Here is a 105,316-nt window from a genome sequence, read left to right as displayed (position 1 = left end):
TCATGTTGTTTCATGTGATACGCTGTAAGAATATTGATAGAATAAAGATAATTGTACAGATATGTACATTTTATGAAACAATTTCCAGCAAGGTCCCCTCTTTGTCTACTCTGCATTTTCGTTTGTGTGTGTTTGTTCGTTTGTTTGTTTGTTCCATTTAATATGAAAGCAGATACTAGATCAGCTGATACTGTGTGAGCTCAGTGTAAAGAGAGTGCCTCTGGATTAGCAATCTTCTTTCCCCATCATATCAAGTTGCTCATAATCGGTAGCCCACGTATCAAACAAATAACAATAATCATTGAAAAAAAGCAACTAGGAATTCATACTTCTGTTTCCTACGACAATTTTTTTTCTCCATTTTTTACAGGAACTTTTTTCTGAAATTTGAGAGCATCAATTCTATTGTTTTGCTTCCTATGAACTTTCTCTCTGTGTCAAAAGTCATTGGTGATCTTGAAGTTACCATTGCTTAGAATAAGAATACATTCAAACCCATCTTGGCGACTACCTGTCTATAGCGGCCACCTGCCGTATATGGCCACTAAAAACAATTACCTCCGAGAGAAAAAGCTTGCTATAAAAGAACCTGTCTATAGCAGCCACTTGTCTATAATGGCCACTTTTTTCTGTCTCCCTTAGGTGGCCGCTATGATGGGTCGATTGTATCTAACCTATTTAATAGCTAAGCTAAAAACATGATAGTTCTGCCACTTTATATAGTAAGCCTTAAAACATTTTCTGCTATGAGAGAACATAGCAAAATGTTCTGCCTGCCATCAAACATAAAGGCCCGAATTCACGAAGGTGGTACAAATGAAACCATGGTTTAAACCATGGACAAAAACCATGGAATGCCAAGTGTCGCATGCGATATTTCGCTACGAAATCAGTCATTTCGTCGATGAAATGATTATTTTGTAAAGAAATGACAACATTTTGTAACTAAATGAACATTTCGTCCACGAAATGATAATTTCGTTAACGAAACAGTCATTTTGTCGACGAAATGACCAATTTCGTAACGAAATATTCTGTTTGACACTTGGCGCTCCATGGTTTTTGTCCATGGTTTAGACCATGGTTTTGTTTGCACCACCTTCGTGAATTCGGGCCAAAGTGATACGCAATATTTACCAATTGAAGTGTCTATGAGAAATGAGTGTTGTAATAGGAAAATCAGCCCGTCCTCAACAGGTTAATGGACATTTCCTGCATACATCCTACACATTTCTCACCATAAACTGCATTGCACTATAAAGGACAAACAGGACACACATAAAAATAATGCACCAGAAAAAAGCGACAAGTCTCGATTTTTCAATTTCTTTATTGATATGAGCAATGAGGAAGCGATAAGAAAAGAAAAAAAAATATACATATAATATTTTTGCATGTCACCTTCTGAAATCAAATTTTCAAACTTCAAATACAAACAAAAAGAGAGTAAAATGTTTTTCAAATTCTGACATTTGATGCACTCATTCTGATAGTACTTATTTCATAAATTACACATTAAAATCAAAAAGGACTCGATGATCAAGGTAGATTTTTATTGTGATATATTCAGAACAGAGCAGAGAGAAAAAGAATTGGATAACGGCTATCCACTCAAGATTCGAGTTCAAACAAGATTTGGTCTACATCCGCGCAAGAAATGTATCAGTAAATGCATCTCACATACATTACATATATTACGTATATACAGTATAATATCTTTTTATGGTATTCCATGATTATTTCCAATCTATGACTATGCGTACGAATATCAATATACTCCATTTGCCAATGGTGCAGATGTTCGATGTAAGAAATAAGTCACTGTGTCATTTGAATAATATGCACTTGATAATCAGAGTCCAAGAGTATTACTCCCAAGTCTAAGAACAATATTTGTCCAACTAAATGTTCCCCTAAAAACAAATAGAAAGAGAGAGAGAGATTATTGAATCAGATGACTCCAATCGTCTGCCGATCTTTGATTGGCTTGAAGTGTGTGAGACCAAAAAAAAAAAAAAAAAAAAAAGGAAAAATGTATTCTGTAAAGCAAGAAATTTTTGTGGCACAAAATTTTGGTGAAAAAAGAAAATTGCCACCGCATAATGTGGAGACAAGAAATTTTGTGTGCATTTTGAATTCGCAAATCCTGGCTCTCGCGAAATTCGCGAAATGAAGATGAACGCAAAAATTGCTGGTTTTACAGTACACCTTTTTGCTGCTCCTTATTCGCTCTTTGCCTCAACCTGTCTATGGCTACAAAATTTGCTTCGCCCACTCTCTCTCTCTCAACCTCTCACACTACGTATGTCCATCTCTGTACCTCCCTCTCTATTTCTATCCTTTTCTCTTACTTTCTTGTCCCCCCTCTCTCTCTTTCTCTCTCTCTCTCTCTCTCTCAAGTACCGATTATACCTTGATTTTATAAAGTACTGGTTAGTCTCCCTACGAGGGGGCATGTCACTTTCAAGCTAACGCCTTTAATAAAGGCTGGGTATAGGGAGGTGGGAGGGATCATAGACTAATAAGCACAACAGATTTTCAAGTACTGTTTAAAATGATGCATTCCTTCAATGGCTACTCTTCCTCTTCTTCACTCAACTACAATTTTCATGTATGGAGTACTGAAGTAGCTCCGAACATACTATGTATTCATCAGACACATAAGTTAACCCCTTTATGACTAGCCCGCGGATTCATGTAATTTCTGACACAAACTATTCACAACATTATGCAAGTTTTTCGGACGTGATTTCTTCCATCAAGACCTAGAACGCAGCCCGAGTTTAAAATTCTTGCAGAACTCGGTGCCCACGGAATAGCGCTGGCGGCTGAATTCACAGTTTGTGATATTCGGAGCTACACCACTCGAACCGGCATCGCCGACAACCCAGGAATAATCCGCCCCTATCCGGGGGTTTCCATTTCCTTCACAGTGGTTTGCACAGAACAGAACATGTGCACAAAAACCACTTGTCCACTAAGTCCACTTTCCTGTTTCTGTACAGGCAGTGTAGCGAGAGAGGTTGGAGACGGATTATGAATATTCTAGTACAGTTGTACCTTTCTCCACACTCAATTTGAGTTTTACACACACCATATAGAATCACACATTAAAACTTAAACAGAAGTTGAGCTTCATGCACAAATCGCATACCAGTATGTTATGTCTCTGCGCAAATTTAAAATTAAAAAAAAAAAAATCTACAAACTCCAGCATCGTTGCGCACTGCATAATAGCAACAGTGCAGACAGCATTTGGTGGAACATCTCATGGAATGAATAGGAGAAACATTATTTGTCGTGGTTTGGTCAATAATAAAAAAATGGTATTTGATGTACCACGTGTATATAACACAACAAACCTTTATGATATTACTATACGTGTGTATCATCATCCTACGTGGTTACATACAACTGAACATCGTATTACATTCTCGGGACAACATTTCAAATGCCCCACCCAAAATTTTAAAATGAAACACAAATCAACAGACAGACAACATGTAGAAATCGTCACGTACGGCAACTTCCATTGTTACCGTGGTTGCAGATCCCACTGTAGTGGAGCAAGGCTTCAATAGGCACTTTTTAATTTAATAATGGCCTTAAGAATCAGTCGCAAGTCTTCGCAACAAACAACCCTAAATAATGACATCATCAACAGTGTCACAAAAAAAAAAAAATCGAAAAAAATTAAAAAAATCCTAAACAATGCTCACCAAATAATTTTTCATAATCCTGTGATTACATTCTTTTTTTTTTTTTCGACAATTCTTCTATGATTAGATAAATGGCACTGTAAAACGGGAGACCTACGATTATCCTTGCTTCCATTTAAACTTCGGCCTGGACTCCAATACAACTCTGCTCTCTACTGCTTGTACCTCCCCTCAATATTTCATTAACTTTTCATGACGAAGAAGCCATAAAAAAAGAAAATGAATGAGAATCACTTGGTAAATATCACTGTCAAAAGCTGCTGCTTTGCAATTAATTGCAGAAAATTAGAACAAACAAGCATAACTTCATATACATTAACATAACATATCTATCATATCCTACAACATGGAAAAGCACGAGCACTTGAAAAAGTACACATGGTTCCACATCAAGCTAAATAAAATGCGTGGCTTACACTTGTTAAAGAAACAAGATAACAATAAAAATCTTGCTTAGAATGGGAAAAAAACAATGATGTGACATTACAGGTAGCTGCAATGCATTGCCAACTACACAAAGTCATGACTGCAAATTCTATTTGAAACTCCTAACATTGTAGTCAAGTACATTTGTAAAAGCATGACAGTTTACTTGTAAACTTTTTAATTCACCCTCTGCGCATGAGCTAACAAAATACCACAGATTCCTCAGATTTCCTTGCGAGTGAGGTCATAGGTCAAATTTGGGCATCAAGGAAGCTGTAACTGCTAACATCAGACATGTTTGTTTGAAGACCAGCAGAAAGCACTTTGTTTGTTTTGGTCTGAACCCCTTTCTCTTTTTCCATCTACCCAGAACAGAAAATGAAACTCTAGAAGACACGAATGCCATAGTTTAGCCGTTGTTTGGTTTTATTTTTTGGTAGTTGTTTTTTTTCTTCAAATTCAACTAGACAAGAAATAGCCTAGCTTGCCAATTCAAGAGACATTTGGATTGTGCAGGTAACAATGACATTCTCCTGTCTGTTTGATTCACTGCAGTCCCATATATTGTAAACCGTGTGGGCAACAGAGCCACTTTGACCACTTCACCGATAGCATATGATTTACTGTAGGTGCCAACACTGTTCACATATTGAAAATAATCCTGAATTGATGTTGAAGGAAGCAAAACACTGGATGCCACATCCACTGGAAGTCAACTACAGTATTCATACCAAAATTATCGGTACTGGTGCTGCTTCATAGTGAAATCATTTCCTTGTGAAAACCCGGCCACAAGCTGAACACAGAAGCACAGGAATTCAGAATCATTCACTATCAAATAGTTAGAGTTTTACACAATTAGTCTCCTCAGGAACACACTTTCAGGAAGATAGCTTGTATCCATGGAAACGACATCACCTATCAAGGCGTTTTTGCAGACAGTCACCACGTGAAGCGGCCATGAACACCCACTCGCCAGAAGGAGCTGATAATTATGGAAGGGCCCGATACGGCACAGAACTATGTATTAAGACACGGGTTAAAAATCAAGGCGGCGTAACGTTTACAGCCAACGTACGTTTCACACACATACGGACATCCGTAACATGTACACCAAGGCAAGAGAACATGGATTATTTCTCTTTACAAACAATTTATGAAAAACAATACATCCACAACAACGACCCCAGTTTAAAAAAAGGAAAAAAGGCAATCGCATGTAAGAAATGCAAATGACACGAATGTTTGAACATTTAAATACGGTCAAAGTTCATCCCACATAGTGATACATGCTGTCGTTGATTATAGGGTTCATAAAAGATACACATGTGTAGTTTGAAAATTTGTCAGCATCTTATGTCGGACAAAAATCTCTCCTAATACAAACATGTTCACAAATTACCACAATTCTTGCGCACCTACAATGTAGCCCAACGCAGCCTCACTGCATAGAACACGCTTGCTGATTTAAAGTATTCTACTGCCATGGGCACATGTCTCGCACGCAACCGAATATTCACAATCCGATGGAGGGGAACTAATTCTCAACGGGGCCATGAGCGACGATTGGTGACGATTGTAAGTATGATCGATATTGCATTTGCATTACACTCAGATGCCGACAAGGCGTGGCAATTTTGGCCAGTTGAAAGTCCTGTGGTAATCTTGAAGGTCTGTTTGGCATACACATCAAAATATGCACAAAATCACAGTCATTGTCATCATCAACAAATCATTGGTCGTATACTTTAAAGGGGCAGTTCAGACTAACATCACATTGTACTCCAGATTACGGGTAAACTCAGAGAAGAAGAAATAAGAGGGACAGGGAAGACGTGAGACAAAGCTATCAAACTCAAAACAATACCAGGATACAATATGGAGTATGATGTGATTGCTTTGTCTAATACGATATCGATACTGCAGCTGAGTTTTTTACAACGCCTTAATGGCTCTGCAAAACAAAACACAAATAAATTGATAAAACAAACAAACAAACAAACAAAACCAAGGATGGAGAGAAGGGGTAATACAGAGTCACAGATATTGAGTCCACATTTGATATCAACCAACACACGCTGCACGATTATTAAAAAAAAAAAATCATAGAAAGCACTTTTTAATGCCTTCTTTTGAATTCTACTTTTGATTGTCAAAATAACCATGAATCTTTTTTTTTTTTTTTTTGGTGGAAAAGTCAGAATAGATTTCTCCATTTCATAATAATCGCCTTATTCAAAAACAGAATAAAGAAAAGAAAAAAAAAAGAAAAAGAAATACCACTTCTGAGGAAACACCTACAGGAGATGAGTGATTCTCATCTATCTGTATAAAAGCAATCTACAGTTACAGTTTCTTGAAAAAAAAAAAAGATATTAACCAGAGGCTGTAATTCCCCATCATCCTAGATCAAAGAAGAACTTCAGAGAACAACAACAACAGCAGAGAGGTCAAGGGTCAAACAGATTGTGTAGTTAAGGACACCATAGCTGAGTAATTGATGTACAGACTTGCAGTGATTTTGACATAAAAACATACACGTATGTAGTACGTGTTTCAATTTGCACTTTAGTACTCTCTATATTCACATATAATTTGATGAATTTCGGTGTCACCATTGACAACACTGATCTGAACCACAAAACTTGATATCGTTCGGCAAAGGGTACGCACAAACATTTCAATTGGAATGTTTTCTAGAGTAGACAAATTTACTAGAGTCAAATATATTAATTTTCGTCACCCAGAGGGGAGGCACCTACTTATCTCCTTCCTCAGAACGGCAATGTAGAGATGAATGAATTCTACTAAAGTCGGTTTCATTTGTAACATTTCGGAGTCACTAGATATCGAAATATCTGCCAGGAAACAAGATAATATATGCACCATCAAACTCTTTCTTATTTTTCTTTCATTTTTTTTTTTTTCAAAATGCACATTTTTGTCATCACTAACTTTTTACATATGAAGGAAAAAACAACATAGCAGCACATCCATTTAGCATATGATCGCAACCACTCATGATTCGCTTTAGTACGCACAAGCACAAAATCATGCACTGTAGTAATTTCAGCACAAAAAAAAAAATAGAAAAATCAAAGTAATCATCCTCAGTACTAAACAAGAAAATGCTTCCAGAGATATATTCGTAGAAAAATACAATAGTTATACTTTAGAATCGTACTATTCTTTTAACATAAATGTAACACTTTTAGATACATCTTCTATGTTCAATTTACATGTACATTATCCTAATTACAGAATAAAGATAGTACTTTCTCTAGTATTAATCACATTCTTCTTCTTTTTTTGAACATAATACAAAGTACAGATATCTAGCAATTTCTCTAGTGCTCGTGTTTCGGTACAAAGCTATTCAAAATCAAAACTCGACTCTACTCTAGCTTCTATTCAAGACAAATGGCTACACCACAAACTTTGAGCAATTGATGCAAGCTTGAATTCAGACACATGCCCACTATACGGATCCCGGATACCATGCCCTCTTTTTAAAATTTTTCATCACCTGGCTTCTGGAAAAAAAACGTAAGCCTGTACAAAAGCCTTCCAGTATTTCAATGGCTATTAGTGCAATTTGTCTTTGTGATCATCTACCCCACAACTATCATTCTTTTTCTGTTCAATTTCAGTACAGAAACTTCTGAGAAAGCAATTGAAATAAAATGAATGTAAAGAAGCAAAGAACCTTCTATGATTACTGAAGTGTTCATTTCTTGAGTCACAGACAATATTACCCACTGGCACTGTAATCCCTTCAAATTGGCAACTATGAGTAATGGTTTACATGTTTTGGTCCTTAATTAGGTAGGGCTTTGCTGGTATGCAGGGAATATCTTTAGTACTATAATTTTGACACAAAACTGAAACAAATGTGTAGCCATCTTGTATGAGTTCGCAGGATGAAAAGTAAAACAAGTACTTCAGTCTAGATACTCAGAGACCTAATTCTTGCTAATTTGTTTGGTTGCTGAGAAGTCATTCAAATTAGAACTGAAAACAGGCAAACAAATGCAAAGTTTAGAAAAAAATGTAAGGTTTTAAAAAATTGCAGTGTAACAACCAAAATAACATGACTCTTTTCCCCAAAAATGATTCTTGAAATACTGACCGATAATACCACGAAAATGGCTTTTCACAAAATCTGTGAAAATCATCTGCGAGAGTACACCCCAAAGAGTTATGCAGATGATGAATATGCACAAATACCTTTCATCCCAAAACATAAACAGCTCCAACTTTCAGAACATATAGGCGTACAAATTTTTCTTTGCGTCTTTCTATGAACTAATCTATTAAAAGATGATGCAACAACTTGAAAGGCAGGTGGCATGCTAATGCATATAATGATATCTATTTCCATACTACGTGGTATAATCTTCTTCTTACTCTATATCTATTTTGTACATGTATCGGTGACTTGCAACATCTCTTGGAAATCGTCGCTGGTCCATGGTTTCATGCTCTACCTCCCTGGAATCGTTGTTTGACCTGAATCACAGAATCTTCTCTTTTCCGAAGGCCTCGAGTAGCGTCTGCCTCCGTACCTCTGGTCGCTGCCGTCACGCAACTCTGACCCACTTTCATAGATGACTTTCCATCAATGATATACATATATATAATCCATATATACGTATAGATATATATTTGTATTTTGTGTCTATTTTTTTAAAGATGAAAAATTTCTCAGGAGACAATGGAAGCATAGTAGTCAGATTCTGTGGAGTAAAAAACAAAAGAAAAGAAAAACATGTCAAGGAAGAAAATAGCACTTTCAACTGCATTTTCAAGTACTCTTGAAAGTGGAAATTTTGGCAAGAGTACCTACAGAGAGCATTTTTTCGAGCTAAGCCAAGTGACATGATTTTTATGTTTTCAATTCTGCATAATCAAAGCAGTAACATATAATAATAATAATAACTGTTTGGATATAAACTCCAAATTTTATTGTCCAAGAATGGAAATTCTTTTTGCCCAATTGATCGTGGGCCCGGCAGCCACTGAGCAGCGCCAGATCGACGTTGCTCTAACCTTTTCAACTGTTGAACGGCAAACAAGGTAGCAGCAACTCCCATCTTTTAACGTCTTTTGGTATGACGCGGCCGGGGTTTGAACCCACGACCTCCCGATTGTGAGGGCAGCCGCTCTACTCACTGAGCCAACACATCGGTACCATTGATTGATATTGATTGATATTGATTACAACAAGGAAAATATTCAGTGCTTTTATTTTTATGCCAGTTTCTTCTCTCGCAAAATGCATGAAAATTTCTACTTTTACAATACTTAATGCTGCCAACCTCTGCAGAGGAACAAACATTGTGATGCACAAATAAAGATTATTTTCATTCTATAATTTGCTGAGCTATATTCAGGCATATAGTATTTTCCAAGCCTTCTAGAGGAGCATAGCTGATTAAAAAGTAAAAGCACGAATCATTTTGTGATTTGGAACAGAAGCAAGGTTTGAACCCTTGCCCTAAAATTTGTGTGCAACAGGATAGAACCAAAGAGCCACATTGCCTTGTTTCGACCTTGCACAGCCTCACTTAAAGGCATAATTTACCATTTGCGGGTAAAACAAAAACCCAGCATTAGTTCTTTAAAATAGATATAAAATGTGAGTTGTGGAAAGAAACAACCACTGTGAAAATTTGAATTGGTAAAATTGATGTTAAGTATTGTAAAATATACAATATGTGAACAATGGCTATAATAAAAATGTTTAAAGACTAAACTGTCTACAGTTACGATTTATTGAGAAAAATACAGATATCTCCTTATATTTTAGGTTTTATCGCAAAAATTTTATATGATAGGATGTTTTGTGGTACAACAGACCTACACATATGCATTAAATGTCATATCTTGAAATCTTTTAAATCACTGTTCCCAAAGGTAAACAAGACCTTTAAATCATCATGTAGTAGATACGTCATCCATGCTTCTATTGCTTGCTGAAAGTATACTGTAAAAGTGGATATTTTCGCGCGACTAATTTTTCGTGCTCGGCAGGGTAAGAAGAGTTTCGGGTGTTTTTAATTCTGTGGAATCAAGACATCAACTACTGGAACATACGGCAAGCAAAAATATTTGTGTGCTTTTATTTTTGCGCTAGTTTTGGGTTGTGTGAAATGCGCAAAAATTTCAACAGCACAAAAATGTCCACTTTTACAGTACTAAAGGCTGACTCAAAAATAAGAATCACTTTGGGGCTCAAGACAGAAGCAAGGTTTGAACCCTTGCCTTAACATATATGTGACAAAAGCATAAAACCACAAAGCCACAGTGATAAGTCTTGACTTTACTGGGCCTCACTTTTATCGTCACACGGTAGATACGTCATCCGCGCCTTCTATAGATTGTTGAAGGCTGCGTATTTGTCTTCCCAGTTCTTGGCCGAAGCCTGCTTCTTCTTCTTCCGACCGCCGGCCAACTGACGTGCTTTCGACATGTCCATCAGGTTGAGGCCACTCTGGTCCGGAGCCGCGGCAGGCCTGGGGGGCGGGGCGGACTCCGTCTGTTGACCAGACCAAGAAAACGGAGGAGGAGGAGGAGAGAAAAGAAAGACTATTGAATAATCAGGTTTTCATGCTGCTCTTTCTGTTGCCATACTGTATTGCAATCAGTTAACCTGCTGAAGACTTGTCCACAGTAGACTCGGGCAGGTGTCTATGGGAAATGTTTGTTTTAGCAAAATTAGCCTGTCCTCAATGGGTTAAATTCTGTTGTAGTTGTCTTAGAAGAAGAAATCCAGTCCAAATATAAGTTTGTCTGACAAAAAAAGCGTAAAATCTTTCTTACGAGTTCATTGGTAAAAATTAGACTGAAATTAGATGAAAAATAAGGAAGTAATGACATTTTGTAGTTTTGCTAATTTCTGCAAAACAGTTCTTGTATAGCGGATATGAATATGCAAATGAGTGAGCTAACCACGTCATACCCTCACAATTTTCCACTGATCGTGTACAAAACATGATGAAAATTCAATGTTTCTGTCATTTAAGTCTGAAATACGACGTTATTCCTGGTTGAACGACTTCAGAATCGTGATCAGTTAGATACATGTATACGAGGATTTGAGCCTTGGGCATAATAGCGTTTGAATGAAAAACCAAAAATCTCAAAAGTTTACAAACTATATGGTAACTTGTGACGGAATGACATGCTCACTTTGCCATTTGCACATTCATATTGACTGTTCAAGAACTGTTTACCCCAAAAAATAGCAAAACTTCAAAATGTCATAACTTCCTTATTTTTCATCCTATTTCAATCAAATCTTTACTGCTGTACTCATAATATTCTACTCTTTCTTATCAGTCTAACTTATATTTGAACTGGATTTCCCCTTTAATGTATCTTGCAAGGGAATGCAAGACCTAAGAGCCAGTTTCAGAGAGAAATGGCTATTAAACCATTCCGTACAGGAACATGGTGGTCTGCATATTAATTAAGTCTATGGGCATTTCAGAATTCACTAAGGAACGGGTTAAAGGGACTGTACAATACTGGTTGAGGTGGGGATTCATGTTTTGAACATCCTTAAGTGAGATAATGAGAAACCTCTTATGAAATATGAAAGAGCATGTAATTTCAAGAAGGATTCAACGTTTATTTGATGAAAATTGGTTTTCAAACGGCTGAGATATCCCAAAAAGTGATGATAATAAAAGGCAACAGGCCACGCCTTTTATTAGGATCTCTTTGTTTCACCTTGTTTTTGGATATCTCAGCCAATTCAAAACCGATTTTCATCAAATAAACTTTTGATACCCCTTAGAACTGCATGCTCTTTGACATAAGTGGTTTCTGAATATCTCGCAAAACGTTAAAAGCTAGTACTGTAAAACGAGAAATATTCGCGTGCATTTTAATTTCGCGAATTTCGCGAGCGCCAAGATTCGCAAAATTCAAATGCACGCGAAAATTCTTGTCTACACTATATCCATTGAATGCCAGTGGCGGTTCGCAAAAATTTCATGCTGCAAAAAAGGCCATTGGCTCCAATTCGCAAAAAATTCATATCATGTTTTACAGTAAATTCTCACCTCGACCAGAACTGTACACATACCTGCCAACATTTCAAGATGAAATATCTTACTCGTGGATTGCAAAAATCTTATTTTATATGCAAACTGAAGTTAAAAATCTTACTTTCAGTCAAATCTTCAGAAAATACACATGAAAGGTATATCTAAATATTTTTTAAAATCTTATTTCTCTGACAGAAAATCTTTTATTGCTATTTTTAATGTAAAAAATCTTACTGAATCTGATAAGATCTTATTGTTGGCAAGTATGTGTACACACCCTTTAAGGGTGGTGCTAGGGAAAGCAGGGTAACATTTTGACTCAGTATGTACACTAAATTGGTTTTCATTATTAAAGAAAGAACTTCGTATTGTTAGTAGCACATACAGCAACAGCTTTTTCCTATTCAGTTTGTTTTTGTCAGACCTCAACCCAGATAATAAATCAACAAGACCTCTCAGGAATGAAAAACATGATGTAGTGCTGAACATACACAGAGTGTAATATTTCTCGGTGGGTCCTATTTCATTTGTTCCCTAGTCACCCGAAGCATCTGATGAATTTGGGCATGGCTGTAGCAGTGCCTCAATTTAAACTGCAAAAGACACCTTGTAAAACCTGGGGATAAAAAGGAGGGAAAATGCCAACTCAGACTGCCCAACCTTTTAAACCAGAAAAGCATGGATTATTTGGCTCAAAGCACAGGAAAGAAAGAGCAGTTCCAATGGGAACATGTAGTTAAATTATTAAGAAAAATAAGAAGCTCCACTTCACATTGAAGCAAGAGCCGAGTGGTACAAATTCAGATTAATCCCTCCGAATTCATAATGCTTTGAGTTCCAAAGACTGTTACCTTGGCGGCTGAAACCGGTGCAACCACAGGCTCAGGTTTTGGGGTCGGGGCAGGGGCTGGTGCCGGTGCGGGGGTTGGTTCTGGCGTGGGTTCTCTCGGGGGCTCTTGTTCGGGCTCAGGAGTCGGTTCGGGAGTTGGTTCCCTGACGGGTTCTGGCTCGGGCGTGGGCTCCCTGGCAGGTTCCGATTCAGGTTCCGTGGCCACGTCCGGTTCGTCCTGAGGCGGCGATGACTCCACGACGGGCTCTGAGGCTGCTTCCAGGGTCGGCTCGGGCTCGGGCTCGGGGACCGATGCATCTTCGTCTTCGTCTCTGTCTACAGCGGGCGCCTGACACAACAACAAATTAATTGTATAAATAAATCTGGGTAACTATGTGTTGCCATTTCAGTAGCAACAGAAATTCATACATAATTTCCAAAAGCTGCCAATTTTCAACAGATTTGCTGCTGCCATTGACACTCCTATTTTCATTTTAAGTTTTTTGGCTGTATTCGGTTTGTTGGATCACTCTATTTCTAGGTTCTGTTTGGTAGATCATGAAGAGCAAGAGCTTTGCCTCACCGATATCCTCATTACCTTGTTTAATCCCTCCTGTCTCTGAATTATGTCTTTTGGTGTTTTTCTAACCGACATCTTGACAGCTTGATATTTTCCCTCATTATCTCTGAATTACTTTTCCTGTAAAAGACACAATGACAACTTGTATGTGACTTGCTACAACAAAAGACTCCGAAAGTCAGGGGAGGACAATTTTCTGAAAATGACATGACGTTATTCCCTTACTCTTCCACTATAATTTCATACATAACATGACTCATAAAAGTACTTGTTCGCGGAGACATCAATGATTTCATTAGCGCATGTCGAGTGGTTTAGAAAATCAGCGTTTCAAGAAAACCGCCTTCAAGGTTTTCCTTCTAATGCTACCATGATCATGGGGAGGTAAGACAGTTTTCACTTCTTGACAATACAAGGTATGCTCCCAGCATTCCAAGCTGAGACCAATAAAATCACTCCTTGTTGCAAGGGGCGGAGTCTACCTGCAGCACTAAATCCAAATCTTCGGACACGTTTCAGTTCCGTTGAAAGTCGGAAAATGATAGCCCAGAAAAACGCTATTAAATTTCTTGCCTTTCCTTTGATCATTTAGGTTCAAAATTTCGGCAGATGATCGACATTACGTAAGACTACAAAATTATGCCCAAACCAGAAATCTGATCGTTTTGACCGATTTTGATGATCCGACTTCAAACTCGATTTTCTCGGCTGAGCCGTCAGCGACTTTAGGATCCTTTTGTTGTGGCGGGTCACATATTTTAGATATCACTGTGACAATTCTTATTCATGCCATGACATGGTAGGAAATCAGTTACCCAATCTTGACCTACCGAGTCCCTGAGGAATTTTGATGCCAAGAATATTACCTCTTCGTTCTCAAATTAGAATCTCTTGCATTGCCGAAAGATTCAATAGAGCCCCTGGTTGAACTCATTTGATATGCATAAAAAGGTTACATTATTTTACAAATGAGCAGCTATTCTCTTTAAAGAGTTGCTATAGACGTAAAGAAAAAATAAAGAATGTCGCTGGTGACTCAACAATGCTCTTGTGATGCAGGGACAGATCTAATTATTCATGGAATGTGACGATGATACGCTTTATGATAGTAAAACACTCACAACGACAGGAACACTCTCTACGACGGCAGATTCTTCTGGCTCTATTGCCACCTCCTCTTCCACCTCTCTCCTTTCCTCCTCTCCCGTCTCCGCCTCGGCCGTCGCCGTGGCGACAGCATTCGCCACCTCATCCTCCTCCTGCTCCTCCTCCTCCTTCTCTGCGGGTTCCTCCTCCCGTCTCTCGATCTGTGCGTACTCCGGTTCGCCCTTGGGTTCCTCCTCTGCTGCCCTCTCAGGCGACGACTCCTCCGGCTGCGCCTCGACGCTGACGACCGCGACCTCTCCGTTCACGCGTGGCTCCGGACCCGGCTCGTTCTCCTCCTCCCGGTGGTCGCCGTTCACCTGTGTAATGTCCTTCCCGGCCATGCTGGCCTTTATCGTGATGCCGTTCTTGCGGCAGTACACGTCGAGTTCCTTGTCGACGACCAGCAGACTTGTCTTGCCGCGACCGGCTTTGATGCGTGCAACCACCTGCGAGTGGGTTTCCCGTTCGATGTTGACGCCATCGACCTCAATGACGCGATCGCCGGACCGAAGACCGCTCAGGTCTGCAGGGGATCCTGTATCAGCAGCAGAAAAAAAACAACAACACAAAAAGATAACAGGGTTAATCATGGTGGTACTGTATAGCATTCTTAAATTTTCAGATGTGCAAGAATTAAGTATGGCAGAAAAACTAGGGACCCTGTGAAAAATAGCGCAAGAATAATGCAAACAATGTCAATGATCAGTTTTATACAATTTAATAGCACTCTTACAATCCATATCTACAAATACCTAAGAGTAATATTGATAAATATTTTTAAAACTAGAAATGTCGCTACGGCGACTGATGCCTCCACCGTAATGCATGATTCTCCCAATAGGTGTATAGTACAATGTCTTGACAATGTGTGATGACAGTTTCACATAACTGGCAAAATATCGAAATAACAGGTTTGTCAGAAATATCTTGAATGTTCACTTTCCACGAACTGGGTTTGCTATAATTGTCTATTAAAGAGTGCACGTACACATATTTGGGGAATTGAAAATTTTTACTTGACTTCTGACTGACCTTATTATAAGTTTATGCATTGAGTATAATTTTCAAGGTATGAAGAAAGAGTGTAATTACAGTACAATTTTTTTTTTTCATTTAAACCTGACCTTTGACCCTTAACCTTTGACCTTCTGGCTGGAAATTTCCAAGAGAATCTCCATCAAGTAATACATGTACATATATTAAACACTTTTAAAACTAATAATGCAATAATTGCATATACTAGTATACATGTATGAGGGAAATACAGTAGTAACATTTTGAGGAGTTGACCTTGACCTTTGAACCCCTGACTATTGACCCATGACCCCTAAATTCCCTAGATAATCCCTGCCAGTCAGTACATGCATATGTACCATGTTCCATGAAGATACATTGAACCATTTGCGAGAAAAGTGATATTGCAACATTTTCACCTAACCTTTGACCTTTTGACCTTTGACCTTATGACATGAAACTCTCTCTGGAGAATCCTTACGCAGTAGTACATGTCTACACTAAGTTTCAAGAAAATAACTGCGGGCATTGCATAGATATGGGGGAAATAGCAACATTTTTAGCATTTGACCTTGACCTTTTGACCTTTGACCTCTTGTCAATGTCACTAGAATCTACTCAACTAATTGTCCCATCGTACATCATCCTTGGACCAAGTTTGGTGAAAGCTGCTTCATCCAGTTTTGAGTTATCACATAAACAGATAAATTTTAGGATTTGACCTTGATATTTGACCTTTGACCTCTGTCCGATTTCACTGAAAAACTAATCAAGTAATTGTCCCATCATACATCATCCTCCAACAAAGTTTGGTGAAATTTGCTCCATACAGTCTTGAGTTATCGCGTAAACGGATACAATTTCATGATTAGACCTTGACCTTTGACCTTTAGCCGATTTCACCCAAAATCTTATCAAATCGTTGCCCCATCATACTTCATACTTGGACCAAGTTTGGTAAAATTCCAGTAAATATTACTCAAGTTATCGCGTAAACGAAAGCGGACGGACGTACGGACGTACGGACGTACAGACGTACGTACGGACGTACGTACGGACGGACGGACAACCCGAAAACATAATGCCTCCGGCACCACTTCGTGGCGGAGGCATAAAAAAAAGATTTTATACCGGTAATCTTGCAGATTACAGAACATGTACTGACAGTTTGCTTGCAGGCTCACTTGTTACTACAGTGTACAATGAACTCATGAATGAATTAAAGGGTGTGTACAGTTCTGGTCGAGGTGAGCATTTAGCTTTTAATGTTTTGTGAGATATTCAGAAACCACTCTATGAGATGTCAAAGAGCATGCACTTCTGAGGGATATCAAAAGTTTATTCAATGAAAATCGGTTTTGAAATGGCTGATATCCAAAAACAAGGTGAAACAAAGAGATCCTAATAAAGTTGTGGCACGTCGCCTTTTATCATTATCACTTTTTTGGATATCTCAGCCATTTGAAAACCAATTTTCATCAAATAAACGTTGAATCTTTCTTAAAATTACATGCTCTTTCATATTTCATATTAAAGAGGCTTTTCACTATCTCACTTAGGAATGTTCAAAACATGAATCCCCACCTCAACCAGTACTGCACAGTCCCTTTAATACGACATAAAACCCTTGACTACTGTGTGATGCTGGCATTTTTGCATTGTGTGTAGATGATTTCGCCAAATGATAAAGTTCATTGCTACTTGTTGGATACATTCAGAATGGGTTGTTCATTTTGTGGTTGAGAGGGTCTAGCAATCACTACATGTACTTTCAATTTCACAAAATGGATAAGAACGAGTGACAAGCAACAATATAATCCCATTTTCTTTGCTCATTTTTCATTTACTGATATATAATTTTGAATAATTACATTTTTTTTTTTCTCGTTAGTTTCCTTATGTTTGCATTTATTCTAGTACTGAATTTTTTTACTTGGTTAAATTCCCTGTACATAAACAAGTGGCGTGTTCTGCATTCAAAGTACTGTACTAGTGTGTTGCTACACATGTGTACATGACCCAGATATTGCTATGTCATGGCTCATGTTGTGTGCTAGACCTACTATGTACAGGAGTTAGGTACAGTGTAGTTGTTACACGATCAAGGTTTGGCATAGCTTGATCTGTTTGTTTGTTTTACTACCTCCCCCACAGGCAGGAGGTTAAATGCTTTCATCAGCATTGGTTTGTTTGCTTGTTTGCAAAATAACTCAAAGAGTTGTGAACGCATTTGAATGAAACTTGCAGGAAAAATTGATTTAATGACACAACGAACGGATGATAACTTTTGGTATTTTTGATCCACAAATTTGTATGGATTTTTAAAGGATTTTTGCTTTTTTGCAAGAGTTTTGCTTTTTTTGCAGACAGGGTCAATGAACTTGGGAGTTCATGCTGCACAAATTTTGAGATTTGCATATACACGCTCTAAAGTGCATACTCTGCTTGGATGAGGCGCCGCGTAGCTGGAAAACTGATGACGTAACAAAAGGCTTCTATATTGGGAAACTGGGCGATTTTCAGCGTTCATGTTTGGGTGGAAGTGAGCTGCTTGGCTGAGGTCTGTGCTCTCAGAGTGCTTTTCTGCTACTGCACACTGTTGTTATAGGGCAATTTTATGGTTCAAAGGCAATTTGCTATAAAATTCATGAAAATAAAACCATGTTTACGTCATGAAAACTTCAGCACATCAAGAGTATTCGCACATCCAGGATTGGCTGGCAGGTGTATTAAATGGTATTATTACTACAAATAAAGAGAAAAAGAAAAAAGAAATGAAGCAGCCTTGCAGATTACACACAATTTACTTCGCTACACTATATGTTTAGCAGGATGAATCAAATCAACCCATTGTGTAAATCTGGGTGCGTCAGCTTTTACATTGGACATCAAGGTACGCTGATGACAAATTCCAGCGTAATCATCCCATTCACATAAAACACACCCTTGTGTACTGTAGATACCTGCAATTGTGTCTATTTACACACTGTGCTCTGTAAAACCCTTACAGTGTGTACCACATATGACAACAGTGACAAGGACATTTTTAATAGGGTTCAGAGAAGTGAAGGCCAGTTGATAATCTATGATAATACAATGTAATAATAAAAATTAGGTCTTTTTTATCGAGGGTAGCCCCTCTTCAGTGTAGCCACCACTCTACCAGAGGGCCCTGCCATTATTATTACCCTAGCATTGCCAGGTACCCATTTAGTTGACACATGGGTCGAGAGGGACTTAGTGGGTAAAAGCATCTTGTCCAAGGACGCAAGCACTGGGCGGGAATCGAACTCGGTCCGTAAATTGGGAGTTGGGAGTCTTATCCACTTTACCAAGGCACCTCTCGGTTGAGTTTACACTGATGATAACCTAAAATATCATACTGTGTATATGAGGATGCAATCTAGAATATCAGTGTGAATTGGGACTTGTCAAGTCAGCATGCCAATTTTACCTGCTACTGATTTTTTTTTTTTTTTAATTCGAACAAAACTGACATAATGAGAAATACAGCACTAGATTTGTACATGACAAAAGTTAGTGATTTTCCACTTTGAAGAAATATCACAGCTCATCTGTGTTTAATACAGGCAACAAGACAAGTTGATGTTTTCATGAACATTAGTCACCTTTGCAAAATTCAGGAAAGCAAGCACACTGTTCAAAATTACAGCGCATGGCCTGTTGGCTCAAAAGGCAGACACAGTCGACAATCATACATTTTCCGGACAATATTACTCAGTTGTCTCACTTAAATTTTCATGAACCGTGGGCAGGAAAGGTAAACATAATATATAAACCGGGCCATAAACACAATCTTGGTACTTGTTGTAAAATCAGTTCCACCATTTAGGTACAGCAGTCAGGCATGCAAAGAAATTAGGCGTTGATGTGATGTACACAATACAAATTGTAGGTCAATTCCAAACACCACTGTATGCCTTCATAAAAAATGCTTTGGCTACAATGGCTTGTGATATGAAGCAACATTTTTAGAATTTGAAATTCCGACAGGATATTATCAAGATTATACAATACATGTATATTCTGTACATCAAACCTCTGATATTCTTTAATAACACAATCACATTGAATTTGAACATGGCACTTTTGTGAAGGTTTATTGCATCAACAACATGCACATTGTGCACACAATCTGTACAAATTCATACACTACAATAACACTTTGAAAATAGACTGCCCTTTTATGGTGAAACAGCCTGGCTTACAAGACTAGCAGAAGGGGTGGCTGCACTTAAAAAGACTTTCTGATTCATGATCTGATATTTGATATGATGTAATGTTTCAATGGTTTCTGCTTTTCATCAAAATAGAATACTGGTATGTGTGTGTGAGTATACATCCTGATTCATTTGGTGTTGTTGTTGTTGTTGTTGTTTTTTTCTGTTTAACAATTTATTGTCAATGTGCACGTATAGAACTGTTGCACAATTTGCTAAGAAAAATAATAACCTGGTATAAGAAAAATATGAGAGGAGAGGAAAGAAGTTCTTTTTACATTAAAAAGCAGAAATACAACTTAATCTTCACCAGGGGCCCGTTGCATAAAAGTTACTATTATGGTAACTTTGCCAACCAATGGTAACTTCCATGGAATTCTTGATTTTGATTGGCTGTTGAGTATTGTTGCCATGGTAGTTACCATTGGATAGCAAAGTTACCATAATAGTAACTTTTATGCAACGGGCCCCAGGGTTTTAAACAAAAACCAAAAAATAATTATTTTTGGTGGAAAAAAATATAGATATTTTTGTTGAAAGTTGCTAGGCAACTTTACCAAAAACCAACCCCTGCCATCACATATTGCCAGAAAATATCATTGAAAGAGATACAGCAGTGAGAAACTTACAAAGACAACACCACCGATATTTGCTCCTGAACATGTGTAAAAATGCTGACGGTGAAAGAGCTCCCACTATTAAAATTTCCCTTCTTTTTCATTTGTGAGGGGAGGGGTTGTCATCTAATATGTGCCATATTCACAATACACTGTTTAGTAGTTGATTTTTGCATCAAACTTTGGAGGCACATGTGTATTTCACATACTTCCTACATGTAGATCTTACAGTTACAGGTATGGATATTGTTTTGCTTTGTTTTGTTTTGTTCTGTTCTGTTCTGTTCTGTTTCAAACAGGAAAAGTAATGAATACCTCACGACATTCAATCATTTCCTTCCTGCTTGGAATCAAAGATGAACTCATCAAGTTACATGTACATTGTAGTTATGGTTTGTATTACTATGAGCTTCATGTACAAAACTATGCAACATTTTTAAAAGTTTGCATCAAAAAATTGTCATTCATTGATTTGTATAAACCTATACTATATCTGTTGTTGTTGTTGTTGCTGCTGCTGCTGTGGCTGCTGTTGTTGTTTTGTTAGCTGGTAGTTGAGTACCCAATATATATATTAAAAAAAAGTTATGTTGTGTTTTGAATGAAAGAAGAGAGAGAAAATGGGGCCCAATAAAACAAATAATTTGGCTCCCCCCCCCCCCAAAAAAAAAAAAAAAAAAAAGTTACATGTACATTGTACATGTCTTCAGAGAGAAAAGAGCTACAGATCTTGTTACGGCATTGCCATGTGTCAAGTGTAATTTATACTCAATACCCAAATGAATGTACATACTAACACCAGCTCACACAAACAAGCAGACACACACACACACACACACACATCTCAAACCTTGACCTTTACATCAATTGAGCCTAAAAATCACACACCGTGGTACATACATAAGGTATGTGATGTGCGATGCCAAATTAGATCCAAGCCCCGGAGTGTCTCCACAATTCATTACCTCCCAACCCCAAGCCCCAATCCCTACCAGGGGTGGTATTCCCACTTTCGACGGGGGCCCTTGCACTCTCTCAAGTCGCAGAATGTCAGACCGCCACATATTTCCTTTTTGCGGGTTCAAGGCTGTCACCAGAGCATATGAAGCCATGATTCAGTAATCAATGGAGCTGGTAGAGAATCATCGTATTAAAGCAACACATAACACACTTGTTAATTAATGTTTGAAGATACTGAGGATCCCTACACAGTAAAGAATTCCCCTACTGAAAATAAGCGGATGATATGATGGTCTTCTTTATCCAGGGTAGCGTCTTCAGTATTGCCACTGCTCTACCATAGGGTCCTGTCATTATTACCATCCTAGCGTTGCCAAGTATCCATTATACACCTGGGACAAGAGGGACATGGTGGGTAAAAACATCTTGTCCGAGGACATGGCACTTGATGGGATATGAACTCAGGACCTTCTATTGAAAGTCAAGAGACTGAGTCATATTCACTATGCCACAGTGCCCTAAAATACATCAATTATATCAGCAATCGTCTGAGACTTTTAACTTCAAAAACCCACACATAAAAGTGCAGTTTGTGAATGCAAGTGAATACTATTTTGTGTATTGACATCATTTCAGTGACGCTTGAATATCAAACCATGAAATATGGTGTACACACGCATCATGTAGTCTCAAGTAGAGACCACAACTACTTGTTGACTTCTATACCCTCTCCCTCGCATTGCTGTTATTCTCTGCCACTCTCGTCTGGTGAGTGAGAATATTGCAGAGCAGACTGAATATGAGGCTAACCCACCAGTCACTTTGATAGGTCGATTGAATGGTTCCTCCCCCACCCCCCCCCCCCCTCATCACCATCATCATATATAAAAATAGAATGAGTTTATTACTGTGAAATGTACTTTATTGCCTTTCTTTGCCATACAGACAAGCTAGTTGGCCTGGAAGTCATTACAGTTCATAGATTGATGAGGTCTGAGCAACTCCAGTTTGTTTGTTTTTTTTTTCAAGTCTGATATCATTCACTGCTCATTCACTTTAACTTATGTCCGTTCCGTGACATTTGCTCACACTGCAACAATTGTTCCCAAAATATCTGCACGGTGAGCCAAACACGATTTCTACCAACAAAACATAACCCTAACATTTCGCACTTTATAAATTGGTATTTTATTATTATTATTATCATTATCATTATTATTATTATTGTTATTATTTTTATTATGATTATTATCACTATCACTATTACTATTGCTTACTATTGCTAAATATTACTATACAACTACTACTACTACTACTATTACTACTACTACTACTACTACTACTACAATGATAATAATGATACCACCTTCTTTGCATTGGTGACCTTGGAACATGAGGTTTTTCCTACAATAATCATAATATACAATGTACAGTACTATTTCTTGATCCCAAAATGTAGTCATTCGCCTCACCACCCACAGTACTTCAGAGCCAGGCCTCATCTATTTGCATACTTTGCAGGTAGGAGACCCCACACGTACACGTCGAGAATGACTTCAGCGATGCATCACGTCAAGTCTCGCAATGTTGCCTCTACATTTAAAATGCCTTTAAAGATTGTACAATGTACGTACTACATTTTTACTCAAATTCATGAAATTCTTCCGTCGAGATGTTTTCATTGCAACTGATTGACAAATTGCCCTACATCGACGTAAATAAGCACTGAATTGATCAGTGTTTTAGTAGTAGCCATGATGAAAAATCATGGGCGTACATACTCGAGCAGGATTCGAACCTATGACCTCACACTGATCAATTCAGAGCTTATTTACGTCGATGTAGGGCAATTTGTCAATCAGTTACATTTTTACTGTAGTCTCTTTTCAAGACAATGCTATTTGCACATGATGTTTGAAGGCAAAGAGTATAGATAGCTTGCTCTCATTGTCGACGATAGAGCTCGGATATTTGCACAGTAACAAAGACCCTGGTATAAATGGGGGATAGTCAATAAACTCAAATTGTAAAAATGGTGAAATATTCAAAGAGCAAAGCAAAGTGAACTTCAGACGACTGTAACTTGCAAAGTCATAAACTGCCTAGTGTAGTATAGTGCTGCATTGCATAGTTTCTTTATCAACGTTTTTCACAATCTCACGTATTCCATCAAGGGAAGATAATCTTGGATGATTGTTTGTGCTTTTACAATACAATCTCACAGACTTGCTTTTTGGATATGAATTATCACAGTGAATCATTGGTCAATCAAGATGATAAACTATAAACACACACTCATAGAATGTTTGTCAGTGTTGCTCCTTGATATCTTATTTCTAATAACATATTTATGATTGTGGGTTGAGTACGGCAAGGTATTTGCAGTATTAAACCTTAAAGCAAGTTTCAAAATTGCTCACGGCGAGATCTTTCCAGCCAGTGACAGGCCAGACCAGCACAAACTGAAATATTTCATACAAAGTTTGCACACATATCGTTGAACATGGATGAAATGCAACAGGTGAATACAATTGTTCTTCTGTAGATTTTTTTTTTTTTTTTTTTGGGGGGGGGGTGTGGGGAGTAATCACAAATTTGAATACACATTAAACCGGCTTATCAATTCATGTCCAAATTCCAGTGTTTGATAGAGTGCGTTATAATCTATTGGTTGTTTACATAATGAAATGTTTGAAATGGGAGGGTTTACCGTCGTACCCGTTACAAGTGTTTCCAATCAGTCATCTGCAGTGACAATCACTCAGTCGTGGGCGGACAAATATGGCTCACATTTTAAAGGGACACACCACTCTTTAATGTCTTCTTTTACACAGGGACTATAGAACAATTTAAATGCATAGTTTTGACTCAGATACATGTAGATTCATAGTACCCTGTACTGTCTTTTGTTAATCATATTCATGGCGTGAAGATAGAAACATGCAAGTTTTGTTCAGTCTAATATAGAAAAGGTGCATTACAAAATTTTTGGGTAAATCATATCTAATGTGATTACCAAAAGATTTTGAAATCACTTAAAGCTATATTTGATTTAACAAATAATGCCACAGAATCTTGTTTTGGACACGTACGCAACCTTATGACTATGGATCCCCCAAACCCCAACCATTTTGTCTTTCTATATAGAGAGAGATGACGTTACATATTTGAATATTTCTTTACAAGCACAAATGGCAGGAGGGAAAAAGAACAGATCAGGAAGGTTTATAAATAGCGTGAGTGCTTCCGGCTTCAAATGGTTACATTGTAGTTTATGGGAGGTCCTCCGGCTTTCATGGACGGTCCAAAATAGAATATAATATACCCTTGGCGCAGGAAACACACGTTACATAGATTTGCTCTCTTTCAATCTGCAGAAAACCTACCCTTCATTTTTAATACGCTTCCAGTTTCGTGCTTTTAAAACTAACAAGGGGAAATGTGAAGTATATATGCGATGACATAACAGACTCACACTTTTATTGTGGATACATTGTGTCCCAGAGTACTCTTGGTTTTGCTTGGCAATGATACCACCTTCTCCTCTTTACTTTATTTCTGTGCTTTGTTTGGCCGTAGACACATCCAATCTCACTTTCGCTACGCACTGATTGGCTCACCTTTTCTTCCTGGGACAATCACTGAAGAAGATTCATAACACGTTATCTTCCTGCTCTCACTATTTGATAGCACATGCTGGCCTTGTTATGGTGCTGTCGCACATCATTACCACCGAGTTCCTCATTTCTTCTGATGAACAGCCACCTTTTTTGCTTGCTTGCTTTCTTTCTTTGCAGAGGTGAAGGGGGGGGGGACGAGGTGGGGAGGGGAAGGAGGCAACTGTCATGAAACTACTCAGCTCCATGGTTTTATACAATGTATGCACGGGCACATACAAAAGGGAGTACAGCACTGATCAATGACAAACACATCGTTGCACCTGAATGCTTCTTCCCCTACATAAATGGCCATTTTTCTTTCATCCTTGGTTAGTAGGAAGGGGGTGCATCAACTGATTGTCCATAAAACTGCCCAGCCAATCATGGCCATAATAAGCATGGTCACATGAAGGGATAGCTACCATGCAAATTTATGTCTCAGACAAATGACTGGGGTTTATACAATAGATAATGGCCATTGTCGCCGAAGGCTTGGTAAAACTCCTTGTACAGGAATTCATGATGCACAAGATTTATACATTCAAAATGATTATGTTCCCACCATATGACGGTTTCCAATGTTCATTTTCTCTCTATACATTTTGGAATAATTTTTCAAGTATATTTCTGACAAATTGTTATCATCAACCAGAAGATATCAGTGGGCCTATGCAAAAAGAAAAAAAAAATGACATAAGTTTATTATTCCTCTAGCACGAGAAAAGAAAACTGTTCAGCACAGGGTATTGCAGATTTGTTTATCCAACTTGCCCAAATTGGCACAATTGGGCAAGAACCAATTTATTTGGCTTGCCTGTCAGTGGATTTTAGTTGCATGGCATAAGGGACGATAAAGGGTTTGAAGCTGAATCATAATAACATGTGTATGAGATGATTATAACATACTGATTCCATTACCAACATTCACCATTGATTCTCATGGGACAGCTGTACAATATTATACATCCACATACCCATTTCATAGCAGTTGTTGCATATTTACTGTATGATCTTCTACCTCTCATGTTGACATTTGATGTAATGAGCTCATATTTTCCCCAATATCCCTGATGTTTAGAAGATTACTTTAGAACTGACATTCTTTCCATTTCTGTATTCACTTCAGACTCAAGATGGAAAAAAAAAACATGCAAACAGAGATGACTATTAAGAAGGTGATTAATAATTCCTTCACATAAGCTGCACACTACTATACAAATATATGCAAGGTACATTTGTACATTGTACCTGCTGGTAGAACCACATAGAGGGTGTATTAGTCTTGGCTTCAGCAATGTGGCCATACGCCCCATGGAGGGGACCAATTTGGTGAATTTATGACTCTGCATGGTGCCATGCAGTTTCTCGGCAAAATTACTTGGGAGCATTCTGGGCACTGCAGTAAACAAACTACACTAACCCAATTGATTATCAAAATCAAACGCATTGTACGCTGAGGGACCACATTTTCCACTCCTGGGGTACAAATGGATCACATTGTACTTTTTATACAATGGCTGCAACTTGAGATAGGCTCTGTGACAGTGTAAAAGAGGACCACAACCATTGTTCAGTTGACCAAACACATTAAAGGGAAGATAAACCCCAAGAACAATGTGGATTGAGTGAAAGCAGCAACATTAGTAGAACACATCAGTGAAAGTTTGAAAAAAATCGGACAATCGATGCAAAAGTTATGAATTTTTAAAGTTTTGGTGTTGGAACCGCTGGATGAGGAGACTACTAGAGGTTATGACGTATGAGTGGACTACAATATCAAGAAAATATAAAGAAAATACTACAAAAATCAATTTTTCATGAAAATTACAAATTCCATCAACTTGATAATGACATTATGTTAAGGGTAGCAATTATTCCCCCTTCTTTCTGAAAGCGGTTGGTCCACTGCTCTTTCATAATTCTAGAAAAGTGAATTTTTGTTGAATATCCTTTATATTTTCTTTGTATTGTTGTCCACTCATACGTCATATCCTCTAGTAGTCTCCTCATCCAGCGGTTCCAACACCAAATTTTTAAAAATTCATAACTTTTGCATCGATTGTCCAATTTTTCTCAAACTTTCACTGATGTGTTCTACTAATGTTGCTGCTTTCACTCAATCCACATTGCTCTTTGGGTTTACCTTCCCTTTAAGTGTTGGTAATGTTCATACAACTTTTATACAAAATCTTTGTAACTTTCACCTCTTTTTGTCTTGGTCCTTTTTTCTTATTTCCCCTTTTAGAAATGATTGAAAAATCAAAGCGCTTTCATGCACATATTCACACAGATAGGCACAGGTGGGACTACATACATTGTACAACAAAGTTCTAGTACGTACTACAATACAGATATGAGTCTTCCCTCACTTCTTAAGCTCCATTCTTACATGGCATTTCCTAAAACTAATCACGCTATTTCTTCCTCTTTATATCTTTGATGTGAAAAGCCTCAAATCACATTACATTGCAATCATTCCCGACAAGACTTAAAAATACAAAAAGTCTGGAAAGCAGGCTATCTGTTTAGATAAGGTCAGAACTTCTGGCAGATTAGTCACATACTGTCTGACTGCTGAAGATAAATATTTGATCGCTCATATTAAGACATTAAATAGGGTAGTTATATCAGCTGAGATCGTTTCACAAAGAATGTTACCACCCGTTAAGCCTTTAAACTTTGCTACTGTAAATGTGAAACACACCTGACTTGTAATGTACCTGCCACAGTCTTTATTTTTATTTTTTTTTCTGATGAAGATTTTTAAAGTCAGGTCATCTCTGTTGCAGGTGGAATACTATGACAAATAAATACTGCACGGCATTTCCTTCCATTGTTAACAGGCAACTACATTCAGATGCCACTCAAAACACTGAGAAAATCAGGGTACACTGCTACTGAGTGCAAGAAAAATCAGGTTACATTTTTTTTTTTAAAGAGAAGTTTGCTGGGACATTTTGCGATGAATATGATCTCGACCAAAACTGTGAAACAACATTTGTTTATCGTGACATGTTCTCCCGGCAGCCATGGTACAGAAATGTGTAGCTAGCCAGCCAGGCTGTGATTACAGGCTGTTCAGCCATCTGTGCATGTGAACAAAAATTGTCATATTTTCTTCCATGCTATAAGAATAAATATATGTATTTAAATATGCCAAGTTTGTTTTACGAGAATGGATAAGCTTTAAGCTCATGTGCAATTGTAAAAGTCATGATGAAGTTGCAATATTTGCCAGTGAGAAGGAACTGCCTGGTATCCCACCAAAAACCAAGATCCTTTGGTGATATGGAACACCTTGTGTGCATACCTTCGCACTTCGCACACAATGTTGTACTTGTTGTGTCGATGTGTGATTACTTTGCCAGGACCTCATGAATCTTCAGATCTAGTCTGCCAATCGGGAGAGAAAGAAAACTCTTTCTATTTATGGAAACTTTGTATTCATCATGTATTTAACACCGATTTTTGCATCTGAGAAACCACTTCGAAATTTGAAGGGTGAAATATCACGGCACAATTGTACCCTTGAATCATCCTGAATTTAAGACATGAACTACAATATGTGTATCGTACCCATCTCAGAAGCACCTGCACGACTGTGGGAGGTTCCCTCATTCCAATCTCATTTCTGCTAATTTTGTCTTAAAGAAAGAAATAAACTCTGCACAATTTCTCATAGAAATGCCATTAGAAAATATGCTTTTCTAGGACATTTTTATTGACAGTGTAAAACTGTAATACTTCTATTCCTTGACTTTTAATATTTTGAGGGAAGTAATATTTCTACCATTTTTTACCTAAGAATGACAGATTTAGCCTCAAACCTAGAAAGTATTTCATTGTATGAATGAGAAAACATTTAGTATATCAAGGTCAAATACTTGAAGAAGCAAATTCATCTAACATGTTTTCTTATAGAAAGAAACTTAAAACTCATTTATTCTTAGAGCAGAATTAAGCCCTGTATGCATTTGTATATTTGCTATTCTATTAAAGCTGATTTGTATGTTTGTTTGTTTGGTTGTTTGTTTGGTTGTTTAGCATTGTAAAGCGCTTCGAAACATGTTGTATTAAGCACTAAATGAATATTTCATATTATTATTATTATTATTATAAAATCATGTTACAGAGATCTAGTGGAACCCCACCAGATTGACAGATGGGGTGCACAGGTAGGGTGGGGTAGGGTTTTAAAGTACTGAGGAAAAAAAAAAAAAAAAAAGCTACAATATTCTATTGTTTGGGGTTGGGGGCATGAGATAAACAATACTTTTATACCATGTACAGTTATACAAATTGTAAATACAGGCTTGGAAAAAGATTACATGTTATCCTACAACTTACTAGTGGCAGCCTACATGTACACTGTCGCCCTTTAGTACTGGCTGACTGGCCAACTATTGTCCAAGTGCACCCAGTTTGTTGACAAAACAATCGTCCCTTTTATTATACAGAAGTGTACCAAACACAGCAGAATCTGAGAACCCCTCCTTACAACAGGATATTCAGTCCAGGGATTCTTACCAAACAATACAATGGCATCAATTGTAAATTTTGTGGAGCGCAACTCCAATCTCTCTACCCCAACATCCACTACCTGCCACCCCTCCCCCCTTCCCTTCCAGTCCAAGCTACTCAGAGCATGAGACAGCATAGTCTTTTTCAGAGACCCACATGCTGATATTATCATTAGAGACACAGTATATTTTGTGTGAGTGAAGAAATCCAAAGCTCTCCACTGCAACCATTACATAGTACAGGGTCTTTTGAGCTCAGCAAATGTTGGTATTATTCATATGCAAAGCTGGCAAGAAAACTCAACCTACAGTAAGCACCATTCCAGCTAAATAATTCACATGGTCATGATATTATTAATAAAGTGATCAAAATTTATGAGTAAATCTACCTGTAAGATATTGGTACTACTGATACTACAGTAGATATTATTTACAATAATACAACAAATTTACAGAGTAATATGATCGTAATCATGTATATCACTCTGAATATTCAATGCATTTTCAACAGGGCTCTAAAAAGAAGGACTCGTAAAATGTTAGTTTTGTGGGGTTGGGAGTTGCAAATTTGTAAGCTTGGCCGTGGTAACTTGGGCATGGGTTTTAGTTAGTCCAAAAAACTGGAATTGCAACATTTCACCAAACAATAGGCATACAAATGTACAGTAGGCACTTGAAGGATTTGAAAAGTAAACCACATGAGAACATGCAAAATACAGATTGTATAAAGCTAGAATGAGACTACCTGTAAACCAGCAAAGATGGATGGAATAGCTGTGTGGTGTATATCAAGCAGATTGAGGTTAGAATTTTATTCTGCAATAATGTATGCAAGAGTGGATGAGACATTGCACCTGAGTGACGACAAGAGGCGTCGTTTTCAGGGCCACCTCCATTTTTAAAATCACATCCACTCATGCAAAGGCAAAAAATACCCTGCCCAGACACACAATATAAAGCCTTTCACAAGCCTATAGATATCATCCCTTCTTCGTACCAACCCAAACCCACTTTACACCGGCTTCACGGCATTCTGCGTAATTTCATTTCACACGGATTTGAACGCAGGAGTGGTGGCTTCATAGCGCAAAAAAATTCAGGCTGCGTTAACATCCAAATTTTCCTCATATTTATACTGTTAATACATTTTCCACATCATACAACTGTGTCCATTTTGTGATCAGGAAATTAATACAGTGTAGATGAATTTTGCCAGAGGTGGAATTCTTTACTGAGAACCATGTTGTACTGCTGACAAGGAAGTATTATCGCTTTTCAAGAAACAACTTCGAAATTTCATACTCTAGCTTGAATAACATATCAGATGATGGGAATTTCCTGATGATTTTGCCAGTGGTTCAACTCGCTATCATGAAATACAGTACAGAGGGAGAACTATGGATGCATAATGCCACATTTATGTTGGGATCAGACCAGTCAATATTTTCGTGTCTTAAAATTTGTAAAAATAACACCCGACTTGCAAAATTTCAACCTTAAAAGTAAGAACCTTACAAAATATTCAGCACATACAGTAATACATTTAAGTGTAACAGGAGACAATATTTTCTCCTGTAAACTGAATTGGCAAATATCAGTTGGCGAGCAAAATTTGTGAAAATATAATATTGTGTCATATAACTGTATCCAATCTTATTACTAGATGCTGTTGAATATATAATGAACCTGCACATATATGTAGTTCTCATAAAATATACATAATGTTTTATAATGTGTCAAAGTCCATGCCCCTGTATCATAAAAATATATGATGAATCATTTAAGTTTGTTCCATGCGTAGAATATTGCAGTGTTAATACTACTGATTCCTTTCGCAAATCGGGAACAATGCCCTAAAATGCACCAGTCTCTGACAGTAAGAAGGCAATGTTCTATGCTACACTTAACACAAAATCCACTTTATGGCGTGCATGGCATACAGTGACCCCCAGTTTCGTGCAAAGCGAGCATTCATTAGAAACTTGGATGTGAGACCTAAGGAGAAGTAGACACTATAGCTGCTGGCAGTGGTGATAAAAAGCTGTGTTTACACTGTGGATAGGAAACACAAACAACCATGCTATGTCAGACTCTGGTTATAGAATTTTCAATCACTGAAGAACTTAATTAAAGGGATGGTAAAATTTCGGTAGAGAAGGGATTTAGGGATTCTAACTTTTTTTGTGAGATTGTAATCAGAAATCACTCATGAAATACGTAGGAAAGAGCATACAATTCTAAGAGGAATTCAAAGTTTATTTGATGAAGATCGGTTTTGAAACGGCAAAGATCCAAAATCAAAGTAAAACAAAGTGGTCCCATAAATAAAATTAAAGGTGGGTCCCACCTTTTAATTAAGACAATTTGTTTTCGGATATCTGAGTCATTTCAAAATCAATTTTCGTCAAATAAATCTTGAATTCTTCATAGAATTGTATGCTCTTTCATATTCCATAAGTAATTTCTCATTATCTCAACAAAAAAAGGAAAAATGACTAAAAACCTGAAGCCCCATCCCAGCCAAAACTATGCAATCCCTAAAGGGATGGTACAGTATTGGTGGAGATGAGAATAGGGCTTTTAACTTTTTGCGAGATACCAAGAAAACACTTATGATAGAGTACAGAGCATACCATTTTAAGAGGAATTCAAAGTTTATTTGATGAAAATCGGGTTTGGAATGACTGAGACATCCAAAAACAAAGTAAAACAAAGTAAAACGAAGCGATCGTAATAAAGTGTGGGTCCCACACTTTATTAGAATTGCTCTTTTTTTAATATCTCAGCCATTTCAAATCCAATTTTCATCAAATAAACATTGAATTCCTCATATAATTTCATGCTCTTTCATATTTCAAAAGAGGTTTCTCATTAGCTCACTTCGGAATGTTCAAAACATGAATCCCCACCTCAACCAGTACTGTACAGTCCCTTTAACCCAAGGTTTATTGCTGACCATGTTCACAGCTCTACATAATGATAATCTGTCAAATCTTGATGAATCCAATCACTCTGTTCACCTGGTTTTACTGTCACTTTAACATCGCCTTGAGCATGGGACGGAATCAAAGTTTAACCCAATGAAGACTAGTACCGTAGTATACTGAGCAGTTGTCTACAGGAAACGTGTATTGTAATAAGTCAGCTTGATTTTCAGTGGGTTAAAGGTGTCTCAGTATAAACCAACTCTCACTTTCTTCAGGCGGAGTGGAAGCTTCAGGCATAGAGGGGAAAATACATTATGCATCATGTGGAGACAAGAAAGTCATTCAAGACTTTAATACTTTCAGTTACTACTGCCTCTTTAGAACACACTGGTAGTTTCGCTTCTCCATATTTATGTGACACATACAGTGACAGTGTATGTACCGAGTACCAAGGTTTCTACAATGTGTAGACGTTATTCATGACTGCCAACTGATCGCAGTGGGTTTGGCAACACCACCTCATATGTCCATGTATGTACAATGTATGTTGGAACACTAATTGTGGTTTTCAGAAATTGGCCACACCAAGCGCTATCAACCCTATACCCAGTGTAATCATTCCTACACTCAGTGTTTCAACACCCAGTGTTGTCAATCCCACACCCAGCATAAAGCAAGATTACACCCAGTGTAATCAACCCTTGGTACACTCAGCATCAATGCTACACCCTTTGTTATCAATCCCACACCCAGCACAATCAATGTTACACCCAGTGTCATCACTCCTACGCCCAGTGTAATCAACCTTTTAGCTACACCAAGAGTAATCAGTTCTACATCAAGTGTCACTAACCAAAGGTACACTCTCTTTTGTATACAATAGTTGTATCAGATTGCAGAGCTCAAAGGCAAACTTCCAGGCATCATAATGCTGTCTGTGCTTTGCAAATGAGAACTCTGAGAAGAATATTCCGATGTGAACACAACCCCCTTTATTTCCATCTCGTTGGATGATCACCATGATGGGTCTGAGCCGCTCAACTCTGGCAATGTGAGTATGATAATGATCTCTCACACATGTGGACATTGTCTAATCTGAAAAAAAAAAAAAACAAGAAAAGAAAAGACTCCTACCAGTGGTATTTCTAGTATTAAGGTGGGAAACCAGCTGAAAATCCACATAACATCTTTTAAAGTATTTTAATACTCCACTATAAAATTCTCAGATGCAATTGTGAGTAATCCATCAACAACTTTGGATAGTAGCACTATTTTTTTAATCTATGAAAGGTCATAAAAACTTTTGCAAATGTACCAAAATTTGGCACGGTTGGAGAATAATGTCTCCCAACATTGTGTGTGATGGTTGTAATATTATGCCTCAGATTTTTTTTAAAAGAAACAAAAAACTAACCCCATATCTCTCCCAAATCAGCCCCCTTTTGTACAAAGAATAATGATTGGAATTTTTCTTCTTTTTTTTTTCTGGGGGGGGGGGGGGGGTGTCAGAAGAAGTCACTTGAAATCCAGAGTATTGTTTTCTCCTCCATCAGAAAACAGTTTCCAGTTAATTATTAATTTGAAGGAAAAAAAATCTAAATTGCCTACCTCTACAGATAGACAATGTTTACCAGCTTATGAAAGGGACCTAATTTTCAGGGATGCAAACAGGATGCATGAACTTTGAAGGCTTTCTTTACTATAATGATGTAAATGAAACCAAAACCATGCGCCAAAATTCTATATGTAGCTGCTCTGTACAACATAATTATCATCACGAAAAGTTTTAAATGTGATACACAGACAATGTACAAGTAACAAGCATTGTAACAGAACTGAATGAGATATTACAAACTTATCGATTATCGCACTCATTTACATTGTATTGATTCTGCTGTGGGATCGATGCACTCAATGCTTCTTAACCCTTTTGGGTTTAGTACATTATCTCTGTTTCATTTGCAAACTTTTCAAAGGCCTCTTATCTGATTCTCAAATTGGTGACACTTCTTTGAACATTACTGTCCATGTTTCTAAACTATTGCTCAGCCCTGCAGTTGTTGGTATTTCTTTTTCTTTACACATACAAGTGCAATGTCAAATTTGCCTGGACTTTAATAATGGCCTGAATTCAGGAAGGTGGTTTGTCAGTGGTACAAATTAAGTGCAGGTTTGTTAACTCTTTATGTGCCACGTTCGCACATCCAACTCAGTCGACGGCGTGCCAACTTCGCATATTCTGCTCCAACGCACAAAGCCGCCAAAACCGATCGATAAATCGCCTAATGCCGCAGTACAATGAAAGCATTTCTTGCGCTTTTGTTCCTCTCACATACAGCTTGTTCCCAACTCTAGATTTGCATGTAAATTCGAAGTTTCTGTCACTGTTTTATGTGCAAAAGTTATGCCATTACAGTAATGTAGCTACTGGTCATTCAAAAGAACAAGGCAAGTGCCATAATGTGTCTCGCCCATTCGCATACAAGAAATTGTACGCGAATGGGATATAACAGATAAAAAAAAGAGATATAACTGATAAAAAGAGATATAAAAGGGTAAAAATTTATGGCAAAAAAGAAACGTGCCATAAAAACTTAACATTGGGCCCTTAAAGTTCATTGACCCCTGCCTGTGACCTTTGACCTTGTGGTGACCATCCACTCTCACCAAGGGACATCTACCATCCAAGTTTGGTCACAAACGGACCTATGGATCAAAAGTTATGACCCATAATAGAAACGCACCATAAAAACTTAACATTGGGCTCTAAAAGTTTGTTGACCCATGCTTGTGACCACTGACCTTGTCGTGACCATCCACTCCCAAAGGGACATCTACCACTCAAGTTTGGTCACAAATGGAGTTATGGATCAAAAGTTATGACCCATAATAGAAACGCGCCATAAAAAGTTAACATTGGGACCTTAAGTTCATTGACCCCTGCCTGTGAGCTTTGAACTCGAGGTGACCTTCATATAGGGTTAAATGTGAAACTTTGTATGACCCCTCTTCCCTTGAAGTTTGATTGCAATTGAAGCCCAGAGTAAAGAGTTATTGAAGTTTTTGTAGCGTTACGGACAGGCGACGGACGGACGACGGACGGACAGACGCCACAGGCGATCCCTTAGTCTCCCCTCACCTCCGGTGGGCTCGACAAAAATTGAAATAGATTTGTCATACAATCTATATCAAAGCAAAGCTTGGCATTCCTCTTCAACTTTGCTCACTATAATTATGTCCAGCTTTACAGAAGTTTGGAAAAGTTATACAGATTTGAAAAAAAAAATAAGCATGACTACCTTCGTGTCTCAGAATAACGTGGCACACAGGGGGTTTCCACAATGGCAAATAAAGAGTTAATGGACATCTGTTGGCATATACAATCTGCTAATCGTATTTATGCAGAAGAAATTTGCATCATAACCCATGGTTTGAATTTGTACCATGTTTGTGAATTTGGGCCAATGAGCAGTAGCACCACTTTCTGAATTCTCTGATACAATATAAAGTGAAATTCAGAGATGCCAATCAAGTAATGAAAAGGTGATTACATGATTTTGTAATTACTAGTCCTTTAAATTCATTATATTGTACAATTTTCAGTTAAGAATTAATAGATTGTGTTATTTTCTTTGTTTTTTTTTCTTTTGATTATATCATATTGTTTTATATGCACAGTCGAGTATATACAGTATGATTCATACTGTAGAAACTGCACAATATAAATTCACAATTATTTATTATTATTATTGTATTCCCACACTCTAGGAAATATAGGTTCAACTTTGCACCTTTACCAATGTCACATTGATCAGGAGCACCTTTATGGGTGTAACTTTGCACCTTTCAGACCAGGATATGTAACACCTGAAAGGTGCCACTTTGCACATTTCTGGTCTGCAAGGTGCAAAGTTGCACCCATAGAGGTGCTCCCAGTGTGACAGAAGGTGCAAAGTTGAACCTGTTTTTCTTAGAGCCAACAGCAAAATTTCAACAGGAGCTCATGGGATAAAACTGGAGAACTCTAATGGCATGAAGGTAATAACACTATTAAAAACAATTTTGATAATATAATACTGTGAAAAATGTTCTCTTGCTCTGATTGTTGACTAATAATCACTATGTATACACCACAGTTTGTATGTACATTCTGTATGGTTTTGTTATAACACTTCAATAAAAAATAAGAGATGATACAAATATACTAAATTTGCCTGATAGAGCAATTGACAGGCCTTTTATTTATTCAAGTCTTACAGTATTTGTAAGCATAGCCATGCAGCAATCTATACAATGGCAAGACAGAATAGCAGACATAATCAGACATAACAGTCTTGAGAAAAAAACAACAACACAAGAATTTATTAAGATATCTCTATGCCATTCTTCCCATTTCTTGTTGGACCTCACAGCTCCAATGAGGGGGTATAAAAAGCAATAATCAATATTAATGTAGTACAGGTGCATAAGCCATGAAGAAGTGCATTTCAACCCCCTTCCCTGCTCTTCCGCCCTTCTTTTCCTCTTGGGGATGAATTATTGATGCCAGCCGAAGGACGACAGGAGCGCATCTCTTGTTCACGAGAGGCTGAGGAGATTGAATTTTTTTCCTCTCTCTCTGACCACTGGAGGTCGCAACCCAAGCCTTGGTTTTCATGATCTAATGAGCACTGCAAACCAAAGCACATAAGAAGCCAGCTATGTTTCATTCAGAACATCTAATTAAGCAATATTAATCTAAAAAATAAACGAACTAACTACACTTGTAACTATTAAACTAACAATCAAACTTTGAAAAAAAAAAAAAAGAAATCTTGATTACGCCGAATTAGACAATCACAGAAAAGTGACAAAAACTTAATTGCGGCTATGAAGAGAATGCAAGGAATTAATTCTTACAACACAATAGCAGGTGTGTGGGACTACAGGTATTGCTGACTTTTGTCACATCAGGCTTTCCCTCCATTGTACAGTGTAATGTATCGAATGCATCAACAAATTAATACTGACTTACAGTAAGTCAATAGGAAAAGTACATGTATGATTTGATTGCTCTGTATAAATGTCATTAAATCATTTCTCTATCCAAATCATACCCCGACTGCATGCAAATTTCATGACAAAAAAAAAAAAGCTGAATTAAGCGATGAAATTTTTTGAACGCTGTCCTCCTCGAACTGCCTGAGTAAACACACCCTCAAGGCACATGTATTGATCTCACCACGTGAATGCATGTGTACACATGGCATATTTGAAATTTGTGGGGAGAGAGGGAGGTTTTGTGTACTCATGGAACATCCCTTCAAACAAGCGATGACAAGGAGAAGTGGTCTATTGCAAACATACCAGACAGCCCTTTTACAGTACATGTGTCATTGGCCTCTTTGCTGAAATGTGCCAGAAATATTCGATTCTGGAGTATCAGACATCCGTATTGAACAGGTCACAGTGAAATACAACATATTTCTCCTCTGTATCTCCCTATGAAATAGGCTTTTGCACTTCTAAATGTTTTTTTTTTTAATGTTTTTATCCATTTCAAGCCTGTAGCTTTTTTGAATACTTCCTTTAAAGGGTGTGTACAGTTCTGGTCGAGGTGAGGATTTAGCTGTTAACGTTTTGCGAGATATTCAGAAACCACTCTATGAGATGTCAAAGAGCATGCAATTCTAAGGGGTATCAAAAGTTTATTTGATGAAAATCATTGATGAAAATCAGTTTTGAAATGGCTGAGATATCCAAAAACAAGGTGAAACAAAGAGATCCTAATAAAAGGCGTGCCTGTCGCCTTTTATTACTATCACTTTTTTTGGATATCTCAGCCATTTGAAAACCAATTTTCATGAATATAAATGTCAAATCCTTGTTAAAATTACAATGTACACTCTCTTTCATATTTCATGCGAGGTTTCTCATTATCTCACTTTTAATAGGAATGTTCAAAACATGACTCCCACCTCAACTAGTACTGTACAGTCCCTTTAAATACACTGCCTTCTTGTCCATTTTTATGTGTCATTTTCACATATTTTATTGAACTGAATAGAATTAAACTATTAGTTTTTATTATGATCATTTTATAACTCATGGGAAGGATTGCCCTTGCAGCTACAGCTACATTATGGCTGATTTTCACAGGGGTCTTTTTTATATTTCTACGAGTATTATTATAGAAGCCTTTATGTTCATTCATTTTGGTCAAGTGTAAGATGTCTATATTGATCTGTGCAAACAGGCAAATTTATGCACACAGGTGTAGCTACACCATGTACTGTGGCATGTACAATGTAGATCCCGTTGAAGAACGCTACACCTGTACACTGCACTTCATAAAATATTCAAGAATTGGATAGAGTTGTTACCTCAATATAGGCCTCCAGTTCTGTACAGTTGGCAGGTGAATTCTATTTGAAATCACAATGACAAATATGTAACATCCATATTCTACGAGCATACCTGCATTTCTCATCCAACCTAATACACAGGCCTACTACATGTACATGATTGTATGCATTGTAATACAATTGCTTTGTAGACCTAATTTTTAAGGGACAATTTGGAGAAGACTGACAACAAAGTCAAATTGCTTTTTCTTTGTAATTCTGTACATAATCTTTAGGCCAAGGGATCTAATCATCCCTAAATATCATCATGCAGTAATACATGTATGTATTTCAAAACATTGGCCAGCAAGAAAGATTAATACAAGTTGACAACCACGAAGTAAAAGGGGATTTGAATTACTGTAGAAAAACAATGTGTATGCCTGTAAGAATACACTTCTCTGAAAAGTGAAATTGGCAATGGCTTGATACATGTACAGGTGTAAGTTGTTCTCTTGGAGTGAGGCGGGTAGGAGTTTGTAGACAGAGATTTTTGTAGAACAGCTATGCAGTGACTCATGTAATAGAGCTATGACAAGAAATGATGATAGCATACAGTTGTAGTACGAATATGTCCATATCATATTTATGGTTATAAACTTCCTCTTTTAATAACTCTTATCAACATGGTACAATGTATCATTTATCCAGATGCGGGTCTGTAATTTCATCAAATATTATCAAAACTTTCAGCCTGCTTCGGTACCTGGTGTCTCACAACACCACATAAAAAAGAAGATATTTCGAGACCTAATCCGTCATTCCTCACCACAGGGTACAAAGTTCCATGATTAGTTTTATGACTTCATTGTACTGTTTAATGCTATACATACATATGTACTTGTGTGTAAAGAACACACCATGTGTTTAAAAAAGAGTTTATCATTGATAGGAACCAGATGATCCCAAGTGACGGCACTTAATCCTCTCTCTGCCAGGGACTTTGGACAGTGTGTATATATAACGCTACAGAACTTTCTGTGCCAATCGGCATACACAGCAAGCAAGGGGTTAACTGCCACATCACCAAAGGCCTTCTGCTTCTCAGATGATCACATGTTGTCATATAATGTTTCCTGTCATGTTTTAGTCCTTTCGATATGGTCTATCGAAAACTGGAGAAACAAATGTAGTATACAGCGTACATGTAATCCTCATTCTAGAGTGCTACTGGCAACTTCAAACATTAGCACCCACAACTAAAATACATACTTAAGTACAATTATTTGTATATTGTTAGCACACTGGAACCAAGAAAGAAATGAGACGATTTTCTTTTTTTAATTACATACTTTCATTTATAATGTAGTATGTGATCCCAAATATTTTGAATATTTTGAAGACTTGGCCCATTCATATTCACATCATAATGCATAACTGGTATTCACCACTTGGTGAAATAAAATTCACAGGGCATCCTTTGTCCCCAATATATGGGTTTTTCTCAGGCTGGATCAATACAGTAACGGTATCAAACATTATAACGATACAGTGCTCACGGTATAATAAAACGTTGCCCTTTAATTTCCAAGAATAAGTGTTGATTTTTTTTTAACATCACATTCTACAAGAACAGCATACCATACTTTATCCACTTCTGCATTCCCTGACATATATGGGCATACAGCTGTACATTATAAATTTATAAGAAGTACAGTTGTATTATTACAATGTATGTTCAATTTGCCAGAATGGCCGCTTTTCAGTTCTCACCAGCAATTTTTGCAATTAGTCCACCAGAAATGCAAGAGCCGCATGTGAGCAGTGTAGATTAATCAGTGGCAGACCCAGAGGGGGGTGCACCGGGCACGCGCCCCCTCTTTATTTTTTGTTAAAACAAAAGAAGTAAAAAGGAAAAGGGGGGGGGGGGGGGACTTGTGCGCCCCCTTTTAATATGTAAAGGCGCCTCCCCTTTACAGAATTCCAGGATCCGCCCCTGATTAGTTACAGTAACTTGATTTGAGTGACTCTACATGTATGCACACCTTGATTTCCAGTATTTCATAGAGCAATGTGCGAACCCCACTGGCTCACGGTTAGTACGGATTTCGCAGGCTAAAACAATGAAGAATGGGGTGGCGAAATTCTGAGGGATGAAATTCTAAGGGATGAATAATTCAGCACATGTATTGGCTAACCATTTCCCGGGGGACACCGCAATTGTGTCTGCCCTCGTTTGGGACCATATTGCAAGTTTTGTCCTTTGCTCAAGTAATATCATATAGTCCCAGCTTTATAGGTAATGCAGTCCTGTGTCCCCATCAAGGCCAGCAGTATATGTATATATTGAATTTTGTCAACCATTCAAAATGTCTCATATAGTAATTGTCCCATGGAGTCCTAGTATTTTTGTGGTTTGGTAGCAAACTGCATTTTTCTTTTATTACAGTGTCACTATTCAATATAAAAGATCTATTCTGCAGAGGAGAGTACACAATTCTCTTTATTCAAGCTCTATGATTGGTTGTTCATATACAACTGCTTTTTAAATTGGCAACAATTTTAGAAATAATTTACATACATGTAAGTTTCTGTTCCTCTAGATATAGAATTTGATTGCTTTTTTTTTTATTTCTTTCTAATTTTGGGCAGGTTTGAAGCTAACCACTTCCACTTTATACTCTTTCTCTAGGGTTGCCAAAAAAGATGCCAATTTCTATAGCCAAATTTTGTACTGACTTGATGGGATTATAACAAAATGCTTTTTAAAGGGATCGTATAGTTTTGGTTGAGACCTAATTTCAGGTTTCTAACATTTTTTGGTGAGATAATGAGTCCAACCTTTTATGAAATATGAAAGAGCATACATGTAATTCCATGAGGAATTCAATGTCTATTTGATGAAAATTGGTTTTGAAATCGCGGAGCTATCCAAAACAGAGCGATTCTAATAACGTGTGGGACCCACCTTTTCTTACGATCACTTTAATACTTTGTTTTTGATTGTTTCAGTCATTCCAAACCCGATTTTCATCAAATAAACTTTGAATTCCTCTTAAAATGGTATGCTCTGTACTATATCGTACGGTAAATGTTCTCTTGGTATCTTGCAAAAAGTTAAAAGCCCAATCCTCATCTCCACCAATACTGTACTATCTCTTTAATACTACACTGAAAAGTTTACTGTAAGCTGGGCTTCATTACAAAAAGATGCAATCAAACACACATCACAAAATCAAACCTATCAAAAGTCAGGTATACATCAGCCAATCAGAATTAAGTACTCACAGACTAACGATTGACTTTATGACTTGTGTTTGATCTTGACATTTATGCAACAGGGCCCCGGGGCTTTAAAGGTTATTTATAAAGAGTATGATGGTCATATACCGGGTATGTTCTTAATGTTATTTCCAGGTTGGTCTCTTCTTCAACGTCAGCACTGTTCCCTCACAGGATTCTGCTGCTATCTTCATTACCCAAGCATTACCAGCCATGCATTTATACACCTGGGTCGAGAGGGGCACGGAGGGTAATATCACTTTTGCCCACGATTGTACAAGGTTTCAACGCACTACACTGTAGATGAGATTCAAAATCAATTGAGATCCTTCAGTTTGGTAGAACTTTCAGTCTTACCCGCGCCCCTCACCTTTCCCTATCAGACTGGGGAGTTCTCATACAAACGTCTGTATGGATGGTTACAACATATCGATATGGGAAGTCTTTAGGTGCTTGAGTTTTACATATTTATGTGCTCTCATATATTCATACATGACATACATCGTAAGTACAATGTATGTTTGTAGGCAGGTCTTATTCACCGGGCATGCTACGTGTAGGGCTACGGCAACCTCCCGAATTAATTTAAATGCAATTAATACAAAAACACAAATCTCAAAGCTCACAAAAAGTTCACACTGAGCACAGGGAGTGACTCACATCCATGTATTTAGTGTGTGTCAAAGAACCTTATGATATTTTACAAAAGGTTTTCTATTCTACTCTCAGTGTTGATAGTATCTGAGAAATCACACAAAAGTATGTACTGTGTATAAATTATCTCTTCTGCTTGCTCTCACAATACGTACTACAGTACATCAGTCTTGTATGGATGGTAGAATTCTTTAAACGGTGAACCACATATAATTCCTAAAATTAAACTTATTATAGAATCAGGTTCAGTTTGTATCATTAAGTATTATCTCGAACTTTCGCCACCATTGAGGAGAAGAAAAAAAACAAAACCCAATGTATATTAAAAAGGGTATGAACTTTGGCAGCATAAGGGGAAGAAGGTGGTAAGTATCATTTTTTTCTAAGATTGAAGCTGTAAATGGAAGCAGAAAATGAAAGTTAATCACAAGACTCAAGATGCTCTGAAACTAGAGCATGATTAATAACTCTTTTAGAGCACAAGACAATACTCTTTCACAACCGCTGAAACCAATATCTTAGGAAATTATTTGTCAGTAGAATATTAAAGACGTCACTGGGGAATACGAAAGTAGTGAGATCTGTTGCAGTGTTTGGGTATCCTGGCAGCAATCCACTTTTTATCAGCAATATGTGCATGAGTGGCTATTCTGTTTTCATACAGTACCAAGAGTTTGTGATTTAAATCACAATTGTAATGGTGCATCACATGAATCATTATCATGGCTGTTTTCACATGTACCGATGAGTTTGTGATTTGAATCACAAGTGTAATGACCCATCACAACTTGGATCACGATTGAAATGTCACATTTTGGCCATCATGTGTACACGCAAACTTGAATCGCGAAGGGTGATTTGAATCATAATTCCAATCGTGATTCAAATGACGGTCTACGGGTGTTTTCCAATCACGATTCTCCAGAATCACGAAAACGAAACAGTCGCGTGTACAGATTGACCTCCAAAATCGTATTTAGGGGGTGGAGCTTACGGTGACATTTCATCCACTTATGTATGCTCCTAAAATGCTCACACTGCAGTGTTGCTACTTACTGCTCAAGAGTGACTGATGGGAACTTGGAAAGAAGCCACGCCCCCTCTGCTCACTCTCAGATTCAAAACCATAGAATCTGTGAAGCCTTCCTCAGTTTCATATGCACAATGATTCTAATCTTAATTGTAATCGTCATTGTAATTCAGCATTGCAATTATTGTTGTACGTTTCTCGAACTGGATGAAAACGGCCCAAGATAAATGGATGTTTTTGAAAGGTAATGTACATTGAATACTAGACACACAGTGGCCACGGCTTAAAGGTACTGTTTACCACTGGAACCAGTGCTATAAAAAATGTTCGAGTTATCACACTTGATGCACGTGTACACCTGTTAAACTCTGTAGGTCACTTATATCACGAAACATCCTATCATATAAAAAAAATGGAGATATCCATCACTATTTTACTGAATGAACCATAACTGTAGACAGTTTATGGGCAAGTCCAAGATATCGCGCACCTTACGTATGGGACATTCAGAGATTTCAAACCTCTGAAAAGTAATGAAGGAGCACTTGGATTTTATTGTTTATCATCAGGAGGACTGGTATCCTTGAGAAGAATATTGTGTTTAAGTTTGGTGTCATTTGACCTTGGGTTGATTATTTTATTAAGAAAAATATGCCAACTTACGTATGGGACCAGAGAAAAACTGGATTTTTCAAAATAAAGTTTGAACTGAAAATTCTCTGAAAGTACCTTACTGATCAAGTTCTGTTTGGAAGTGAAGAAAGGTACAATACTGAAGTATCTTTCAGCAAAGTTTCACTGCAAAAGAATAAAGCATATTTTCATGAAGTTGGTTTAATTAACGAAAGTACACCTTACGTATGGGACATGGCTCAACTTACGTATGGGACATTTGTCTTTAGTGCACAAATGCATTCATGGGAATGACTTTAAATTTCCCCATAGTGTCATATTCAGTTCCACAAATCATGCTACAACATGTAACAAATGAAATAGACTTCTAAGTGGGTACTTTCCCGGTTCAGGTACCCAGCAAAAGCTAAAATAAAACAAATAAAAGTAATTACCAATTTACAATTAAATGTCTTAGTTTGGATTCCGTCATGCATTAACACTGTCCTCATGATGTCTACACATGCAGATATAGTATACTGACACTCTATTTCTAGCCCATTTGTAATTACTCTAGTCAATATTTTTTCATCAAATGAAAAAAAAAATGAGCAAATTCTAGCTTGTGACCTTGATATAGCATACATGTACATGTACAATAACTAATTTGTAGTCTTGATAATTTCAACTTTAGAATCAAATGTCATGTACAATGTATTTGCAGATACAGTTTGAAGTGGGTACTTTCAGTAGCTCTAGGCTTACCTTGCAAGTTGTCTAAGTTTTTATAAAGCTTTATAATTGTTTGAAATGCAGCACAAAACACAACAACAAGAGTACTTCATTTTGCTCTGTAATCATCATGTTTTGCCATGTGAATTTTAGCTGAACTGCAAAATCAATCAAATTTTAATGAAAGTTTTAGATTTTAAGGAGATAGAAGAATGTATGTACCAATGCTGTTTCTGTTTTTTTTTTTTTTTTTCAAATTGCTCGGCTTCGTGTCTATGAAACCAAAGACGACAAAATTTGTGCTACTTTGTACATACATACATGCTTGTGTAGTGATACAGGAAAGATTATCATTTGCACATTCAAATCTAGATTTGAAACACTTAAGTAACTCACTGATCTGCAAATTACAATTTTGAATAAATTCTAATAACCTCATTTGATCATACACTACCAGATTGCAGTGTATGTTGATAATTGTGTAGATGTGGGGTACAAAGTAAGTATGAGTTGATGAAGGTGTCTCAGAGCACATCTGTCTCTTCAAACACAAAATAGAAAAGAAAATTGAATTTCCTATTTGTTTGTGTAATTTGTGTTTTTAGCACTCCAACCACAGAACCAGTATTGATATTGTGGTTTATAGCAAATGTAAACTATAGTCTTCATTTTACAGGATTTTCAGAAATCATGTTCATGACCTTGATAAGTCATGACATATTCTGAGGGTGAACAGTTGAAATATTAACAATCATATCAAAATAAAAAGTACAAGTGTACTCTCATAGGGTTTTTCCTTTGCTATCAACTCAAGTAATGACAAAGTTACCTGCTCACACCTTAAGTGAGTTTTCTTTTCAGTAAGACCTATAATGTTGTCATTGATGCGCGCCATAAGCACAATTGTTTTGATTTCGCTTTTGAGGCTGTACAACCTGTGGTACATGCTGAACAGTGTACTGCACCTAAAATGACACTCAGAGAATCCCATTCTTGGACAAAGTCATTTTGTAGAGAGGTAAAGTTGAAAATGATAACTGAATTAAGAAAATGTCCAATATCAAAATGTTAACGGGGAATGTTAATTCAAGACCAGCTGCACAGCCTGTAATGAAAATAAGAAATTACAAGTATAAATGAATATTCTTTATTTTCCTTTCTTAATCATAGAATGACTCAATAATGCTGTTCTTACACTCTCCCTGAGGTCATCTGAGTAGGAGAGGCAGATATATAGACATATTCTTCAGAGTAGGTGCAAAGATAACCATTAACCAAACAAATGTAAGGACATATAGCATCCATGTCAAAAGGCGGTTTTCCCATTCACTTTGCATGTAATGTCCCATACGTAAGGCATTTGTCCCATACGTAAGCAAACTTTAATTAGTTATAAGATGAAGGACTAATTAAATTTCCTCATTTAGTTTTGCTAATCTGGAGTTGAAATGAATAAATTAGAACTTCCTAAAGTATGATTGGTCAATGTTACAAATCTTCAGAAAAAACTTAAAAAAACATACTCAAATCCTTACGTATGGGACACTATGTTCTGGGAAAGTGCATAATTTGCATAATTAATGTGCTGACCTTGTCTTACCAATTGCAGATTATACTAACTCATACAGGGGTCATGTCCATAAAGGAACTAGGTCAAGGACAAATTCAACTGATTTTAGATGAATATTTATAATTTGTCCCATACGTAAGGTTTGTTTTTGATTTATGCAAATCAAGGCCATATTTCTTGCATAAATTTGCATAATTCAATATTTTCTTTGCTGGAAACATATGATTTAACTCTTTGGCTACAAGATGATATCAATAACTTTTTGATAAAATCAAGATGAATTTTGAGCATCTGAGGGGACATTATCTTGGACTTGCCCTTATCCTAAAAGCAATTTTATTATAACTATTGTTCACATTTTGTTTTATCTAACAATACTTAACATTGATTATACTGATTAACATTTTAACATTGATTGTTTCTATCCCTAGCTCACATTTTAGAACTATTTTGAAGGGGTTTTTGTTTATCTGCACAAAGGTAAATAATACCTTTACATACTGTCTTCAAAAGTAGCAATGTCTGACTTTGCTCTTGAAAAGATTATGATTCTTATGTATTTCACTTCAATAGTAACATTCAGACGACAAGCCCTAACCTCAAGGTTTTATAGCTCTTGCCCCCTAACTTCAACATGCGTCCACACGACGAATCTTAACCCGTTGAGGACGGTTTGATTTTGCTACAACACGCATTTCCCATAGACACCTGCCCGAGTATACTCGGGACTCGTCCTCAACGGGTTAACCTCGAGGTTACGAAACCTCAAGGTTAAATTCCTGCCCCTTTGAGTGCGTTGATTTTTGTGTCCACACGGTGCTTAACTACGAGTGGGGACCCCCCGTGGCTCGTGGTTAGAGGGCTAACCATAAGATTTCTTGTGGCTCTTAACATCGAGCTAACCTCGAGGTTAGCTAACTACAAGTGCGTCTTCACGGTCCCTACAAGCTTAACCTCGAGGTTTCCTAACCTCGGCTTGTCGTCTGAACGTACATTTGTAACTAATACCTGATTTCAAGTACCAAGGTATCTAGTCTTATCTGCAGTTGGTCCTCCCCCAATAAAATTCTTTGATTGATATCCTCCTTCTGAACGAGAGATTATGTACGACTTTGGTACTCCACCTCAATAGGTGTAATTAATGATGGTTTATCAAGACAACAATGGACTGGACTTTGTGACCCAGCGGTTCATGTATCTCTTGAACAGTTGGACAGCCAAAGTCCACATAGCTAGTTTTTCTTTAAAGGCATAATTCACCATTTGCACATGAAAAAAATGAAAAATAAAAACAGCATTAGTGCCTTAAAATACATGTAGTTCTAAAATGTGAGTTTTAGTGATAGAAACAACCACTGTTAAAATCTGAATCGGTAAAATCTATGTTAAGTATTGATAAATATGCAAAATGTGAACAATGATTATCATTTAAGAATGTTTCCATAATAAACCGTCTATAGTTACGGCTTACTGAGAAAAATACAAATACCTCCTTATGTTTTAGGCTTCATTGTGAAAATTTTGTATGATAGGATGTTTTGTGGTACAACAGACCTACACATTAATGCATTAAAAGTCATACAAACTATCTTGAAAATTTTGTACATCACTGTTCCCAAAGGTAAACAAGACCTTTAATACCAGGATGTTGGAACAGGGACAGCAGTCAGATTGAAAGAGAGGGCCTAAGAATACGTAATACAGTACATGAAGCTTCTTCATAGCACACAAAATGGGTTTTTGCCTGAAAGCTAGCATTACTGTTGGAAGAAGTGTTTTAATAATACACACTTTTATCAGTTTTATAATATGCAAAACAGCTTCATGCAAGGTGTGATTTGCAATATCAGTCACATTTGTGGATTGTTAAAGGGTGTGTACAGTTCTGGTCGGGGTGAGGATTTAGCTTTTAAAGTTTTGCGAGATATTCAGAAACCACTCTATAAGATGTCAAAGAGCATGCAATTCTAAGGGGTATCAAAAGTTTATTTGATGAAAATCGGTTCTGAAATGTCTGAGATATCCAAAAACAAGGTGAAACAAAGAGATCCTAATAAAGGTGGGGCATGTCGCCTTTTATCATTATCACTTTTGGGGATATCTCAGCCATTTGAAATCCAATTTTCATCAAATAAACGTTGAATCCTTCTTAAAATTACATGCTCTTTCATATTTCATTAGAGGTTTCTCATTATCTCACTTAGGAATGTTTAAAACATGAATCCCCACCTCAACCACTACTGTACAGTCTCTTTAAAAACATTTATAAATCTGTCAGGATTTGGGATCAAGATGGTGTGCACTTCCCAGACCTCCCAACCTTTCTGACTGAAAAAAAAAAGGGAATAATTTGGCTCAAAAGTGGGAAAGAAATAGTTGTTCTCATGCGAGTGTGCAGTCAATTTATCAAGAAAAATGGGACACTACATGTCTGTACCCTTGAAACAAGAGCTGGGAATGGTCAAAATTCAGCAGAATCTTTCCTCCAAATTCAGATAAGAACAGGTCTCACTTTGTACAGTTTCCCTCTATTGATACTGGTACTTGAGCAGGGCTTTACTGCCTTTTAAAGGTATTAGCCCACATTTGTAAACCTGCAGCAATTGGTCTCATAGTTAGCATGGAGTTTGGGTATGATTGCAGTAACACCTGTGCAAAAATTCGTTCCAATTAGTCCATTACTTTCATAAAAATAAATGAAAATGCACCGTAATCCGTATGCATGCGTATAACGCTCGCTAGCTCCGGTCCACGTACGTGTTACATGTACAATGTACGTAGCTATAGCCCGCGCTCGTAATTCGATTTTGGGTCGGGTTGACCCGGTTTGAAAATTGATTTTAAAACGATGATTTTCTCTCTTTTATCGAATGGTATAGACAAAGAGCGACAGGTGAGGTATGTTACTGTTATAACTTGTACTTGAAGTCATATTGGACCTGTTTTATGCAGTTTTGATTTTCGTGGGTTTGCAAATGTGGGCTAGTACCTTTAGTAAATAGCAGAACTTTGTTGAAATTCTACGTGCATGAACACAAATTTGGCTATTCTTTTCTCAACAAACAATCCTTTGGAATCAAAGACTTCCTCTTCTACTTTAATACTGTACCAGGCATGCCCCTATGACAATCTGAAGCTTATTTGGTTGATTTTACCCATTTTTATTTTGTTTGGTTTGTGATCCTCCTCCTCTTCAAGAATTTTTGAAATACACCCTTTAACTATGAGAAAAGTCATAACAACAGGGGCTGCAAACATTTGCACTATTAGTATCAAAATGAAGAAGGTTCCAAAGAGCAGTCATGGAGATACTTAAAGTGTGTGTTACCTCAGTGAGCAAAAAATAATTCCCAAGTCAGGTGTTTGACATTGGAGATTTCAAAGCTTTAAAGGCCCTGTTTACCTTTGGGAGCAGTGATTTTAAAAATGTTCAAGATATATATCACATTTGATGCACTGTATGCGCAGGAAAAACCTGAGCACAACTCCTGGCATCATGTACACTGTATGATACTGTTACCCCCAACATTTAAACCCAAGATACAGATTGAGGCAATGTTGGACTTCATTGTGTTGTAATGTTGTATACGTATGGACACCATGTGGTGCAGCACATTGTACACACTGCCCTTTTATTTAAATATTTTTCCCCTAATTTTTATATATACAATCATCACAAAAGTTACAGGGTACAGTGTACATTGTGAAACACTGCAAGTTGAATATATTTACATTGTATCTCATAGGTGAGTTCCAAGCTGACATTAATCATTTAAATGATTCACTTGACTTGACTTTTGACTAAATCCTGTTTTTGTTTTTTGTTGTTTGTTTGTTGGTTTGTTTGTTTGTTTGTTTGTTTTTTTTAGTTTTCTTTTGTGAGTGTTCAAGGTTGTTGTAACTACCAGTACTGAACTAGACGCCATACAATGTATATTTCAATAGTAGGTCTATTTTCTTGCAAATTGGGACTCTCTAAAAATTTTGCAACTTAGTGTTTAAATTCATGATTATGAAGTGTGGTACCAGTAGGTACTAATACTATGAGTAGAGGAATTATGTACATTGTAAATGTGCATATTGCATTCGTATCGGGATCAGAGTCAATATGTGTGTGTGTGTGTGTGTGTGTGTGTGTGTGTGTGTGTGTGTGTGTGTGTTGTTGAATTCACGACTACAATGAAGTGCCACTCAATTTCTGAAATTCGCTGAAAATAAAAAACCCACAAAATATATGGGGTACACTGTATACAGCAAGCTGATAGTTTTCATGTCTGACTATGATAAAAGTTCCACAATTTTGTTGTTTTAACTTCTTTTTATTTCTATAATCAAAGCCAACAAGAGCATAAAGCAGACTGCACTGCAGTATACGTGCATACAGATACAAAATGTACCTCTTTCTGATTTCAATGACCTGTTTTACGATCACTTCATTGACGCACAAGAGTCACTTTTTTGTGACGGTGCATACAGTTTGTAGACATAGCCCATTCTTCAGGGGTGTATTCAGGATTTTTTTCTGGGGGGAGGGTTGTAATCACAATTTTTGGACCTTTACCTTTGCGAGGGAGCGGAGCGACCGAGCGGGGGGAGGGTGTGGGAGGGGGGTGTCCCCCCTTCCACGGTAGGGAGTTTTTTAATTTTATATAGAAAATGGGACCATTTAATGCATACAAAAGTGACTTTTTCAGCATACTTAAAAAAAAAAAAAAAAAACATTTATGTTAAAATTTGTGATGAAACCCGTGTTGGTCACTTACAAGTTCGTTAATCGGTAAGTTGAAAACTGCATTTTATAAGTGCATTTAAAAAAAGCTGCTGACTGTGTAGCTAACCTTGTACACCTTCCTGAAGTACATAGACCCCAGGGTAAAAAGCCCTCGAAAAACAAAAATTGTCTTTTACAAAAAGTGGACCCTCCCGACCCCCCCCCCCCCTTGCATACAACCATGATCTTTAATCTTGATCAGCATCTGAAAGGACTGCATTTATACCACTTAAAAAGTCCAATCATCATTGTTATACTTAACAGTAATGACACTTAATCAACATGAACAATGTCCTCTATTCTGATTGATGGTCCTTAATAGACAGAGACAGGACAATCAAATAAAACTTTTGATGACACTCAGCTTCTCTCTATCCTTCAACTTCCTGAGCCCTACAAATTTGGAGCTTAAAATGCTATCAAATGTATTTGACAAAATGGTGATCCTCTCCATTGTAATTCAAGAGGAGGATGCTTTTCTATTCAATTCAAATCAAATCAAATTTCATCTCTTGCAATATCACAAAATAACAATTACAACAAATCAATGTAATACCATACAATGTACATTGTACACTCCATTTCAAAGCAGTAGAAAAAATGCGCAAGTGCATATTATTAAATGTGTATGACCTACAAGTGTATTTGTTCAAAATCATTGTATTACTGAAATCAGAAAAGAGAGGCCCACATAAAGAACAAGCTTGTTTTTAGAATCAAAAGTGTGACAATACAGTAGGTGAGACCTCATGCTACAATTCAGAGCAATTGTCTGCACAGTAGATGCCTTGGGTATGGTACTCTACATTACTATTGAATAGCACTATGCAAAACTTTGCATGTTTTCTTTTTAAAAATGCATGGAAGAAAAAGATTTACCAAGAATGGTCAAAGCTGCACCCTCTACACATTTGTAGATCACGTTCACACTGAATAGTCCCAAAGAAAGAAATATGGGTATTGCTACTGGACACATTAACAAGAGAATCTTTTATACAAGTGTAATGACTTCAGAGATTTGGGTGACAACATAATTCTGAATTTGAATACTGTAAAACATGATATTTTCGCAAGTTGCCTCTAACATTCAATGCGTATGGTGTAGACAAGAACTTTCACATGCATTTTAATTCCACGAATCTTGGCTCTCGCGAAATTCGCGAAATCAAAATGCACATGAATATTCCTCGTTTTACAGTGGACTGTAAAACGAGGAATGTTCATACAATGTGCATTTTCAATTTCACAAATTTTGCAAGAGCAAAGATTCGCAAAATTAAAAGTTCTTGCCTGCAATATACAAGAGACCCGCGGGTCTAGCGCTCACCTGAGTATCGCAAGTTCACCTTTCACGCAGTCACTAATCTAAATTATTCACAGCTCTACTAAAATTTGACCAGGCTTCTCAAGTAGAAGATGAAAATGTACAATAAGGGCCCAATTTTTTAAGATTCCTTAATTTGGGGGGATTGGGGGCCCCCTGTGGTCCTCTGGGTGGGGCATGGTGTCCATTTTGATAAATTGAGATCCTGACCCCCTAGGGATGCTACCTGCCAAGTTTGACGAAAATCCATCATGAGGTTTTCAAGAAGAAGATGAAAATGCACAATTCAGGCCCCCATTTGGACCTTCCCAACCCCCCCCCCCTGCCCCCAAGAGGGGCACCCCTAGATCTGCAATGAACAAACTTGAAACTATAGTCATTAATGTACTCACTCATAGTATTATCGTAGCTCTATAACATCTGATTCTAGAGAAGATTTTTAAAGATTCCTTAATTTTGGGGGTTTGGGGGGCCCAGGGTGGGGTATGGTGCCCATTTTAACAAATTGAGATCCTAACCCCCTAGGGATGATACCTGCCAAGTTTGGTGAAAATAGGTCATGGGGTTCTCAAGAAGAAGATGAAAATGTACAATTTAGGCCCCATTAGGACCCCTCCCCACCCCCCCCCCCCCTCCCCTGGGTCCCAAGGGGGGCACCCCTGATTCTGCCATGAACAAACTTGAAATTACAGTCATCAATGTACTAACTCATAGTATTAACTTAGCTCTATCACTTCTGGTTCTAGAGAAGAAGATTTTTACAGATTCCTTATTTTGGGGGGTTTGGGCCCCCTGGGGGCCCCCTGGGTGGGGCATGGTGTCCATTTTAACAAATTGAGTTCCTAACCCCCTAGGGATGCTACCTACCAAGTTTGATGAAAATCGGTCTTGGAGTTTTCAAGAAGAAGATGAAAATGTAAAAAGTTTACGCACGACGGACGGCTCACGACGGACGACGCACGAAGGGCGATCGCAATAGCTCACTTGAGCCTTTGGCTCAAGTGAGCTAAAAAGGGGGGGGAGTAGTTAACGTTGCCACAATGAAGAGTACATTACTGCATAACAAACAAAAAGAGAATGTTCAATGTTTGAAAAATGCTAAAAGAGCTGTTTGGTTTAATATGCCATTATCATCTCATTTCAATGATTTGCATCACATGATTCTGACAATAATGAGATTGTTTTGTGACAATGTGAGAAGTTGCCAAATTCCTCAACTACCATATCTTATCTTTGTTTGACTTAAACCCTCTTTTACATGCAGTCAATTCAAACTAGGAGTGGTGTTTCCCCTTTAATCATTCCTGAAATGGGCGGCAAGGGAACTGATGGGTCAAAGTTCGGTGATAAAGTGTCATCGCGTCTCAATAGCTGATGAATTGTCGAGATAACCATCGCAAATTGCAGCACCCTGGTGATTGCTGAAATCAGCGTCATGTCTGCCGACATTTTCATCATGGCGGCAAAATTCATCTCTTCTGCCCACAACCAAGAAAGAATCACAGATTGAAAAAAAAAAAGTAAAACATCCTACAGATATGATATTTTTGAACCATACAAAATAGTTCAGTGGGTTTTACAGCAGGGCATGATACAAAAGTTTGTAAATTTGAAGTACAGCAATGAAAGAATTGCAGGGAATGATCACAGCAAATGAAAAACACAAATTATGGCCATTGGAACAGACAAGTCAACAAAGACATGATCTACACACTTGTACAATGTACAATGTGTAGCAGAGATTTCAGGTTGCTGCTGATGATACACAATAACAGCATATCAATAGCCTATTTGAATCTCCAAACAGTCATCTTTTAACCTGTTGAGGACGGACTGATATTGCTACAACACGCATTTCCCATAGACACCTGCCCGAGTATACTCGTGACTCGTCCTCAACGGGTTAAAGAGATTGCCCTACATTTTGTACATGTATTTTCCCCGAACTTCACTGATGTGTAATAACATTTCAGTAGGTAAGTATAAATCCACATTTGGGGTTTATTTCCCCTTCATTACCTCCACCAAGGGAGGAGGATATGTTTTCGTTACTGTTGGTTTGTTGGTTTGTTTGTCCGTGTGCAAAATAACTCAAAAAGTAGTTTACGGATTTGGATGAAACTTACAGGAAAGGTTGAGAATGACACAAGTAAGAGATGATCTAAATTTTGGTAGTGATCCGAGAATTTTGGGGGAATTTATGAAGGATTTTTCATATTTTGGCAGGTAGGGTCAATGAACTTGGAAGTTCAAGCTGCGCATTTCGGAGGTTTTCATACGCGCACTAAAGTGCGTGCTCCGCTTTCTGCTAGGGTGAGGCGCGCTGCGCAGCTGATGGTTTATGACGTAACAAAGGCTTGATTGGGAAATCAGGCGATTTTTCAGTATACCCATGGGTGGAAATCACTGATCTCTATAATATGGAAGAGCCTAAAGAGCTTTTCCCCAGTCGTGGAGAGGAGAAAAATATCTTTGGGAAGAGCAAGATTATCAGTGGAAAATAGCTGCTTGGCGGAGGTCTCAGAGTGCTTTTCTAGTTTATAATGAAATGCAATGAACTTTCCTTCATGTACATTTACATGTAGATAACATACTATTGTAGAACCACTTCGGAGGCTGTCTATTATTGGCACAATTACTTCCTAAGAACCAAGGAGGAAAGACTCACTTCCCTGTTAGAACTGAATGGAGAACTTTTCTTTTGACCGATGGGTGCTAAAACATTGAAGCTTTCGGGCCTCTAATATGGTTCTTGTTGTTTTTAGTCTTTCAGGGAAAGAATTCCCCAGTGGAGTAATGTCATGCATGAGCGATTATGACACAAGTGAGGTGAATAGGGCAGACTCTTTTTTGAAGGGGTAGCTTGACAATGGATTTTTTACAGCAAGCACCCCCGCTTCAACTGGAGAAGACGCTCCAAAATGCAGCCACACGCTGATCTCCATTGTGGGATCGTCTTGCGTGGGCTTCCTCCCAAATACCTGTGTGCCCAGATCATCTCGGCTGCCCCCAAAACACTAACAAGTGTAGCTCACACCCATTCTTTGCTATGAAAGGAAATACCCTCCTTCATTGTTGCCTATAGATATTTATGTACAGGCTCTGTGCTCATGACTGTATGGTAGCTTGCGAAGCACCATAAAAAAGAACAATTTGTGCAAGCATTGTCTTGCAAAGCTTTCTCTCCACACAATACACCATTGTACATTTAATACAGAGCTTGAAATCAAATGGTTCTTTCATGGTGTCAAGTCCATGTAAAAGTTAGTCTACATTTGTACACTTGAACTGCTTTTTATAGATTTTTTTCTACTTTTTTTTTTTGCTACATGCACCTGCTCCTTTCTTATCAATGTACTGTACAGTATGCAAATGTACTGGATCTACCCACTCGCCCCTCTATACATACAGGTACACCATTATACATTTATGTACTATTTTAATGTACATTGTGGATGTTTAATGTGCTGTACAGTACATTGTATCGCCAAGACAAAGACAACTGATAAAAAATACATAAAACCAGTACTTTTAGCATGAGTAGATAAAGTTAATTTACCGATACCAGTAGCCATGTTGTTTGTAATGTTGCTGATATTTAATAATTTGTGTGAATGATCATCAATAATGTTTAAAATCCTTACAAATGGTATTCACCAGCACACAATGTCCAGACCACTATTTAACTCCTGGTAAATTTGACAATATCAAATTTGAAAATGGTTTTTTAATTCACACTTGATACAACACAATGAAATGAATGCTTCCCAAAGCGTTTATTAAAACTGACAACCTGGCATTCTTGTCACCTGATCTAGGCAAGTTCATTTTTTATTTGAACATGAATCCCATAATCTCTAAATACTAAATGTACATCAGGCAAGCTTATTGTGCACTGTTCAACTTTGAAAAATGAATGAATGAATGAAGCCCCTAACCAACTGAGAAAAAAGAAAGGTCATTTGTACCCATGAGTAAATGTACAGTCAAGAGCTACAGTGTACATGTTTAAAAACTGGTTTATTGAATGTACAATGTATCAAGTTGACATTTTACTCCAGAGTTGTTACCCTACATTACATTTTGTACATCATGTACAAAATGTAATGTAGGGTCAGGCAAGATTCAGGCCTGTTTTCTGGTCACCATGAGCAACCATTTTCACTGAGGTCTGAATTAAATTTGAATGCATTTTATAGTGAACTTGAACTAGTCTACAGTGTAAGGAAAAACAGTTTTTGTTTTTCTTTTCTACACTTACACTGCACAGAGAACAAAAATACAAGCAATAAACTTGTTCTAATGCTATAAACCTTTTCCTTCTTTTCTATATTAAATGAATACAGGATCACAAAGAGATCTTGGCAGTCAGAATAAAGTTTGAGTTTTGATCCTCCTAATGTTTGGTGCTGATGCAGCCATATTGTTTGCTTGATTGTTTGTTTAAATAATAAAGAGTGTAGCATACAGTACGATGTGGTACTAACACTATGTACAATCTCCTATGTCATGTTCTATCAAGGCACATGAATTGCAGCACTTGTTTCCAACTGCACAACTTTTTCACAGGCATCATCTAAGCGCTTTTTCAGAGGCAGAGTTCACAGGAACATACAGCTCAGTTTACATTATATACCAGAAACAGCACAATGCCTTTTGAGAAACACTGTACTTAGGCCTATGGGCTAAAATTACAATATGTTGTGTACAAAGAGTACAAGTGTACAATTTTGTAAACTTTTGCATTTCCATATTAGGCTACTCATCATATTGTGTTTTCCTCCTTTGTGACACCCTATTCTGCATAAAATCTTGGATATCAAAGTAAACACTGTACAGTGCAAAAACAAATGCCTCTCCAATGTCAACAAATAGTAAACTAAATAGTGTATATAGAACAAAGCCCAATTTTGGTTATTTTATCAAAATTAAAAAACAAAAAGCAACTGAGCCTGGGGCTAAGGCAAGCATTCTGGGAACCAGAACGAGGTTCAGCCCTTCCTCACAATCTCTTGACAAGGATACATGTTCTATTTATTTCCGCAGGGCTCTCATATCACTTTGGTTACAATCAACTGAGCACAGTTTTGTCAGAGAAGAATGAATACCAGGCTCTTTTTTCATACACCGCTTGCATTGAATTTCAATTCACAGACATAATACAGAAGGACACTTTTAACCACTGTGGTCACAGAATTTGAAAAATAAAAATAAAAAATGAAATATGAAAAAATAAATACATAATAAATAATGCACTTCAATGACTAAAAAAAAAAAAGAAAAAAAAAAAGGAAATGAAGTGTTTAACTTTGCTCAGTGTTGACTGTGCTCTGTAATGATGCTCAAATGAGGAGAAAAAAACCACTCCAGCACATTTGAAAGGGAAATCCAGTCCAAAATACACTCTAAAGTTTAGTCCATGGCCCACTAAAAAAAAAAAAGAAAGGAACTGTAAATGATGTGCCATACAAAGAATAAATAAATCCCATCAAATCAAATGAAATATCTTAACATTCAAATTATTTCTCCCTCTCCCATACAGAATATACTCCTTTAAACTCTGAAGACTCTTGTAAATACTTGTTTTGCATTCGCCTCCAACTTGCTGTGATCTAAAGTTACAGCCATCTCTCTATCAACGCCAAAAAGTGGGAAAAAAATCCAAGTCTACTCAATTTGGGTCGCGAGCATTGTACACAAACAATGCGAGGACTTTCACAGCAAGACTCACAGACATGTAAGTCAGATGATTGCTACTATTGTTGGACTGGTAGGCGGCGACCTTGCAAGGGGTATTGTGAAAGCCACGTAAGAAAGGACCTCATTGAGGGCTTAGTCACTAACAAACTTCAATGGCATCTGTAGGCGTGTGGCAGTAACGCATTCTCTCTCAAATACACTTTCCATAAGAATCACTTTCCACACTTTTTCCATTCTCAGAAGAATAGGAGTATGGGGCAGAAATTCAAGTTCATTTTGACAATGTTTTGCCATTCTGTAATGGTTACAGTATCTTTAATTTGAAATTTCTATGCTCAGATTTTACTAATCATAAGTCATGTAAAGGACAGAGTAACATCATCAGTACAGATGTACCTCAAAAAAATCTTTATCATGATGTGAATATCAAATAACAGTATCATTTGCAATTCACAAAGTCTGCATGTACACTGTATGTGACATTGTGTATTTTACTGAATGAACAAAAAGTAGTATACAACTGTACATGTACATGTACATATGACAGGTATAGTTCTTGATTCAGTTGTATTAAATGCAGTGTAGTGCAGTAAATGATTTAAAATTAATTTTAGGTCCAGGCAAGACAACTTATAGTAAGGAAGCTAAACTTGTTTCGAATCTATTTGCGAGTTGCTGGGTTAGATCAATATAATCTAATAATATCAAACTACAGTTTGTACATTGTACCAGTTCTGTAACCCATGATGAGAATCCTTTGGAATCCTTCACAGCATGAACCAAATGTTCAAATGTGAATTGCCAACCATTCAATGCATAAGAGTAGACAAAGAACTTTCATGTGCTTAATTTCAATAATCTTGGCTCTCGCAAAATTCGCAAAATTGAAATGCCGACAGAAATTTTTTGTTTTACAGTAGCACTATACAGTGGATTGTAAACTCATTTATTTATCTTGTGACCCATTGGTCAATAGCCTTCTCACAATAGCATTATAAACTACAACTTGCAATGCCTACAACTAAGATTAGATTACTCCCTATAAGGTAGGAATACAATACAAATGTATCTCTGCCTCCCACGCCATCCATAATCTTTTATTCATTAAAACGAAACTGCTCAAACTGGAAACAAGTCATACAGAGAGCAATACTGTTCTTACATTCAGTTTATATTGTTTTACCATATATTGGAAGTACATCATAACAAAAGGTTTTGATTACTGAGGTTTGTATCACAAGCAGTACTGAGCAAAGAAGACATCTCAAACACTTTTATGTACTGAAACATGCATACAGGAACAATGCATCATGTTGAGTGTGGAGGCGGGGGTGCTGTAAAACTCTTGGAAGAGAGAAACTGATACAATTAGCCATGTAGTCATTAAATGCTTAAAATAGCAAATCATACCATTACTTATCATTGTTCTATCATCATGCACTTCGATTGGCAATTCTTGCTTGCACTCTCTCTGGGGTTTTTTTTTTCTGTCTTTTTTTGTTAGGGAACTGAAAACGGATGTCTTGATACAAGTAGGCGTGTGATGGTAGGTAATCTACTATAAACAGTACAATCGGAAATGGTAGCTGGTTTTATTACTTTTGCTGTGTGATCATATTGCCCAAGAGCTGGGCACTACACTCTAAAAATGGTTGCTCAATGTGTGGGTGTTTCCTCTCGACACTATTTGTTGTATACAACTCGAATGTGTTGTATTAAAAACAGATAGTGTATGGTCTTTACTCGCGCAGTGGAACAAGATTTTACACTCGGTGGAAGATGCGGCTCACAATTCAACTCGGCTTTGCTTCGTTGAATAGAACGCCTCTACCTTTCACCTCGTGCGAAATCCTGTACCATCGCAAATTGTGAGCATTCGCTATTTGTGGTCCACACAGATTCTTGAATTTAGCACAGAAATGGCAACCATTTTCAGTGAAAGATGAATGAGTAGCTGCACAGTCACTGTGTACATGTACTGTCTGTACGTACATGTACGCGAATCCGATCGGTTGAAGTTGTTTATAAAAATGAGTGACAAAAGTATGCACTACCGGTACTAAGCACGCTCGTAGTTGTTGAGTGCGCGGCAAATAATTGTTTATTGTGATATCAGAGCCGAGTGATGGAACAAAAACATAAGAGTCAATCGTGAGTTTATAACATGAGAGTCAATGGAAATGGGTGACGTCAGCCGTGCGCTACCCTTAACTTAGTACCCATTTCGGCTCAAACAAAATTGCAAGGCTGACAGCCACAGCATGCGATGGAACTTCTAACTATAATTCATAAAGGTCATGTGATGGGCAATCGACCTATCGGATAGCTACGTTCTAATTAGGTGTTGTATAATAAAGGGTTGTTGGTGTTTGGCTGTTTTTTTTTTTTTGTTTTTTTTTTTTTTTTGGGGGGGGGGGGGTAATAGAAATCTATTTTGCATTTTCCTCAATCATTACCCAACTGGAATCAGTTTAATACAGTCCAACACTTATAGCAGCATTATTTCTAGACAGAAAAATCCGTCCAGAGGAGCTTTTTATTTTTTTGACTTTATCATCTCTCCTCCGCAGAACACGTGATCCCCGATGACCAGATAGATCTACAGACCGATCTTCCAGTCAACATTGATTATTTCACACACTCGTAGTCTAAATGCCTAAGTCTCCAGTTTAGAGTATTTGAGTAGACTCTAGTGTCTAGTCTAAATTTCAACACTAACAGTTTCTGCAGGCATGCGAGTAATAACTACTGTACTATGTTTTACCTTCAATAACAGCTATTACACTTTGTGTGTACACTATCCTACAGATATTATCCACAGTCCTGCACACATTCACAGCAAACTGTCCATGCATACACAGCTCAGCTCATTGTAGTCACAGCTAGCAAGTGGTACGGGTGGTGGCGCACGGGGCCGGTCTGGTCGGGCTACATTGCACTATTTGCAGTGCTAGCTGCTGCTGCATGCGGATTGATAGTGTAAAACTTATACAGTTGCAGTTCTTCGTTTAACTACTACAGTAAATTTTCCTCCGACCCTTTTCCGTCATCATCGATGATCGCATTATGAATTAAAAATCGAGCTTCTCACCTTTGTCAACTGCTCTGATATATTGCCCATGGTGACCTTTTTCTCCGTGTAGATTAAAGCCGTAGCCGTCGGGGCCGGATTGTAGTTGGCAAAGCCTTGGTTTGCTTGAGGGTGCAGGGTCCATTTTCTTGCTGGATTTTCCCTTCGATTTACTGGAGTTCATACTCAATTTCAGACGAATCCACGACTGACACTGCTCAAACACCCGACAGATATATTCCGTGGGTATTCTTCCCCGCTCCGACGATTGTGATTTCCAATTTTACACGTAAATAATGAGGATAAAACTGTCCGATTCCGAGCCTTGCCGTCCGGCTTTGCACGACGATCCGCTCACACAGTGCCCAGTCCCATGTGTTGGTTTTAGACGAAGGCTTCCGAATTCCACATAAACAATGCAGTGCGTTACATGAAGCGAGTCGTGAAGCCAAGTGCCGCTATGTAATATTACAGCGGCCGCGCGCACACACACAGTATTACTTGAATGTACAATTATGTGTACAGTGCGCGGCGTATTGCGGGCGGATCACGTGACTACGGGAGCAAAAGCCAAACAAACAATATCAATGGGCGTAAACTTCGTGCATACCACGGGACGCGTTATGACTGGTCGACATTTACCGCTAGTCAGGGCAAACAGTCAGGAATACTGGTGGTATTGCCCGTTCGAGAAGGCAGCGATGGTTTCAGCGAATGTTGATCGCTGAGCAGTAGGAACACGCCACACTGCTCTTGACCTGTGTGAACGCGTGGTCGGTGGCGTTTTTGTGGCAACGCCCTTATTCAAGTTTGACATAATTTATTATAGTAGATTACTAATTTGTCGATTTTCGAAGCATAATGACTATCACTATCACTAAATGCAGCGCGGTACTTATGTCAGTGAGTCATTGGCCTTCGCAGCGTGTGAGCGAACTTGTAATTTTAGTTCAGATAATCAGTGCTGATAATACAACTACGGCTTTAACTGCAACAAATCGGTTTTATCTGCAAAATGATAGGGATTGACGTAAAATGTTAACGTTACAATAAATGTATTGGATTTCCTGTTGAAGAGATCAATTATTATATAATGAAAACAGATGAAATGTTTCAGCCTGAATTAAAAGTGTCATTCCGAGCGTTGATTTCAAAGTCGTGATCTTATATACACTGAATCATGATCAATGGTAATCAAATGAAATTGAGAGGATTAAAGCTGGTTGATTACATCTGTTCCTTAGTGTTTATATCTCACATTATTCAGTCATGACCAATGTGTTTCAAACGCGACAAGTATAATTGAAGTGTGATGCCAGCTTGGTAGATAATATTGTGAACTTGGCCATGCCTTTGTAGGTTATGTTTTGAAATGGAAATAAATGAATGAATGAATGAATGAATGAATGAATGAATGAATGAATGAAAAAAAAAGAATGAAAGAATGAATGAAAGAATGAATGAATGAATGAATGAATGAATGAATGAATGAATAGGCCTATAGCTTTGTAAAGGTTATTATTAGTCGATGTCGGATGTATTGTCACTTTATTTAAACGTTTCTCACAAAGGTAATACTCTTCTGTATGGTTTTGAGGGGATAGATATTACAAGCCCATGCTTTTTAGCTTCCGCTGCATTTCATCATAGATTATGTAGTAAATGAAGAGTTTGTTTCCAAAAACCGATAAGTCCATTTTTGAAGATTTGGAAGTACGGTCTCTGTCATAAAGTACAAAATAATACATTTTAAATGATATATTGGTCACTACATTTTTGAAGTTATGGTCAAAAGAAGCAAACATGTTCTTATTATTCTCTTTATTTTTCTTGACCTTTGATCGCAAATATCTCCATTTGGCAAAATGGACTTATCGGTTTTTGCAATCAAACTCTTCAAATATTATGCAAATTGACTTCACTACTGATATTGTGTTTACTAATTATTTGTACTATATCCTGAGGATATAATGCTTTTTTCATGATGTGTTCGTGTACACTTGTATATTCGTTTTTGAAAATGGTATTTGATAAATTAAACTGAATGAAATGAAATAGGAAGAAGACAGTATTCTATCAAGACGATCATCTTCCTAACCATTACTATACACTTCGATTATTCACAGACATATATACTGCTGTAGCTATATACCGTATACTATTTTTGACCTTGACTGCTGAATGTGAAGCGTAACATGATCCTGATATCAGGGTTTGTATTAAGCATACACACACACACACACACACACACAAACACACACAAACAAACACACACACACACACTTACAAACACTTGATCTCACAAAGATTCACAGACGAGTGGGAGGATAGCTGTGAGCGCCTCCACAACTGAGTCATAAAAAACACATTGAGCAAATAAAAATTCGTTGAGCACTGGGTCAGAAGTTTAATACGATATAATCGCCGAGGGAAATGAGGAATGATTAGAATTTGAATTATAAATAAACCAGTTCGCAGTTCCACTTTGCGCATGAGCAGAAGAAAGGTCATTCGTACCTTGAAAATAATTCGACTTGAAATAAGGCTAACAGTCTGTTGCAATATCGAATTGATTGACTGGACAGGATGTAATAAGGTATTTCATTTCATGTGGCGTGTGGTGACATCTATATCGTTCGATACAAGGCATACTAGGTCGCTTGGTCGACGGGGTAAGCAACAGCTGTATATAAACCATAAATCAACCCACTTTGGTCAGAGATCCACAACGATGTATTACGTAATAACGATGACCTCGAAACAAAATGTATTTTGGACCAGGATTACCCTATATAAGATTGTGTTGTTGTTGTTTTTTTTTTCTTTTAATATTGTATTTTCCAACAACATAATCACTCATGAAAAGCTGTGAACTACAATAGGCCTATATTGGGAGGGGGAACCGACAATCTTCAGTCCATTTCATTAAACAAATCAAACACAATAAATACAATGTGCAAAATGATATCAATGTCCGTTAGGCATAATTATAATCATACTTGATTGCATTCTAGACATATTGATTTGTAATGAATGATCCCTTAAGCTGAGTTTCGATTCTTATGTAATATAGTTTACGCGGGGAATAATTTCCGTTATTATCCGCCTTATATCTGTCATTTCTGTATGAAAATCTCATTCATCAATTTATTTGAATGATTTTGCTCCATCTGACAACTTCCACCGTTCCAACATGGAGTGATGTTTGCGCTTTAAAAACGCCATCTATTGTTGGAAATGAGGAGAGTGATCCCAGACAACTGGTTTTAGTTTTTCCGAGTTCTGTGGTTTTAGCCCTGTAAGTGTAATTGCTAATTTCTCTCATGAGGTCGATATGAGAACTCTTGTTATTATTTTCTAGTCTCTCCTTGTTCTTCTTCATCATCATCATCATCATCTTCTTCTTCTTCTTCTTCTTCTTCTTCTTCTTCTTCTGGAAAGAGTTCCATATTCTTATCCCCCATCTGTATAGACCCACATTGTATGAGCTTCCTCTGTGAAGTCCGCATTACCCTATAGAACACCGTAATCAATGTCCATAACCCTAATCCTAAACTGAGTAAACTCTAATCCTAATCCCAAAGCCACCTAAACTTAATCATGTTATTTATAGTTTATATGCATAACGCATAGCGGGGGTATAAATGGAACTTTTGCCCTTCTTCTTTTCACAGTACTATTTGCACCAGAGCAGAGTCATCGGCATCGACAGAACGAAATGGGACCTTTTGCGGTAATTGATTTATAACCTTCCCTCATAATAACCGAAGCGACGATGTCCGGGTTTCCACTGAAGACCATGGACTTTATCAAACTCAAAATGAATACATACACGACGTGCCTTCTAATGAGGGTTATTCGCGAAAACCAGGGACTTTGCCTGGAACTTGCACGACATAGCAAACTTACACATTGAAATGTATTCTTTGTATAGAAAATACGATTATGTAGTAGAAACACAACCGTATGTTACGGTGAATCTACCAGCTCACGTCTAAGGCACCATGGAAAAAGAAAAAGAAAATTATAGTTGCCTCATTGTGTGCACGCCGTGGATTGTCATCTGTATAACTAGCGTATGAACGGTTCATGTCATTTGCACGATTATAGTACCTCGTATTTCTACCAAAGTCAGTATTAATACATCCCTTCAACTCCCTATAATCACATAAAAAACGTACACAAATCTATTTCTGGGCACGGGAGTCCATGAATGCTGGTGGATTAAGAGCTAACGCCGCCCAAATCTCATGATAGCGAAAGCAATATTCACACTCGACAAAGTGTGTAAACCCCGAGGTTTAAACACGCTCTCCGCATCAGGCGTGGAAGACTTCCCCCCAGCGAGATGCGTTGCCAGGGCAACGAGATCCGGTTGACGGAGAAGGCAAGCGATCGATCACGTCAGAGCGTGGAATAGTGATGTTATTTTTTGACATGTTTCGCGCAGATGCTACCGCACGTAATGTAGTTGTCTAATTACCAGACGCATTTCTTTTGTTTTTTTACTCTCCCCTCTCTTCTTTTGTCTTCAATATTTCAAGTTATTATCTTCCTTATATCATATACACTGAACTGCCTTAATTCCGTTTTAAAAACAACTACAACAATCTCTGTATAGAGTAGATTACAGAATAGTTATGTTCAAAATGAATTCAGCTATACCCGGTATAGATAACAGACTAACCAAAAAGCTGCACATTGGCATAAATATGTTTTTATAAAGGACTGGTGTATGTTGGTGGGTTTAATATTCGCGACTAAAGTGAATATGGTAAGCTATTGGAATAAATTTAAAAAAAAAGCGAAACAAAACATTACAATACATTGTGAGGTTACACATTGTCCGATTTCCTTCAACCTTCAGCTGGTCTTTCTATATTGACTGAATCTACCGTGGAAAATATGTCTGGGCAAATTAATTTGTATTTTTTTTTTTTTAAATCGGGATAACTTCATCAAAACAACCAGTATAAGAGATCTAACACATGGCCTCACTATCATTTTGGTTGTTGGTGTGGTTGTTGTACTCAAGTCTTTGCTATAAACCAGGATGGACAGTATAAATTTGCTGCAATTTGTGTGTGTGTGTGTGTGTGTGTGTGCGTGTGTGTGTGTGTGTGTGTGTGTATGGGGGGGGGGGTTGGTGATGCACTGATAGCATTGACTCCATTTTTTTTTCTGCTAAAACTTTCTATGAACAAACAGATCATTACTGTATGATTTTTTGTTCTACTGCGGTGAAATTAATTATGGAGAACAATGGATTCATTCCGTGTTGCGATGTTAGTTTTAAACCAAAAGTGGTATTTTGATAAGTCCCAATGGATGACAGCATCATGGAAGCATTCTGTGCTTGCATGGATATACTGTAAGTGTTCATAAATATGTTCATATGTTTTAAATATGTTCATGATATGTTTTTGATTTATGATGTCTTGATATTGTTTGTAAGTCCGTATTACATTATCTAACTTTTGTATCATACCTAACGCAGAGCTCCCTTGTAAAGCAAGCATAATTTTGTGAGACAACTGCTTTTAAAGAAGACAATAGATAAATAGATAGATAGATAGATAGATAGATAGATAGATAGATAGATAGATAGATAGATAGATAGATAGATAAACAATGAATACATTGGTGCATACTTACATAACATACAAACAAATATATTTAATTAATTGGTCTGGTCAATGCTTCCGAACAACGCATGGTGGCGCCCTAACATAATCCTAAAATTTCCGAATGGAGCAGCTGCGTCTTTCGCAAGAACCAAGCCGAATAAATGTGCCGGAAGTTGGAAAGGGGAGATCTTAAAATGAAAATAATACACTTATTATTCACACAGCTGTGATTGATGTACGAGTATTATATGTTTTGAGCAACTGGTCTCGTTACGCCCCCCCCCCCCCTTCTCTCTCTCTCTCTCTCTCTGGGATACCGCTCCTGTTCTTTCTGACCCCGTTACTGCAATAAGGTACATGATTAATGATTTGATTTGATTTGATTTGATTTGATTTGATTTGATTTGATTTGATTTGATTTGATTTGATTTGATTTGATTTGATTTGATTTGATTTGATTTGATTTGATTTGATTTGATTTGACTTGATTTGATTTGATTTGATTTAGGAAGAAAGATTTGCGGTGACACCATGTGTATGTAGTCCTTAACCGGATCGTTGTTTGGAAGAAGAGCCTAGAAAGAGGAGAATTGAAGAGGGAAGCGACATAATGGGGGTTGTAAGGAGGGCAAAAAGTGAAGAGTGGGGGACAGTAATGGGCTGGAAGTTGAAGTTGCACTAGTGGAGACAGTAGAGAAAGGAACACAGAGAGTGGTAAAGAAGAATAGTGTGAGAATCAAGTAAGATGTTCGGACATCGTTAGAAGGGGAAAGATGAAATAGAAGGGAAGAGGAAGAGGAAGGAGTTGAATGTTGGAGTATCATGGAGATAGGGGAGAGTAGTGAAGATTCATGAAACCAAGAGGAGAACGAAGTCGGCGAACAGTATGGCTACGGAATGCGAATCAATGGAGAAATTACGATTAATAGAAATAAGGAGGGGTAAGTAGAGGAGAGGTGAGAATAAGCGGAGAGAAGGGAGAGAGAGAGAGAGAGAGAGAGGGGGGGGGGGGCAATGAAAAGAAGAAGAAAAGAACAAATTGACTTTCAGGACGTAAATTAGAGGGAGCTAGTGTGGATCCTAGAATTAAATGCTGCTGCGGAAAAGAAAAAAATAAATGGAGAGGAAATTGGTGACAGTTAAATCCTGAAAAGGCTCCTGTGGGAGAAATGCAAAAAAAATGAGAAATTAAGATAAGGTTAAAGTGTAGACCTGAGGAGAGAAGACAAGAGAAATAACCTGTAAAGAAATGTGTAAATTAGTGGTCCTGAAACTAGTGGTCCTGAAAAGGACCGTTGGTTTGTATGGAAGGAAGAAATAAAAAGAAAAGAAGAGAGAACAGAACAGAAAGAAAAGAAAGATAAATAGTGTAGAAACAGACAAAAGTGTAAGAGAGAGAGAGAGAGGAAAGAGAAATGAAACACTGAGTAAAGGTGCACAGCTAGTGAAAGTAGAGCAAGAGCAATTGATTTGATTTATTTCTGCATTTTTCACACAGTGGGCCTTTTTACAACCTAACAAACAATTTTCCAATACTGATCACATTATGTCCAACACAAAATGATTATAAACATAATCATGTATATGTATTAATAATGAAATATTGTACAGTATACTACAGGTGATAAATCATACAAAACAATTAGAAAATCATTGCTTATTCAATTATACAAAATGCAGGAGACCGTTATCTTAAGCTGAAGCTTGAGTTTGTTGGCGGCCTCTGGAAAAGCATATGACGTACTTCTTTACAAATCATAACCGAGTAGGATAGTATACATCAGTGCAACGGTGAGTTAGGGTGCAAGTGCATATGTTTTTTTTTTTGTTTTGTTAAAAAAAAACACCAACAAACAAACCTTGCAGATTAACTTTCATGTAAAATGTTACAGACTTGGCAACGTGGTAGTTTAGTAGTAGTATAGTAGTAGTAGTAGTAGTAGTAGTAGTAGTAGTAGTAGTAGTAGTAGTAGTAGTAGTAGTAGTAGTAGTAGTAGTAGTCGTAGAATATAGTATAAGAAGCAGCAATAGTGTTAGTAGTATAGTAGTAGTAGTAGCAGTAGTAGTAGTAGTAGTAGTAGTAGTAGTAGTAGTAGTAGTAGTAGTAGTAGTAGTAGAATATAGTATAAGAAGCAGCAATAGTGTTAGTAGTATAGTAGTAGTAGTAGCAGTAGTAGTAGTAGTAGTAGTAGTAGTAGCAATAGTAGTAGTAGTAGTAGTAGTAGTAGTAGTAGTAGTAGTAGTAGTAGTAGTAGTAGTAGTAGTAGTAGCAGTAGTAATAGTAGTAGATAGGGTTGTCTCTTCAATGTTACCACTGCTCTCCCAGAGGGCCTTGCCATTATCATTGCCCTACCCTAATACACCTGGGTCGAGAGGGACGTGGTAGGTAAAAACATCTTGTCCAAGGACTTAAAGCACCAGGCTGGAATCGAAGTCGGGTCTTTTCGGTTGGGAGCGAGGTCGGAAGTCTTATTCACATACTACCAGAACTATTGTCATATTCTTGCTATTATTCTCAACTCGTCCTAAAATATTATTGGCACCCTTCGTAGCTATAGTTACTTGGTAGACTATACCATCGGGTTATCCCGCAGTGGTACTGCTTGTTTGAATTCTATTGCCGGCACCTATACCTGTGCAAACATGGACTTAGACATGACTCTGCAGCAATTTCTTTGCCCACGCCCTTTTTCTTTCAGACCAAAAGTGGTTAGGCCCTAGTATTTGTCATCATGCCAATCACTGAAGGTAAAAGGAACTAAATGACATGACTGAACTGAAGAAAACTGCAGTCGGCACTTAGGCATTGTATCTGGTGTATCTATACGGAGAGTTGTATCAAGTATTTCGGCAGTACCTTCCTTCCTCATAGCTTTCTCACGAATTTCACTTGCTATTTTTCCAGTTATATTTAGCAAGATATAGTGCTGCGTCTTCGGTATTTTGTCAGTTTAGAATTGGGTTGACCTTGCCAAAAAAAAAAATAAAATAAATAAAAATGAAGGGGTCGTTTGCTCTTGGCTTTGTTTTCGCTGCCATCGTCGGAGTCATTGACGGTTTCGGCACGGGACCACCAGTGCGCGACAACCCCACCCTGTGTTCGAGCCTCCAGCCCTTGCACGATTTCCGACCGAACAACGCCACGGGCCCTCCCCCGTACACGCTGACTGCAACGCCCGTGGAAGACTCAACGTCGATAACAGGTAAGTGCATTTCATTGGTATCATAATGATGTTTATAATCAATGTAATAAAATATGAGTCACAATGCTATAGTTGTGGTATATGCGTTATAATAATGTCGTGTGCGTGTGTGTGTGTGCTTTTTACATGTAATCAACATGACTGTATCACTCACCATGACTGTATCACTGACCTCTCTCTCTCTCTCTCTCTCTCCTTCTCCCTCTCTCGATCTCTCACTCTGTCTCATTATACGCGTACAAAATTTAATTTCTTATTGGCTATTAATCTATGAATGACAATAACGTTACTCCTTCTTTTTCATATCTTCTTGTTCCTTTTAGATTCTATGTATATTTCGTGAAGCAATGTTATATATAATCATTATACTCACATTATAGTAGCTACACATAGATGCATAATACCCAATTCTATTACGTAATACTCGTATAAGTCGAAGAGGTTAGCATTTCCCAGGTGTTTAAGGCAGTGAAGTCACATAATGAAATTCAAAGTAGGTAAAAATTCCAGGCAGTCCCAGTTGGCTATAAATACCCGTGTCAGTGAGCAGTAAGCATCTTTTTCAAGTGTGACGGCAGTGAATTATACCAGGGAGGTGAGACACCTCCCTGATTATACATCTCAAACTCCAATGTCTAGTGATCAGGAAGACGACGCTACCTCTCAGCCCCCATCCCCGCGGGGAGATCAGGGCATGGAAGGCCGCCTTGAAGCTCAACTAGAGAGACCGAGATACTCTCCCGCTTCATGGATAGGGCGGCGGCACACCGTGGTAATGACAAACGGCATGCGAGCCATGCCAGCTGGTGCAGGAGAGCTTCTCCTCCCAGCGATTAGTCCGGACATGCGAGCCATGTCCGCGGGGACAGGGGCGCTGCCCCGCCCATCAAAGACTTCAGCGAGCTAGCCATCCCCATCGACAGCTCAACAGACGACGATATTCTCATGTCAGCCTCCTTCCTGGCAAAACTGATTGCGTTGCCCTGTATGGGTGGCCTTGACTCTGCCCTTGTGGTTATGGTCATTTTGACAACCGAATTGATCCGGATGCCATGTCCTTACAGCCAAACTCTTTCAAAGCCTGGTACCAAATTTGATTTTAACTTAAATTCTGATCTCATTTGGGCCAAATTTAAAAATTGGCTGATTTGCTAATGAAGGCAGTCACACTGCCCATATCAGAAGATAAATGCTCTATAAAATCGCGAAGCAAATGCTCAATTGCCATCGAATTCTCACACCAAAAATCGAGAGCAAAATTTGGGCGATCCTCCTTCACGAGGTCTTGGGTCTTGTGAGCTCCCAACTTCTACAACAAAATGTAGTGAAGGGACTTCTACCACATAGATAAATCCTTTCTGAAATTCACAGATCATGCACGGATAATCATCCATGCAATTGACACAACGAGAATTTTAACAACTCATGTCACCATCGATGGCCTGACACTCCCGGGCTTTGCTTATCGTATATATGATCTGAGCATGCACCATCGAGGTATCTTGAAACCCCTTCTCAACCCTTCTCAACAACACTTGCGCAGCAAGTCGATTCCACTTGGTAGAAAGTTGTTCAGAAAGACATCTGAGAAAAATTGACAAGTGTCACATAAGCATACATCGTGTGTCATGAATGTCTCTACGCAAGCCAGCAAAAAAAAAAAAAAAAAAAAAAGGATGAGTACTGTCCAAAACCGTTCAGTGCTGGAAATCTCAAGCTCAAGTTTCCAAAGCTGACTGGTGAAAATAATTCCCGAGCCTTGGATATTGGCCACAATATTTGGCTATGAAGCCAATAATTTCATTTTAACCCCATACCAATAAAGTTTTCCTCTACAAAGTGTATACCTGTATATTGGTATCTCAGTTAAGAACAATGTCATAATACGAGTCAGATAAGACACAAGACCATAAATCACGTTACGTTGTGCATTGGAAAATGGCGACACATTATTCGGCCACTCGTTTAGGAGATTCGGTCCACCAAACTGATGAATTTAAACTCTAATATCAACCCAAAATGCAATGGACTTGCCTCTAATTATTGCTGCAGTATTACTATGCCGAGTATGAACTGGTTAATGTCTAATTCTTCCTTCAAATGTACATGAATATTAAGGAACATGATTAGGATTATGTCTTGAGTGGAAAATCGGTACAAGAGGTCCATTGTATTTGATTAATTTGTCTGTGCGCTATCATGCTTAATCCTGCTCCAGTTAAAGCACGCAAGGTATCAAAATGATATCATACTCAAAGCCTATGCCTTGCACCTTATACTAGTAGGTTCTCAAGCAAACTTTGCTCGAGTTCTTCTCTTGTTTGCGACAATGTGTGTCACCATCGATAGACATTCTCTATGCATGAGGAGTCATGACCAAAGTTTCAACCTTTTTGTGAAAACTGTCCATCATCCTTCTTGTCCTCTTGCCCTCACTCATGCCACTAGACTGACTTCTGTACGGAACTTTGAACATGCTAACCTCTGAAGACTTATACGAGTATTACGTAATAGAATTCCTAAATTATACAAGTAATAAGAAGTATAATTAGAATTCTATTAGTAATAATGAAGTATAAGTCGAAGAGGTTCCCACCCAGCATCTCATTTGATCGATACTCTTCAGTTCTGAACCCTCCCTTTACAACACTGTACAGAAGTCAAAACTGGTGGGCCCTTATACTGTATACTGATGTTCTGCTTAATTGCTTGACTTGAGATGTCCATACGTATAAGAATGCTCCGTGCCTTTGGAACAGCAATGATTGTGCTTTGTTTATTGCTTGTCTGTATGATGAGAAGGACCAGTGAGCTAATTGTCTGCATTGCACCCAATACTGCATGGTGTTGCTGGTCTGTCTATTTAAAGCCGTATTCTCTTTGAAAAGATGCTTACTGCTCACTGACACGGGTATTTATAGCCAACTGGGACTGCCTGGAATTTTTACCTACTTTGAATTTCATTATGTGACTTCACTGCCTTAAACACCTGGGAAATGCTAACCTCTTCGACTTATACTTCATTATTACTAATAGAATTCTAATTATACTTCTTATTACTTGTATAATTTAGGAATTATAGATCGATGGATGGATGATATTATAGATACACAAAATACAATTTATTATGATAAGTTGCTGTACAAAGAAGTGGTGAATTAAAAACAAGTCTAGTGATATTATCAACAGAACGATTATGAATAACTTTAACTGTCGAGTCAACCTTGTGGGTTGTACTAACACCCACACGTTTAGATTTAACTGTCGATTTAAATGGGTTACTTACACTCACACGCTCAGAGTCTGTGCTTACCTCGCATGACCTGGCAACCAGCAAAACTTGATCCATAGTAACTCTCGCACAGCAACAACCAACAAAAAATACCAACTGAATTCCGAATATTAAAAAATGAGTTTTTATTATAGTCCGTTATAAAGTAAGAAGTTTGATTTATTTTGTTTTATTTCATGTCAATTCGGTTTACTTAAGGAAAAAAACAAAACATGTTAAACCTCATCGCTGTGTTCAGTGAGTCGATCGATTCACAGCACAAAACAGCACTTAATACAACAGGAAATACAACATAGGAAGACAAAATCATGTGCTATATAAAGGAATATGACGGTATCCATGGGCTGTCTCGGCCTGAACTCAGATTTAGTAAAAATAGCAAAACACCCCACAGGAAATTGCCTCTATTGCCCCACTCCTGAAACAGTTAAACATTAACAGAATGTCCAAAATATACAACAGAAAGAGCCATGTTGATGGCAGAAACCAACACAAATCGTGATTCTGATATCCCAAAACTCCTAACGTCTCAAAATCGAAATATCCAAAATTCTATATTCACATTTGTGTACAGGACAAATCGACTGAGCCAAGTATAAATGTCATGAACCCAAAAGATTATAATGTAGTATTCATTAAAGTTGAAGTGTAAAGTAGAAATATTCATTTTGTAAACTTTGTATACAGTGAATTATTATGTGAATGTGTATTTGTAAGAGTTTCAGGTATATGTATACATGAGTATGTGTATTATACATGTATATATATATGGGCATATGCATATTATACGCCGTATAGTATGTGAAGTATTATTGTATATTAGAAGATTAGTACAGATGTTTTATTATGTATTAGAATTCTTTGAAGGTATTTCACCAGTGCACCTATTTTCATCATTTGCACTCTTGATTTTGCCCACAAATGTTCGCTTTAACAAACAAATTAAAAAAAAAGATAAATAAAATGAATACAATTATTTGTATTTGGTTTATGCTGGAAAATAGACTTGTTCTCCACACACCCAGGCATAGCGGTCGCCACCCGACTTTTCTTGAGTTACCTAGGGCGTACGCCTGAGAAACCTGCGAAACGCACCTCGCCGGGTTGGTAAAGGTGCGATCACACATCGCCGGTTTAGATGGCGGTTCATGGCGGTTCTCAAACCGCCGTGAACCGTGTCCCAATGATGGCGGAAAGCACTTTGACTACGTTCTCAACACGTTTTGAACACGGAGCAAACGCGGATTGACGCGGTAGTAACACGTATCGTCCCGGAAGGTGGAGGAGTCCATACCAAGCCCATGTAGTTGGATGCAATCAGAGCCCTTTCACTTGTCCTCAATGGGTTTCAACAAGGAGCGTTTTGCTTTATTAGGTATATAAACACAATTTGAGTGATGCAACAAGCAATTATCTTCAAGTTTCAACGTGACTTTTCTCTTTCTCTTTTAATTTTAAAAATATCCGTATTAACTGTCATTAAAAAGACATACATATCAAAGCAGAATCCAAAATAGTTTCCAAAGTTTCCTGATCATTTGTAGGTTTATTTATCAAGTGATGTACAAGTACTTGCTTGTTTCAACATCTCTCTTTTTTTAATTCTTTCTTAATCAAGTTTTCACATAATTATTTCGCGTGTTGAATTTAAGATCTTGTTGCTTGTTTATCCATGTTTTCACAAAATTGCTCCTTCTTATCTTTCACAGCTTTTTGTGAAATATGAGCCTAGGAGAGTTCCTAAATTGTAAGGGGAATCTTTATGTGATACCCTCGATCCATTACGACAAACTAATATGGCAAACGTGGTTTATGCCGCCCCAGAACTGTGGACAGCATCCCAAGTGATAGAACATGCAAGTTCCATCAATAAGTCAAAAATGTTTTTAAATACTTAACTGTTAAAATAGTAACATAGTGATTGTAGATGATTTATGCAGCATGTTACTGTTTCTGAAATCACCTTTTCCCGTTTATCTTTTTGTTCCCCCTCTAAAGCGCATAGAGACCTTGCCAAAGGTATTATGCGCTATATAAGAACGGTAATGATGATAATATAATAATAATATCTTTAATAACAGTCAATAAAAAGACATATTATGTACATTATACATTATCAAAGAAGCATATATAGTATTATGTGTATAGTTTCCTCTTTACTTACAGGTTCATGTAACATAATAATGGTGGTTTTTTTTTCAAGTTTCAACATTGCTTTTCCCTCTACTCTCTTAAGTTTCGTATCTGTATCAACATGCAGTCTTACAAAAATGGCATACATAATCACGAAAGCAGAACCCAACATATTTACATAAGTCTTCTGTGTGTAACACGTTGCTGGCCATCTTAAAAGCTGTTAAGTGTTGACTGAACTTACCTTTTAATGTAAATGATGTACTATTCAACATACCTAACAACTTTTTGAACATTAAACTTTATTTGTTACTGTATAAGTGTTAAAGAAGTAAGGAAACTGTAGCATTCAATATATTTGCCCGATCTTGCATTATGGGTTCATCTTTGCGTTTATCTCCATTTTTTATTGCTCCGCCACGAAGTGTCGCCGGAGCCATTATTCTCTTTTAAGTTCATTGTTTCTTTTCGCTTGAAAATTATGGCGGTGTTAACACGGTATTATCACGGATCTTGCGGTGCAAAGACGGAGGATGCCGTTCTTAACACGATGAACGGCGATGTGAACACGGTCCATTTCAAACCGCCTAGACCGCCACGAAAAATTAAACATGTTTAATTTTTCTGGCGGTTCCCCGCGGTTCCCGGCGGTTCTCGGGGTTCATGGCGGATGGGTGACGGATGACCACGGTTTGTGTACGGTGTAAACACGGTCTTTGGCGGAGCACGGCGATTTGCTGAACCGCCATGAACCGCCATCTAAACCGGCGATGTGTGATTGCACCTTAAGATAGACTTGAGGGTGGCAACGTGGCCGTTTTGACTGAGTGAGGACAACAATAAATTTGTGTAATTATAAAATTTGTATGATTGGAAATAAAAATGTATGTATCATGATAAAATTTTGAAATTGTTGAATTTAGATACTGATAATGAAAATTATAGAAAAAATAGAGATTATATAGTCTGGCAAAAATAGTCAAAATTATGACTGATTGCCATTAAACCCAAAACAACAACAACAACATAGCATCCATAAATTTGATTGAGATTCTATTGGCATGTTTGTTTCTTTAAATTTGTTTGTTTGTTTGTTTGTTTGTTTGCTTGCTTGTTTCAGTCCGACTTGAGGCTGACGAAAACACGACGTTTGCCGGGTTTCTTCTGGTAGCCCGTCCTGAAGAGACGACGGGACCGGACAGCGACGACAGCATCGGGACTTTCACGGAAATTCCTGCGGGAACAGCCGCTCTAGACTGTTTTGACGGCGACGATGTAAGTGGATTGATGGTCTTGTTCTATGAAAACGAGTAGCAAGTAGGGCCTCACCGAATTCATCAGTAGATTCATTTTACCTCTTTGACAAAGAATGATAATAATGATAATACATTTTGATACTTAATACATCCACAGAACCCATGTGCCATGTGAAAATGATATAGTGGAAATGCAAAATTCAGTGCTTGTCCCCAGCTGTAAACAACAACAATATAATCATCAGCAGGAGCAGCATCAACTATAAAACACACACACACACACACACACACACACACGACAACAAAAATCGTTCAACGAAGTACACTCCTGCACGATGACAAACTGTGCCAGGCTCAGTATTCTTTGATAGCAACGATTTTGTATATCCTCGTGCCCCCGTATTTAGATCTGGGGGGCGTTTCATCAACGAGTTCGTCGGAGGTTTTCACCGACGAATTTGCTATCAGCCAATCAGACGCAAGGATTTACACTGACAACTGTTAAAAGCTCATGAAATCCTTGGTCTGATTGGCTGATAGCAAATTTGTCGGTGAAATCTCCGACGAACTCGTTGATGAAACGCCCCCCTGTTGTCGATCATTGCGTAATAATAAACGCACCATTGTACTATAGGCATCTACTGCATCGCACGCACATTGTAATCACACATGGGGAACTCGATTTTCTACTAACATTAGTCCATCGCCCATGAATCCATGTCCACTTAAATTCGTTCCCAAACCCTGCATAAAGATTTCTCTCTCTAATACATACAATACAGTTATAGACTGCAACATCCGTTTGTAACTGGGGGAGTATTTCAGTATATTATGTATTACGATTGTAATTGGAACTCCCTTGAGCAAGGAGTAACGCAGTGATAATAAAGACATAGTTATCAGTAACATAATATGAAATTAATAAAATTATACGCTATTGAGATAACTGCCGTAGTTTGTCTAGTGTTGCAATTTATTATCTTAGCACATTTTCATAAAGACTACTATTATCGTTCTTTTTCTTCCTGTTAACCATTACATTACTATTGTTCTCATTGTTTTTATATTACATTACTGTTATTTTCATATTACTATCATCACTGTCATCATTATTGTTGTTTTTGCATGCTAATATATACAGAATGCATGGGGACACAACAGTAACGCACCGAAGACGGCTGTTGAATCAGTGTGGGTCCCTCCCTCTGGAACTGGCAATGGCAACGTTCTCTTCAGGTTTGCATAAATAACGAGTTTTAGATCCCTGTGACGCGAACGCTAGGACGACGGTCTCCTTCAACGGTCTCCTTCAGGGTTGGACAATGAAAACAGCTGTCTCACTCATACGCAGAATACCATTAAAATTGCCTGCTAACGTAGTCTTTAGCGTTCGCGTCGCAGATCTAAAGCTCGTTATTGATGATATTTCGACCCTTCTTTATACAGTATTAATCAATGTGTCACATCTAGGCTATATCGTAACGATGTTTTCACTACGGTAGTCTTTCATTCCGTTGCTTAATTGACTCTGTGCTCATTTTGTCTGCTCGGAGCAGTTTTTGTTTTCGAATCACTTCACTTCTGGCATCAGACATGTTTATGATATCATACGTTAACTTGGTTTGCTGCTCCTGGTGCTGCAAAGTAAATGAATTATTTATGACCATATTTACATCGCTGTTTCAGGGCCACAGTGGTCATGGGACCAGCGAACACTTACTGGATGAATGTGGACTCTGACGTCACAGCATACTCTTCAGCAGGTAAGAAAGTGTGCCGGAAGCAGTTACATCAGAAATATTAAACTACAGTGTACTCCCGTTATAACAAATACGATTATTACGAAATTCCGGTTAAAACGGAATAAAAATTCTGGCCGCAACATTATCTGCTCTATGTTTTTTTTATTTTTTTATTGTTTCTTTGTTTGGTTTTAACGATATTTCTATATAACGAAAGGAAAACTGCCCGTTCCAGGACTTCGTTATAACGGGAGACCACTGTATCATGAATATAGAGCCGCGTAAGAGCTGAGATAAGAATTAAAGATTACAAGGAAGAAGGTGCAAGAATGTCGTATAAGATTTAATGATTTTTTTTCCAAATTAATTGGCAAATGTCATGCATACTTTGTATTAGTTCTTGTATATGGAAATAGATTGAATTGAATCGAATTGAAACTGAATTGAATTGACTTTAATGTCACCATGTTACTTAATATTTCTTACATACTCTGCACCTTTCTATCCAATGAGTTTTTTTTTTTGTGCAATTTGTACTATTACGATAATTCCTCTATCTGTTGTGATGCTGACTTATTTCAATGATGGAAGGAACTGAACTGAACTAAACTGAAATTGAATAATGCTGTCGTACTGGAGTTGTAGAGAATAAAAGAGGGAAAATAGAAGACGTCTATACTTCCACTGCAATGACAAAATAATCCCAAAATCGTTTTGCTCGTTTTACTTATTTACAGTATCAGGTACTGGCAAACTTTACATCATTCTATAGCCCTCATCATGAAATTATCATGTTTAAAGATCTCCACGAAATCTGACAAGCAATAATAGTTGCGTCATTTAAAGGATCGCCATCATGATTATTGACGTCATTTATTATATCTTTTATCACAACTGTTATCATTGATGACGTCATCGTCATCGACTTCACCGCCCTCCTCACCATGGCAACGGCATCCTATGCCCTTTCACCTTTCAGTAATCTTGTCTTCACTTTCCAATCCATTTGATTCATTGTGTCTCTGCTACCATGGCTACAGGCGTCTTGCGTGTCAGCATTCTGACCATGTGTGGCGGGCTTCTCGTCTGCGTTCTCACCGGCTTCCGGATGTAGTCTGCTCAAAGATGAAGAAGCGTTATCTGGGCGGGAAATGCGCTTAATACGTCTATACATACTGCACGTTAACTTTCTGAAAAGTATCATACAATTTTACGCATTCGTTATATTTAGGTTTCAAAAGAATATAGAATTAGGATCGTCTTTGAAAAAACAGTTTACACCAATGGTAAAACTTCAATGGGAACACTGGAACTGTTATCAAAATTGAAGGATTACCATATTAGAAAGAACAAACATCTGCTGTGAGCATATCATAATTAATCTTTCGCTAAGTTGGCTGGATTGTGATAAGTGAAAACGATGTAATACGCATACTATTCAATATTCAATAGTTTATTTATTTCCATCATCAAAAAGAAAAGAAAAGCAAAAGTTGACATAATCCAAAGTGATACAATTTTTTTTTCATTTCTCTTACACTCGTCTGATAAAGGATTAAAAAAAAACAATATAAAGTATATACACGAATGATGTAAAAAAGAAACAATACACTTTGCCATGGCAACAAAAACAGTAAATAATCACAATGATGGAAAACAGTGTTCCACTAAAAAGCCAAGCTTGTAAGACGTGGAGCACTGGAACAAAACAAGAACAGCGCCAATTTGTTATATCAATAAAACATATTCATTTTAAATTCTTCTATATACTATTGTACATTTACTCATTGATATGATGCTGATACTATGAACAATACTTACTAGGATTTTAGGATTTTTACTATGCAGACACACACTCACAAATATACGTGTGTGTGTGTGTATGTGTGTGTGTGTGTTTGTGTATTTCATGCAATTAAGTAGGTGTTAATGAGTTTGATCGAGTTGAAAAAAAAGGTAGATCTTTTACTTTCATCAGACTTGCGTCTAATTTATTTTGTATCAATACTGAAACATACAACAGTTGTAGATTTTTGATTAAGCCTTTTTGTATGAATCTGCATAACACAAAATCGTCATGAGCACCAGAAGATGGACCTGCATAAGTGCTATACTGCACTATTATCATTATTATTATCATCATTAAAATCATTGTTTCTTTGTATTAATTTCATTGTGAATATGGTTATGATATCGAACAAAATTGAAATAAAGAATATCTTTAAAAATGTGTGTGTGCATGTGTGGTGTGCTGATACTCTTTTGTTTATTTCGGGCTTGTCAAAAAAGTTTTCAAACTTTCATGTCATTTTAGGACTGGTGCATAGTACAGCTGACACAGGTTTCACATGGTTATTCAGTAATGCTGTCCACTGAAATGAGATAATGATCATCAATGACAGCGTGGTACAAACGGGTGCACTTCACGAGTCAGACACCCACGAGAACTGTATACACAACACGAGTCATACAGACCACGAGTCACACAGACCACGAGTCCTACAGCCCACGAGTCATAAAGATCACGAGCCATACAGCCCACGAGCCATACAACCCATGAGCTCGACATGACTCCCGACACTTAACCTACGCAAACACGGGCCCTCCCCGAGACCTATTACATCACGGGGCTCAATATACGCAGTGTTTGATTGTCCCATTTCCCTCAAAATTTCATTGATTATCATCTACTAATACTGCTAAACTCACTTAATCCACGTATTATCTGGGTTTCATTCTCCTTTAAGTTTATAATAACTACAACATAATCATAATGATATATTATATTAGTAAAGTCACACCAACCACTTTTGAATTAAATTCAAGTTGTATACCTTCAAACATAGGCAATTTCCTGACAACCTAAACACTTACTCGAGGATCGCTCAACATAGAAAACCAAGAAAATGCATGTTTGATTCAAAACGTTGAACAGCAAGCCCTTCAAAACCGACATTCCTATTCATACTCCACTACGAACTGAAATTGAAATTGAAGAGAATTTCATACCACAATGACTACCCCTCAGAACGATGAACAACAGAACTTTATACAATGATTTATTTGCTTTCCTGGCCCTTATAACAAAGATTATCATTTAGAAAGCAAAAATATGCTTGTCGTCTCCAGAATCAGAATTGTCAACATTTTCACAAGTTTCACGAATTAAAGCAGTCATTTGCGCATACAATTGTACTGTGAACAATTCTGGTTGAGGTGAGGATTTAGCTTTTAACGTTTTGCGAGATATTCAGAAACCACTCTATGAGATGTCTAAGAGCATGCAATTCTAAGGGGTATCAAAAGTTTATTTGATGAAAATCGATTTTGAAATGGCTGAGATAGCCAAAAACAAGGTGAAACACAGAGATCCCAATAAAAACGTGGCCTGTCGCCTTTTATTATTATCACGTTTTGGGAGATCTCAGCCATTTGAGAACCGATTTTCATCAAATAACGTTGAATCCTTCTTAAAATTACATGCTCTTTCATATTTCATAAGAGATTTCTCATTATCTCACCTAGGAATCAATGTTCACAACATGAATCCCCACCTCAAGCAGTACTGTACAGTCCCTTTAATCCCGTTTTTAACAAAAAATAAAACAATAAGAGTCATGCTTTATCCAATAGATGATATAGTTATAACTGAAGTTGCATCAATGAAGTTTTTAGGTTTGGTTATTGACAATAAACTTTCATGGAAGTCACATATTGATAGTATTTGTCACACAATATCTCGAAATATTGGTGTTATAGAGTTAAATATTATTTTCCTATTCCCACTCTTTTAATGTTATATTCAGCTTTGATTTTACCTTATCTGAATTATGGCATCATAGCTTGGGGGAACACTCATCCAACATATCTCGACAGACTGTCCCGTCTCCAGAAAAAAGCTCTTCGAATAATTTGTCATGTATCTTGGAGAGCCCACACCGATGTTTTATTTTCTGAAAACAAAATTTTAAAGATAACAGATATTTATTATTATTGTCTTGGCCAATTTATGTATAAAATTTCTAATAATTTGTTGCCGTCTGTTTTCGCAAGCATGCTTGCGAGAAACCGCTCGTTCCATAAACATATCCGACTCGTCACTCAGATGAATTCCATCTACCTTTAACTAGAACTATGTTTACACAATCTATATTTACATTTGCTGGACCTAAATATTGGAACAACCTTTCTAACAGTTTAAGGACATCTCCAAGTTTAAGTTCTTTTAAGCTAGTAATCCGAAGAAAAATATTTTGAATAGTTATAAGAATTTATCTAAATATCATTATGAAAATTAATTGTATATTAATTTTATGAAATTGAAAAATTGTGTTGATTCTTTATTGGTTGCAAAGAAGTGTAAAATCCAACCTTATATTCTGTTGAAATCACTAAGCGGCTCCATCCATCCACTACCTCTCGTGTCCTTCTATTTTTTTTTTTTTTGTATTTTATCTTCACTCCACGCAATAAGCTGCTTTCTTCCCCCCTCTCTCTCTCATACACACACACACACACACACACACACACACTCACACACACACACACACACACATACTTCTTTGTTTCTCTCCTCTCTTTTCCGGCATGACAGTGTAGGGATTTGTTCAGGGTTTTTGTTTCGGATAAGTTAGGTTATAGGTCTTTTTGTCTTAGTTTCTTTGTTTCATCCATTTTCAATGTTTATCAGTCAATCGATCATATATTATAATTTCTTGTATTACGTGTGGGGGGAATGCACCCTACAAGCTCAGCTTTTTAGCATTCCTCCCCATTTCCAACATTTTCCTATACCAATAAGTTTTCTGTAAATTTATCCTTTACTTTGTATAATGAAATTCATGCACTGTATTCAATTTTTGTAATATATTTATATGTTTTTGTTGGAAATGAAAAATGAATGAATGAATGAATGAATGAATGAATAAGCTGCCATTGGCGTTGTTCATAAACTTCATCATCTCTGCATCATTACTGCATTCAAATGATTTGATGCAGGAGGTTAGAGGTTCCTCCAGATATAGGTTTTGGATATAAACAATAAGGATTATACTAAAGATTGGTGTGGGTATGGGTATTGAGATTACTTGTTACTTGTTTACTTGTTGCAGTAATCCCATTCGCAGCTCCAAGGAAGCTATACCGGGATGCAAATCGTGTCATGTGCCAGTGGAGGTGCCAAAGTGACAAGGTTGTGTGTGACTCTCTTATGTACAATAAAAGTGAGAGTGTCTGTGCAAGTAAAAACATTGGTCCCTTTCTACAGCATGTGGAACCCAGCAGGAGGTTGCATCTTATTGATGAAGGGCAGTGCAACCTCTCTGAACATGGCTGGGTTTGGAGTGAGTACCACAGATCCTGGTAAATTATTCCATAGTCGAATTGACCTTGGGAAAGTTGCAAATTTGAATGTGTCTATTGTAGCTTTGGGTATGACATATTTGGCTGGGTGGTCATGTCTTCCGAAGTAGGTTGCTGGTATGATTCCGTGAGGAAAAGGCATGCAAACGAGTTGATGATGTAATCGATGGAAAAGAGAGCACTGAGAGGGGAGCCGGCGAGAATGGAGGCTGTCCCATCCTAGGCCTGAAACCAAGGTTGAGGAGGATGTTGTTCTCCTGTAGTCACAGTAAACGAACCGAGCCGCTGATCTTTGCACCTGCTCGAGTAGGTTAACAGCTGTGACAGTGTGAGGGTTCCATGCCTCTGAAGCGTACTCCAGTTGAGGACGGACTAACGCAGTGTAGGCTCTGGATTTAACCTCTTTAGAGCATGGTGACAGGCCAAGTGTACGACTTGCCTTATTCCTGATGTTCTGGCAATGTTGATTCCATCACAGGTCTGTAGTCACTGTCACTCCTAGGTATTTGTCTTCTTTGGCCGTAGGTATTACATCTTTGTCGAGACGGTACGTGTAGGTGTGAGGAGTGCGTTTACGTGTGATGAAAAGGACAGCACATTTTGCAACATTAAACTTCATTTGCCATGTAGTAGACCAGGGTGACAGCTGCAGGAGATCTTGCTGCAGAATGTGATGGTCATCATCAGACTTCTTTGTAGATGACACAGTCATCTGCAAACAGCCGAAGTGAAGACTTGATGTTTTCTTGGATGTCATTTATGAAAATGAGGAAGAGAGTCGGACCAATGACTGAGCCTTAGGGGACTCCAGATGTGACGTTCTGCCGTGATGACTGAGAACCATCAACAACCACACACTGTGTTCTGTCTGAGAGGAATGCCATTATCCAGTTAAGTGTATCACCTGAGATGTCAATATTGGAGCTTGATGCAAAGTCGTTGGTGGGGCACTCTATCAAATGCTTTTTGGAAGTCCAAGAAGATGGTATGCACTTGGCTGCGTTTCTGAAGGATGGAAGACCAGTCATGTACTGAAGATGATAGCTGTGTGCTAGCTGATAAGCCCTGACGAAAGCCGTGTTGGGTATCAGTGAGAATCTTGTTTGATGCCAGATGTTTGGAGACATGGCTAAGGATTACGTGCTCCATAATCTTACAGGCAATGCAGGTGAGAGAGATGGGACGGTAGTTGGAAGGGTCATTTTTCTCACCTGACTTGTGAATCGGGGAGACAAGGGCCTGTTTCCACTGAGATGGTATTGTGCCGGTGTTATAACTTTGTTGAAACAAGAAGGACAGCACAGGAGCAATGTCGTGGGCCATAAGCTTGAGAAGCTTGGGTGGAATTTCGTCTGGTCCGCTGGCTTTGGAAGGGTTTAGCTGCTGTAACTGTTTTTCGACTCCTCTCCTATCAAAGTGGAGATATCTCCACTTTGATATAGGAGAGGAGTCGAAAAACATGTCCGATGGGCGAATAGGGAGACTGGTCCTTTGATGGTAGATTCTGCATGTCTTCTTTGGTGAAAGTGGTGTGGAAGAAGTTGTTCAACACTTCTGCCTTTTCTGCAGCTGCAGAACATAGTTTTACAGCAGTGCGCAGGGAAGGTATTCCAATCACTTCAGTTCGGCATTTTCTGATGTAGGACCAGAAGACTTTGGGATTGTCTTGCAGACTTGCTCCAGTGATGTTGTTTATGTAGTTGTCATGGGCTTCATGGACAATCTTAGCCACTTGATTTCGAAACTTTCTGAAGTCTTTCCACGCAGCCGTAGTACCTTGCCGGAAAGCTTTCTTAAACAGTCTGTCACGTTTTCTCATCTTCTGTTTGATGTCTTGGGTACTCCATGGGAGATGCCTCTTTCCTTTGCTCATCGTTGATGGGATCAGTTCACTCAAACACCTGTTTAGGAAATTTGAGATCATCATCCAGTTAGATTCAACAGAACGCTTTCAATTAGGATGTTGGGATGACTCCGCCGATTTCCCATCAAGGTAGAAAGAGAGTTTTCCAACCCCGTAAGGCTAGCTTAACGCTCATTTGGTGGGCAGTAATAAGAACCGAGGAAGAGCTGCTTGGTGTTTAATTGCTAACTCAAGAGTGCGCCATAGGAGTTCGCAGTCAGAAGTAAAGTGGGCATTCACTGATTGTGATGTCATCTCGCACAGCAATAAAGATATCTGAGACGCTGTCATCGTCAGATTTGTAATGATTCTACACAACATTAGAAAATCTGTCATTGTTCTATGAATACAAGAGAATCACTGAAATTCTCGGAATTCTTCTACATTCTTTAAAATGTATCATGCAGTTTAAATACTGCTCAGTTTGACATACAATTGTCATGTACTAGTAACTTGAACGTAGGATGGCGTTTCACTGTTTATGAAGAAAAGGCCAGGATGAACGAGTCGCCGCATGGCGGCGCTGTTTTCAAACATTATTTCTTTTTTCGACAGATAAGTTCATTGACCCGCTCCTGAAATACATGGCGTACACTTTCTGCGGTGGAAATTGACAACAAAACAGAATTTCTGATGAAACCTGCCAAGATGGCGGGGATTACTCCTAAAAGGAAGGAAATCTACAAGTATGAGGCTCCCTGGACGTTATACAGCATGAATTGGGGCGTTAGACCCGACAAACGATTCAGGTTGGCCGTTGGAAGTTTCGTCGAGGAATACAACAACAAGGCAAGTGTTTTGTCTCGTAGTCACAGTGTGTACAGTCTGTACGTGCCGCGTACACATTGCACTATGACAGCTAAAATTTATACTTGCACTGCACTGCATGCACAGCACTACGTCTACAGTCCGTTGTGTTCATGTCGCCGCTGTGTGTAATGTCTCCAGGAAAATACCAGCGAGCTGAGCAAAGCTAAGCAAAGTTTCCACTGCGATGAATCGCAAAATCACAAAGAGAACATTACTTATGTAATTTAGTTTGAAAGCTTTGATCTCATGTTTTTGAAGTCATTCATTTCGTGTTTGTTCGTTTGTCTAATTCGTAATTGACGACGTGACTAATTTGGTTTGGGTGATCAATAAATTACTTCATGCCATTCATGGTGATGTGTGTTGACGAATGAATGTGATGCCGAGTGTTAATGAAAAGGAACTTTTCTATTTGACCTTAAAGTTTGAACATGATTTATAGGATTGGTGCAGAGCCAGGGACACTTTGAATGGTATTTCAATCAACCGACTATATCATATGGACTGGACTAGATCTATTTAAATGCAGTAGGTCCTATGGTTGGGGCACCACCTATCGGTAGGGCACCTTCCCATCAGCACCCAGCGTATCAATTCGTGGTTGTTTGCGTATAGAACGAAGAGGTACGCGCGGGATTAAGTGTCATTAGCTATAAAGACAATAAAAATGAAGAAACGAAAATCAAACTCAAACAAACCAAGCTAAAAATTACACATCCGCTCAGTAACGACGCATGGCTGTGAAATTCACATGTATTTATACCTATATGCTGTGAAATTCACGTGTATTACCTAGGCTATGCTGTGAAATTCACGCGTATACCTATGGAGGGGAGGGGGTGCCGATCGCAAGGTACCCTTTTTGGCTGCGCGAAGAAAACGGAACGCACACACCCAAATTGCGCTATTTTAAAACGGAGATTCATAATCAACGAGATGGTCACGACATTCAAAACTGCAGTATTTATGGCATATTTGAGGTAAGAATTAGGCGAATTTGTGTTATATTTTTAGAATAAACAAGCTACAGATCCTTAGGGTGACGATACATTGTAGGTGGTACCCCTAACCCCGGGACGCTCCGTGTACACAGTTACACACTGTGGGAGCGTCCTGAGTCAATAGAGTGCTATATCGGTAAGCTTGAAAAACATACACAGTCTGTCACAGATTTTCGCGCCTCCGTAAGTTTCGAATTTCACTAGAAAAAAACTTACTTTTATAGTGTACATAAGATTCTTATCTAATTCCTACCATACGTTCATCTTGTTCTTGTTCACACTGGTCCAATGATCTTGAAAAAACTTTTTTTTACAGGTCCATCGCCTAGCTCCCCATCCCATTCACCATTTTCGAAATCAGTATGCAGTACACTGCGCACGTAAATATTCATGTGCTGGGCGGAGTCGCAATGCTTTTAGCCTTCTGACAAGGCCTGCGCGCGCGTACCCACCCAGAAAGCAACGCAATATACACTTGTAGGTCTACAGCGAGAGGGTTTGCCACAACAGTATGATACGGCCTTGCCATAAAGCTACAGCTGTACAGATGAATTGACGGCCAGCGCATGCGCACAAGTTTCAAATCCATTGACTGTATAAGATGTCGTTCTCCCAAGTTCCTCTCGACCGAGTCGTATTTAATTCATCAATTCGAGCAGAAATGGAATATTGGCAGGACCAAAAGTTGAACGCAGTCAGTCTTCAACATTATAACTTCACCTGTAAGTCTTCAGGTTACAGAATTTTTGCGATTTAATATTGATATTTAGGCGCTATACTTCGCCTGTCATGATCATATCTGCTACAATGCGCAGCCCCAACACTGCGTGTTGGGGCTGGTCGCAGTTAGTGGTACCCCAACCCTACATTGTATGTATGTGGCCTCTGCTGCCAAAAGTGGGGGTTTGCGTCAACGAGGAGAGCAAAACCCCCAATTTTCGGCCAGCCTCCAGCACAGAATCCGGACACTTATCACTTATCACAAGCCAGCAAATCCTACTGTCACAACACATGCATATCGCATCGTTTCACATACAGTACTGGCACACTTGCTCACCACAGCAAAGTGCCTGAGTCACCTCCAAAAATCCATCTGAAATCCCAAATTTTGCCATCAAACACATTGAATCGGCGCACTTTTCTAAAACTCACATGACTAGTTATGTAGGTCCCGTGTAAAGACTCCGGGTCGCTGAAAAAGTGCAAAGAATTGAAAAATTATGCCATTCTGTTGTGAGATTTTCACTTATTATTTATTGCAAGCTCAGAGTGTGATGGTATCCTCAAAAACACACAAACAAAATCTCTGTACATGCCGATGCAGTGAATAGGGTTCTAAATGTACAGGGGCTGAATGCAAGTGCTGAGTCACCAAAATTTGGACACGAACAGGTGCCAAAATGCCGGTACGCCCTGATGCAACCTTGCTCCAACAAGGTATGGTGCGCGCTCATTTTTCAGCGGCCTTGCAGGGTGCTACATAACTTTATTTTACCACTTGCCCGGTCGGGCAAGCAGATTTTCAAATTTGCAGCAAAATACTTGCCCGAACAGTAATTTTACTTGCCCGAAAATAAAGTCCAAAATATACGGAAGTGATAATAGAAAATCATGTGTTAGTCAAGGGTCCAATAAAAACCCAATCATTGGAATAAACAGCACACATTGATTTGCATGCCTTTGGTCTGATCAAGTGTTGCCGTTGCATTGCATTGGGGCTTCTTCATGTAAGTGTTAGAAAGTTGCTGAAATGAAGTGCGTTGCATCAGGAACAGCCATTATCTTTGGGTTTCTGTATGGTTGACTTTGTGGGATTGTTGGGGGAATAGGTGAAAACAAAAAGTGGCTTCAAAATTTTTTACTTGTCCAATTCGGGCAAGCATCAGTTCTCATTATTCAAAAATGCTTGCCCGAAATCGGGCAAGTGCTTATGTAGCACCCTGCCTTGTATGCGTATTGAACGTGCACAGCGCGTGTCCGAATTTTGGAGAGGCTGTCCGAATTTTGGGGAATTGACAATGTGATAATATTTGGGGATTCTGTGAAATTTTATGATGTATTTTTACAAAATCAATATTGGGAAAAGTAGATTTATATATTTAACATACATCATTATACATTTTGTAGATATAATTTTGTAGAGTATTATTTGAGTTGAACAAATGATTCAAAAAAGCTTAAGTGTCTGATCTAGAATTCTAGATCTACACCCCTATGTGGCCGTACAATGTATTTTGGTTAAGAGATTTCATAGTATCTTTCTTTATTCTCTTTTGCAGGTTCAGATCGTGGCACTCAATGAAGAGACGTCAGAATTTGAAGCCAAGTCCACGTTTGACCACCCGTACCCCACCACCAAAATCATGTGGATTCCCGACAATGTGAGTGACTTGGCACCTAAAGTCTACAGCACCTTTTCCACCTCCCCTGAACGTCACTTTTGCTCCTGCTGTAGGAAGTTCCATGTGCAATATTTTAGAGTGTACAGGCTGGTACCACAGGGAGATTTGCCAGTGATATTCATTTTTCATGTACAGCTCGTATATATCAATGCAAAGATGTGTTTACAAATCAGCCAGTGGAGTACCGTATACATTTGAACATGCCAACTGTAATTTTACTGGATGTGCATCAACTACATTTCTACAACCTCAAGTACTTTTTTTTACGAGTTTGCTTGTGGGATGCACATACAGCTGTAATTGGCCCAAGTGATGAATGCCTGCAGAAATGTTGCTTGCATGTTTAAAGGCGTAAATAGTTTTCTGTGCATTGCTACATGAAACATTGATAGAGAATTTAATTGAATTGATAGAGAAAAGGATGTTACGGTTGTTCTCTTCCAAAGCAGTCACAGAGTAAGAATTTAAAGAAGAATAAAAGAAGGAAAGAAGTGAAATATGTGGCAGCTTGTAACAAGTTGTTTGTCAATTGTGGCAAGTATTCGTTTAAATCTGGCATGTTTTTGGCTTGGGCGTCGTGGCTAATTTGTTGGTCATCATCATTGACAGATCATGTCTAGGTAATTATTGTGATGAGCTTTCTGTGATATAAAGCTTGAATACAGGTAGTAAGAAAGTCTTTCCTCTTTGTTAGTTGCATGACCATTATTGGAAGATCACATGGCACTCATGTGTACAGTTTTTACTCCGCTCTGCAAAGCAAAAAAAAAAAAAACACAAACAAACAAACATAAAACAAATTCAAAAATAGAAAAAAAAAATGAACAAAAGGCTGTGGATTTCCTGTCATTGTTTTTTTTTTTTTTTTTTTTTCAACTCCTATGTTGGATTCCAAGCAGCCTCATTAAATGTGAAACAAAGAACATATTTTGATACATTGATACATGTAGATAGAGAACATTGGGTTGAAAAGATAGAAACAAAGTGTCTGTATATTATAGTCTTTGTCATCTAGAGTTCTATGAATTATTAAGGTCATGATAATGTGGGGGGGGGGGGGAAGGATCTTCACTAAGCTTTTTGTCTCTAGATGAAAGAATTTATGTCTCAGTATTATATTTTGATAATCATTTTAATGAAAAATTGGATGCCAGGCATCCTCACTAGATCTGAAATGACGAGCTTATGTTGGTAGATTATTGAAAAGAGCATTGGGTTTAGAGAGGAAGAAGCAAAGTGTGAAGAGTTTCCAGGAATCGAGGTAAGATCTTTGCTAAACGCTTTTCCTTCCCCCTGTTCTCCCCTGCTGAACACCCATTCCTACAGAAGGGCGTGTTCCCAGACCTGTTAGCAACCAGCGGGGACTACCTGCGGGTGTGGCGGGTGGGCGAGACGGACACCAGACTGGAATGCTTGCTGAACAATGTAGGTTGCCTTTTATGTTTGGACGTACGGTGGACTCCCGTTATAACGAAATCTTCAGGAGCGGCAGTTTTCTTTTATTGTATCGAAATTTCGTTAAGAACAAACAAACAATAAAAAAGATACAGCAGATAATGCTGCGGCCTGAATTTTTATTATGCTGTAACCAGAATTTTATTATTTACCTTGTTCGTTATAACGGGAGTGCACTGTACAATGTACCAATGAGTTGAATGTGATCAAGATTTGCTTCAGAAGAGAGATAGGTTGCATTGTCTGGGCTTGTGTGGAATGTTTCTCAGGGTATGTGATAAAGTCTAATTTTCATTGGATATTCACTGCCAATGAATGAATAAATTGTGTCAGTAAATTTAATTTGCACTCATACTCATTTATGTATGTGATTCCTGCTATTAGCTGTACTTGTTTACATAACATAATTATACAGCTTGGTAAAAAGATTTGATCAATTTAGGAAAATGTGAATGTCATGAGCTACTTCAGTGAATAAGTTAGTATTGTCAGAATGCATTTTTAGTGTGATCAATTGCTCAGGCCATACATGTACCTCACATGGCATGGCTATACATGGCACCGTTGATTTATATTTACTACATGATGTGAAATTATGTAAATCGTCTGGAATGCCCCTTTAACTTGATATTGGCTTGGCTCTCTTCCCCCTCCCTCCACAGAACAAGAACTCAGATTTCTGTGCCCCACTGACGTCGTTCGACTGGAATGAGGTCGACCCCAACCTGCTGGGGACATCCAGCATCGACACGACGTGCACGATCTGGGGTTTGGAGACTGGTCAGATCGTGGGAAGGGTCAACATGGTAACTGGACACGTGAAGACGCAACTGATCGCCCACGACAAAGAGGTGACGATGACTACGAAAATGACGATCGATGACAACGAAAATAATAGTTGATGACATTGATGCTGTCACACGTAGCATCATTTTTTTCCTTTTGAAAAAAAGAGACTTTGTCGAAACAATAAATTCATTATAGCTGTGTTTGTTATAACGGGACTGCACTGTACCATCCTTGATATTAAAAATATATGCTATTATGTAACAAGTGAAAAATACACCATGCATTTATTGTATGGTAGTTCCATATCACTCGATTTGCATGGAAATTTTCACACTTCAAAAATTGTAACTATTTCAGCACTTGTCCGATGCAGAGCTGGCAAGTGTTCTGATATTGCAGGGAGCTTTCTGAAAACTTAGATACACTGTATTTCTTCACATTCGGTAATAGGAGAAGTTCATAGCAACAGTAGTTATGATGATGATAAGGTTGAACTCTGATAGTCGAAGTTATGTACTATACCTGAGTACAGTTTTCATTATCTTTCACACTTTTGTCTACGATACCATAGGTATATGACATTGCATTTAGTCGAGCCGGTGGTGGCCGCGACATGTTTGCGTCAGTTGGTGCTGACGGCTCGGTGCGGATGTTTGACCTGCGGCACTTGGAGCACTCGACAATCATCTACGAGGACCCCCAGCACCATCCCCTCCTACGGCTGGCATGGAACAAGCAGGACCCCAACTACCTAGCAACCATGGCCATGGATTCATTCGAGGTGAATACGGATTACAAGCAGTGTCTGAGTTCAAAGGGAATAATTGTGTAGATAGAGTGAATGCAGAAATGTTAGTAGAATACACCAGTGAAGTTAGATGAAAATTGGACGATTCATTTAAAAGTCATGCATTTTTTAAGATGCTGATAGCATTATAGGTCCAGTTGTCTCAATATACATGCAGTGCTTGAAAATTGTTCTTTTGATGATATGATTATCAAAATCTTTATGCTGCTGTTCACAAAGGTTATTATTCTAGATGTGAGGGTACTGTGCACACCAGTGGCCAGACTCGCCAACCAATGTGTGTGTCTGTCCGTTCAAAAGTCATGCATTTTTTAAGTGCTGATGGCATAGGTCCAATTGTCTCAATATACATGCAGTGTTTGAAAATTGTTCTTTTGATGATATGATTAACAAAATCTTTATGGTGCTGTTGTTACCACAGGTTATTATTCTGGATGTGAGGGTACCATGCACACCCGTGGCCAGACTCAACAACCACCGTGCATGTGTGAACGGCATCGCATGGGCCCCACACTCGTCATGCCACATCTGTACTGCAGGTATGTGTGGACTGTGGGTCTGTTCACACTCATAATTGATTATATCACAGGCATGTTGCTGTATTACATAGCAACTATGCTATGTACAATGATCTCCTTTGTTCTTCTGCACTCTACCCTACTCCGCTTCACACTTGTCCACTCTGCATTTTTGCACTATACTTGTGCAATCATACTGTAATAACACCATAACTAGTCATAGAGATATGGGGGAGGGGAGCACAGGGGTTTACATGATGGGACAGTATTAAAGAGCTAAGATGTGAACTATCATTTACAAAAGTCCCTACTCAAAGGCTAGAGAATGTCTTTGACAAATGAATGATTTGAAATAAGAGCAACATTGATGTAAGTATTGATATTTCAGTAATATGTGAGGAATACTGTATATGCCATATATTTCGCGAGTCTAAATTTTCGTGAATCAGGAATTCCCCACGATTTCGTGAGTGGTTAAATTTGCGATTGTGGAGTCCTGTACTAAACAGAGTCGTGTACATCGGGATCAGAGTCAATATTTTCGCTTGTCTTTAATTTCGCGAATAGCACCTGACTCGCGAAATTCGCGAAAACAAAAACCTCGCGAAATGTTCGGCGTATACAGTATTTAAGAGTGTCTACTGATGAGCTCTTGGGTCTCCATAATCTGTACATCAATCTATCCTGTCTTTGATGTCTTTTCTGTAATATATCAAGCGGGAATCCCATGTTGGGCATAGCATATTATATGCACTTTCCATGTTCTTATAGTAGACATTTCTGAAGAATTCTTTGTTCATGTATGTACCCTATTCTTCATTTGTTCGTTTAAAGGAAACGGGTGATTTTTAGACTTTCACATTTGAACAACTATAAATTAATTATACTGAGTACAGAGCTTCAGAATTTATAGTGATTGGGATGAGGAATAAGAATGTTTCCAAAATTTACAACAAAGTGCAATGAGCAAGGATGATGACATGGCAGCCTCACCATAAGAACGCATGAGTTGGGGCTCAAGGGAGCAGAACAAAAGAAGAAAGCATGAATGAATTCTACACAGGTGAACTTTCAAAGCAAACACTAAACTACATTTCTCAAATACTGTAAACGTGGAAACTTTCGCGGTACATTAATTTTCGCGGATTTCGCGCTACGCTCGGCTAGCGCGAATTCAAAAACGCGCGAATATATCTTCACAATTTTCTACGCACATTTTGAACGGGATGAATTGTGTGCGCTTCATCGATGATACTGCTACGTAGTACAATGTACAGGCATGTTTACGCTACTAGTACTGTGCGAAGAGACGATACCCTAGATTGCTGTGTACTGTAGCATGCATGTGTGCACCGCAAGCATCGATGCTACAGTCCCCCGTGACTGCGGTACTAGAGTCACAGCTGTACTACGTATTTGAGTGCTTGTACTCGCAGTCGAGCCGCTCGCTACGTCGCTTGTCGTACGCTGGCATAGCAAGCTATGTAGCAGAGGCTTTGGATGAAAGCAGTGAATGTGTACTACAGTAAAGTAACCTGCTGTGGAGCGCGAATTTAAGAACCCGCGAATACGTTTTCGAGCCGCTCAGCGCGAAAAATTAATCGCGCGAAAATATTGACGTTTACAGTATGTGAGGCTCCTATGTCATTAACACTGTCCAGTGTATTTTGTTTTATTTTTATGCCTCCGCCACGAAGTGGTGCCGGAGGCATTATGTTTTCGGGTTGTCCGTCCGTCCGTCCGTCCGTCCTTCCGTCCGTCCGTAATGAATTTTGTGGACAAGGTAACTATCAAAACCTGTTGAGGTATCCTAATGAAACTTGGCATGTATGTGTATTAGGGGGTGAAGTTGTGCCTATCAACTTTTGGGTGCACATGCTCAAGGTCAAAGGTCAAAAGGTCAAGGTCAAATACATAAAATTTCACTATTTCCACCATATCTATTGAATGCCTGAAGATATTTTCTTGAAACTTAGTGTATACATGTATTACCCAATTAAGATTCTCTGGTGAAAGTTTGGGTCATGAGGTCAAAGGGCAAAGGTCAAAAGGTCAGGGTCAAATACATAAAATTTCACTATTTCCACCATATCTATTGAATGCCTGAAGATATTTTCTTGAAACTTAGTGTATACATGTATTACCCAATTAAGAGTCTCTGGTGAAAGTTTGGGTCATGAGGTCAAAGGTCAAAGGTCAAAAGGTCAAGTAAAAATATTAAAACTTCTTTTTTTTTCTCCATACCTTGGAAAATTGTTCAAGGTATCTTCATGGAACATAGTATATACATATACTGACTGGAAGTGATTATCTAGAGAATGTAGGGTTCATGGGTCAAAGGTCAGGGGTCAAAGGTCAAGTGCAACACTTAAAAATTTTACTATTTCCCTCCTATCATGCAATGCCAGCAGGGTTATCTTTTTTTTACACTTGGTGTATGCATACATGTGTAACCTAATAGAAATTCTCTGAAAAGTTTTTTTTTTTCTTCTTTTTTTGCCTCAAAGGTCAAAAGGTCAAAGATCAAGTGAAAGTGCTGAACTAACTTTTTCCTCCATATCTCGGAAGTGGCTCAAGTTATCTTGAAACTTATTATGCATGTTCTACTTGAAAGTGATTATCTTATGAATTTTAGGGTCAAGGGCCAGTTGAAAATGGTAACAATTTACTATTCAATTCAGAAATTGCACTTTTTCTCCACACCTGTAGGTACCTTGAAAATTACTCAATGCCTAAATGTATGAATGGGTCAAAGTCGAGTTAAAGTCCTTAAATCCCTAGATACATGCTCTCCTATTCATCCAATTAAACCTAGGTCAATGAAGGTGAACATTCAACACATTTGTGACAAACTTGTCATTTCAATATTTTGCCAATTTTGTGAAAATGTAATCGCACATTGTCCACATGTACTATGTAGACCTATTGGGAAAATCATGCATTATGGCGGAGGCATACCAGTCGCCAAAGCGACATTTCTAGTTTTCTCATAGTATTGGTTTTTCTGCTCAAAGACCGCAATAAATTGTATAAAATCTAAACATGGAGCTGTCGATTTATGTACTACATGATGTGAAACTATGAAAATCGTCTGGAATGCCCCTTAATCATGTGTGGGAATTAACTGTTCATTCCATTCATTTGCCATCTGTCAGTCTCCGTTCCTATTTGTCTTTCTGCCTCGCAGTCTTTCTTGCTATCTTTTTATATACGTATTTCATATGACGTGTATACACAGAATCTTTTTATCTATTGTGTCTTTTCTGTGATGTATCTCTGCAGCGGATGACCACCAAGCATTGATCTGGGACATCCAGCAAATGCCGCGGGCGATCGAGGACCCCATCCTGGCCTACACGGCAGAAGGGGAGATCAACCAGATCCAGTGGGCGTCGACGCAGCCGGACTGGATCGCCATCTGCTACAACAACTGTCTGGAGATCTTGCGGGTATAGGGGTGGTGATGTCGGGTGGGTGGGGCAGTGGGAGGGGCAGTGGGAGGGGCTGTGGAAGGGGCTGTGATAGGGGCTGTGGTAGGGGCTTTGGATGTGGCTGTGGTAGGGGCTTTGGATGTGGCTGTGGGTGGGGCTGCAGCAGTGCTGTAGGAGTAAGGGAGCACTATGGAGGCTAGGGGGGGAGGGCAGGGAAAGGGCGTGGTAGGGCAGAGAGGGGCACGGTGAGAAATAGGTGCAGACATGGATATGATGGTGGCATAATGTGTTAAGGTTTGGCAGGAAAAAACCAGAATGGAGAGGTTAGAAATTGGTTGCAAATGCCCTGAGCTGAGAAGGATATTGGCCCATTAGAACTGTTTTGCTATGGCTGGGATCTACATCCATTCCTCACATGAGCAGAAATGCATTGGAGAAGATGAAAATGCTCATCCACCGTGGGGAGATGGAGTTGCCTATAACAGTTTGGCATGGAAAATGAATCGGGAAGAGTAAGGGTGTGGCGACAGGCTGAAATGCGTCGGAAATCGCATCGCTGTCACATTTTTCTGTGGCTGCGAGTAGGAATGCATTTTCTTTCTTATTCATTGAGCTGCACTGGAAACAAACTAACACCCACATAGACCAGCTGTACAAATCACTCAGTACAAAGTGTACTCTCCACATCATGGTAGTGAAGATTTGCAACAGTAATTCCTTCTGAAATGTTCTAGGTGGGGCGTTTCCTTTGAGGTAGCACATTACAATGCAAAGGATATGGTGGCCAAAGGAAACAGTCAAACATTACCACTGAAACGTGTTTTTCCTTCAGATACTGGTGTATGGGTTCACCTACTGTCTGCATGTTGTTTGAAAATTTATTACAACATATGTTGAAGGAGTCACACAAAAATTATGCATTGATACTAAGAAGGGTATTCCTTTGGAAATGGTTATTCAGTTCTTAAAGTACTGAACAGAAGGGATGGTATAGTTTTGGTTGAGATAGGGCTTCAGTTTTCCAACTTTTTCATTTATGAGATAATGAAAAACCTTTTTTTTTTTTTTTTTTAAATATGAAAGAGCATGCAATAGGGATTCAAAGTTGTATTTGTTGAAAATTGGTTTTGCAATGGCTGAGATATCCAACACAAATGGATTCTAATAAAAGGTGGAACCCACCTTTTTTTCAGGATCGCTTGCTTTACTGTGTTTTTGGAATATCTCAGAATCGATTTTCATCAAATAAACTTTGAATTCCTCATAGAATTGTATGCTCTGTAACATTTCATAAGTGGTTTACTTAGTATCTGGTAAAAAGTTAAATGCTCGAACCTCATATCAACCAATACTATTCCATCCCTTTAGTTGAACAAGAATTGTAATACCTCGAGATTAAAATAGAAATTTGAGCTGATATTAAAGATTGCAAGGAAGAAAAATTGACACACCAAAGCCAGCAAGATGATTCAGCTAATCAGATTTTTTTGGTATCTCACTTTTTTTCACCTCCTTCATGCTTGACATTTTGTATTAACTTTTAACCTATTTTGTGTATTCATTCAGCAAGCATCCAAAGGGGCCAAAGTGTGTAGTTTTGTCAGTGCTGTGTGCACCATTCATAAATCTTTGGTCAAGAACTAAAATGTGCTTTCTTCCTAGGCTCTGAACAGTGCTAATGCCTTTCTGGTTCACATATTAAGCTAAATTTGCCAAATGGGATTGTCTTTATAAAAGAGCAACTTTAAGTGGTGTTTTTTTGTTGTTGTTTTTTCCTGATGAAATTTTGTATAAAGCTCACTTGTTACCACCAAGATATGTTCAAAATGTTTATTTTTATTCTACTGGAATATTACTTGTAGGGAAAACAATTTTAAGATGAAATAGACATATGATTCCTGTTCTCGTATGTCAATTCATATTATCCAAGTACTTTTGGCATCATGGATGAGGGTATATACACCTTCCTTCAAAATTCAAGCACTTGTTTCTAAATCATTGTTGTGACTAGATAATTCGCAGGGTCATGGTTTCAACAAAAGAAAGACAGACCAGTTTGTTGGAAGAAGAAGTCAAAATGTTTGCTAGAGTGCAGAAGAAGTATTGTACAGCGAACTGAAATACTCCTCTGAAAACAGTATCTGCTTGTTTGTGGCTAACACATGATATTAGGACTGCTTGCGAACTAATTGTATTGATAATTATAAAGAGCAGATCTGAAAAGTAAAACTATCGAGAGATTAAGTGAATCATTCTATGTTTAAATCTGAGGTTCAAAACACCCTGTGCAGAACAAGTACATTTATTAGTATGTAAGATTTACCCTGTGCAATTTTAATATTTTTTTAAAAAGGAATATCCGCAGTTTGGGGGCATACTAAGGTAGAATAGAAGCTAGGTATAATGGAACAAAATTGTGTCACAAGTGTAGCCGAAATACCAATACCATGTGTTATGTTATCAATTGAAAACCATATCCATATCTGGTAGACTGGATGTTATGTGCATTAGAACATCCAGTCTGCGGTATTAACTTCTCTCGTCCGCCCCGGAAGTTTTATTCCAAGATCAAGTACAGCCGCTACTGTACGGTTAGAACTCGGACATAACAGAAATGGCTGCTTTTATGGGACTATATCAATATTTGTGACTCATACTAAATCTTACTGCTGAAATTGAATGACACATCATTTATACGAGACTTATTTATCGTCAAATGTATGTAGAAATGTGTGGACTTTATATGTAACATTGACTTACTGAAGGAAGAAATGTACTTCCAGGGGTATTACCTACCTCGTTTTAGTCACAGAAGATACATGTTTGAAGGAATATTCATCAGAAGTTCAAGACACAATGTATGTCTGCTGAACACGAGTTATTTTAGTGTGTGCAAGTTACAGTGTGAGGTGTAGTCCCATGTGCCGAACTTTGTGTAGTACCATATGTATGAGGAGATTTTGGCCTCATTTTTATCAGGATGAGGACTGTTCCTCAGAATCCTTTTCGATTTGAATATGGGGGCGGTATTTAGCTGACATGTCAGACATTCTCTGAGGGTGATAACCTCAGAACATATTGGAAAGCTTTGTGAGATAATCTGTGTATGGGAAATACAGTATTCATCGCATAATCGGGACAGGTTGGGAGTAGCAAACACGGCCCCTTTAAGCGGGGTGCCCGATTTCGCGATGAGCGCTCACCATACACTAACGGCATACGACATGTACATGTAGTGCACACACACATACACACACACACATACTGACGTACTGTACATGTCATGAATACACAACCACGCTACCCCTCAGCGCGACCCTCTAGCTCTCCCTGCATTCTCGCAATGATGTAGAGTAATCGCAACCGGGTTCTTCTTCTGTCACCTCTCTTATGGATACTTATACACGGCGCTTTCGTGGCTTTGCATGTACGTGTACTGGATGGACGGAGGTCAAAACACACCAATCCGAAGCTTGCTTTGTAAGTTCGATGTAAATGACAACTGATAGGGAATCTTTGAAATATTGTTGTGGTATTTTGGTAGATTTTTTGTGTAAAATATCAACAAAATCAAAGATCTCTTGAAGAAAAATTGTCCCATTTATCAGAGGTCCCCGCCCGATTATCCAGTAAAAATAACATGCATTGGAAATGTTTCTGGGAAGCGTATGTCATTTAAGCGAGGTTCCCGATTATCAGATGCCCGATTATGCGATGAATACTGTACTAGCAATATAAGGTTTGATCGGCATTTTGTGTACAAATTTTTAATGCTTATTGTAATTCTTTTTAAGCTTCTTTCAAGTCAACTGTGTTGTTAGAATTTTTGTTGCACAGATTTCTTTCATAGCATGTCAGAAAAGCCCAGTAAATATGTTATCTACTTCTGTCACAATAATTATAACCTGTACATTCACCAAAATTACCTATGACAATGATGGTAGGTAGTGTAGTTTGATTGACATACTGGGAAGGTGAACTTGACTGTACAGAGGATTGTGTCCTCCTGTAAACTTTGTACATACATCCCCCCAAAAAACACTGAGATGTACTTCTCAACCCTATGTGGGCATTTTTTGTTTATGTGTCTGCCTCTGTTATGTACAAAGAGCAGGGTTATGTACAGAATACGAGGCAAATCAGTCAAAGTAGCATTATTGTGCTTGCCACCACTACTGTGAACGTGAACTGTTTCGCGGTGTGGCAAATCTTTGTATGCTTTGTGCTATGTGCTCTCGTCGCATGAATTGAATAAGATAGTTCACTTTTTGCAATTTGTATTATGCTAATAAATATCCATTATATACAGCAGCACATTGACAGTTGGCAAAATGAAAATGTGCGAAGTTCACCTTGCTTGACTGAGTACAAAAGAAATTATTGCAGGAAAATGTCCACCTTTACCGTGGTCCATTCATCATTTCAGGGATGGGCTCAAAAAATGCAGAGTATCATTTCAGGCAGTTACTAATTAATGGTTTGTCCTTAAGGACAAGGTAGTAGCTTGCCAAAAATGGCTGAAGAGACTAAACACCGGTAAAAGTTCTTTTTCGATACCAGAAATGATGCTTTACCAGTCCGTTCAGACACATCTCAAGAGCAACTCCTGATATAAAGGAACATTTACGACTATCTATTTCTGTATGTTTTTTGTACACCTACACCAATGTCGCTGTAACTACCACTACCACCTACCACCGTTCATTTTAATGTCCGATTACTCTATAGATATGTGTCGATACCTTACATAAGCAGCTACCAGCACTACCGGTAAAATGCTGTGTGGTGCTGGTAAAAATTTGCATCATTGTACTTGGAATTTTTTTTTTAATGGTTTGACTGACTTTCATGTGTGAATATTTTTTTATTTTCAAAAGCAAAATGACAGCTCAGAAATTGAGGGATTATTGGGTAATGATACAGAGGAGAAATTTGATTTATCTTGTATGATCTACGTGGAAAATTTCTATTGCTATACGACATAATCTCATTCAGTCTTTTCCTAGTTTTGGAAGGCCCGGTATAACCAGCATACCATCTTCTAGCCTGTAGAACAGTGGATTCCTAAAGGCCATGTAGTATGGGGATACCATGAAGTGGGAAGGCTGGCCCAGCACAGAGTTATTTAAGAATCCCTGTAATAAATAATTATGTATAGTTTTATCACTGCTGTCTATGTAAGCATGCACACAGCTGTAGAATCTGAACTGGGGTCGACCATTACCAACAAACGTATCTTTCGATGCACAGTTTCGCTGATGGGCGCTTCGTGGTTTTTTGAATGTATCTCCGGGGGGGGGGGGGGGGGGGGGGGGGGGGGGGCAGCGAATGAGGATCAATTTAAATCAGGGCCAACCTTCCCTCCCCATGCAAACGTGATCTTTAAGTGGGGGGGGGGGGGGGGGAAAGAAGAAAAAAAAAAACGGGTTCAAATCCTGCATGGTGCATACAGATTCTGCCAGAACCACGTTTGCACCTTGTCACCCACGTGTAGGAATGAGTATAATGGGGCCCTGCTACATAAAGGTTGAGATGAACCACGAGTCATAAATCAAACATAGAATCTCTGAATACTCAATTCTGATTGGCTGTTATGTGACTAAGGTTTGATTTTCTTACTTGTATTTGATTGCATTTATATAATAATTCAACAGGGCCCAGGTGGACCCCCCTGTAACAAGATACCTGTAGTCAGGACTACAGTGGACTCCCGTTATAACGAAGTCCTCGGGACCGGCAGTTTTCTTTCGTTACATCGAAATTTCGTTATAACCGAACAAATAAACAATAAAAATGCATTAGAGCTGAAAATATTGCGGCCTGAATTTTTATTCCGTTGTAACCGGAATTTTGTTATAACCGTGTTCGTTATAACGGGAGTGCACTGTACAACAATTTTGTTCCAACAAAACTTCCTTGTATCTCTATTTATTACGAGGTTCACCTGTACCGGGTAATGCTGGGATAATGAGTAATGGAAGGGTCCTACAGGAAAAAAAAAGGTGCTTACACAGAATCAATAGGCCTACTCTGGGAAATTTATCACAGCATTATGATCATCATAAATGATTTTTATGTTAACATTTCTGTCACATTACCCTGTATTTTGCTTGTGCAGGCATGGACTCAATGGGGGTGAATCAGAATGGAATTTTAGTATGATCAGTATTTTGTGTGTATTTTGTGTATAAGACGTCACTCTTTTGTGCCCTGTGCTGTATGCCGCATGTTGCTTGTCACACAAACCAATCATGGAAAACATCTGTTTGATCATTTTAGAATTGTACATGCCTGTAAAAGAGAAAATGAAAAATGAAATGTCCATAGAGAAGCCAGCTTGTGTAGTAGTGTTTCAGGTGTTCAGATCATTCGGATGTGAAAAAAAAAGAGAAAGCAGTATTTGTCACATTGTATGAATTTGTAAATAAATTTGAACTTTCTAAAAGGTTTAAAACCCAGTGTTGTTTCTGCCTCACTGTGTATGTGTACACATTGTCAGCAGTCGACCTAAACCGTATGAGCCTGAGGAAATTGGTGTCAATATATGGGCTGCAATCCAGAAGTGGGATTATAATAATAATGATGAAAGCACAAGATATGAAGTATGAGTTTTCTTTGATTTGTGTGCTGATCTACACTTTTAACAAACATGTTGGAAAAAAAAAGGAACCAGCACGAATTGAACCTATCTCCAATCTACTGCTTTCCAGGCAGTGACACTACCACCAGCTTCAAAATTCTGACATGATATGTTAACCCTATTCCCACCAGGGTGGGCATTTTGGCCCTCCCCCTCAACATTTCGCGAGATTATTCCGCAACGCGTGATGGTCTCCCTGCTACATTTCATGACTTTTTTCTTTCAAGTATCGCGCAACTTTTGAGACCAAATTTGTCGCTCCCGGGCATACTGTTTTGAAGCCACGCCCCTTTGAAAAAAATTTGTCGACCCCAAGATTGCTCAAAAACATGATTTTGTGTACAAATCCAATGTAAATTGTGTTTTTGCAATTAATTCATATAAAAATAAATATTTTTACTTTCAATGGCTGATAATGATTTATTTTAGCCTGATTATGCTTTAAAAAGTTTCTGCGACAAATTTTGACAAAAAACCCAACAAAAACAAAAAGTAAAAAACAAAAAATACTGTACATAGAAATTCAATAAACAATAAAATACATAAGAAATAATTATGAAGCCAAATTTTTGTTTCAATATTATTGTTGAGGATATTGAAAAGAATATGTTCACCAAAAATTAGAAGTCTTGATTTTTTGATTTATGGGCAAAAAAATATTTACATAAATTAACATAAATTAATTAATATAAAATACATAAATGAAAATTTGAATAATCTAACTACGCAGTCTTGTAGATTACATTGGCCGCTACCTTAGTGCAAATTTTCGCGAGGATCGTGAAATTAAAATTTGAATAATCTAACTACGCAGTCTTGTAGATTACATTGGCCTCTACCTTAGTGCAAATTTTCGCGAGGATCGTGAGATCCATGATGGAGATCTGAAGGGGAGGGGGGGGGGGCCCAAAAAAGGCCCCCCCCCCCCCCCTGGTGGTTTTAAGTCCCTCAAAAAACCTGGTGGGATTAGAGTGAAGTAGTCCAAGGCAGACAAGGCATATCAAAATGAAAGCAAAAGATTAAAGCAAAGGGGTGAAGAAGTAGATGACAGAACTAATTCCTGCTGGTTCCTCTTTTTCATGACATGTTTGTTAAAAATGTAGATATGGGAGGCATTTCATGAAGCATTTTGTCAGATATTTTGTCTGACAAAATGTTAAAAGCTACTGAAATCCTTGCATCTGA

The 105,316-nt window shown here is 38.1% G+C and overlaps 3 protein-coding genes across 3 annotated transcripts; 2 read left to right on the top strand and 1 right to left on the bottom strand.

The window, feature by feature from the left end:
• Positions 1 to 10,487: 10,487 nt before the first annotated feature.
• Positions 10,488 to 62,186, bottom strand: LOC140226225 (uncharacterized). Its single transcript, XM_072306714.1, has 4 exons — positions 61,782 to 62,186; positions 14,730 to 15,289; positions 13,051 to 13,377; positions 10,488 to 10,683 (listed from the first exon to the last, which is right to left on the bottom strand). The coding sequence occupies exons 1-4, from the start codon at positions 61,942 to 61,944 to the stop codon at positions 10,519 to 10,521; spliced, it is 1,215 nt and encodes a 404-aa protein (XP_072162815.1). The 5' UTR covers positions 61,945 to 62,186; the 3' UTR covers positions 10,488 to 10,518.
• Positions 62,187 to 70,385: 8,199 nt separating this feature from the next.
• LOC140226507 (uncharacterized) lies at positions 70,386 to 80,127 on the top strand. Its single transcript, XM_072306965.1, has 5 exons — positions 70,386 to 70,590; positions 77,136 to 77,290; positions 78,413 to 78,507; positions 78,958 to 79,034; positions 80,054 to 80,127. The coding sequence occupies exons 1-5, from the start codon at positions 70,386 to 70,388 to the stop codon at positions 80,125 to 80,127; spliced, it is 606 nt and encodes a 201-aa protein (XP_072163066.1).
• Positions 80,128 to 86,862: 6,735 nt separating this feature from the next.
• On the top strand, positions 86,863 to 97,515 carry LOC140226224 (DDB1- and CUL4-associated factor 7). The gene is made up of 7 exons (XM_072306713.1): positions 86,863 to 87,066; positions 90,368 to 90,469; positions 91,817 to 91,915; positions 92,608 to 92,796; positions 93,306 to 93,515; positions 93,964 to 94,081; positions 97,343 to 97,515. The coding sequence occupies exons 1-7, from the start codon at positions 86,911 to 86,913 to the stop codon at positions 97,513 to 97,515; spliced, it is 1,047 nt and encodes a 348-aa protein (XP_072162814.1). The 5' UTR covers positions 86,863 to 86,910.
• The last annotated feature ends 7,801 nt before the right edge of the window (positions 97,516 to 105,316 follow it).

Source organism: Diadema setosum, chromosome 3 (genome assembly GCF_964275005.1).
Source record: "Diadema setosum chromosome 3, eeDiaSeto1, whole genome shotgun sequence".
Classification (NCBI taxonomy): domain Eukaryota; kingdom Metazoa; phylum Echinodermata; class Echinoidea; order Diadematoida; family Diadematidae; genus Diadema; species Diadema setosum.
This window is presented reverse-complemented; position numbering and strand designations above follow the sequence as displayed.

Coding starts and splice junctions, on each gene's coding strand:
- LOC140226225 (XM_072306714.1), bottom strand. CDS start 61,944: ATGAACTCCAGTAAATCGAAGGGAAAATCCAGCAAGAAAATGGACCCT. Junction 15,290..61,781: donor TATCAGAGCAGTTGACAAAG/GTGAGAAGCTCG, acceptor CTGCTGATACAG/GATCCCCTGCAGACCTGAGC. Junction 10,684..13,050: donor CACCGGTTTCAGCCGCCAAG/GTAACAGTCTTT, acceptor TCTGGTCAACAG/ACGGAGTCCGCCCCGCCCCC.
- LOC140226507 (XM_072306965.1), top strand. CDS start 70,386: ATGAAGGGGTCGTTTGCTCTTGGCTTTGTTTTCGCTGCCATCGTCGGA. Junction 70,591..77,135: donor AGACTCAACGTCGATAACAG/GTAAGTGCATTT, acceptor TGCTTGTTTCAG/TCCGACTTGAGGCTGACGAA. Junction 77,291..78,412: donor ACTGTTTTGACGGCGACGAT/GTAAGTGGATTG, acceptor TAATATATACAG/AATGCATGGGGACACAACAG.
- LOC140226224 (XM_072306713.1), top strand. CDS start 86,911: ATGAAACCTGCCAAGATGGCGGGGATTACTCCTAAAAGGAAGGAAATC. Junction 91,916..92,607: donor TGGAATGCTTGCTGAACAAT/GTAGGTTGCCTT, acceptor CTCCCTCCACAG/AACAAGAACTCAGATTTCTG. Junction 92,797..93,305: donor TGATCGCCCACGACAAAGAG/GTGACGATGACT, acceptor ACGATACCATAG/GTATATGACATTGCATTTAG.